Below are 118266 nucleotides of genomic sequence, written 5' to 3'. Positions count from 1 at the left end.
TTCAGTCCCATTCACTCCCATAGTATCAGAAACTCCCATTCACTCCCATAGTATCAGTCCCATAGTAACAGTACTTCCCTTTCACTCCCATTCAGTCCCATAGTATCAGTCCCATAGTAACAGTACCTCCCATTCAGTCCCATGCACTCCCATAGTATCAGTCCCATAGTAACAGTACCTCCCATTCAGTCCCATAGTATCAGTCCCATAGTAACAGTACCTCCCATTCAGTCCCATAGTATCAGTCCCATTGTAACAGTACCTCCCTTTCAGTCCCATTCACTCCCATTCTATCAGTCACATAGTAACAGTATCTCTCATTCAGTCCCATTCAGTCCCATTTTGAAAGGTGTGTTAAAATGGCCTAAGTCACATTTTATTATGACTTATGATTTATCTTGCAACACAGCAGCCAAGTATGCAGAACACATATACACGCATTTGACATTTAAACACAAACAACAAGACAATTGACATACATAAAGACATGAAGACAAGAGCAATATCCACCGCTTAGATTACCCTGTGGCTAGTACAACTCCTGATTAAACCCTTTAGATTACCCTGTGGCTACTACAACTCCTGATTAAACCCTTTAGATTACCCTGTGGCTACTACAACTCCTGATTAAACCCTTTTCTATTTATTAAAGAGCTGGAGAGACAGGAATATTCCTGTTACTAAACACTGTTACTGAACACACACTATAGCAATTATTACTGTCACAATAACTTTGTAATGCTACTGATGTTATGTTAGACTACATTTACATCAATATGTCTGGGTCCCCACCTACTCGCTCAGGGTTGACGTGTCACACCTGCAGTGATGGGAGGGGCACCAAAATGTGGTGTTTTGATTGGTTAATGGGGGGGCACACCCTTAGTATAAAAGTGTATGTTTTGTGTACACATGACCTGATGAAGATCAAATAGATCGAAACGTTGTCAGTATTTCAATATAGTCTTTCTTATACCTGTGGTGTGTGTGCTCCATCCAATACCTACACCAGTTGTGATGCAACAGAGTTTGCTGTGACCGTTGTGAATTATGGGTGGTGTGGTCTTTGCCAAGACGGTGGATTGTGGCCCATGCCTTCCTGCTGTTATTTGTCATGTTTGTGTTCTCTATATCTTTTCGTCCTGGGCATGACGTTAAACTGTTCCGTTCGAGAGGACCGGCGACCCTCGAATGTAAACGGCTCCAGCTTGAGCAGCCATACTCTGCTGGTTTTTTATGGGTTGGGTTTCAGGTGGTTGTATTGTAGTAGCGTGACATTTCTTGGAGGGCACTTTCAAGGACAGACTCAATCTTCTGGAAGTCTGCTTGTTGGGTGGTAATGCAGAGGTCATCGGCGTAGATGAAACGCTGGCATTCTGTGGGTAGTGGCTGGTCGTTTGTGTAGATATTGAAAAGGAGGGGGGCGAGCACGCTACCTTGTGGGAGGCCGTTCTTTTGGGCTTTCCATTTACTCCTCTGGTCATTTAACTGGACATAGAAGCGCCTGTTGTTAAGGAGGCTTTTCCTGACCATTGTGCAGTGTTGGACAGTGTCGTAGGCAGCAGAGAGATCTCTGAATGCTGCTCCAGTTATTTGTTTTCCCTCAAACCCATCCTCAATGTGTTGGGTGAGGTTGAGCTCTATCCAGCACAGGAGCGGCTGGTACGGAAACCAGCTTGGTCTTTAGTCAGCTTGGTGTCTATGAGTGGCATGAGGCGTTGGAGTAGCAGCCTCTCTTGTAGGTGATGCAGAGGAGAAAAATGGGTCGGTAGCTCTTTGGGGATGATGGGTCTTTGCCAGGTTTGGGGATTGCAACCACTTTGGCCTTTCTCCAGACAGAAGGGATGGTTTTCTGTGCCATGCATGTGTTCAGCATCCCCACCAGCCGGGTCTTTGCGTTAGGTCCCAGGTGCTGTATCATTTCTGCCAGTATGTCATCAATCCCTGCTGCTTTTCCGGGTTTCAACTTTCCCATTGCAGTTTCGAGTTCTTCTAGGTCGAAGGGTTTGGTTTGAGGGCTGGCTGATTGTGGTTGGTCTGATACCACTGTGCGATGGTATTCTCCTGTGGGTCGGCGGCGGTGTTGATTTACGACTGTTGGCCACCAGTTGTGATGCAACAGAGTTTGCTGTAACCGTTGTGAACTATGGGTGGTGTTTTTTGTCATGTTGTTGTTCTCTATATCTTTTCGTCCTGGGCATGACGTTAAACTGTTCTGTTCGTGAGGACCGGCGACCCTCGAATGTAAACAGCCACGAAAGGAAACTTTCGAGATCTCTGAACGCTAATCCAGTTATTTTTTAACCCTCAAAGTTTGAGGGAAAACAAATAACTGGATTAGCTTTTGAGGCTCAAACCCATCCTCAATGTGTTGGGTGAGGTTGAGCTCTGTCCAGCACAGGAGCAGCTGGGACGGAAACCAGCTTGGTCTTTAGTCAGCTTGGTATCTATGAGTGACAACGAGGCGTTGGGAGTATCAGCCTCTCATAGAGCTTGTAGGTGATGCAGAGGAGGGAAATGGGTCGGTAGCTCTTTGGGGATGATGGGTCTTTGCCAGGTTTGTGGATTGCAACCACTTTGGCCTTTTTCCAGACAGAAAGGATGGTTTTCTGTGCCATGCATGTGTTCAGCATCCCCACGAGCCAGGTCTTTGCGTTAGGTTCCAGGTGCTGTATAATGTCTGCCAGTATGTCATCAATCCCTGCTGATTTTCCGGGTTTCAACTTTCCCATTGCAATTCCGAGTTGAGGGTTGGCTGATTGTGGTTGGTCTGATACCACTGTGCGATGGTATTCTCCTGTGGGTCGGCGGCGGTGTTGGTTACGACTGTTGGCCACCAGTTGTGATGCAACAGAGTTCGCTGTGACCGTTGTGAATTATGGGTGGCTCCCAGAGGTCCTTGATCCCCATGGGGTCCAACAGTGGTCATTGAAGCGTGCACACACAAATGCACATATGCACCTACACACGCACAGGCGCACATGCGTATGCACACCTGGACCTGTAAATTAACAACACAAAAACTAAGGCACTGGTGTCGGACTTCTGGTTTACCGGAACAGGGTTCAACTCCCTGCAGTGCCCTGCTCAATGTGTTGTATTTACATGGTTCATTGGTCCATGGTCTCAGGTCATTGAGCGGCGCGCTATATAGACAACGCTATATACTGTTATTTTTCATGTTGGTGTTCTCTATATCTTTTCGTCCTGGGCATGACGTTAAACTGTTCCGTTCGAGAGGACCGGCGACCCTCGAATTTAAACAGCCACGAAAGGAGTTGTTATTTAGGGCTGTGTCGACCAATTTGGTGTGACGTGATCGGCTCCAGCTTGAGCAATCATACTCTGCTGTAGAGAAATACAGGGCCATGGCAGTTGCACTGATTGTTTGTGGGTCTGCGTCCCACTTGGAGTTCACTAGTTTTCACAGGATGTTATTGTGGGTGTTGACCGTGGCTTTTGTGTTCTCCAGGTGTTCTTTTTTGGAGAGTTTGTGATGCTCAGTTCTTTTTTTGCACACGCCGTTTTTCATCATTTTTGACGATTTGACAAAAATGACGAAATGAAAAAAACGATGGGTGAGAAACGAGGATAACCTTTTTTTTCAAAATTTCAAAAAACATGGGCTATAACCCATCGTTTTTTTAATTTAGTCATTTTTGTCAAATCGTCAAAAATGATGAAAAACGGCGTGCTATAGTATGCCGTACCATATGGGCTATAGCCCATGGTACAAAATGATGAGAAACGAGGATAACTTTTTTTTTCAAAATTTCAAAAAACATGGGCTATAACCCATTGTTTTTTTCATTTTGTCATTTTTGTCAAATCGTCATAAATGATGAAAAACGGCGTGCTATAGTATGCCGTACCATATGGGCTATAGCCCATGGTCCAAAATGATGAGAAACGAGGATAACTTTTTTTTTTCAAAATTTCAAAAAACATGGGCTATAACCCATCGTTTTTTTTCATTTTGTCATTTTTGTCAAATCGTCAAAAATGATGAAAAACGGCGTGCTATAGTATGCCGTACCATATGGGCTATAGCCCATGGTCCAAAATGATGAGAAACGAGGATAACTTTTTTTTTCAAAATTTCAAAAAACATGGGCTATAACCCATCGTTTTTTTTCATTTTGTCATTTTTGTCAAATCGTCAAAAATGATGAAAAACGGCGTGCTATAGTATGCCGTACCATATGGGCTATAGCCCATGGTCCAAAATGATGAGAAACGAGGATAACCTTTTTTTTTTAAATTTCAAAAAACATGGGCTATAACCCATCGTTTTTTTCATTTTGTCATTTTTGTCAAATCGTCAAAAATGATGAAAAACGGCGTGCTATAGTATGCCGTACCATATGGGCTATAGCCCATGGTCCAAAATGATGAGAAACGAGGATAACTATTTTTTTTCAAAATTTCAAAAAACATGGGCTATAACCCATCGTTTTTTTCATTTTGTCATTTTTGTCAAATCGTCAAAAATGATGAAAAACGGCGTGCTATAGTATGCCGTACCATATGAGCTATAGCCCATGGTCCAAAATGATGAGAAACGAGGATAACCTTTTTTTTCAAAATTTCAAAAAACATGGGCTATAACCCATCGTTTTTTTCATTTTGTCATTTTTGTCAAATCGTCAAAAATGATGAAAAACGGTGTGCTATAGTATGCCGTACCATATGGGCTATAGCCCATGGTCCAAAATGATGAGAAACGAGGATAACTTTTTTTTTTCAAAATTTCAAAAAACATGGGCTATAACCCATCGTTTTTTTTCATTTTGTCATTTTTGTCAAATCGTCAAAAATGATGAAAAACGGCGTGCTATAGTATGCCGTACCATATGGGCTATAGCCCATGGTCCAAAATGATGAGAAACGAGGATAACTTTTTTTTTTCAAAATTTCAAAAAACATGGGCTATAACCCATCGTTTTTTTCATTTTGTAATTTTTGTCAAATCGTCAAAAATGATGAAAAACTGCGTGCTATAGTATGCCGTACCATATGGGCTATATCCCATGGTCCAAAATGATGAGAAACGAGGATAACCTTTTTTTTCAAAATTTCAAAAAACATGGGCTATAACCCATCGTTTTTTTCATTTTGTCATTTTTGTCAAATCGTCAAAAATGATGAAAAACGGCGTGCTATATTATGCCGTACCATATGGGCTATAGCCCATGGTCCAAAATGATGAGAAACGAGGATAACTTTTTTTTTCAAAATTTCAAAAAACATGGGCTATAACCCATCGTTTTTTTCATTTTGTCATTTTTGTCAAATCGTCAAAAATGATGAAAAACGGCGTGCTATAGTATGCCGTACCATATGGGCTATAGCCCATGGTCCAAAATGATAAACGAGGAAAACTTTTTTTTTCAAAATTTCAAAAAACATGGGCTATAACCCATTGTTTTTTTCATTTTTTCATTTTTGTCAAATCGTCAAAAATGATGAAAAACGGCGTGCTATAGCATGCCGTACCATATGGGCTATAGCCCATGGTCCAAAATGATGAGAAACGAGGATAACTTTTTTTTTTTCAAAATTTCAAAAAAATGGGCTATAACCCATCGTTTTTTTCATTTTGTCATTTTTGTCAAATCGTCAAAAATGATGAAAAACGGCGTGCTATAGTATGCCGTACCATATGGGCTATAGCCCATGGTCCAAAATGATGAGAAACGAGGATAACCTTTTTTTTCAAAATTTCAAAAAACATGGGCTATAACCCATCGTTTTTTTCATTTTGTCATTTTTGTCAAATCGTCAAAAATGATGAAAAACGGCGTGCTATAGTATGCCGTACCATATGAGCTATAGCCCATGGTCCAAAATGATGAGAAACGAGGATAACCTTTTTTTTCAAAATTTCAAAAAACATGGGCTATAACCCATCGTTTTTTTCATTTTGTCATTTTTGTCAAATCGTCCAAAATGATGAAAAACGGCGTGCTATAGTATGCCGTACCATATGGGCTATAGCCCATGGTCCAAAATGATGAGAAACGAGGATAACCTTTTTTTTCAAAATTTCAAAAAACATGGGCTATAACCCATCGTTTTTTTCATTTTGTCATTTTTGTCAAATCGTCAAAAATGATGAAAAACGGCGTGCTATAGTATGCCGTACCATATGGGCTATAGCCCATGGTCCAAAATGATGAGAAACGAGGATAACTTTTTTTTTCAAAATTTCAAAAAACATGGGCTATAACCCATCGTTTTTTTCATTTTTTCATTTTTGTCAAATCGTCAAAAATGATGAAAAACGGCGTGCTATAGTATGCCGTACCATATGGGCTATAGCCCATGGTCCAAAATGATGAGAAACGAGGATAACCTCTTTTTTCAAAATTTCAAAAAACATGGGCTATAACCCATCGTTTTTTTCATTTTTGTCATTTTTGTCAAATCGTCAAAAATGATGAAAAACGGCGTGCTATAGTATGCCGTACCATATGGGCTATAGCCCATGGTCCAAAATGATAAGAAACGAGGATAACTTTTTTTTTCAAAATTTCAAAAAACATGGGCTATAACCCATCGTTTTTTTCATTTTGTCATTTTTGTCAAATCGTCAAAAATGATGAAAAACGGCGTGCTATAGTATGCCGTACCATATGGGCTATAGCCCATGGTCCAAAATGATGAGAAACGAGGATAACCTTTTTTTTCAAAATTTCAAAAAACATGGGCTATAACCCATCGTTTTTTTCATTTTGTCATTTTTGTCAAATCGTCAAAAATGATGAAAAACGGCGTGCTATAGTATGCCGTACCATATGGGCTATAGCCCATGGTCCAAAATGATGAGAAACGAGGATAACTATTTTTTTTCAAAATTTCAAAAAACATGGGCTATAACCCATCGTTTTTTTTCATTTTGTCATTTTTGTCAAATCGTCAAAAATGATGAAAAACGGCGTGCTATAGTATGCCGTACCATATGAGCTATAGCCCATGGTCCAAAATGATGAGAAACGAGGATAACCTTTTTTTTCAAAATTTCAAAAAACATGGGCTATAACCCATCGTTTTTTTCATTTTGTCATTTTTGTCAAATCGTCAAAAATGATGAAAAACGGCGTGCTATAGTATGCCGTACCATATGGGCTATGGTCCAAAATGATGAGAAACGAGGATAACTTTTTTTTTCAAAATTTCAAAAAACATGGGCTATAACCCATCGTTTTTTTCATTTTTTCATTTTTGTCAAATCGTCAAAAATGATGAAAAACGGCGTGCTATAGTATGCCGTACCATATGGGCTATAGCCCATGGTCCAAAATGATGAGAAACGAGGATAACCTCTTTTTTCAAAATTTCAAAAAACATGGGCTATAACCCATCGTTTTTTTCATTTTTGTCATTTTTGTCAAATCGTCAAAAATGATGAAAAACGGCGTGCTATAGTATGCCGTACCATATGGGCTATAGCCCATGGTCCAAAATGATAAGAAACGAGGATAACTTTTTTTTTCAAAATTTCAAAAAACATGGGCTATAACCCATCGTTTTTTTCATTTTGTCATTTTTGTCAAATCGTCAAAAATGATGAAAAACGGCGTGCTATAGTATGCCGTACCATATGGGCTATAGCCCATGGTCCAAAATGATGAGAAACGAGGATAACCTTTTTTTTCAAAATTTCAAAAAACATGGGCTATAACCCATCGTTTTTTTCATTTTGTCATTTTTGTCAAATCGTCAAAAATGATGAAAAACGGCGTGCTATAGTATGCCGTACCATATGGGCTATAGCCCATGGTCCAAAATGATGAGAAACGAGGATAACTATTTTTTTTCAAAATTTCAAAAAACATGGGCTATAACCCATCGTTTTTTTTCATTTTGTCATTTTTGTCAAATCGTCAAAAATGATGAAAAACGGCGTGCTATAGTATGCCGTACCATATGAGCTATAGCCCATGGTCCAAAATGATGAGAAACGAGGATAACCTTTTTTTTCAAAATTTCAAAAAACATGGGCTATAACCCATCGTTTTTTTCATTTTGTCATTTTTGTCAAATCGTCAAAAATGATGAAAAACGGCGTGCTATAGTATGCCGTACCATATGGGCTATAGCCCATGGTCCAAAATGATGAGAAACGAGGATAACTTTTTTTTTCAAAATTTCAAAAAACATGGGCTATAACCCATCGTTTTTTTCATTTTTTCATTTTTGTCAAATCGTCAAAAATGATGAAAAACGGCGTGCTATAGTATGCCGTACCATATGGGCTATAGCCCATGGTCCAAAATGATGAGAAACGAGGATAACCTCTTTTTTCAAAATTTCAAAAAACATGGGCTATAACCCATCGTTTTTTTCATTTTTGTCATTTTTGTCAAATCGTCAAAAATGATGAAAAACGGCGTGCTATAGTATGCCGTACCATATGGGCTATAGCCCATGGTCCAAAATGATAAGAAACGAGGATAACTTTTTTTTTCAAAATTTCAAAAAACATGGGCTATAACCCATCGTTTTTTTCATTTTGTCATTTTTGTCAAATCGTCAAAAATGATGAAAAACGGCGTGCTATAGTATGCCGTACCATATGGGCTATAGCCCATGGTCCAAAATGATGAGAAACGAGGATAACCTTTTTTTTCAAAATTTCAAAAAACATGGGCTATAACCCATCGTTTTTTTCATTTTGTCAAATCGTCAAAAATGATGAAAAACGGCGTGCTATAGTATGCCGTACCATATGGGCTATAGCCCATGGTCCAAAATGATGAGAAACGAGGATAACTTTTTTTTTCTAAATTTCAAAAAACATGGGCTATAACCCATCGTTTTTTTTTCATTTTGTCATTTTTGTCAAATCGTCAAAAATGATGAAAAACGGCGTGCTATAGTATGCCGTACCATATGAGCTATAGCCCATGGTCCAAAATGATGAGAAACGAGGATAACCTTTTTTTTCAAAATTTCAAAAAACATGGGCTATAACCCATCGTTTTTTTCATTTTGTCATTTTTGTCAAATCGTCAAAAATGATGAAAAACGGCGTGCTATAGTATGCCGTACCATATGGGCTATAGCCCATGGTCCAAAATGATAAACGAGGAAAACTTTTTTTTTCAAAATTTCAAAAAACATGGGCTATAACCCATTGTTTTTTTCATTTTTGTCAAATCGTCAAAAATGATGAAAAACGGCGTGCTATAGTATGCCGTACCATATGGGCTATAGCCCATGGTCCAAAATGATGAGAAACGAGGATAACTTTTTTTTTCAAAATTTCAAAAAAAATGGGCTATAACCCATCGTTTTTTTCATTTTGTCATTTTTGTCAAATCGTCAAAAATGATGAAAAACGGCGTGCTATAGTATGCCGTACCATATGGGCTATAGCCCATGGTCCAAAATGATGAGAAACGAGGATAACCTTTTTTTTCAAAATTTCAAAAAACATGGGCTATAACCCATCGTTTTTTTCATTTTGTCATTTTTGTCAAATCGTCAAAAATGATGAAAAACGGCGTGCTATAGTATGCCGTACCATATGAGCTATAGCCCATGGTCCAAAATGATGAGAAACGAGGATAACCTTTTTTTTCAAAATTTCAAAAAACATGGGCTATAACCCATCGTTTTTTTCATTTTGTCATTTTTGTCAAATCGTCAAAAATGATGAAAAACGGCGTGCTATAGTATGCCGTACCATATGGGCTATAGCCCATGGTCCAAAATGATGAGAAACGAGGATAACCTTTTTTTTCAAAATTTCAAAAAACATGGGCTATAACCCATCGTTTTTTTCATTTTGTCATTTTTGTCAAATCGTCAAAAATGATGAAAAACGGCGTGCTATAGTATGCCGTACCATATGGGCTATAGCCCATGGTCCAAAATGATGAGAAACGAGGATAACCTTTTTTTTCAAAATTTCAAAAAACATGGGCTATAACCCATCGTTTTTTTCATTTTGTCATTTTTGTCAAATCGTCAAAAATGATGAAAAACGGCGTGCTATAGTATGCCGTACCATATGAGCTATAGCCCATGGTCCAAAATGATGAGAAACGAGGATAACCTTTTTTTTCAAAATTTCAAAAAACATGGGCTATAACCCATCGTTTTTTTCATTTTGTCATTTTTGTCAAATCGTCAAAAATGATGAAAAACGGCGTGCTATAGTATGCCGTACCATATGGGCTATAGCCCATGGTCCAAAATGATAAACGAGGAAAACTTTTTTTTTCAAAATTTCAAAAAACATGGGCTATAACCCATTGTTTTTTTCATTTTTGTCAAATCGTCAAAAATGATGAAAAACGGCGTGCTATAGTATGCCGTACCATATGGGCTATAGCCCATGGTCCAAAATGATGAGAAACGAGGATAACTTTTTTTTTCAAAATTTCAAAAAAAATGGGCTATAACCCATCGTTTTTTTCATTTTGTCATTTTTGTCAAATCGTCAAAAATGATGAAAAACGGCGTGCTATAGTATGCCGTACCATATGGGCTATAGCCCATGGTCCAAAATGATGAGAAACGAGGATAACCTTTTTTTTCAAAATTTCAAAAAACATGGGCTATAACCCATCGTTTTTTTCATTTTGTCATTTTTGTCAAATCGTCAAAAATGATGAAAAACGGCGTGCTATAGTATGCCGTACCATATGAGCTATAGCCCATGGTCCAAAATGATGAGAAACGAGGATAACCTTTTTTTTCAAAATTTCAAAAAACATGGGCTATAACCCATCGTTTTTTTCATTTTTGTCAAATCGTCAAAAATGATGAAAAACGGCGTGCTATAGTATGCCGTACCATATGGGCTATAGCCCATGGTCCAAAATGATGAGAAACGAGGATAACCTTTTTTTTCAAAATTTCAAAAAACATGGGCTATAACCCATCGTTTTTTTCATTTTGTCATTTTTGTCAAATCGTCAAAAATGATGAAAAACGGCGTGCTATAGTATGCCGTACCATATGGGCTATAGCCCATGGTCCAAAATGATGAGAAACGAGGATAACCTTTTTTTTCAAAATTTCAAAAAACATGGGCTATAACCCATCGTTTTTTTCATTTTGTCATTTTTGTCAAATCGTCAAAAATGATGAAAAACGGCGTGCTATAGTATGCCGTACCATATGGGCTATAGCCCATGGTCCAAAATGATAAACGAGGAAAACTTTTTTTTTCAAAATTTCAAAAAACATGGGCTATAACCCATTGTTTTTTTCATTTTTTCATTTTTGTCAAATCGTCAAAAATGATGAAAAACGGCGTGCTATAGTATGCCGTACCTATGGGCTATAGCCCATGGTCCAAAATGATGAGAAACGAGGATAACTTTTTTTTTCAAAATTTCAAAAAAAATGGGCTATAACCATCGTTTTTTTCATTTTGTCATTTTTGTCAAATCGTCAAAAATGATGAAAAACGGCGTGCTATAGTATGCCGTACCATATGGGCTATAGCCCATGGTCCAAAATGATGAGAAACGAGGATAACCTTTTTTTTCAAAATTTCAAAAAACATGGGCTATAACCCATCGTTTTTTTCATTTTGTCATTTTTGTCAAATCGTCAAAAATGATGAAAAACGGCGTGCTATAGTATGCCGTACCATATGAGCTATAGCCCATGGTCCAAAATGATGAGAAACGAGGATAACCTTTTTTTTCAAAATTTCAAAAAACATGGGCTATAACCCATCGTTTTTTTCATTTTGTCATTTTTGTCAAATCGTCAAAAATGATGAAAAACGGCGTGCTATAGTATGCCGTACCATATTGGCTATAGCCCATGGTCCAAAATGATGAGAAACGAGGATAACCTTTTTTTTCAAAATTTCAAAAAACATGGGCTATAACCCATCGTTTTTTTCATTTTGTCATTTTTGTCAAATCGTCAAAAATGATGAAAAACGGCGTGCTATAGTATGCCGTACCATATGGGCTATAGCCCATGGTCCAAAATGATGAGAAACGAGGATAACTTTTTTTTTCAAAATTTCAAAAAACATGGGCTATAACCCATCGTTTTTTTCATTTTTTCATTTTTGTCAAATCGTCAAAAATGATGAAAATCGGCGTGCTATAGTATGCCGTACCATATGGGCTATAGCCCATGGTCCAAAATGATGAGAAACGAGGATAACCTCTTTTTTCAAAATTTCAAAAAACATGGGCTATAACCCATCGTTTTTTTCATTTTTGTCATTTTTGTCAAATCGTCAAAAATGATGAAAAACGGCGTGCTATAGTATGCCGTACCATATGGGCTATAGCCCATGGTCCAAAATGATGAGAAACGAGGATAACTTTTTTTTTCTAAATTTCAAAAAACATGGGCTATAACCCATCGTTTTTTTTTCATTTTGTCATTTTTGTCAAATCGTCAAAAATGATGAAAAACGGCGTGCTATAGTATGCCGTACCATATGAGCTATAGCCCATGGTCCAAAATGATGAGAAACGAGGATAACCTTTTTTTTCAAAATTTCAAAAAACATGGGCTATAACCCATCGTTTTTTTCATTTTGTCATTTTTGTCAAATCGTCAAAAATGATGAAAAACGGCGTGCTATAGTATGCCGTACCATATGGGCTATAGCCCATGGTCCAAAATGATAAACGAGGAAAACTTTTTTTTTCAAAATTTCAAAAAACATGGGCTATAACCCATTGTTTTTTTCATTTTTGTCAAATCGTCAAAAATGATGAAAAACGGCGTGCTATAGTATGCCGTACCATATGGGCTATAGCCCATGGTCCAAAATGATGAGAAACGAGGATAACTTTTTTTTTCAAAATTTCAAAAAAAATGGGCTATAACCCATCGTTTTTTTCATTTTGTCATTTTTGTCAAATCGTCAAAAATGATGAAAAACGGCGTGCTATAGTATGCCGTACCATATGGGCTATAGCCCATGGTCCAAAATGATGAGAAACGAGGATAACCTTTTTTTTCAAAATTTCAAAAAACATGGGCTATAACCCATCGTTTTTTTCATTTTGTCATTTTTGTCAAATCGTCAAAAATGATGAAAAACGGCGTGCTATAGTATGCCGTACCATATGAGCTATAGCCCATGGTCCAAAATGATGAGAAACGAGGATAACCTTTTTTTTCAAAATTTCAAAAAACATGGGCTATAACCCATCGTTTTTTTCATTTTGTCATTTTTGTCAAATCGTCAAAAATGATGAAAAACGGCGTGCTATAGTATGCCGTACCATATGGGCTATAGCCCATGGTCCAAAATGATGAGAAACGAGGATAACCTTTTTTTTCAAAATTTCAAAAAACATGGGCTATAACCCATCGTTTTTTTCATTTTGTCATTTTTGTCAAATCGTCAAAAATGATGAAAAACGGCGTGCTATAGTATGCCGTACCATATGGGCTATAGCCCATGGTCCAAAATGATGAGAAACGAGGATAACCTTTTTTTTCAAAATTTCAAAAAACATGGGCTATAACCCATCGTTTTTTTCATTTTGTCATTTTTGTCAAATCGTCAAAAATGATGAAAAACGGCGTGCTATAGTATGCCGTACCATATGGGCTATAGCCCATGGTCCAAAATGATAAACGAGGAAAACTTTTTTTTTCAAAATTTCAAAAAACATGGGCTATAACCCATTGTTTTTTTCATTTTTTCATTTTTGTCAAATCGTCAAAAATGATGAAAAACGGCGTGCTATAGTATGCCGTACCTATGGGCTATAGCCCATGGTCCAAAATGATGAGAAACGAGGATAACTTTTTTTTTCAAAATTTCAAAAAAAATGGGCTATAACCCATCGTTTTTTTCATTTTGTCATTTTTGTCAAATCGTCAAAAATGATGAAAAACGGCGTGCTATAGTATGCCGTACCATATGGGCTATAGCCCATGGTCCAAAATGATGAGAAACGAGGATAACCTTTTTTTTCAAAATTTCAAAAAACATGGGCTATAACCCATCGTTTTTTTCATTTTGTCATTTTTGTCAAATCGTCAAAAATGATGAAAAACGGCGTGCTATAGTATGCCGTACCATATGAGCTATAGCCCATGGTCCAAAATGATGAGAAACGAGGATAACCTTTTTTTTCAAAATTTCAAAAAACATGGGCTATAACCCATCGTTTTTTTCATTTTGTCATTTTTGTCAAATCGTCAAAAATGATGAAAAACGGCGTGCTATAGTATGCCGTACCATATGGGCTATAGCCCATGGTCCAAAATGATGAGAAACGAGGATAACCTTTTTTTTCAAAATTTCAAAAAACATGGGCTATAACCCATCGTTTTTTTCATTTTGTCATTTTTGTCAAATCGTCAAAAATGATGAAAAACGGCGTGCTATAGTATGCCGTACCATATGGGCTATATCCCATGGTCCAAAATGATGAGAAACGAGGATAACTTTTTTTTTCCAAAATTTCAAAAAACATGGGCTATAACCCATCGTTTTTTTCATTTTTTCATTTTTGTCAAATCGTCAAAAATGATGAAAATCGGCGTGCTATAGTATGCCGTACCATATGGGCTTTAGCCCATGGTCCAAAATTATGAGAAACGAGGATAACTTTTTTTTTCAAAATTTCAAAAAACATGGGCTATAACCCATCGGTTTTTTCATTTTTGTCAAATCGTCAAAAATGATGAAAAACGGCGTGCTATAGTATGCCGTACCATATGGGCTTTAGCCCATGGTCCAAAATTATGAGAAACGAGGATAACTTTTTTTTTCAAAATTTCAAAAAACATGGGCTATAACCCATCGTTTTTTTCATTTTGTCATTTTTGTCAAATCGTCAAAATGATGAAAAACGGCGTGCTATAGTATGCCGTACCATATGGGCTATAGCCCATGGTCCAAAATGATGAGAAACGAGGATAACTTTTTTTTTCAAATTTTCAAAAAACATGGGCCATGGGCTATAGCTCATATGGTACGGCATACTATAGCACGCCGTTTTTCATCATTTTTGACGATTTGACAAAAATGACAAAATGAAAAAAACGATGGGTTATAGCCCATGTTTTTTCACTATACCTAATGCAGATGCTAACACAATTCTATGTATAATGTATAATGTAAATAAGGACACAAATTGTAACAAATGCATTTATTGAAATTAAGGGGGGACCCTGAGTTGTCGGTGATTCTCTGAAGTGGTGGATCTCCTCATACACCTACAAATGAGCAGATATAAGGCACATTAGTTTAATGTAAATCTCTGATGTCTAAACTTACCTGTTTACTCTCATCCTCCTCTCAGGGTGGTGTTCGGGCAAATGAGTTCCCGCCGGGTCTAGGCACCCCTCTTATAGTTCCGGGAGGGACCAAGTGGGAAATGGATAGCAGGGGGGGATTGGGATGGACTACAATGAATGTAATCCTGTATGTGTTGCGTATATATGCTATGCTAACTACTAATTGTAAATGGGTATTGAGGGTGCATATACAGGGAGTAAGTTTATATAAAATGGCATTGTGTGATTCTAAGAATGTGGAATATGGTTATGGTTACCCATGGGGAATGGTATGGGCTAACCAGATAATGGACTGCCCTATAAAAAGCAGTCAGTTGTCTGTAACCTCAGATATGACAGGTTGTTATGCCTATGACATGTCAAAGTGATTGAGAAATAAAGCCTTATTGAAGGTCCCCTGGACTGGGCTATATTCATTTGTTGCCTTGGCCGCTCGACACTCTCACACCCATATGGTACGGCATACTATAGCACGCCGTTTTTCATAATTTTTGACGATTTGACAAAAATGACAAAATGAAAAATACGATGGGTTATAGCCCATGTTTTTTGAAATTTTGGAAAAAAATCCAGGTTCATGAATTAGAGGATAAAGCCATGTTACCCAAATAGTTGAATACACAAAAGCTAAGGCACTGGTACTGGTACTTCTGGTTTACCGGAACGGGGTTCAACTCCCTGCAGTGCCCTGCTCAATGTGTTGCTCAATGCGGTTACGAAGGATGAGAAACATTAGCAAATTAGCAAAAGAGTGTTTAAAAAAAAATTGGTGGAGTATTGCGGAGTGTTGCGGAAAAATTGCGGAGTATTCCGGAGGAATTGCGGAGTATTGCGGAAATTGAAAAGTGCGGAAATTAAAAATTGCGGAAATTGCGGAAATTAAAAATTGCGGAAATTGAAAATTGCGGAAATTGGAAATTGCGGAAATTGAAAATTGCGGAAATAGCGGAAATTGCGGAATTGCGGAATTGCGGAAATTAAAAATTGCGGAAATTGCGGAAATTGAAAATTGCAAAAATTGGAAATTGCGGAAATTGCGGAAAATTGCGGAAATTGCGGAATTGAAAATTGCGGAAATTGCGGAAATTGCGGAATTGAAAATTACGGAAATAAAAAATTGCGGAAATTGGGGAAATTGCGGAATTGCGGAAATTAAAAATTGCGGAAATTGCGGAAATTGAAAATTGCAAAAATTGGAAATTGCGGAAATTGCGGAAAATTGCGGAGATTGTGGAAATTGAAAATTGCGGAAATTGCGGAAATTGCGGAATTGAAAATTACGGAAATAAAAAATTGCGGAAATTGCGGAAATTGAAAATTGCGGAAATAAAAAATTGCGGAAATTGCGGAAATTGAAAATTGCAAAAATTGGAAATTGCGGAAATTGCGGAAAATTGCGGAAATTGCGGAATTGAAAATTACGGAAATAAAAAATTGCGGAAATTGCGGAAATTGAAAATTGCGGAAATTAAAAATTGCGGAAATTGCGGAAATTGAAAATTGCAAAAATTGGAAATTGCGGAAATTGCGGAAAATTGCGGAAATTGCGGAATTGAAAATTGCGGAAATAAAAAAATGCGGAAATTGAAAATTGCAAAAATTGGAAATTGCGGAAATTGCGGAAAATTGCGGAAATTGCGGAATTGAAAATTGCGGAAATTGGGGAAATTGCGGAATTGCGGAAATTAAAAATTGCGGAAATTGCGGAAATTGAAAATTGCAAAAATTGGAAATTGCGGAAATTGCGGAAAATTGCGGAGATTGCGGAAATTGAAAATTGCGGAAATTGCGGAAATTGCGGAAATTAAAAATTGCGGAAATTGAAAATTGCAAAAATTGGAAATTGCGGAAATTGCGGAAAATTGCGGAAATTGCGGAATTGAAAATTACGGAAATAAAAAATTGCGGAAATTGCGGAAATTGAAAATTGCGGAAATTAAAAATTGCGGAAATTGCGGAAATTGAAAATTGCAAAAATTGGAAATTGCGGAAAATTGCGGAAATTGCGGAATTGAAAATTGCGGAAATAAAAAAATGCGGAAATTGCGGAAATTGCAAATTGCGGAAATTGAAAATTGCGGAAATAACTGGAAATTGCAAATTGCGGAAATTGCGGAAATTGCGGAATTTTAAAAAATCCTCAAAAATTATGTGGAACGGCGTGTTATAGCATGCCATGTCGTGTTTTAAATCCTCAACAATGATGAACACTATAGCGATGACCTCTGAGACCATGGACCAATGAACCATGTAAATACAACAAATTGAGCAGGGCACTGCAGGGAGTTGCACCCCGTTCCGGTAAACCAGAAGTACGACACCAGTGCCTTAGTTTTTGTGTTGTCATTTACAGGTCCTTTCGTTGAAATGTAAATTTTACCACTCTGCATAATCTGCACACTATTCAGCTCAGCGATTTTATTATCCTAATGGGGGGAGATTCTAGCTCACTCTGGGGAAAGGTGTGGATTGAGCGCATTGTGTGCATCATTATGTGTGTATATACGTTTATGCATGCGTAGCAGCAGCAGCTATGTTTAACCCCCAAAGTGGGTTACCCCACTTGGCTTTAATAATCACATTCAATATTAAACCGAGTTATTCGAATGAAGCGCTGCCTTCGCATAAGCCCCCTAATGTGGAGCGATGCGGGGGTGTGGGGGAGCTAAGGCCTCTGTGGGCATTTTAGCTGAATAATGCAGCCTCACTGCATGAGGTTGGTGTAGTATAGGCTACATTCAACACTGTGATAGCATGGCTGTCATGGCATGTAATAGCATGGCTGGCTAATCTCTATCTCTCTCTCTCTCTCTCTCACAAACACACGTTTGAATTTCTATACTTGTGAGGACGGTATTGGAGATAGTATATAAAAACAGACAATATTGTCCAAAAATAGATAATCAACAAGCTCACAACAACAAGCGCAGTTGTTTGTTTTTGGCGTGTGACATTATAGCGCATGACTATAATAAGCATAACAAAATGTAAAAGAACACCACCAAACAGAACCTCTACCTCTAGTCTATACATGTCTTAAGGCTAACCCCAAGCTGAATCTTATATATATACACTGTATACACACACACACACACACACACACACACCCCTACGCACACACTATACTATAGCCTACTTGCAAAAAGTATAGTAATGCACACACGGGCGTCGCGCACACGCTCCTCATCTTAGCCGCCTGTGTCTTGTTTCTTGCGCTTCTTTCCCACTAACGCTGTGTCCTCCGGCTGGTTGGCGGGGGGATTCATAATTTACTATGATGAAGAGGGGGGAAAGAAAGAGAATCAAACGGAAGAGGCAGAATCCTCGTTGGCTCATGCTGAGCATGGCCGCGCGTTGGCCATAAGGAAATGAATATTCCATTAGCCTAGATGAGCGCTCGCCAGGATGGCGTATACGCTCACCCCCCCCCCCCACCCCCCATGCTTTGTGTTTGTGCATGCGTGCACTTGTTTTACTATGCTTGTGGAGGCCAAATAATGGCCCCCACACACGCAGTCGAGAGGATTCCTTTTGGGGCTTTTTTTATTGATAGGACTATTATAGGACAGTAGACTGACAGGGAATGGGGAGAGAGACATAGGGAGTGACACGCAGCAAAGGTCAGGATTCAAACTCGCGACACGCCCGCCGCCGTCAAGCTGGCATTGCAGCCTAGGGGGCCAATCACCAACCACCATATGCTCGTGGGGCCGGGCCCATATTTCAACTATTTAAATAGTAGGAGGCTCGGTCATGCTCAGAAACTCGCCTATAACAGTGACATTTGGTCATTTGAAACAAGATTATTATTATTTTCGAGTAGCCAATTATTTTTAAGAGCCATTGGACTGAAGCCCCATGAAGTGAACGCAGTTTGCGTACCTCTGTCTATATCTAAGGCTCTGATCCTACCAACTCACCTGCCAGTGACGAGCCCCCACCGGGGTGGACGTACTGTAGGCGAGTTTTTTTTCCCTATAGGATGGCTGCGGATTCGAGTCATTTTGGAGCGCTGTGATTGGTTGTCAGTGGAGTATAGGAAGCGCTGGGCTGTGTTTTGGACCGCACACAAGTGTTTATGCCTACTAGTACTCTATGACTAGTACTAACCCTATACTATAGCACGCCGTTTTTCATCATTTTTGACGATTTGACAAAAATGACAAAATGAAAAAACGATGGGTTATAGCCCATGTTTTTTGAAATTTTGGAAAAAAATAGTTATCCTCGTTTCTCATCATTTTGGACCATGGGCTATAGCCCATATGGTACGGCATACTATAGCACGCCGTTTTTCATCATTTTTGACGATTTGACAAAAATGACAAAATGAAAAAAAACGATGGGTTATAGCCCATGTTTTTTGAAATGTAGGAAAAAAAAGTTATCCTCGTTTCTCATCATTTTGGACCATGGGCTAAAGCCCATATGGTACGGCATACTATAGCACGCCGTTTTTCATCATTTTTGACGATTTGACAAAAATGACAAAATGAAAAAAACGATGGGTTATAGCCCATGTTTTTTGAAATTTTGAAAAAAAAAGTTATCCTCGTTTCTCATCATTTTGGACCATGGGCTATAGCCCATATGGTACGGCATACTATAGCACGCCGTTTTTCATCATTTTTGACGATTTGACAAAAATGACAAAATGAAAAAAAAAAACGATGGGTTATAGCCCATGTTTTTTGAAATTTTGAAAAAAAAATAGTTATCCTCGTTTCTCATCATTTTGGACCATGGGCTATAGCCCATATGGTACGGCATACTATAGCACGCCGTTTTTCATCATTTTTGACGATTTGACAAAAATGACAAAATGAAAAAAACGATGGGTTATAGCCCATGTTTTTTGAAATTTTGAAAAAAAAAGTTATCCTCGTTTCTCATCATTTTGGACCATGGGCTATAGCCCATATGGTACGGCATACTATAGCACGCCGTTTTTCATCATTTTTGACGATTTGACAAAAATGACAAAATGAAAAAAAAACGATGGGTTATAGCCCATGTTTTTTGAAATTTTGAAAAAAAAATAGTTATCCTCGTTTCTCATCATTTTGGACCATGGGCTATAGCCCATATGGTACGGCATACTATAGCACGCCGTTTTTCATCATTTTTGACGATTTGACAAAAATGAAAAAACCGATGGGTTATAGCCCATGTTTTTTGAAATTTTGAAAAAAAAAGTTATCCTCGTTTCTCATCATGTTGGACCATGGGCTATAGCCCATATGGTACGGCATACTATAGCACGCCGTTTTTCATCATTTTTGACGATTTGACAAAAATGACAAAATGAAAAAAAACGATGGGTTATAGCCCATGTTTTTTGAAATTTCGAAAAAAAAATAGTTATCCTCGTTTCTCATCATTTTGGACCATGGGCTATAGCCCATATGGTACGGCATACTATAGCACGCCGTTTTTCATCATTTTTGACGATTTGACAAAAATGAAAAAACCGATGGGTTATAGCCCATGTTTTTTGAAATTTTGAAAAAAAAAGTTATCCTCGTTTCTCATCATTTTGGACCATGGGCTATAGCCCATATGGTACGGCATACTATAGCACGCCGTTTTTCATCATTTTTGACGATTTGACAAAAATGACAAAATGAAAAAAAACGATGGGTTATAGCCCATGTTTTTTGAAATTTTGAAAAAAAAATAGTTATCCTCGTTTCTCATCATTTTGGACCATGGGCTATAGCCCATATGGTACGGCATACTATAGCACGCCGTTTTTCATCATTTTTGACGATTTGACAAAAATGACAAAATGAAAAAAACGATGGGTTATAGCCCATGTTTTTTGAAATTTAGAAAAAAAAAGTTATCCTCGTTTCTCATAATTTTGGACCATGGGCTAAAGCCCATATGGTACGGCATACTATAGCACGCCGTTTTTCATCATTTTTGACGATTTGACAAAAATGAAAAAACCGATGGGTTATAGCCCATGTTTTTTGAAATTTAGGAAAAAAAAGTTATCCTCGTTTCTCATCATTTTGGACCATGGGCTATAGCCCATATGGTACGGCATACTATAGCACGCCGTTTTTCATCATTTTTGACGATTTGACAAAAATGACAAAATGAAAAAAAAAACGATGGGTTATAGCCCATGTTTTTTGAAATTTTGAAAAAAAAATAGTTATCCTCGTTTCTCATCATTTTGGACCATGGGCTATAGCCCATATGGTACGGCATACTATAGCACGCCGTTTTTCATCATTTTTGACGATTTGACAAAAATGACAAAATGAAAAAAACGATGGGTTATAGCCCATGTTTTTTGAAATTTTGAAAAAAAAGGTTATCCTCGTTTCTCATCATTTTGGACCATGGGCTATAGCCCATATGGTACGGCATACTATAGCACGCCGTTTTTCATCATTTTTGACGATTTGACAAAAATGACAAAATGAAAAAACCGATGGGTTATAGCCCATGTTTTTTGAAATTTTGAAAAAAAGAGTTATCCTCGTTTCTCATCATTTTGGACCATGGGCTATAGCCCATATGGTACGGCATACTATAGCACGCCGTTTTTCATCATTTTTGACGATTTGACAAAAATGACAAAATGAAAAAAACGATGGGTTATAGCCCATGTTTTTTGAAATTTTGAAAAAAAAAGTTATCCTCGTTTCTCATCATTTTGGACCATGGGCTATAGCCCATATGGTACGGCATACTATAGCACGCCGTTTTTCATCATTTTTGACGATTTGACAAAAATGACAAAATGAAAAAAACGATGGGTTATAGCCCATGTTTTTTGAAATTTTGAAAAAAAAAGTTATCCTCGTTTCTTCAGAACTGTCCAACAGCCCTCGAGTCGACAAAAAATGTCACCATATCATGAGGATCAGTGAGGAGTGATTATATTATATTATTATTATACAGTGGCTCAGGGGTAGAGACCGGATAGGAACCGCAAGGTTCCCAGTTCGAACCCGGGCTCTCCCAGAGATAGTGTCAAAGTGTCCTTGAGCAAGAGTCGGCCAGGGGTGCCCAAAAGGTAGTTTGTGATCTACGAGTAGATCACACAGGCTGTGCAGGTAGACCACATGACATGCCCCTAAAAAAATATTATTTAAATAAAAACAAATATTTTTTGTCATCTCCCACTTGAATTAAAGTGACTTCACTTGACTCATTTGATTAATAGACAAAAAGGGAAGCTCCAACCCAAAATGTAATACTTTGTTTTCAAGAGAGTTTCGCAGGTGAAGTAAACATTGAAGATGCTTTGCTACAAGCAGAATCTGCTAGAGCTACTTACAGGTGTTGCAGGTTACAAGTGTTGGTAATCCTCGGTGGATGGATGATCTGAGCATTGCGAGTATACCAGCTGTCAGGGTCATCAGCTGGGAGCCGTCCTTCCTTGATGTTTCGCCCCTTTCATCCCAGAACATCTCCGGATGGTGGGGCCCGCGGTCAGGGACGTCTCCCTGCCGCTCCCTGCAGCTGGACTCGGGACTATGCATGGCAGGGGCGTCCTACTCCCTGAGCCAGGTCTGAACCTGGCCGCATACCTTCTGCTTCTTGACTGGTTGTCAGTGGGGCTGGGATCCTGCAGGGTTCCAACTGTGGGCTCTCTTCAGCCATATCCATCTTGATGTGGTCTCGGCTACAGTGGCTATCTCCCCAGTGGCTTTCTTCAGTTGCTTGGGATCCAACCCGATCTTCTGCAGGAAGTAGCGCACTGATGTTGCTGGGAAACCACGGCAGCCAACTTCGATGGGGAATAGGGATGCGTGCCATCCTTTGATAAGAGCCTCATCAATCAAATCCTGGTACTTGGCTTTTTCAATTGGTGACAATTGAAGAACAAACATCAGTATTCTAAAGTAATATGGGATAATATATATATTCTTTGGTGGGTAGATCTGGTTGAACTGGTCATTTTGAAAGTAGCTCTCAAGTCTAAAAAGTGTGGGCACCCCTGAGCAAGACTCTGCACCTCCAATTGCTCCCGATGTGCAGGTTGGTGCCTTGCATGGTTTCCTCTGGCATTGATTGATTGAAATATTTATTAACAGTTTGCAGTTTACAGTACAAACTCAATACAAAGACTGTTAACTGAGAGTGGACGACCCAATAAAGCATTACACTTTGTTCGGTGTGTGATTGTAAAGCCTCTTTGATAAAGGCAGTATATGCGCCATTTATATGAAAATGTGATTTTTAATGCACTGCTCGCCTCAATTCGCGCCAGCATTAATTAATCCCTCGATAGCGTATTGCCAAGGTTTTATCGCACGTAACACTTACTTTGAAGAGCCAAATATCCGTAATCACATGTCACAATGACAAACTGCCACGTGCGGTCTCATGCCCGGATGTTGTTGTTGTTGTGTCGGTCAGTGGTGGAAAAAGGCGACCGCGAGTGTCAGCCCGCCTGCTACAGCCCGTTGAAAACCATTGTATTCACCAGAAACGGCCCCCTCAATGTCGTTTCTGAGATACAGAGCTGTGCATGGTGGGCTTAGACTGGTAGTGGATGCGCGCGCATGTTCAAAATGGCCACGGCCAGTGTCCCAGTTGGCTATGTGTTGATGCGGGTAGCAACATCAGCTAGTATTGTGATCGGATCAAAAAATTTGATTAAACAATTACAAACCCTCAAACCCATCTCGGGTTTGGCGGGCTAGGGTACTAATTTAAACCTTCGTGTTCCTCGTTTCTGGCGGACTCCGTGTTAGTTACTTCAAACCACTGGCAACAACCCACATACTGTATACGTACTGTACTAGCTCACTGTACCAAATGTTTCTTTATTATCATCAAACACATGCTTCCGTCAGCATTGTTCCAATCATCATTCATTACATATTCAATAACAATAAAAGCCAAAAAAAGATTGAGCAAGAAATGTATAACAGTATAAAACATTTGGCATTATTATTAAAGTGTGGCAATCAACATTATTATGATTATTATTATTTTAATTTAATTAGCTATATTATAGTCATCATAAACAGGTAAACAGGAGAAAATCTCCGTCCGGATTGCAGGCTTCATACATCCCCGTAAACGGCAGCGTCCGTTTTGAGTTTGCCGGCTCCTGTAGTATAGCCCATTGAGGCCTGAGGACCCGATTATACAAAATAATGTCTCCCACAGTTTTGACTCTGTGAGTCAAAACTTTCGCCGTGAAAGAATATAATATAGTCAAAGATTTGGCACTCGGTGCTGCACTACGAGCTTGTAGATCTGCTGTTTTTCCAACAGCTAAAGTTTAAAGTGATGGCTTTTAAAGCTATAAGGTGACACAGATGCGTCCTCAGGTCTCAATGGGGCAAGGTTTAACCGACTCCCGTTCACGTGGCGGCCATTTTGTCCAAAATGCGCAATATACAGGTCAACATGGGAATCTGACATATCCCGTAAATGTAACCACTTAAACCCCCAGCATCCGTATTCTGCGGTTAAACTTTTCGCTGGAAAGTCGCTCGCAGGACCGGCAAAGATGTATTTAACGTGGAGCGAAAACTGAAAATTCACCGGCAAAGAGCCCTGAGGGACCCCGCTTAACTAAAGGATAGGGTTCAAGTGGTTAAGATTTTTTTTTTTGGTACATGCGCTTTACTTCTGAGAGAGAGAGAGCGAGAGAGAGAGAGAGAGAGAGCTTACTTCTGAAAGAGAGAGAGAGTTTACTTCTGAGAGAGAGAGAGTTTACTTCTGAAAGAGAGAGAGAGTTTACTTCTGAAAGAGAGAGAGAGTTTACTTCTGAGAGAGAGAGAGAGAGAGAGAGTTTACTTCTGAGAGAGAGAGAGAGAGAGAGAGAGAGAGTTTACTTCTGAGAGAGAGAGAGAGGGTTGACATGGAAGACATGGAATAAGGCACAATACATACTACTGCTATAACGACACGTCGACGTCGTTTCCGAGCTTCGGTCCCATAACTTCTCCTCTGGACCCGTCCGTGCACCTCCAGAATGTCCCTATAATCCCTGAACTATAGTTACGGGAAGCCCCCTTTCCGAAACAGGACGATTTTCTCCGACGTCGGAAAGGAGTGCGCAGTATGCGAGTTGGCCTTGAGGCCCATGGTGGTGGGTGGTATTCATACTCCCATTTTAGGTGACGAGCAACTCACCGCTGTGTAGTTTTCTAAAGTCAGAGAACTACAACATTACGTCACTCTCACTCGCGGTGAGTAGCAAACCGAGCCCCCCCAAGAATGGCCGGGCAGCGTTGAAGTCGTCTCCCTACTACTGGGTCAAAACCTGGTACTACAGGCAGGCTGGTCCCGCCTGCAGTACCATCACGTAGAACACAAGGACAGCACAGTATCAACGCTCGAGGTGGTACTACCCGGAATACTTTGTCGTTCTTCCGGTTCCTTCAAAACACCACTGAGCAACTTCTATTGAAGTGAAAAGCGTGCAAGGTGGTCCCCGCGGCTACATGACGGAGAGCTGGTGACCAAATGGACCCTTATAGATCTTTAGACTCTTGAGAGCGTAAAGTCAAACCACATGGACCCCGTACGGGTCCATATGGTTTCATGTTATGCTCTCCAAAGTGGAATTATTGTTACAACATCTGCGTTACTTGATTTACAAGAAGTCTACACAATTAGAGAATGTAGAAGAATTGTTACTTTGATCAACGTGAGGCTAAATGTCAGCAAACGGTGGTCCGTGGGGCTCAAATGTTCAATAAACAACGGGCCTCGATACAAAAATGGTTGTAAAAACCACTGACCTAAAAAGGTGAGTTGCCCATCGACTAAAACTGGAGTATGAATAGGTCTTTACTGTCGGTCATTATAGGAGCTGGCGTTGAGGTGTAATGTCGTACAAAAACCCAATAATAACCACTGGAATGGTTGCAAGCTTCAAGAACCCTGGGATTTCTAACCCCCCGAACGAGAGTCAACAACTACGTCTCTTTGGCTGGTGTGTGCGCATTGTGCAGAGTGTTGAGTTGTTGGAAGTCAGTAACTGTGTGTGTGTGTGTGTGTGTGTGTGTGTGTGTGTGCGCGCACGTTCATGCACGTGCATGGGAGGGCTGGGCAATATATCAATATCATATCGATATAGTGATACAAGATTAGATATGGTCGGGGATTTTGGATATCGTAATATTGTGATATGGCATAGGGGTTCTTTGTTCCCGGATTTAACTGCTGCGTTGACACTGTACAAAGATACAGTCTACCATTCATTTTCAATGGAAAAGACAGCGACATGAAGATGCAAAAAGACACACCAGGCGTTTGTAGCCGCTGTGAAAGACACAACATCGATAACAAAGCTACAATATGAGTTGAGCTCGTTTCAACTTCAGCTACAGATACGCCGTGTAGCTTTGCATCTTCGTATGTTTTTATATCTGCCAGTCTGAACGCAGCATAAGCCCCATTTTATATACTTTCACAACTTGACAAAATCAGCTAAACATAGCCCACAAAGCACACACACGCTTAGCTAGCAAGCTCAAGAATCTTGTAGATCTGCTACTTTCACTATTAAAAGGAGTCGAGGTACAGTACAGTATTTGGTCAAAAAAAATCAAGTTACATTTGATTTCGTCCACATCTCCCCAGCCCTAATGGGAACTTGTTTGTGTAAATTATGAATGACGCATTGGCTGCACGCTATTCAGAGGTACAGTATAACAGTGGTTTTCAACCGGTGGTCCGGGGGAACGCACCTGTGGTTCCTTGAGGGGGTTTCCAGGTGGTCCCCGGCTAAATAAATGATGAGAGTTAGGGAAACCAAATGGACCCTTATATAGATCTTTACCTCGTGAAAGTGTAAAAATCAAACGGTGGTAAAATGGTTTCATTTTACACTCCAAAGAGTTAAACATCTGCGCTACTTCATTTTAAATGAGTTGTTATTTTGATGAAAATGAAATGAAAATTGATGTTGATGTTACTGTATCTCTCCTTATGGTGTACCAATATCAATACAGCATGGTATTGTGGACTAAATCAAATGGTGGTCCGTACGTGGCTCCAAAGCCAAATAAATAAAGGACCTTGATATGAAAAGGGTTGAAAACCACTTCTGCATTACAACGGGAGGGGGCATTTTTTAAGCGAGGCTTGTAGCGGAGGAAGGAAGGAAGTTAGGAAGGAAGGAAGGAAGGAAGGAAGGCGTCTGGACGTTAGGAGTCATCCCTGTCGACGTCCTCACTGGCCTCGTCCCTCTGCGACAGGAGGAAGGTCTCCCACACAGCCAGGCACTGGAAAACACACACAAGTGATGGATTACATTCTGTCTTTAACCCATTCTGACCTGAGATCAGATTCATACGAGGTTTCCACTGGACACACACTGGTCTGATTAACCCATTCTGACCTGAGATCAGATTCTAAAAATGTCAGTCGTTCTTCGATTTTTTCAAAAATAGCAGACCTACAAGCTAGTAGCGCGCCACTGTGGTGACTCATGACCGTATCAATCTGGCTATTAAATCGACGTATGATAAATAGTTTCTTTACAGAAACGAGGGGTTTTATAAACATCATCATCAGACATATTTTACCGCCTTTGTTCACATGCTAGAAAAATATGAATCAAAAATATATATATAAAAAATGTAATAATCCTTAACCTTTAAGCTAAAATAATGATGACCGGGGACTTCAAATCATTGTTTTAATTGATGGCCTTCATGCCCTAGCGGCCTTGTGCCCTCAAAAAGTTGACCACACTAAAGGCCATGAAGTGGCCTTGCCAGCTTAAAAGGATGAAATTCCAGGCCTGGCTACAGGGTCAAAATTACTTTTCTGTCGGAGTGTGTGTGTGTGTGTGTGTGTTTTACAGATTTTTCTGCTGAAAAGCAAAGCTTTTGCACACCTACAAGCGATAGGTGCGTAGGAGAGGGTACGGTGCCCCAAAAATGAACAAGGAAAAACAACCGCACACTGTCTTCAAATGCAGTGACGAGTGACCACCATTTATTTACAGGGAAATAGCAATGTTTCAGGCTATCTTCATGAACACAAATGAGAAAGCATCCTTTTTGCAGGCTGTCTGGCCTAAAGGTAAGCCTATCAGAACAAACGAAATGACATGACATCACTCAACTTAAGGTGACAGGTACTCATGTGGTTAAATGAGAACAAAAAAGTCATATAAAAAACTCAATACACCCATGCAAAGTAATAAGAAAAAATCATAATAATCCAAATTAATCATGAAAAAACAGATTTTTCTGCTGTATTGGTAAAAAATCAAGCTGAATTTAAACTTTCAATTACTGACGAATGGTAGATGGGGGGTAAATGTAATTATCTTTTCTTATGAAAGCAGAGAGTCTCTTCTTTCATACGGTATATAGTATTTATCACACGCGCGCACGCGCACACACACACACACACACACACACACACACACACACACACACACACACACACACACACACACACACACACACACACACACACACACACACACACACACACACACACACTAGTGCTGCCAACGAATATTCTATATCCGAATATAGATTCGAATCAAAAAAAATAATTAATAACCGAATATATAAAATTAAGGTTCGAATTAAAAATAATAATAAAAAATATTTTTTTATTTATTATTATTATTAGTTTTCGGTGCCATGGGTAAGCGTTGTGACTTGTGAGCTTGTAGATTAGTTATATTTGCCACGCGACACGCACACGCCGACAACGGCATACATTGAAGAATAAATCAGCTGCCTGCACATTTCCTAAACACAGACTATACAGCGCAGCGCAGCGCAGTTCTGATTGGCTGCCTCGTCTCCAGCCATGTTGCCTCAGAATTCTTTAGGGTCACTAATTTGAGCATAACAGCGGAGCGCAGGCGCTAGCCAGCTAAAAAGTTTCATAACGTCGGCACTCGGCAGCAGACCCACAGTCCACAGATAATAATAATGCAGCAGAATTAACACTGCCTCCGTGCCTCGTTTTGATAAGGCTGTGTGGTGGGATTGCTCATTTAAGAAAAATGTTTTACTGGAGAAGGGAGAATGTATGCGTTCCGTTCCATCTCAGTTTTCAGCAACACCAATGCGCGGAGAGAGAGAGTTGCGCCAGCAATGCGATCTTAAATGTTATGTCTCAGGTTGTATTGGTGTAAATATAATTATTAAAAAATCCGATTGGCTCGAATTGAAATCCGAAATCCGAATGGCTCGAATTGTTCGAATCCACGTGGGTTTTTAAAACGAATATCCGAATCCAAATTTTGGACAATTACGGCAGCCCTAACACACACACACACACACTTTACCTCTTCCCCCCCACCAACTCCCCAGCGATCTCATCAGCTTGGCAGCAGGCCAACAGTAGACACATCACACTTTGTTTACGACGCCAACACAGTTCTATAGACCTGGTGTGTGTGTGTGTGTGTGTGTGTGTGTGTGTGTGTGTGGGGGGGGTTGGGGTGGAGGCGATGGAATCAATTCGATCAATCAATCGGCGCTCCGTCAGCGCGTGTCAATGAAAAAAAGAAAGAAGAAAAAAAAATAAAGCCCAGAGTTTTCTAATATCGGGCCACCGTGTTTACGAGGTGACAATAAGTCACTTCTCTCTCTCGGCCCTTCTATTTTAATCCATTAAGACCTGAGGTAAAAATTAAAAACTGATTCTTCTAATTCATGACATGGGTTTTCTGTATCAGTGGTGCTCAAACTATAGTTCATGTGAAGGAACCCCACACTTATATGTCATTTGGCCGCGACCCAAATCTGAAAATGTTGTTCCGGGGACCCCCTATAGAAGCAAAGATTTGAGTGGAAAAAAAAAAACGTTCGCTCTGAAATAATTTATATTCAAAGCAACATTTTCACGATTAAAAAAAAAATAGCAGATCTACAAGCTATATGCACTTGTATATCTGCTATTTTTGAGTGGTGCAACCACTCCAAGGAACAGCAATGTTCCGTGTTCACCTATGTGTTCACGTATGTATGTATGTATGAGCACCAGTATGACTGACTACCAGTAGGGGCACTGTTTGCCAGAAACAGAGAGATATAGTATTAGTGCTGCACTGTTGCCTGCTAATGAGAGAGAGAGGAGTTGCACCACTCAGTTCACACGGGTGTGATTTGTTTCAATAGCTAAAGTATAACACAATGCTTCAAAACACCAAAAGGGGTTCCCGTCCTGAACGGGTTAAAAGAGCCAATTCCGTTGAGCGGTTTGCGCCGGCTGCGGCGGCCCGGCGCCGTCTCATCCGTTTGTCAACGCCGGGCAGGTTGTTGATGAATGCCGCGACCCAGACGACCCCTCCCTCACGTCAATCTGTCACTCCGTTCTCCACGCCGCTCTGCATCCGTTTATTATTTCTCATTTTCTCTTATCCTTTCGCTCACTTCTTTGGTCTCCTCTCTCTCTCTCTCTCTCTCTCTCTCACAGACATGTATAGAGTGTATACATGCAAGGGGTAATGTATGACGTACGCGGCTGTACGTAGCTGAGAAATAATGACCGACAGGATGTTTAACCCATTTTGACCTGAATCAGATTCTAAAAATGTCTTCTACACATCCTGACAGTTTTCTGAAAAAGCTATGTTTCTATATGTCAGTCGTTCTTTGATTTTTCTAAAATAGCAGACCTATACAAGCTCGTAGCGCGCCACTCGGTGGCGCGCTATGAGCTTGTAGGTCTTCTATTTTACAATAGCTAAAGCATAACCTAATGCTAACACCAAAAGGGCTTCTGGACTGAGGTCGATAAAAAAAAGTCCTATACCATTTTTCTGAAAAACCCATGTCTCTATAAGTCAGTGGTGCTCAACCTTTTTCGTGTCAAGGACCCCCAGAATTATCTCTATTGGGCCACGGACTGTCCCCCATCTCAAAATATGTAGTTCCAGGGACCCCCCAGAAGCTAATATTTTAGTTAAAAATGTTCGCTCAAAAATGGGTTAAGGAACAGCCTCTCTCTCTATCATGCTATAGTTCACTGCGGTGGCAGCCTGGACAGCGGCTCAAGTTGAGCCCTCGCCGATTTGATTAAAAAAGGACAAAACAAACCATCAAGACGCTTGATGGCAAAATGTCTGGCACTGGCACGACGCTATACTATAAACGGAGACGACACGGAGCCGATCCGGGGGGAGAATTATAAGCGACACATAGAGCTCATTATCGCTGACCTTGTAAAAAATAATTGGCTCGGTCGGTCGTTTCATTCAAATGAAACCTTATGGGTGGAGGATCAGTTCCTTGGTCACGGCTCAAAGAAGGGGTTGCTCTTTATAAATACTTATGAAGACTGGAGTCACTGTGGGGCGCGGTAATGGCTGCAAAGTAAACGTGCAGTGGCAGCCAGTGTTGATTTCGTCGACAAAAATAAGACGAAAAATGTTCGTCGACTACCTTTTTCCACCGTCGAAAACTAAATGGAAACTAAATTGAAAACTATTAAACTAAGCTATGTATATGGTGCCACATTTTCACAATTAAAAAAAAATAGCAGACCTACAAGCTCATAGCGCGGCACTCAGTGCCGCTCTATGAGCTTGTAGATCTGCTATTTTTAAATAGCTAAAGCATAACATGATGCTTACAAGTACCAAAAAGGGTTCCCGCGCCCAAAATGGGTTAAATATATATTTGGAAACAGAAAACAGACAGACAAACAGTGGAATACATTTACATAACATTACATAGGGAACACAGCATAAACAATAAACCTAAAACAAGATCACAAATGGTTGCAGCTTTGGTTTTCAAGCAACCATCTTTTCAGATTGAATTTAAAATATCCATGGAAATGTAGCACAATCCCTTGTACGCAGAGGAAGGCCATTCCATGCTACACAACCCTGTACTGAGAGGACATTTCGACCGAATGTTGTAACCGAATGTTGTTGAACGTTATCAAAGCTAAAAAAGAAAAGGAGCCTCCGGAGGATGTTACACAATGATGATATGAGCGAGGCTTTTCCTGTCTCAAGTTGTATACTTGTCTTTAGCCGATACAATCTTAATTGACGTAAATAATTAGCAAATCACACTTTACAGATACTTTTATCCGAGACCTTGAACGACAGAAATAGACTCAGAATTAGGTGCTGTCTTAAGAGTACAGGGACATCATGTATGGTGCACTGTGACACATAAACGGCCAGAACGTCATGTTCTTTTTTGCAATAAACGTCAATTATTAACCCTACTATAAATTATACTTCCAATCTGCGCACATCATGTGAACGATACCGGAAATACCCCCAGAAGATACCCGATCTGAAAGCGAGCTTGTAAATCTGCTATTTATGTGATTTCTGTAAAACCTTTTGGCAATAATGTCCGCCTTAACCCATTTTGGGGCAGGGACCCCTTTTGGTGTTTTAAACATTATGTTATAATTTAGCTATTGGAGAATAGCAGATCTACAAGCTCATAGCGCTTGTAGGTCTGCTATTTTTTGAAAAATCATGAAAATGTGCCTCAAACCTTTGAATATATATATTCTTTCAGAGTTTCAGTTTTTGCTTCTGGGGGGGGGGGGGGGGTCCCTGGAACAACATTTTCAGATGGGGGGTCGGCGGCCAATTACATATAATTTTTGGGGTCCTTGACATGAAATATTGAGAACCACCGATACAGAAACATGAGGTTTTTCAGAAAGAAAATACATATTTTTTTAATTCGACGTCAGGTCTATACGGGTTAAATGATATTGTTCCATTACATGTTTACACCCCACCTAGCTAGTAGCGAGCGCTGCGGCTAAAAGATAGCATTTTCCACCCCACATAATTCCCACAAGTGAACTTGCATGGAACTATACTGTATACCATTGGAACATTGGGTAGCATAATCTACTGCACAAATCCCTTTTCAGGAATTCAGTGGCAGAGATAAGGGTGGCAAACGGTGTAACACCGTCGATGCCGTTATTTTTTTTCCCGAGGGGAAAGATAAAAATCCATTTCAGGAGCATGGATTTATACCGAGGAGGCGGAACTCTCTCTAAGCCACGGCGATAACCACGGAAGCAGGACGTTGTTGTTGTTGTTGTTGTTGTTGTTGCGATACGACTCGGTATATAGCAACACAATGTATAGCAGCCCGAAGGAAAGACAGCAATTATTTGTTTCCACAGTATTTTTTTTTGGGGAGCTTTTCTGCCTACATTGATAAGGACACAGTGAAGATATAATAGACAGGAACCAGGGAGAGAGAGAGAGAGAGAGAGAGAGAGAGAGAGAGAGAGAGAGAGAGAGAGAGAGAGTAGCACGCAGCAGAGGTCGTTCGCAGCCATATATGCCATATATGGCCATGACTTAGCTAACATTTGCCCCAAACCCTCTTTTTTGTATACGTATAATCTTTCACTGGTAATGTTTCACAATAACCTTTAATTTCTGCTATGTCCAGCTTTGTGTAAACACAAACATTGTCCTGACACAAACATTGAATGCCGTCAACAACGCATGGCCAGTTTGCGTAAGCACGGACATTGAAGACAAAGGTGAGGACACAAATTGTGATTGTGGCAGGAATGAGATGATGTCGTGCGATAAGAGCGCCCCTCACTTCACACGGGTGTGATTTGTATTCCAACTGATGCCACAGGCCTCACTCGCACCTTCGCAACAGACTGATGTATGCTTGTTGTATACAAAGGGTGCGATACATCTTGCCCCAATGCATTTCCAATGGGAGTCACATGGTTTGACACAACATTTGTGTTGTACGAGGGCGAGGGGGGGCAGTCGAAACACAACCGGAAACCTTACAACAGCTTGCAGTCCAAAATGTTGTATCAAACCGTGTGACTTCCATTGGAAATGCATTAGGGCGGCCATGACACTTACATCTCGCTTACATCTATAGCATGCATCAATGTTGTATGCTAGATCGAAAGGTGTGAGTGAGGCCTATAATGCCACTAATAGCCGATCTACAAGCTCACAATGCGTCGCAACGCATAGAATATGGGGGGGGGGGGGGGGGGGGGGTTCAAAAGCATAGCCATGAATCTCCCACTACTACAAATTGAACACCCAATATATAGTAGCCGTTGTTTTATAATAAAGCGAACACAAACTCGCAGCACTGACATGAATTGATTAACTCATTTAGGCCAGAGGCGTATCTACAATAAGGATCTACAAAATCCATAGACTGAGGACAAAAACAAGACCTGAGAACTATTAGTGGACAGCGGATTGGCCGTTGCGCGTATAAAGCGTGACCCTCCAATCATCCGTTTGAATGTAAATGCATGCCTTTCAGCCTTTGTATCCTATACTGTCTGACAGGTATATATATATCTCTGAAAACCGTTAGTGCTACTGATTGTGCGCGGTGGGTACGACAATTGACACATCTTGCCAGCCCAAAATGTAGTCCCTGGAAACGCCACTGATTTTTAGGCCCGACGTCAAAATTAAAAAAATGTCTTCTAAATCATGACGTGTTCTGGAATACCTATGATTCTTTATGTCAAGGACCCCAAAATGATATGTAATAGGCCACCGACCACAACCTACAAATATGTTGTTCCAGGGACTCTCCAGAAGAAAGGATTCAAGTTAAAAATGTTCGCTAAGAAAGAATATATTCAAAGGTTTGTGCCACAGACAGAGTGCCGCACTATGATATTGTAGATCTGCTATTTTCCAACAGCTAAAGCAAAACATAATGCTGTAAACACCAAAAGGGCTTCCCGTCTAAAATGGGTTAATGCAGCATGCAGAGCCAAGTCTCGATTCGTGGATAAGCTGTCCACCCCTGTTGTCTGGAGGCCAAAGATATGGGCAGTCTGGGCGCGGGACACATATTGACAGAGAGCTGAGGCAGCACAGTGGATGCAATTTATCTGCGCCGGAAATTGCCACATTATGAGATATATTATGAAAAAATGCTGGCGATACTGGCATGCAACGTCGACATGTACAGCACAACTATAGCACAGCATATGTCAACCCATCATTTCGCAAAGGGAAAGTATGTTTTACGCAAAGTATTCAAATGCAAATCAATCATTACAACCAAACAGAGCCATTAGAGTCAGAGTTACCACAACTCCGTTCATGGGGCCAGTGTCTTCTACATACTGTAGACTTCTATTGAATGCGGACAACCGGAAGTTTACAGAATGCATTGGAGTCTATGGGGCCGGGCTCACGCGAGTACATGAACCGTGTCTCTGCACCCAACTAACCTCTAAGCCAAATACCTAAATTCTAACCTGAATCAATGTTAAAACATAAAACAACCTAGTTGTGACTGAGCACCAGAAAATGGTCCTCGAATTGTCAATATCTCACATTCTACATACTATACTTACTTGACTAACACGTGCACGTGCACATGCGCACAAACACACACACACACACACACACACACACACACACACACACACACACACACGCACACACACACTAGCCCATCTAATAGGCGATACATTTACACTTGTGGACGATGTGAAACCTGACCTCCAAAAAAAAGCTGTGGACAGCAAATGTTTTACTTTACTTCCATGCGCTCTCTGGATTAATCATATCCTCAAGGGCTTCATATCCTCATGTTCCACATTATACTGAACGAGGTCTGAACAAAATTAACACCGTCACCCTTTTATCCGGCTTAGCCTTATCCACTTTTCTGGTCGTGCTGGCAGTGCCTTAACCCATTCTGACCCGAGATCAGATTCTAAAAATGTCTTCTACATCCTGACAGTTTTCATTCTGACCTGAGATCAGATTCTAAAAATGTCCTCTACATCCTGACTGTTTTCTTGAAAAAGCTATGTTTCTATGTCAGTGGTTCTTCGGTTTTTCAAAAATAGCAGCCCTACAAGCCACCGAGTGGTGCACTATGAGCTTGTAGATCTGCTATTTTTCAATAGCTAAAGCATGACATAATACCAAACACCAAAAAGGGTTCCCCCGGCAAAAATGGGTTAATTCGCCGGGGCTTGCCTCAGCATCGCAAACCAACAAAAAAACGTGAGGATTTGCATCGATCTAGCAAAAATAACCATATCCTGGAAACAAAACTCTTGCAGATCCGCAGAAGTCTTTCATCTAAGGGCCCCCCGAGGTTGATCTCTTGGCCTGCCGCGATTGGAAAGGACAAAGTCTCGGGAGGGGGGTTCGGGGTGGATAATGTTTGGATTCAGCGGTGTAGCGGCACATTCTGTATGTCTGTTTCTCTGAGTCCTAGGGGTAGATGGAGATGGTCAGACAAACCAATGGAAAAGATCATCCGTTTGAATTCTGCCCATTCTGAACATGGGCTTGTCATGTGGGTTATTTAACGTCACTTGGGGATGGGGGGGATTAACACATTTGGTCAAGGCATCTCTGATGAAAGAAACCTATTCGTCTGGGAAAAATGTGAATGTTTTAGCGTTTTGCAAAGAAAGAACTAGAGCTCTGATGGCAAAAAGAGTGACAAAAAGAGTGGACAGGAGCGCACACAGCGTTATAGCGCTGTGCAGTCGTCTAAGCTTGGAGATTCAAGGCGCGGTCGTCCGTTGAAAGCGGACGACAAACTCTGGGAGAATGGACAGTACTGTTCTAACCAGGACGAGACTGGGCGCATTATGTTCTATAACTCGGTGGTTTTCAAACATTTTACTTTCAAGGACACCCCAGATTGGTGTGCATTAACCCCTTTTGACCCCGAGATCAGATTCTAAAAATGTCTTCTACATCCTGACAGTTTTCTGAAAAAGCTATGTTTCTATGTCAGTGGTTCTTCGATTTTTCAAAAATAGCAGACCCTACAAGCTCGTAGCGCGCCACTCGGTGGCGAGCTATGAGCTTGTGGATCTGCTGTTTTTCAATAGCTAAGGCATAACATAACACCAAAGGGGGTTCCCACCCAAAATGGGTTAAGACCCCCCCTGAGTCAGAGAGAGTGCGTGCACCGAATGGAAAAGTACGATTCCATCTGGTTCCATGTGTGCACTCTCTTGGTTACAGACTTTTGCGAGAGTCTATTTGGTTCCTGACAATCAATCAATTAAACGGGGGACCCCCCCCCCCCCATGGACCGCACGTTGAGGGTGCCGGGTCATTAGTCAGAAGGTTCATTGTTCCGAAATTACTATCCCTATCTCTAACCCTAACCTAAACCTAACCGCAAGCACGGGAGCAAACCTAAACCTAACCGCAAGCACGGGAGCAGTGCATGTTCGGACTAACGGGACTTCGGATCTGTGGGCAGTTCCCCTCGTTGAGAACCAGCGGTCTAATCAGTTTTGTTTGAATGCCATAGGCAAGGCATCCAGGCGAACTGTGTCAGTGTGGAAATCTGGACACAGTGCAACATGGCATGTTCCTCGTGTAATACAAATAAGAGACGTCATTTATTCAGGGGGTTTTTCCTTATGGATTTTGTCTTTCAAGTCTATATCGTTACATCCGAGAGGAATTTAACAACATATTGGAACTGTACTAAATGGTCTATATTTAAAAAATGCAAGATAAAAACTAAACCGTTTTGCCCGTCTCCACGGGCAAACGGTCGTCGTCTTCTCGTGTATACCGTCGGGGGGGAAATTCAAAGAAAGCAACAAAAAGGAGGGCGCGTGTCTCGTTTATCACGATATTCAACCTTCATTTTATAACGGCGTTCCGATCGAGGGCAGGAACATCGAGCTTCAGAAGCACTTGTGGTGGACGATGTTGGGGCCCGACTCGTCGTACTCCTCCTTGCTGATCCACATCCACTGGAAGCCCGACAGGGAGCCCATGATGGACCCTCCGATCCACACCGAGTAGGTCCTCTCCTGCGGGGCGATGACCTTGATCTTCATGGAGGGCGGCGCCAGCGCCGTGATCTCCTTCTGCATCCGGTCGACGATGCCCGGGAACATGGTGGAGCCTCCGGAGAGCACCGTGTTGGCGTAGAGGTCCTTGCGGATGTCCACGTCGCACTTCATGATGCTGTTGAAGGTGAGCTCGTGGACGCCGCAGCACTCCATGCCGAGCATCTGCGGGTTGAAGAGGGGCTCCGGGCAGCGGAACCGCTCGTGGCCCACGGTGACCACCTGCCCGTCGGGCATCTCGTAGCGCTTGTCCAGTGCCGAGGAGTACCGGGACGTGTCCATCTCCAGGTCGTAGTCCAGCGCCACGTAGGTCAGCTTCTCCTTGATGTCGCGCACGATCTCCCGCTCGGCCGAGGTGTTGTAGACCATGCCGCGCTCCGTCAGGCAGCGGATGAGGTAGTCGGTGAGGTCGCAGCCGGCCAGGTCCAGCCGCTGGATGGCGTGCGGCAGGGCGTAGCCGTCGTAGATGGGCACCGTCTGGGTGACGCCGTCGCCGGAGCTCAGCACGATGCCGGTGGTGCGGCCCGAGGCGTAGAGCGACAGCACGCCGGGGTTGGCCACGTGCATGCCCAGGGCGTTGAAGGACTCGAACATGATCTGGGCCATCTTCTCGCGGTTGGCCTTGGGGTTCAGCGGGGGCTCCGTGAGCATGATGCAGTAGTCGTCGGGCGTGATGCGGAGCTCGTTGTAGAAGGTGTGGTGCCAGACCTTCTCCATGTCGTCCCAGTTGGTGACGATGCCGTGCTCTATGGGGTACTTGAGCGTCAGGATGCCCCGCTTGCCCTGGGCCTCGTCGCCGATGTAGTTGCTCTGCTGGCGCATCATGCCCACCATCACCTCCTGGTGCCGCGGGCGGCCGATGATGGAGGGGAAGACCGAGCGGGGCGTGTCGTCTCCGACGAAGCCGGCCTGGACGGTGCCGGAGCCGTTGTCAATAACTATAGCGAGAATGTCGTCTTCCATGACTGCACTCTGTTTGGGTTATAATGAATGATAAGGGGGGCGTTTCCCTGTTCCTTTTATGCGATTGTCTCCGTGATGTAGAAATGCATATGACCAAATATGACCTAAAACACTAGAATACCCTGTTTAACACATGGGTCTGCGTGATATGTTTTTTTAATATCCATCTATTGTCTGCTGCTGACGTATATATACACGTTTCATATCGCTTTATATGGATATGAAACGGTTTAGCTGGAAATCTACTGTTAGCCCCGAGACGGTTGCTAGGCAACGCACATCCATTAAGAGTCCCGTTCAAATGTCAATCTGCTCTCGCCTGCTCTTGCCTTCCAGTTTTTGTATTAACTTTGTATTTAGGGTTTCTTCCTGGAGGCTGAACCTTTGACAGTCAAACGGGCCAATGAAATAAACAGTACTATAATGACACCACACTACCAGCCCCACCCCTAACCCCTCCCCCTTTATCATACAACTACAGCTGTGGGTGCTGCTTCAGTTCAGGTGGATCACCACCCATCAGGCAAACCAGGCATACCTAATGAACTGGTGGGCGTGTCCACATAAAAGCATGATTTTAACAAATACTGTACACTTTTTGGAAAAAGTTCTGTCCACAGTTCCACAGCTGTGGACAGTTCATGTTTTAGGGTGGGAAAAAAATGGTGGCACTCCATCTTTAACATCTCGGGAGAATGATAAGACATCGTGTGCTGCTAATGCTAACATCGGGCCTTTTATTTTCCTCTCATTTGCCGAGACGGGGAAAACAGAAGTGCTTGAGTAGTAACGTTCCCATATCCGGCCTGGCGCAAGCCAACTGCCACTAACGGCCACACGGCGGCAGTCTAAGTGTTTTAAGAAGTCCACTTTTGGAACCTTTTCTCCACTATGCAGTTAATCGCAGCCTCTGCCTCGTGGGAATTGCAGTTAGGTCATGTATAGGTCAAGCCGTCTGGCTTCTGAAATGACGTCATATGTCAGCTGCAAGTCTATGGACTTTTAATGTTGAGAGCACTTTAAAAACAAACATTACCCGCAGGCACCCCTCACTTCACAGGAGTGTGACTCTCTTGACTAATTGTCCATCTCTACTGTGCCATTGAGTTAGTGGACATTGACACATAAGCCAGTCAGGCCGTACTGTAACGGAGGTGTTTGCCAGGATGTTTTGAGCCTATGGTGGCGAACGCTGCACAGTAGCTCCTCTGGTGTGTGTGTGGCTTGACGAGGTGTGTATAGCACCAGGCTCCAGGATGACACACTTTCACACCTCCGTCACACACACGGGGCCACGCACGGCTCTGTGACACCGGGCTGTCACACAAACCACAGCTGGCACCGTCAGACACCATGCAACGGGGCGGTATGAGTGACCTAATGCAGTGACACACTAGGTACTAGACTCAGTGAGCGATCGAGAAAGGCCGTCATAGGCAGACCTGTGTCCCGAGAGAAGACAGACTATATGCACCCACTGCACACACAATGAAGTGGAAACCGAGCTACACTTCCTAACCATCTGCCCATTGTACCATCAGAGACACATACTTCCCACAGATTACAACCGCACACGGGTGTTTTGAAAACATGACCAATGACAAAATACTCCCATATCTGGGCGAAGTACAACAATGTGCAAACACAGCAGCAAGAGTTCTGAGTTGCTTTGATAGGAGAAGGATATCAAATGGAACACAACCACCCTAAAGACGAATCATTGTGTATATTCCTGCACTATACCTGCATCGAGTGATCTTGGTACATATCATTTGATCTATTGAAGATTCTGACCTTCAAATGTAATCATTTTTGTTTTGATTGTATTGCTGTATTGTTGCTCCTATGTATACATAGGAGCATTACCTTTAATCCTCCCGACACTAAAACATATCGTCATTACGTGACCACCATCGAAAACCATTGGTTTTATACATATACATATTATATGTATAACTAGCTCTCAATGATTACGTAATAAAGATGTGGATTAAAGGACCCAATGCCAGAGTGTAATTTGTTTTCGATGGTGACGTAATGACGATATGTTTTAGTGTCGGGAGGATTAAAGGTAATGCTCCTGTGTATACATGTATGTAATCTGGCACCACTGCCGTATCAGGCACAATTAGTCATTACTCATTACGTCATTTGCTGGGACGGTGCATACGCATCCAAAATTTGCGGGACGGCTGGGACGGTGCATACGAGTCCCGGGCGAAACTAGTACTTGCGCGCTCTGCCTGCGCAAGTAATAATACAGAAGTGCACTCGTCGTGGCACATTATCCCCGCCAGGCCGGGTTACCTACCCAAGGACTGTGTCAGCTGTGCAGCTGCAGTTCCGCGAGGAAGCCGCGGGGGAAATAAGAGTTTGCAGGCATTGCATTAACTAGGTATTTTGTGAAACTTTCAAAGTGTTTGCTTTCGGACAGACGGGCGCTGCTCCACGCATGAACAGTCAAGACACTTCACTCGGGGTTAATTAAGGACTCATTACCTACACATGCTTATAAAACCAATACGGGCAGACACACCGACACACACCGACACACACCGACACACACCCACACACACACACACCCCCCCACACACACACACACACACACACACACACAGCCCTGGGCTCAAGGACTCATTACAAGCTTCATTAGGAAAGCTGTGGACAGCCTAGCTGTCCTTTGGGCTCTCATGGCCTAGCTGGTGAACAGGTAAACATAATCAGAAGAACATACACAGATGGCCGAGCACATATATTGTAGCACAGTGGTTCCCAAAGTGGGGTCCGGGGACCCCCAAGGGTCCTTGAGGGAGTTCCAGGGGGTCAAATGGACCAAATGGTCTGTAACTCTGAGAGTGTACAAATGGAACCAAATGTACCCTAACGGGACAATTTGGTTCCATTTGTACACTCTCAGAGTTAAATTAGCATTGATTTTTCAATATAAATTGGGGGTCCCAGAGATATAAATGGGGGGCAGAAGACTAATGCATGTCAAACTGGGGGAAATTAAACGGGTTGAGAATCTCTGCTGGAGCCGTACAAATCTTCTCTCATGGGGGTCCCTGGCATATCTTTTCAAATAGGGGTCCGCGGGCCAATAAATGTCTATTTGGGGGTCCTTGACATGACAAAGTTTGGGAACCACAGCTGTAGCAGAACCTCTCACTCACTAACTTTTTTTTTTAGCAGTGATGGAAAAAGTACTAGGCTATATTTATTTACTCAATAAAAGTACCAATACTGCAATATAGAAACACTCAGGAATTCAAAATTGACTTGAGTAAAAGCACAACATACTTAATGTACCAAAAGCAGAAAGCACTCATTATTCAGAATGTCCCAATTCATACGTTTTCAAATGTACAACAATCTTTGGAAAATAGCAGATCTACGAGCTTGTAGAGCAATAGAAAGCTCCTGTTGAAAAGGGATGTTGTGTTGTGAATTGTATATTTAATGTATTGTACCTTTTTAAGGTTTAATTATTCATCATGAGTGTTATATCAACAATGTAACTAACTAAATAACTAGATTGTCTATTTTCAAAGTTAAATTCAACAACGTGGATTATTTGCCACTGGCCAGGCTTCTGGGAATATTTTATTTCTTTCACATTCCGAGTTAGATTTAGTTTTTCTGCCTCAACCCAAATGAAGCGTAGTATACCGTACCTGTGAGATGTGAGTGGGATTGACATTCTTAACTAGTTCGGAAAGCAGCACATATTGACCGTAAGAACCACCACCCTCAATGTGCTAATCATGTCTGTGAGAGACTGTTAGTTTGCACAGTGCCCTGTGCATGAAATGTAATGCAATGTGCTGCCTCTTGGAACTGTGGTCTGGTGTAGCCTTTTGTTTCTTTGTTCGTTTATTTTATCCCCTCTCCGCAAGAGAGGAGCTGTGAAGTATATTGTCAATGTATTGTGTGATCTTGTTTTGCATTGTATACAGCATATGTGCTGTTGTTTTGTATCCTGGGGACTGGTGAGCACAAAACTAATTTCCGCAAGGTATCTATATTGTGTCTGCAGAGAGAGAGAGCGAGAGAGACGGTGACATGGAATAACAATACAGACTCCTTCCGACGAGACGAGAGCGATAAATCACTTATGGCAGCATCAGCTCAGTGGACTTGGTATTAGTGTCCGCCCCTGACATTGGGAGGGTACACCAAAGGGTCATACCAGTGCCGACACTCGGCGCCACGGGTTAGCTCGGGGGTGACACATTAGCATCGTGTCCAGTGGTTGCACTCGTGCATTAAACCGTGTCACGCAACTGACCTATGTGGGCCACGTGACCCGGGGAACTGCTGGTTCATCCCAAGGTGAGAGTGCCGGAGGAGAATTGCTCAAGTTAAGAAGCCATGCCGCCACAATTCACCTGCAGTCTGCATGTCCAAGTGTCCCTGTCCTGTACAAGACACTTAACACCCGCATAGTAAGACATGTTACAAGAACGCTGCGATGTCCAACAAGCCCAGTTATTTTTGAGTGGTGCAACCACTCCAAGGAACAGCTCTGTCCGTGTTCATGTATGTGACGTTCACCTATGTGTGAGCATCATATAATGAGTACCAGTAGGGGCGCTGTTGCCTGCTAATGAGTGAGAGAGAGAGAGAGAGAGAGAGAGAGAGAGAGAGAGAGAGTTGCACCACTCGGTTCACACAGGTGTGATTTTTACTCACTAGAGCGGTGCCCGTGTTGTGATGTCAGAACAGGCCATATTCATATATGCAGATATAGGGGTGATCAGGTATACAGAGCCCGGCAGCTGGTTCATACACCGAGTAGGCGGTGCCCACAATGGAAACCGTTGCCTGCTGGTCGAATGGCTAGACCTAAACCGTCTGAGCTACCCGGAGACAAACACACTGTCCAAGGAGAGCCAGCCATGGAGATGAACAGCTTCCTCATCTTTGCGTCTTGTCTGTCCGTCTCCGTTTCTCCATCTGGACTCCCGTTGCTACGGTAACCAGGATAAACGTGTGCATTTTGGTGCCTTTATAGTTAAGGCTTTGTTTAACAACGGAGTGATGTCATCAATATGTTGACCTGCCAAATATGGAGTTCCACACAGCTCTAAATTTGGGGAAAGACCGATTTGTGGATCTGCAGGATGGTGGACGTGAGATTATAAATGAAAAGCCTCTTCGGAGATTTGGTATTTGGTGCCGATCAGTGTAGTGGTTTGCATGAGTAGCCTGCAGACACACACACACACACACACACACACACACACAACAGCTGAGGTGTACATGACAATGAGGCGCATGAAATCTGTGTTTAATGTTATCATGGTTTTGTCGTAAACAAGAGGACCATCAACTGAATTTGATGTGAAGTCATGGCGTCTCTGTCAGGCGGAGAACACTACTTGGTGGTGAAAAAGGTTTGCCACAGAAAACAGGACGGAACACTTTACCTGATGGCCGAACGCATCGCCTGGGGCCCGGAGGGCAAAGGCGGCCACTGCACGGTCAGCCACTCGTATGCCGATATCTATTGTCAGAAAATCAGCCCGGACGGCAAAGCCAGGGTCCAGCTGCAGCTGGTCCTCCACACCGGCGAGAACACCACGTTCCACTTCTCCAGCGAGAGCAGTGCCCTGAGAGACCGCGACGCCGCCAAAGAGCTCCTGCAGCAGCTCCTGCCCAAGTTCAAGAAGACGGCCGACAAGGAATTAGAGGAGAAGAACAGAATGTTGAAGGAGGACCCGGCGCTTTTCCAACTGTACAAAGACCTGGTGGTGAGCCAAGTGATCGGCGCGGAGGATTTCTGGGCCAACCGGCTGAGCAAGAACAACGCCGCGGAGCGCTCGCCGCCCGATGACAAGCAGGAGATCGGTATATCCGGAGCGTTTCTGGCGGACATCCGGCCTCAGGCCGACGGATGCAACGGTTTGAGGTACAACCTCACGGCGGACATCATCGAGTCCGTCTTCAGGACGTACCCGGCGGTGAGAGAGAAGTACGGCGAAAACGTGCCCCACAACATGACCGAGAAGGTCTTCTGGACGAGCTTCTTCCAGTCTCAGTATTTTCACAGAGATCGCACCAACGCCGGGACATCATCGCAGGACATCTTCTCGGAGTGCGTCAAGCAGGACGAGAGAGGTCTGACGTCGATGGCGCTCCGAAGGGTCAGGAATCCCCTGGTCGACCTCCTGTCGCTGGAGGACAAGACGTGGGACGAGGGCTACGGGACCGCCGCTCCGCGCTCTGTCAAGGCGGCGAAAGAGAGCGGCAGCGCTGCCATCGTGAAGCGTTTCAACCATCTCAGTGCCATGGTGATGGCCGCCGGCTCGCAGGAACGGGACAGTCCGAGCCGCGCGGACGGGCACTCAGGGGAATCGGACGTTGCCCAGCCTCCCGACAAGAAGGCGAGATTACAAGAAGCCACAGCGTACGAGGACCAGCGGAAGGAGAGCCGGGCGACAACGGTCGCGTTGAACCTCAAGAAATCCGTCGGGTACTCGTACGGCCCCGCGCCTCTCCCGTCGCAACGGAGCGCCGGTAGTAGCGGTCGGGACGTCGCGAGCTCCCTCCGCCGTGTCCAGCGCGAGATGAGCCGCTACAAGCCCGACCTCACGCGGGCCTTGTCCGGCAGCGCGGCCGCGTCCGCCGTCGTGGATCTGTCCCCGGGGGGCGTCCTGGCGCCGGCGGCGGGGCAATCCGCCACCACCGACCAGGCGGTGACGGGCGAGCTGCGGGAGGAGCTGAGGCATCTGTACGCGGCCGCCGCGGAGCTGCTGAGACACTTCTGGTCGTGCTTCCCCGTCAACACGCCCTTCCTGGAGCAGAAGGCGGTGAAGATGAGGTCCAACCTCCAGAGGTTCCGGGACACCAAGCTGTGTCCGTTCCAGGCCAAGGTCCAGCGGCAGCGCGTGGGCGCTGACCTCACGGGACACCTGGAGGAGATGATGCAGGCCGCGTACAACAAGTTCCAGAACTGGCAGAGCCATCGCATGTCAACCAATTAAACACTATATACATATATTATAATATATAAGTAAGTCCCCAACCTGTAGGAATTTATATTGGCCACATGATGTCTCACATTGTCATTTAATGCCCTAAACAAACAAAGCTGTCATATGCCATAATCAAAAGCCATGCATTGGGAGGGGCTAGCGCCCCTCAAAGAAAATACAAATCGTTTAATAAGAGCAGTGGTTTTCAAATGTTCAAACGCCAGAGGGCAAGACAAACCCTTGTATTCATAGCGAAGATAACCGACCTACAAACTACGAACGCGGTGTGATGTGCGTGTTACTATGAGCCGTTGAATCATGGCATGCCAAACCTCATGTGTGCCATGTTGAACAAGGAAGGAGCCACACTAATTGAATGCTGGAAGTATAGACGAATCCACAGAGCCTTGCCCTGTAGGCCAGGTGTAGGCACTCAATGTGCTTAATGCGACACCTCAGCTATGGCTGCGCCCAGAGCACCCCTCCGTGCATTTGTCTATAGGCCACGAAAACTATAGTTTCACAATGTGACTCACAGCAGCACACTGCAGTCTTTCCATTTATCCAGGTCCTTCCTTTCAAATGCAACGGGGCTCATAAGCTACAGGCTTCCACTGAAAGCAATGGAAGCCTGTAGCTGAAGCACATACAAAGCTACAGGCTACCATTCATTAATTGTTGAATGGTGACATAAAGATACAAGGCCACTCTACAGACTATACCATTACATTTCAATGGAAGTCAACGACATACTGTACTTTATTTGTTTTAGACGGGACATTGCATATTAATGGACATGCATTATGTATAATGTACATGCACCGGATTTAGCTAAACAAAACGACAAGACAGTGCTACAAAGTTACAATCGATGTTGAGCTGGCTTCGACTGAAACTATAACACGACGTATGTAGCAAGCGTCTCTTCTCCCTTCACACGATTCTCGCTAGCAATGTGAGGGGGGAAATTAATTATTCCTGTCAGCCAGTTTCATGTTACGTTTAAACCCCAGGCTCTCCATTTATGTTTCTCTTGCTCATCAAACACATGCTTGACATCAAAGAGCGTGTTGATCGACACTTCAACAGCCACCCGGTGTCAGATATGTTTTGTTGCCGTGTAGCTTTGCATCTGTTGTATCTTTTGTATAGCTGCCAGTATGAACGCAGCATCATACTTCTATGATGAATAGTTCAGAAGTTACTACTTTACAGTGTGTTAATAACTGGCCTATACTTTATGTCATCTCCACATTTACTCGCGCAAGCAGAGCGAGCAAAAGTACTGCGATCGGCTGGGTATGTAGGTATGTAGGTATGTATGTATGTATGTAAGGCGCATTTCTAGTTCAACTTGTTTCGCATGGCTTTTGAAAATGACGTCATATGGCAGCCAAGTCTATGGGCTTTTAAATGTGTGTTTAGAGCACTTGACGAAAATTGAAGGGCGGCCAAGTCTGTGGACTTTTAACTCCATCTCTACCGATAGCTGTTAGAATTAACCCCAGTTCCCAGTGCCAGCATATGCGTTCACTTTAAAAAGTCAGGGTTTGCCCGCCTACCATTAACGCGAGGCTGTGACACACAGACATAAGTTACTAAAATAATAATCAGACTAATATGGGGGGGGACAACAACAGAGACAACACACACAAACAACCACCGCGAGGCGCGAGGTTGTTCCACACAAACATACACGTTGCTAAAATATGAATAATTATTATATACTAATACGGAGGCAGCGCTTCTTTCACCTGACAAATATCACTATGTGATCATTTCTTGTTTTATTTCAAGCAATTCCCTACTTCGTCATACAATAGTGTCACACAGAAGTAGCGAGAAATAAGCTGATCTACAAGCTCACAGCGCTTTGCATTGTGCTGTGTTGTGAGCTTGTAGATCTGTTATTGTTTGCTATTTTAGAATTTTCTTACAGTGGCCAAGTGTGTCTATCGAATCAATGAAAAGTATTAACACGAGACTACATTATAACTACATAATAACTACATTTGTTATAGAGGGTATGCGCGTGACATCATCGTATCTGGAAGTTATGCGGGTGAAAAGAAGAACGCCCAAAAAACACTTTTTTTGTTGTTTTTCTTCTTCGTAATTATTAGTTTGATCCAAACTATTGTGTGTTGTCATGATTTGTCATAACTAAAGTTGGCTTTGTACGACACTTAAAAGTTCTTTAAATAAAAACTTTTTGAAATTTCTGCGGGAAAAATGAACGGTGGCGGGACTGTGACGCTCTATTGCACAATATATCGTTAATTTCTCTCTGAAAAGTCATACACATTTTTCACAGATAGTGGCAATGTTCACCCCAGCTGTAATCAGCTGTTAGTCTGCTGATTGCGTATACGTGGTTCCAATCAGTGTTGATTTCCTACAGTACCGCTCATCCAGGATCACAATCAGAATATGTTCATATGCATTTGCATATTTATTTTGAATGCAATACTTGCAAAATCACACCCCGTCAGGGTTTTTATTCTCCTGAATACATGGCTTGGTTGAATGCTTGATTCTGTGTTATGAATAATGACCGATCAGCTCGATAACAGACCGCTGTCTAATCAAAGACTCAGAGCACCTGCTGCACTGCTTGGATTCTATTGCTTCAAGCGAGAAAGACAAAAAAGAAAAGGACAAAAGTATAGGCATTAAAATGTACAAAAGTACAAAGTACTTATTAGGCAGAATGTCCCATTTCAAGTTTTCAAATCAAGTGCAAAAACATATTTTGAAAATGGCTGATCTACAAGCTCACAATGCGGCACATCGTGACGCATTGTGAGCTTGTCCATCAGCTACTCCGAATGGCCGAAATGTACGGCAATGTAATGGTAATGTAATGTGTGGTAATGTAACGTGTTTTGTAATAATAATACGTCTAATAATAAATGACAATAAGTCCACAAGGTAAAAGTAACTAAAGCTTTCAAATAATTGTAGTGGAGCAAAAGTACAATATTTGTCTCTGAGATGTAGTGGAGTAGTCAAAGTCAAAGTATTGGAATTGGAATTACTCGAGTAAAGTAGAAATACCTCAAAATTGTACTCGAGTACAGCACTTAAGTAAATGTTCTTTCCACCAGTGGGTGCATGAAGTGAGTGGCGTTCTAACGTTGTTTAATGCAACCAGACATGACTTTGTTTGAATGTACTGTATGGGCTGTCAAGGCGGCCGTATATCCAACATGGCGGCTATGTAAATAAATGTCTAAATGTACTCTCAAGAATGTTTTTAGAAAAACTAAATCGGGGTGTGAAGTAGACAATGCAGTGAATGCAAATGTATTCCATAAACACGTCACGTTTTCCCCGAGGCGACCGTGTTAAACTGGCCTCACCCGTCATAAATAAACAGACTTCGTCCATTACCGAAATCAATGACATCCTTTTGTTTTACTGTTACTTTTGGGTCTCTTTATTAATTAATGTATTAAGTAGCCGTGAGATAAGCATGGATAATCAATGGGGTAATAAACTCTTTCAGCTGTCGCGTCGAGGTCTAATCACCCCGTCAGGTTTATTTATCCATAACGACCTGCTCCCCATTGATTATGCCTTACATAATGAATATCTGTCTCCTCGTGGAGGGCAGCTCTAGCAGACAGAAGGTCTCAGAGCGCTCTCCTTTCACCCTTTTTATGAATTGTGAACACAGTCTCTAGATTTTTAATACAGATATACTTGTAGCAGAGTATCTCTATACTCTGGTATCGCTACTTTAACTTAACCCATTTAGAGCTGAGGCCGATTCTAAAAAAAATGTCTTATAAATCCTAAAGGTTTTCTGAAAAACCTGTTTCTATGTCAGCGGTGCTCAACCTTTTTCATGTAAAGGACCCCCAGAATGATCTGTATTTGGCCGCGGACCCCTTATATATGTGGACCCCACATATATGTTTCATGCTGCATTGATAACCAACTCCCCCTATAGGACTCATCACTGTACTGCACTGTATGCCCTAGTGGGTTGGCACTAATTCTCACTTATAAAGCCATTCTTGGTAATCTCCCACTTTACATTTGTACTACATTTGAACTTGTCCAAAACTCTCTCAACCTCAGATCAAAATGCTTGGGTGCCCCCAACAAAATCTGAGTCTGGAAGGAAAAAAAAGCCTTGCTTTTTGTGGACCCTGCGGTCTTGGAATGACCTACAGACTAGACTCAAACTGGCTTCTGTGATTCCCTTAGTGAGCTTTAAAAGGATTGCCACGGGCACACATTGCTTACGTATATAGCAAATGTTGGTTCTCTTGCTTTTTCGTTTATTACCACATTTCTGTGCTTAGTTTTTATTAGCCTTTATTGATTGTGTTACTATAGACGTTCTCTGAGCTTCTTCGGTAGTGGGTAGTGTATTTATGAGCGTTGCATGTTGTCCTGTTATTGTCTTGTATGTATTGTTACTGGCAGAGCTGTGTCACTTATTTTGCCTCTCTTCTCTTGGCCAGTTCACACTTGTTAAAGAGACTTCAGTCTCAATGTGTTTTTTACTGGTTAAATAAAGGTTAAATAAATAAATAAATAATGTTTCCCCCCCCCCCCTTAAAAACCTTTGTTGTGAAATAATATATACTCAAAGTTTTGCACACTTTTTTTTGAGTGGTGCAACCACTCCCTTACAGAGCTATGTGTGTGGCTGGGTGGGTCTGAGGCGAAAACAGCATGGTTGTTTTTCACCACCTGTGCGCAACCTAACACACACGCACATATTAACTGTATGATGATTCCGGGTGTGCCAGTACAGTGACAGTACAGTACAGTACAGTACAGTAGATGGTATACAGTAGAGGGACCCCCACACGGTAAATCTGCTATTTCTCAACCTTTTCGGACGTGGGGCGGCTCGCCGGCATCGGCCCGCCCCCCTGGGCGCGTTCCTGGGGGTCTGGAACGCACGGAGTTGCACCACTCACTTCACACGGGTGTGATTCTTTTCAAAAATAGCAGACCTACAAGCTCATAGCGATATATGAGCTTGTAGATCTGCTATTTTTTAATAGCTAAAGTGGAGTAATTTCACTCTCTGTATCAGAGTTGTACTGCTATGCAGATGTGCCCTCCCAGAAACGGTCTACTTCAGGGTTGCCCAAAAAGGTAGAATGCGATCTACCAGTAGATCACACAGACTGTGCACGTAGGTAGATTCCCATAAAGTAAACGATGCATTTATATAGCGCCTTTATCCAAGGCGCTTTACATAGATAGATAAGATTATTAGATTAGATAGATAGATTACATTCACCCATTCACACACACATTTGGGGTTCAGTGTCTTGCTCAAAGACACTTCGACACTAAACTCTGGGGGAGCCCGGGTTCCAACTGGCAACCTTGCGGTCACCATCCGGCCACTCTACCCCTGAGCCACCGCCGCCCAGACGCTTACCACTTGAATTAAGGTGACTTGATTGATTGATTGACATCCAAAAGGGGCCTGTCAGCTAAAAACCCACAATGCAATTATTTGTTTTCAAGAGTGTTGTTGTTGCCGTGCACAAAAACCTCAGTGGCATTACAAATTAAATACAAAAAAGAAACTTCCATTTCTCCCCCCGTTTCCTATTCCATGTGCATTAGTCTTATATGCCACGCCAGCTCCTCTATTCCAAAGCCCCCTCTGGTAAATATTTATTTCCAGCAGTGGGATCATATTTCTGATGGGGGGGGAGGGGTTGGTAGATCTTGTTGAGCTGGTCATTTTGAAAGTAGCCCTCGGGTCAAAAAGAAGTGTGTGCACCCCTGGTGTACTTAACCCATTCTGGGCGGGATCCCCTTTTGCTGTTTGAAACCTTATAGCTATTGAAAAATAGCAGATCTACAAGCTCATACCGCGGCAACGAGTGCCGCGCTACGAGCTTGTAGGTCTGCTATTTTGTTTTACTAATCGTGAAAATGTGGCGCAAATCTATATTCTTTCAGAGCGAACGCTTTTAGCTCAAATCTTTGCTTCCGGAGGGGGGGTCCCTGGAACAACAGATTTTGAGATGGGGGGGTCGGTTAGTAGATAGTTTTAGAACCACTGACGTAGATACGCAGGTTTTTCAGAACACCGTCATGATTTAGAAGACATTCGTAGAATCGGTCTCGGTCGAAATGGGTTAATATATTCATATGGGTCCGTCTGTCTGTGCTCGGGATCCATTAATCATTAATTGAGCCCTGCAGCTGGTTCAACATCTGCATACCAATACCTTTGCATCTCTGACATCACGATGACTTGACCGGCATAAAAAGGAGAAAGACGTACATAATTAACTGGGCGAGGAAACGTATCTATGGACTTGTAATGTTTGCTTACAGCAGCAAACATTACAATATCAATGTGAATGCATCTTGTGACTGGTCTCGTTTTACACGATAACAAACACACTGCGTTCATATCTCGTTAATGTATACGAGAGGCCCCTAGCTTCGATGTTTCTGCATCCCAATTCTGGGCATGTCATAACAGGCAAACATTAGGCAAAAACTAGGGTCCTTTAGCGTGCAGATTGGTTATTTGTAGAGGTGAAAAGTAGGGGACCAAGTACATCTCTCTCTCACTAACACTAGTGAACTCATGTGAACTTTCAAACTTTGAATTGTCTGTGTAACCAAATAAAGTTGACATGAAGAAAAACAAGCAATGCTCAATCGCATCGGGTCCCCCTCTCTCTCTCTATGTCGCTCTAATTAATTAGTCTCATGCCGTGCAGCTGCGTCTAGATTCTGCCGTCCACTTTGCTTTGATTGTCAGGACACAACACACCAAAGTCACCTGCATTTACACCGTCAAAGTCCTCCCGAGGACCAGAACTTTTCAAGAGGTAATTATGTGTGATTATGGGTGGCCTCATTAAACTGAGGCATTGCTACCATCTGCTGGCAACATGCCAGGCTAGAAAGCCAAAACATAAAGCCTGCAGCCACTCGGCCCTGAACGAGCGCTAATGCCCAATGTATATTCCGTCGCACGGTTGTGACGCCAAGCTAACGAGTTGCTCCACGCCGCATTGTTAGCTTTGAAGTCCCGTGCTCGCCGGCGATGTCACGAGTACGAATTGAGCTTTATATAGGCTCTGAAGACGACAAAACAAATCCATAAAAATAGCAAATTATTGTCAGCCTATCACAGCTTAAGCACTTCAACTCCTGCTGTCCTCGCCGGTCGATCGGTTGGTTCTACCCCCGTCCGTCCGTCCGTCTCTTTCTGGTGTTAGTCTTTGTCTCTGCTGTACTCTGCAATCATTAATCTGAATCACGAGGCTGCATCTCCCTATACTACTTCTTCCCTCTTTCAATAAGGTTTTCTCGCCCTGTCTGTCTGTGCGTCTGTCTCTGCTTGCGTCTGTCTGTCTGTCTGTGCGTCTGTCTGTGCCTGCGTCTGTCTGTGCGTCTGTCTGTCTGTGCGTCTGTCTGTCTTGTCTGTGCGTCTGTCTGTCTGTGCGTCTGTCTCTGCCTGCGTCTGTCTGTCTTGTACTGTATGTGCGTCTGTCTGTGCGTCTGTCTCTGCCTGCGTCTGTCTGTCTGTGCCTCCGTCTCTGCCTGTGTCTGTCTGTCTGTGTGTCTGTCTCTGCCTTCGTCCGTCCGTCTGTCTGTCTCTGCCTGCCTGCGTCCGTCCGTCCGTCTGTCTCTGCCTGCCTGCGTCCATCCGTCCTCCCGTCCCGTCCACGCCGCCCGCCTGCCATTCCCCAGCGGTTATAAGGGGTTTAAAGAACGGCGTTCAGAAACTTTTTTTTAAGGGGTTAAGAAAATGTCTCGCCTCCCGTTTGTTTATTCATGTATGTATTTAGTGCATAATGGAACTCTGAGAGCACACTACAGTGTTCCATTATTATTATAGTACAAGATAAATACATGAATAACCGTTCTGCTGATGAACTGTTGACCTGCCAAAAAAAAACACGAGGATGATTCATCTCCGCTGGTGACAAAAGCCAAGTTTCCAAGTATTGAAAATGCAGAAATAAGAACCGGTAGCAACGATGATTATGAAGAAGGCAAACATCCCGTTTCCATCCGCCTCCAAGCCACCCAATTACTCGGAATAAGCAAACAGCAATTTCTGTTCTCCTATCCTTGTGTGAGCGCGCGCGAGACAAGAGCAATCTTTATTTCCATTTGCAAAAAGAAATATGGAAATTTAAATAAAATGTCATATTCTCTACGCTGACGGGGACACAAACCTCGTATGTCCATATTTCATCTTTCTGTGTGTGTGTGTGTGTGTTTTTTTTATTTTTTTTATTTTACACCATCAACAATAACCTCATGACTTCCCCACGCCTACAGAGCTTCTTCAGACTATACAGCTAAGCTTAACGAGGATCTGTCTAGTGTGTGTCATGCCCCTAGAAGATAAACATTCTGGGACTTATCATCACACACACATTACATGCCAGACGGTGTTCCACACTGTTGGCTCCGTGTGTGTGTGTGTGCTGTGTGGGTGTGTTGTTGTCAGTCACGTATACTGGCCTCGGAAACCCAGGCGTTTTTATTTCCAAGGAGACAAAATAATGGGACCGAGTCCACTTCAATCCGGCATGGAGTATAGCGCAAACGTCGCTCACTCTCTGCTGATTTCTGATCGTCTGCACCTTTGTTAAATTGACCCACACACGTACACATACACACTCCTCTCTCTCTCTCTCTCTCTCTCTCTCTCTCTCTCTGTCGCTCTGTCGCTCTCTGTCGCTCTAATTAAATAGTCTCATGTCGCGCAGCTGCGTCTAGATTATCCCGGCGGATTCTGCCGGGAGCTGCCTATGCCATAGAAAGCATATAGGCGGACCCCAGGCTATAGTCATATACCAACCCATGGATTTCTGAGGCTGCTCCCTATTGTGAGCATTTCAGTCAGTCAGTGTTGGGCTAAGTTACTTTACAATAGCAACGTGGTTACTGAAATGGACTACTAATTAGTTGCGTCACCAATGTCACACGAGAGGGGGGGGGTTAACTTCTGCGTTGCTTTCGGAAACTGCGGGCTCGTTCCTGCAGCATCGCAGGCGTGCATTAATGACGTTAAAACACTCCCTCAAGTGTAATATTGTAATTATACAACAGTTACCCTTAATACTAAGAAAATCGCTGAAAAAACAGATTTTTGGATGCAGTAAGTTTGGAGTGCCACTTTTTTCCCCACTATGTTGGTTTATGAGTTAAAGCTGAGCCCCCACTGCCTCAACCACGGGTTGACCAACCTTACCAAATAGTGTATTTGGCCACGGAACCCCATCTAAAACTCTAAAATAAGCAGACATGGCAACACTGCTGGTTGACTAATGGAGGAATGAAGGGAAAACAGCGCCCCCTAAAGTCACAGATCACTGCTGAAATATTAGAAGGGCAAATTCTGTACTTTTCCAGTTCAACAAGTTTCAAATGGTCATATCTTCTTCATTTCCCCCCCAATTTCAATGAGCAATGCATCATATGAAAGGTTACAGTGTGCAGTTTCATAATATGTAAAGAACTGAAAAATGACCATGGCCCCCTTGTATATTAAACCACTGTCCCCGGTCACATAGGAGACAAAAAGAGGACTCCTGCACATAAAAGAACCCCGTGGGAGGTGCAAGTCTAATTAGTAGGCATACACTTCAAAAAAAGGGAAATAAACCTTCCAAGGAAGGGACTGCACACTATAGGGAATAGAGACGGAACAACTTACTGCATCATCAACTTGTATTTTTTTAGCACATACATTTGACTAAAACACTAGATATACTGACAATTTCGTCAACAAATACAAACTAGCCTAAAATGTTAGAAAGGGACTAGTGGACAAGAGATCCAGTACAAGTCATTTTACACTTGGTTGCATGCTGAAAATAGCAGATCTACAAGCGCAGCGCGTCGTGAGCTTGTAGATTATTTTCAGCAAGTGTCGCCATTGCGACGGCATCAAGGCCCGCCAAAATACATTTTAGTCGACTAAAATCTCATGACATTTAGTCGACTAAAACTAGACTAACACTAACAGATTCCAGGTGACTAAAATGGTGACTCCCAAAAACCACACTGTTTTGGCCGACAGAGAGAGAGAGAGAGAGAGAGAGAGAAAGAGAGAGAGAGAAAGAGAGAGAGAGAGCTGACCTTCTCATAGTAGTCCACGTTCTTCTGGGCGGCGGAGACGAAGGCTGACCTCAGGTCAGTCCTCATGCCGTCGTGCCAGCGGCTCCAGTCTCCCTTCAGGGCGCTGTTGGCCGACTCCACGCGGTCCTCCAGTCTGTCCACCTCCTCCTTCAGCTGCCAAGCAACCAAGCACAATCAGTGTATTGGTCATTTAAAATAAGACACACCTTATACAATGTATTCAGGGTTTTTCTGTTGACCAAAAGGGAGTGTTGGCAGAAGCCTCGGCTTATATAATGCCGGCCCTTTTAATATTCAAAATAGCTATATGAAAGTATGAAAATACATCAACAAAAAAAGTAAAAAACAAAAACAAGACAAAACAAGCATAACAAAACAAGAAAAACAAGACAAAAACAAAACATACAGACAATAAAAAGGACAAAACAATAATAATAATAATAATGATAATGATAATGATAATGATAATAATTATCAGTCAGTCAGTGGTGGAAAAAGTACTTAAAGGAGCATTCAGTGATTTGGGTGATTTGGAAATTAATTAATTGAATTAGGTGAAATCACTGAATATACCTTTAATCAAAGATTCTGCAAAATGTGTGTCAAGGACCCCCAAAAATGATATATGTAATTGGCCGTCCGACCCTCATCTGGAAAATATGTTGTTCCAGGGAACCCCCCAGAAGTAAATATTAAGAGTTAAAAAACGTTCACGCTGAAAGAATATATATTCAAAGTTTAGCGCCGCATTTTCACGATTCTTTCCAAAATAGCAGATCTGACAGCTTGATATTTTATTTTAACAGGCTTACTGTATACACATCTTGCAGGAAAAGAGAGAGCTTTACAACAGAAACCCAACTATTAGGGGACTAACTATTAGGGCATTTGAACACTGATGCCTGTCGGTCACAATGTGGGACAGGGTCTCAATTTGTGGAAATGAAAAGTCTTGGAAATGAGGGACCGTCCCACGCAAAGGGTCTGGTCAGCGCTGGCAGTGGTGACTCTGGGCGATACAAATCAATGTTCTAGTGGGCGTTCCTGCTGTCATCACCCGACATCCGTCCTCGCCAGTGTTGTTTTTGGCAGCAAATTTCTATTTTAGTTTGAGTCAGAGTCTCTTGAACGGCTTTCATTTAGTTTTAGTCACATTTTTAGTCACCTGGAATGTTTAAGTGTTAGTCTAGTGTTAGTCGACTAAATATCATACGATTTTAGTCGACGCTTTGCCTTGATGCCGTCGTAATGACTGTTTTAACACTGTTTTCACAACACACGTGTTGTGAGCTTGTAGATCGGCTATTTTCAGCATGCAACAAAGTGTAAATACTGGATCTCTTGTCCACTAGTCCCTTCCTAACATTTTAGCCTAGTCTTTATTTGTCGACAAAATCGACAGTATATTTAGTCTTAGTTTTAGTCATCATGGCTTAGTTTTTATAATAGTTTCCATTTGGTTTTAGTCAGTGAAAAAAGGTAGTCGAACATTTTCCGTCATAGTTTGTCGACAAAAACCAACACTAGTCCTCGCTTTGAAGAGGCTTGGTGGGTACGGTTCCCGCGTGGAGGGTAAACCAAGCAACACATGAATCCGATTGGCTATCGCTGGACGAAAGATTTCATGTTTTCAAAAATTTGAACGACGTTCCTCCGCCCGCCATTCGACCATCGTCTCTTCGCCTGCTATCACCAGTAGTTGCCGGGGTCCCATAAGACAATAAATAACGCACTTCTGGAAAATACAGCCTTAAAATGTACCGTCTAGACTTGCCCGCCCGCCCGCACCTCTCGACCCGCCCGCTCGCCTCTCGTCGAAAACGAGTTATACGAGGGAAAAGGGCCCCTCGACACTGACAAGTGCATGCCGACTGTCGGGCCTAGCACTCTACGGCCCGGGGAGGGACACACCTGCTCCCCATCAGCGCTGATGGAGGAACACACCTGCTCCCCATCAGCGTTGATGGATGGACGCGCTGCTCGCTCTGCTACACTGCCTTGATAAGGTGACTCAATCGATAACCACCGCGGGTCAGTGACGACGGGGGACACGAGAGAGCTCTTCGCGGCGCGCAAGTGTGCGTGCAATTGCAATTGAGTGACTCATGTGTGGTGTGTAAAGTAACTAAGTACTTTTACTCAAGTACTAAGTGATTTTACTCAAGTACTGTACTTAAGTACAATTTCGAGGTCATTTTACTTTACTCGAGCACTTCCGATGTCCAGTACTTTTACTTCTACTCCACTACATCTCGGAGGCAAATGTGTGACTGGACCTGGCATGGACTTTGGTGAAAGTCTATTCTCCAGGCTGGGAAGCGCGTCTCTGTTCCCCATCTTCTCTCTAAAATGCACTGTTTTTGTCATGAAATAAAATGCGTCCAAGTGGATTGAAATGCAGGCGCAACCCTGAAACGCCGTGGTAGAAGAAGTGAATCTGTCACGGTACATTGTTTTATGAAAATGGCACAAAATGCATTTCATGGAGAAACTATGGGGACCTGAGACGCCTTCCCAGCCTGGATGATAATAGACTTTGTCCTATAGGTCTAGCAGGCTTTGTTTCGGTGAGTTATGTTCGGAGGATTATGTGTGTCCTGGTCCATTATTCATTACTACAGTGTGTGCACTGTTTTAAGGCTGGTTTCAGTGCCATTTGGCATGACCCTGTACCATACTGAAAAGTTGCAAAAGCATAGGACGCTGCATGTATGTATTAGGGACAAAATAATGATTTTCACAAAACGTCAATTTTCATTGGCTCATAAAACCTTAATTTTTTCCACTTAAAAAAAAACGTACTATACTCTCCCATGTCCGTATAGGTCCAAAGTTCACGGGTATAACTTGTCGTGCATTTTTGAAAAATGCGGAGATGCATTTTAATAGATTTTCATATAATTCAAAATGGCGGGCGGTCTAGAGGTCAGAGGATACTTGTTCGGCATGAGGAGACGCATGTGTGCATCAGCGTTTCATTGCCGACGGTCAAACGGTTCATGAGCTATACGCGTGGTCATTGGTCAAAGTTAACATTTTCAATTGAATGCTATAGCGCAACCTTTTGACCAATGGCTGTGGGCTTCGCATCCTCACCGTTTGGCATGGCCCTCTACCATATCTCCACATTTCGCGAAAACCGACTGCACGGTTCAGCCAGAACTGCTATTTTTTGGCGGAAGAAGAAAAGAAATAAGAGACAAAAGCAATAAGCAATTCAGGACTGCTTGGTCCTTTAATTATATCGAATGTCCCATTTCATTTCAAATGCATAAACACCTTTTGAAAAGGTTCAAATGGCCAACAAAATATATACAGTAGTGCTGAAGTGCTTAATGGGTATAATACAGATTTGACAAAGTATAACTAAAGTTTTCAAATGATTGCAGTGGAGTAAAAGTACCATATGTGCCTCGGGAGATGTAGTGGAATAGAAGTAAAGATATTGGAAATACTGGAAAAATGTACAAATATCTCAAAATTGTACTTAAGCACAGTACTTGAGTAAATGTATTTAGTTACTTTAAACCACCGGTTATGACTATAAGCGCTCACCGGAGCCTCGGCGAACTCACTCACGCACATACGGTCGAACAATAACAACCCGCCATCGCCAGAAGGATGGATAATAATTGTAATTAAAAGACAACTATCCCTCCATTGATTGAAGCATGCGGTGTCCAGCTGTGACACAGGCAGCAGTACGGGGCTAATGGAAGACGCCGGAAATGACACGTTTCTCTGTGCTAGTGTTGACGCACCGGGAAGTGTGGGCGAGTGTGGGCGTTAACAGCTCGTCAATTGAGGCACGCGATAAATTGCAGCTAAATCACACGGGTGGCCATGCATTGTTCTCAGAATAATAAAGCACTCACGTCTTTGCCTTAACCCATTTTGACCTGAGATCAGATTCTAAAAGCGTCTTCTACATCCTGACAGTTTTCTGAAAAAGCTAGTCGCTCTTCGATAAAAAAAAAGCAGACCTACAAGCTCGTAGCTTGAAGGTCACTGAATTACGCACAGCGATCTTTGTCATAATAGTTTAGTATAGCTCTCAACATGCCCAATCCACATTTGTTTGGGCCTTGAGGGGAATCCACAACACCAGAGGGAGTGCAACGAACCATGTACAACCCAGATTCGGCACAAACAAGGGACTAAATTATTTCCGCTCCTATGCCACCAAAATGTGGAACGCCCTACCAACAGCCATTACGACATGCAAATCCCTTGACTCCTTCAAAACCGCTCTCAAAGGGCACCTACGGACGGCTGCAATTCGAAACTGTCCCCCGTAAAATTATATCTACAAGCAAGCGCTGTGAGCTTGTAGACTATAGCTATAGAGCAAGTCCTGACGTCACAGTCGGTAGAGGGCGTCAGTCCCCAGGTTCATGTATTTTTTATTTGCATTGAAATCCCCATAGGGGGATTTTAGATCTCTTCATATAAGAACTGCGTTTGAAAAAAAAACGATCACCCCGGCCTTTTCACTCATATGGATATGAAGCATCGACTGAAGGTGGAAATGTACAAATATACCCAAAGAGTAACAAAATAAGCGTTAGAAATTAGTCAAACAACCCAGAGACTACATTTCCGGGTAGGCGGGTGGCTGCATCTGCCCGTCACACAACAGAACCTGAATGTTAATTACGTTTTATTTTATTTTATTGATATTTAATGTTTCGTGGTTAGCACGAGTCGAGTCACCACCAGCTGAGCTTGAGGTCAATAGGAATCTCAGGAACGCAATGTGTTGACAGCTGGGCGTGACGTATATTAGCAGCGACATTGCCTTCATATGTAGTTTCAAGGCTTTTGCGGACACATTAATTCCATTTTCTCCAGAAACTGGCTGTATCAAATATTAATGGACATCATTAACGATGCACAGCCACCCCCCTGACAGAAAGGCCAGGAATGGGGGATTTCAATGCAACTAAAAAAATACATGAACCTGTAAAAGTGACGTCAGACTTCGGTGCTCTATTGCTGCAATGTTGTGCATAGTGGACAAGTGTGATACGAGGTATATCGCCACGGGAAAAATCATCCTAATTAATGTTGGGGTCGTCAATCCTTCCGTTTCCCTTTTTCCTAGCATCTTTCAGGGTCCGTCAGAAGTGACTGAGATGGATTTAAGACGTCTCACTCTGTCACCACAAATCCTCCCGGGGGCCTCCGGGCAGGAGAGGCAGACCGTAACCGTGTGAGAGAGAGAGAGAGAAAAGACTCTTCCATCACGCTTTGAAAGCCCCCACGAGTCATACGTCACCTCTCTGACTGCATCGTTTAGAACAGTGGATGTCAAAGCTGTCAAATTGTGTGACGTGACAAATTAACCCATTCTGACCTGAGATCAGATTCAAATGTCATCTACATCCTGACAGTTTACTGAAAAAGCCATGTTTCTATAGCAGACCTACAAGCAGACCTACAAGCTCGTAGCGCGCCACCTATGAGCTTGTAGATCTGCTATTTTTCAATAGCTAAAGCGTGACATAACGCTAACACCAAAAGGGGTTCCCGCCCCAAAATGGGTTAACTGATTCTAATTAAAAAAAATATATATATATAGCCCCGATGGCCATACTGTACAGGGACACTGTAAATGACACATAGGCTATTTTTTTTTAACTATATAAGAAAATAACAAATCAGATCCGCGAAGGCCATCTGGCACTCTCTACTGTACCACGATGACTGCCGTTTACATTCAATAAAGTCATCAATTATAAGGCAGACAAGACACACAGTCATTGTGGATGGCATGCCGAATGTTTCAAGGGCTCCATCTTGCGCCACCCTTATCCCTTTATCCCTAAACTTATCTGCCGTTAATTAGCATTTTTGAAAATCATTTTAAAATAGTTCAACTATAGCCGATCTACATCTATTCTACACATTGTGAGCTTGTAGATCAGCTAGTTTTTTTTTTTTTTTAGCCCAAGGACGTGTGTAAATCGTCGCTGCGAGTACGAGTGAAAACAGCCGACCTACAAGCTCACAGCGCATTGCGACACGTAACACGCTGTGAGCTTGTAGGTCTGTTGTTTTCACTACTTTAGCTCGACACTCTCATGATGAAGTACAGGGTTTATTTCACAAGTTGTGAAACAAGGCCATACGAGTGTGCGTCACTGCGTTGCCAATTGCTTGTTGCATACGAATATGTGCGTGCGTGCGCGCGTGCGTGCGAGCACTGCGAGGAGGGCCAAACCGTTAACATGGCACTGTGCAATATCAGCAAGCTGTTCAATTTGGAGGAGGCGTCGTTTCCTTTTAACCATGATTGATGTCTACCGTTTCTGACAAGTATATGCCAACTGTATTTTATGTAACAACGTTCTGCCGTCTAGGCACTTTGCAAACTGGCTGTTTTCCTATTGTCTGACTCACTGGTACAGTATTTAGAATCAAAATCAGCGTCATCGTCACATCAGTTTTTACGAGTATATTTTTTCCCATTGTGTTATTTTCCCAAGAAAACAAAGGGAAGAGGGGGGGGAGACAAGATGTGCACACTACAGTGTGGGGGGGGGGGGACACGACAGGCCAACAGCACACACACACACAAACGCCCGCCCCCGCTCGATCACGATTGGTGGAAGGCCCCTCTCTATTCCGATTGGATGAAGGCTGGGCCACCTAGCCAAAAATGAAACCTACGGTTTTTTTGACCCCCAGGGGTTCAGTTCAGTTTTATTTTCGGAATGGTGGACATATAGTTCATACATAAGTGTCCGTTGCTTGTCCGATATCCCAAAAAGGGCTAGGGAGAAGCCAGAATGTGTGTGTGTGTGTGTGTGTGTGTGTGTGTGCGCGCTAGGGATGCCAGAAAGTGACCATCAGCCAAATCGACAGCTACTTGATATAAACAGAAAAACGTTCAGTTCACTAGTCTACACTCTAGTCTATTCTATATAACTGCCTTCATTTCATCAGATTGTCTGTCTGGCAGGCAATCTGCCATCCGCCAACAAGCGATGGTTAACTGTGTCTGTTAGAGAGGAGGGGCAGAGAAGAGTGGCTTTGCTCAACTTGATTCATACTTATATTCTCCACTCTGATGAAGGTACATCGATATATCATGCAGCCTTATTGGCATATATATACTTTTTTTTTTTTTTTTTTTTTTTTTTTCGATTATGGGTTCTCCACGTTTTTGGCTGGGGACCCCCGCACAAGCTTTGGCCATGTCTTGGAGCGTTGCCTTATATTTTAAATAATACTAAGGTTATATTATCATTACAAAAGGTGTGTTGCCAATTAGCTGTTGGGGTCCACTTGCAATATTCTCAGGTTGAGAGTCACTGTACTAAACATTTCTGCTGCGTGTAACAGCAACCATCAGCTCTGAGCTGCTACATGGAACATCACTGACCTCTGCTGGCCACACACTGACATGACAAACGTGTGCCAGCTCTGCCTGTCAACTGAACTGTGTGAAAAGAAAAGAAGAAAAACACTATATAATGAAACATTATCTATATAAATAAATAACTATTGATTGAGGCAGGCAAACTGTATCACAGGACGTTGTAATTATATTACATTATATTAGATGAGAAATCATCATGGAAAAATCATATAGCATATATAAAAGCCAAGGTGGCCAAAAGTATTTTTATTTTGAACAAAGTAAAATACGATTTGGATACGAATGTATTGAGGATGTTGTATTGTACACTGGTTTTACCATATTTTATTTACTGTTCGGAAGTATGGGGCAACTCATCCAAGAGTAATATGACTCCTTTGATTATGTTACAAAAAAAGAGCGTTAAGAATCATGTATAAAGAAGATTTCAGAGCACACACCAATAGGCTTTTCATGTTATCAGGTGTTTTGAAAATCATGGATTTGGTTGAATTACGAACAGTATTAGTGGTGTTCAGAGCGAAAAACAGATCATTACCAATACAGTTACAGAAGTAATTTGTGTTTAGCTCAGAGGATTAGGACCACAGAAGAAGCCATGATTTCAAACATCTGTTTGAAATCGGACTACACTAAAACTTCTGTTGCAGGTATACAATTATGGAATTCCCAGTACAACAGTGTTTAGATTTAAGAAAGTGTTTAAAAAGGAAAAAATGATAAAATATGAATTAGAAGGTTAGATATATAAGTGTTATTTTGTTCCCTCAGCGTTGTTTAATTTGTTCTCTTGTTGAGCTCTACATGTTATTTTCTTTTTTATTTGATGTAATCATGGTGATATAAAATGTATGGTTGGTAGCAGCATCAATTTGATGTTTTTTTTTTATGATAGGGGCAGGTATAAATAAGATTTATCTTCTTCCTTTTCTTTTCTGGTATGGAATATATAAAAAAATAAGTACAAAGTAAAATGTATATAATCATGAAAAACCATAACTGAAATGAGAAAAATAAATTATATTAAATGAAATAATTTGCCAATGCCAAATAAATAAAACGTTTAACCATTAAAAGAAGGGAGAGGGTATATTTCAGGGTTGATCTTCACGTCTACTCTGGCTTTGATGTGCACCTCAGACAGTTTTAAAGTCGCTCGATTCAAAACGGACCGACCCGTGGCCTTTTAATGCTCACAACTAGGGCTGTCGCGGTTACATCCTTTAAACCCCAGACCCATGTGCACGGAGTTTCCCAGTGCTAAATGCCTGTAGTTCCCCTTTTCACCACTACGTCTCGCAGATTCAACATTGGCAAGCCTTTCTGCCTTTCTGGGGGGCTTGAGGCCTCGCCTGCACCGTGACTGTGCCGGGACCCCGACCACATTAGCTTCTGTATTAGCCTCTTTTCTCTGAAAATACCATCGGAATTGCCATTGGAACACTGTCGTTTTCTGCTCCTTGCCATATAGCTCGCTAGCATTGGCGCTATTACCGTTAGCACTTTTGTCCATTCCATTGTCAGTGACGGCAGGTCGCAGATTACCTTGAAAACCTGTCGAAACCTGTCGCTCAGTCAGTCACGCCTCCATATGGCCATTCAGTTGCAAAAAAATAAAAAGTTTTGTTTTTGAAAATAATGTGGGGACCCCGCAAAATAATTGTCACGACCCACGGGGTGAGAACCCCTGAGTTATAAGTCATAAATCTGCAGGTGAATAAGACCCTTAAACAAAATGGTGTACATAAACCTCACAGATGTCAAAGTAAACTCTCCATCCTCCCTCCCCTGCGCTGCATCTGTCTCTCGTAACCCATTTTGGGTCGGGAACCCTTTTGGTGTTTTAAACATCGTTATAATTTTATAATATTGAATATTGAAAAATAGCAGATCTACAAGCTCAAATGTGCCTCAAATCTTTGAACATATACTCTTTCAGAGTTTCAGTTTTAAACTCCAATCTTGAAACTAAACTACATATTTCCAGATGGGGGGGGGGGGTCGGCGGCATATTACATATACTTTTGGAGTCCTTGACATGGAATATTGAGAAACACAGGAGGTTTTTTCAGGAAAATAATTACATAAAAAAAAATACTTTTTTATAATTTCCACGTCAGGCCTAAATGGGTTAATACCGGCGGTGTCCATGACATTTGAAACCAGCCGTCGTCAAAAGAGGCACGATGATTTTTCATTAGAGTGCGATTAGCCACCCGTGGGGGAGGGGGATTCACGGCTTCATGAAATAATATCGAGCGCCCTTTATTCTATAAGACGAGTGGCGTCCAGCTATATTATTATAGGGCCTCCTGACAAGCCTGGGATCGTTAACTTAATCCTCCCCAGGTGTGTCTCCAACACAAGCTCAGAGTGCATCTCTGTGCCTTCGCGTTATTACGAGACTGGGAGAATGACTGCAAGCCCCGAAACCTGTGTGTGTGTGTGTGTGTGTACTGTGTACAGTACATTAGCTCGTGCATCTGTGTACTGTGTGTACTGTGCCTGTGTGCCTGTGTGTGTGCGTGCGTGCGCATCGACATTCTACTCACTGCCTCTTGGTCGACCTTCCTGGCAGCGAGGGCTTCATTTTTGGCTTCGAACTCCGCCTGAATATTGTCTCTCTTCCTGAGCACAGCCTGGCAGATAATAGAGATATTATACATGCATTATATATATATGATGTCTACCGGTATATCATTCATACACAGTGCACATAACAGTATAAATGCATTTTGTTGCAGTGGATTTCATTTACGGTACACACACACACACACACACACACACACACACACACACACACACGTGTACGTGCATTGCATACAGTAACATAAGGCACACATCATGTGCGGCTATACAGTATGTTACCAGTTCTAATAAACATGTCGTTTTCCAAAACAAAGGCAGCTCTCCCAGGCTCTCGTCTCCATCACTTGTCTAACCCATTCTGACCTGAGATCAGATTAAAAAAATGTCTTCTACATCCTGACAGTTTTCCATTCTGACCTGAGATCAGATTCTAAAAACGTCTTCTACATCCTGACAGTTTTCTGAAAAAGCTATGTTTCTCTATGTCAGTCGTTCTTCGGATTTAAAAACAAATATAGCAGACCTAGAAGCTCGTAGCGCGCCGCTTGTAGATCTGCTATTTTTCAATAGCTAAAGCGTAACATAATGCTAACACCAAAAGGGGTTCGCGCCCAAAATGGGCTAATGAAAAGCACTGCACTGGCAGCCAGACGGAGTGACTTCACTATTACAGCAGGCTCTCAACAGTTTCTCCCGTCAACATGTCAAGTTTCTTTTTCTGTCGTTCTTTAAAGATATGAGGGTGTTGACGAGGTTGTTTCCACAGAACTGCCGGTAGCCTGACAGTTGTTTTTTTTTACAGTAAAGCTTGTTATGTGCCACGTTCAACGGTAAAGAAGAAAGGAAGGTATACCTCAAAAGTTGTAGTCGACACTACTCGTACAGTGCTTGACTAAATGTATTTGGTTACTTTCTGCCGCCGGCGTTGTGGATTTTTGCTTGTGAGACGGAGGCTTGTCAAGGAGGGGAGATATGACAGTTTTAGTCTGTAGTAGGGCTGTCACGACTTTGACGATTGTTGCAAAAAGTCGATGATTACTAGTCACACAAATAATTGTGAACAACGATTTAATTGTGTTTTTATTTGCACTGCAGTGTCTACACAAGAGTAGCTCAAAACATACGTTTTTTTCGTTTATTTTTATCTCACGACATTGCAAGCCATTTTTTCACCCAGACTGACCTCATGCTTCCTTCCATGCATGAGTAGTCAAAGCTGCTTCTTTTCACCCGATAGTGGGGAGTTTCCCCGGGCCGGAACGTAGCGCGTGGAAGGAACATGTTATTCCGACCAGTTCTTTTCCCCTCCACCAGGCGCCCCGGCGGGCCAGGGGGAGGCAGTTTAGAGACCAGGATTACAGCATGTTTTGTGAGAGTACCCAGTGCTACCCTAGGGGACACACGTTTTGAGCTTGTAGATCGGAAATTTTGGCTATTCTTTTTAATTAGATTCCTGAAAACGAACAGTTGTGGTTTTCGCCCCCGACAGCGACACCATCCTATCTCCTGCACGAGGAACCACAGACCTCCGGCCTAAAAATAGAAGTGGTGGAAAGTAGCCAAATACATTTACTCGAGTACTGTACCCATTCAGTGCCACCTGGTGGACAGCAGTTTTGGCCCTCGTTGCCACCGAAGCCCATTATGAATAAAATAAAGAAATTGTAATTCTATTGTGCTTGTAATGTGCATATCATCACCTGCACACCAGATTAGATTGATTCATTTTATTTTCAAAAAGGCGTCCAAAGGCGCAATTGGCACTCTTGGCCACCAGGGGGTGGCCAAGTCCAAAGGCGTCATGAGGCACTGAGACAGTTTTAAAGGCACAATTTCAAGATACTTTGACTTTACTTGAGTGATTCGACTTCTTCATATACTTTACAGTTCTCAGAGACAAAAAAATATTCCAAATGTTTTGACAATAGTGTACTTCTACAAAATAATGGTAACAAATCGGTATGTCGACATAGCAGTTGGTAGTTGGTACTGTATGTGCATACATACTATACCTACCTCTATGTGTATATTATGTACCGGTAGATATATCGACGTGCTAATTTAATGATATAGATATTTCTCCCTGATAACAGGTGCACGGCCGGCCGACGACCTTTACCTTGAGCGTGTCGGCGCAGAGGACGTACTCGTGCAGGGCGGGCACCAGCACCTCGGCCAGGTGGTCGATCTGCTCCTCCGTCTCCCGGCCGCAGAGCTCGGCGCAGGCCGCCACGCCGCCCAGCGGCTCCGCCAGCGGGCCCTCCTCCCCCTCGGCGCCGGCCCACTGGCTGTAGGTGGGCCCGTACTGACGCAACTCCTCCAGGTACTCTGCAGTATATATATATAGGGGACGATGGGTGGGCCCCGCGACTGTTATAGAGGGTATTCGCATGCTTGAAGTGAATGGCACATTGAGTGGCGAAGCAACATGCAGAGTGAGTTTAACGTTGTTTAATGTTGTTTCATGCAATCAGACAGGACTTTTCTGTTTGGATGTACGGGCTGTCGAGGCCAGAAAGTAGTTTTTTGCCACTCAGTGGGCGTTGCATAACTTCCGGGTTTGATGATGATGTCACACGCATACCCTCCATTATAGGGCGACGAATAATTTATGTCAGTCGGGAATACAATCGGAATTTGCGTCTCGACCTTAAGACTCCAATGTGTGTGTTTTACGCAATGTTTGTGTTTACACAAACACTCAAAAATTGTCCATTCATTGTCAATGGCATTGAATGGTTGTGTTAGGACAAGTAAGTAAGTAAGTAAGTAAAGTTTATTTATAGAGCACCTTTCACAGATTAAATCACTAATAAAGTAAGACAAAATAGAAAAATGTGTGTTTATACACACTAAAAGCTGGACATAGGAGGGGCTATCACCCCTCAAAATAGTATATATATATATAATATAATGTATATATATATATTATATTTCACGACTGCTATTTTTGAATAGACAAAAGCATAAAACAATTGTTTTGAAGTATTCATATCTAAAATGACACGGATGCTTCTCCCAGTTCGAATGGGTTTCATCATGACCAAACCGTGCGGTACGGTACTACGTACCCCTCTGTTCCTTGATGATCCTCTGCGTGACCTTGTCCAGGGAGGACATCTTGTGGCTGAAGGCGTCGGCGTACTCCTGCATGGCGCCGAACTCCTCCGGGCGGCTCCGCACGCCGCCGCGCACCGAGTGGGCCACGGCGCGCACCGTGTCCCCCATCCAGCTCAGGAAGCCCGGGCCGCCCTGCTTCTTGTGAGGGTTCAGCTCCTGTGACACAACAAACAAAGACCCCCCCCTGTTAAAGGAGAAGCCCGGGCCCCCCTGCTTCTTGTGAGGGTTCAGCTCCTGTGACACAACAAACAAAGACCCTCCCCCCCCGGTTAACACATTTTGTACATAATACGTCCTGAAACGTCATAAGGATTGGAACCGAGAGGTGCCTTAGACGTCTGTGGACGTCCTAGCGACGTCCAAACGACGCGGGGCGAGATAATAATATTCAGAATAATTACTTTTTTTTTTTTTGGCATTTCGCTTTTCGCTTGCCGTATGCTAACGCTCTGTGAAACTATTAGCTTGTCATTGACTCCCATGTTAGCGCGGCGGAAAGAATGACTCGTATCTCCTCATCCAGGGCGCTCTCCGTGGTGATGAATGGATCGATATGCTGGTGCTGCGTTTCTGCTCCTCATCCGTCTCTCCCGCAAAATATGAACTCTTTTTGGAGCGTATATAAATATATTAAGATGATCGGAGATTGTGATGGCACTTTGTCAGTCAACTTTTTTAAGAAAGTATTTCCGGTTCATGGCTTTCAAAATAGAAGCGATCACTACTCTGGCGATTACTCTGGCGCAAGCAGCGCCTTTATTTTGATGCAGTTCCGGTACTAAATGTGTTAAAGGAGAATTCCATGCTAGAAGGCTTTCTTACCTTTCTTTGTAGTTGTTACGTCCCCGCCAAAGAGGTCCAGGTGTTATTTTGTGCAAAAGCTCCTTATTGGCTATTTCCCCTACCATAAGCCCTAAATGAATTGCATTGCTTTGATTGGGAATTGAATGGGGCAATTCGCTTATTTCCATCGCTCAAAATTATAATTTATTTGTATATATCCTCTCTTCATAATGTAAATAATATCCCAAGCGGCACAGTTTACTACTTCTTTCGATGGAAATAAGCGAACTAGCATAACACCCCATAGCCCCATTCAATTCCCATTCAATGCAATGCAATTCATTGAGGGCTTGTGGTAGGGAAAATAGCCAATTTTTTTGCACAAAAAAACACCTGGACCTCTTTGGTGGGGACGTAACAACTACAAAGAAAGGTAAGAAAGATAAGAAAGCATTCTAGCATGGAATTCTCCTTTAACCAATATTGTGGCGGGAACCAGGCCTGGAATTTCATCCTATTAGGGGAAAGGCCACTTGGCCTTTAGAGTGGTCAACTTTTTGAGGGCACAATTAGGCCAAGTGCCAGGGCATGAAGGCCATCAATTAAAACAATTAGTGCTGCGTCAGTCTGTCAGCCGCAACCAGAAACATGTTTTGAACATTGGTGGAATTTAATTAGTCGTATAGAGCCCGCCTACTATATCTGGTCATATATGCACGCATAGCTTAGGCAGAAGAACGTCGTTTTCCGTATCCTCTCTATAGAGGGGCGGCGGTGGCTCAGGGGTAGAGTGCCTGGATGGGAACCGCAAGGTTGCCAGTTCGAACCCGGGCTCCCCCAGAGTTACTGTCGAAGTGTCCTTGAGCAAGACACTGAACCCCTAATTGCTCCCGATGTGCTAGTTGGTGCCTTGCATGGTTTCCACTGCCATCGGTGTGTGAATGGGTGAATGTAATGCACAATCTATGTAAAGCGCCTTGGATAAAGGCGCTATATAAATGCACCATTTACCATTTATTTATAGAGGGTAATGCGTGTGACATCATCCTCAAACCAGGAAGTTATGCAGGAATGCCTACTGAGTGTCAAAAAACTACTTTCTGGCCTTGACAGGCCATGCATCCAAACAGAAAAGTCATATCTAATTGCATTAAACGACATTAAACAATGTTAATCTCAATTTGCCTGTCACTTTGCCACTCGATTTGCCATTCACTTTATGCATGCGCATACCCTCTATACCGGATTTCCAACCTGCAACGTGAACGTGAGTCATTACGCTGACTGACATAAACACACGATTCAGAAGCACATCAATTAAGAAAACTCAACTAAAGACACTTGTGTGTGTGTGTATGTGTGTGTGTGTGTGTGTGTGTGTGTGTGTTAATCTGACCGATTCTGACGTTAGTAGATAATGTTTTGATTGTTTTCCTCGTGGACATGCGTTTGTGGGCACAGTGGCAGGTTATTTAATATAGTATTTTGATAGCACCAGTGCGCTCCGGGGGGGGGGGGGGGGGGGGGTCAGGTCTTACCAGGCCGGAGTGAATAAACAGGCTTCAAAATAAAAGCAATGCCGTTTTAGCCCATGCATAAGGTAAAATTAGAAAGTACGTTTTATTTTCACATTTCCGAGTAACCTTTGACTTTGAATTTGATGTAAATGCCCAGGTCTGCGGTGGACTATGGACGGACAAAGAGTGCATTCAAGCACACATTCAAAGTCTTAAAGCATTTAAGCTAGTAATCTGATTAACTGGGAACGTACAGTTAGTGGGAAACCAGTGCCTGAAATTAACGACACCCAACCTATAACCCAGCGGTGGCCTAAAGGTTCATTAAGAGGTTAAAGTTTAGACGTCAAAGGTCAGGGGAGCGGAAGACCGCCCAATTGTTTTACTTATGTAAAAGTATCAATACGATATACGATATGTCGCTACATGCCTAGTGTGCGTTAAGAGGACAGGATGAGGTGTTCGTTATACCTGAGCCGTGAGGAAGACTTTGAGGTGTGCGTTGGAGGACAGGATGAGGTGTTCGTTATACCTGAGCCGTGAGGAAGACTTTGAGGTGTGCGTTGGAGGACAGGATGAGGTGTTCGTTATACCTGAGCCGTGAGGAAGACTTTGAGGTGTGCGTTGGAGGACAGGATGAGGTGTTCGTTATACCTGAGCCGTGAGGAAGACTTTGAGGTGTGCGTTGGAGGACAGGATGAGGTGTTCGTTATACCTGAGCCGTGAGGAAGACTTTGAGGTGCGCGTTGGAGGACAACACGGGGTGTTCTGCGACGCGGTTCAGGAAGCGATGGAGGGCTCTCCTCCTGGTCTCGATGAAGTCGTTGTTGAAGCGCTCCACCATGCCTTTCATCACAAACTTCTCCGGCAGCGGCTGTGACGACGGGGATGAAGAAAAAAAACCAAACAGAAGCTTCGTTTATTTCCGCTCCGATTCATTGCCAGACTAGACTACCGTTAACCAAGGACTATTCTACCACAGGTCGTTTCGAGGAAGCAATCTGATTGGTTGAAACAGCCTTCTAGCCGTGGGTTAAAAACCAGCACCGTTCAACACCTAATCAAAACAAAGAATTCAGCTGCTCTGTTCTCCCAGAGCGCTAGCAAACTCGGTGGCTAGGCTAGCTAGTTTCTTGGGACATTTGTGGTCGTAGTGACTACATCTGTCATTAACCCATTCTGACCGGGCACCCATTTTGGTGTTAGCATCATGTTATGCTTTAGCTATTGAAAAATAGCAGATCTACAAGCTCATATCGCGCCACCGAGTGGCGCGATACGAGCTTGTAGGTCTGCTATTTTTGAAAAATCGAAGAACGACTGACATTTTTCTAGAATCTGATCTCAGGTCAGAATGGATTAATCAGACCAGTGTGTGTCCAGTGGAAACCTCGTATGAATCTGATCTCAGGTCAGAATGGGTTAAAGAAATATATTCTTTCCGCGATTTTCTTAGTTTTAAGGGTAACTGTGGTAGAATTGCAATATTACACTCGAGGGTGTGGGTTAACGTGATTATTGCCACTGCAGTGATGCTTGCGGGACTCGACTTACCCTCTCGTGTAATATTGCTTAATTAAGTGTAGTCGCTTATTTGGGCTCGTTTCCTGATGTTGTTTAAACCATTGAGTTCCCCAGAGTAATGTATTTGTCCAAGGACCCTACAACATAAACATATTTGGTGCCAGGGACCGCCATGCCAGATTTGTGTTGTTAAAACATTTGTAAAACATATTCCACATTCGTCACTTTTTTCCCCCAATGTTTATTTTTTATTTTTTTTTATAGCAGATCTACAAGCTCACAACGTGTCTCATCGCCACGCGTTGTGAGCTTGTAGATCGGCTATTTTCAAATCGCCTATAGTCGCTTCTTTTGGGGCTCGTTTTCGTGGAACGGGTCACAACATTTCCGTCACAGAATCTGGCAACGCTGCTCCTCGGCCGAATATATATACGTACATTGATGATGAGCGTGGGGTGGGCTTCCTCCAGCTTGCCTTTCAGCCACAGGAAGTCTTGATATCGCCGGCGCACCTCGTACTCGCTGGAGTCGAACTCGCTGCGCGTCGTCTGCATGGGGCGACAAAGACCGTTTCAGATGTCGTGTCGATTGAGAACTTTTGAGACACATGTCCTGCCACGGGCAGTTCACCCTTTTTCAGCCTGACTGACTAACCAGGAGGCTCTTTCTGCCTCGTTCTGCCCTGGTTCCGCCTTTTTCTAAAACATCATTTTTTTAAAACAAACATGATATATGCCCAGTCACCATGCTGCACCTGTGGTGTTCCTTATTACCGACACCAAGTTTAAAATAAGAATACCAATACGAAGCAACTGGAAAAACACGTTATTTCAAATCGTAGTGGATGGAGAGAGAAAGGTTTTTAGTCCAACCAAGAGGACAGGTGCGAAGGGGGGCACAACCACGGGCGGGACTTGACAACGGGTGAATTCAGTAGATTGTCAGTGCATTGACAGAAACAGAACATTGTCGGCGAGAAAGGGGGGCATTTGCCAAAGGTGTTACATGTGAATTCAATTAGCCCTTCGCTAAATCCCACCCCAAAAAGCGATTGTCCAATGCCAATCCAAATAGTTTAGCAACTGTTGCTATGCAGGTCAAGATTTCGCCACCTCATAACACAGTCAGTGTTATTTTGCATGGCATGTGTTGTTGAACACATACACGGACTTAATGTCTGGAAAGTTACACGCCCAGGTGATGCCAATAATACTAATGACCGTAGTCTTACCCTGCAACATGAAAACTCCTGTCGGGTGGTCGATAAAAGTTGATTTCTCCCTCTGTCATTTCCTTGCATTTCTAGTTTATATAAATAATGTCATGCAAAGATGTGTCCAGTGCATAGCCTACTGCAGGCCTGTTGAATGATTTAGAAGACATTGTGATGCTCTTGCTACTGAAATGATTGATTATTTATATGGAGACATGCCGTCATTTTAACAAAATCCCGTCATTTAACCTGCATCTCTATGGGGGAGAAGGACAGCTTGCCCCGTCACTTAGGAGGGCTTGGGGAGGACGGGCTTACTTCCGATTCCTTGAATAGATGGATTTCCTCTGCTGGGAGTGTGTCAAGGAGTGACACTTCTTTTCAGTGACAAAGCAGTGGAATTAGCGAGGCGAATCAGTGAATGAAACCTGCATTGTCAGAAAACACAAATGATCTGTGTTCTAAGATGGCCAGGATCATCTGCATCTTGGCCAAAACTAGGCATATATTGAATCTAAAAGCCTTACACACTCTTTATTGTGCACTTATCCTACCATACCTAAATTATAGCACAGAAGTTTGGGGAAACACCTATAAGAGCTCCCTAAATGGTTTTTTTTGCGGGGTTACTTTATGGAGTTAACTTCCGGAAGAGATAAAACAAAGCAATAGTATATGCCACAGTTTAAACATCAATATAAGAAAAGCATTTTTTAAGAAGTACAGAAATGAGGAGGGAAGCCAAAATGTATGATGCGGATGGAAAGTTTTGCGAGTACTTCAACACCACTTTGTGAAGTGGCGTTGAAGTACTAATGTACAGTATGTGTAATTTCTCTATTTAACATATACCGGTGTATATATATATGTTTCATAAAACGTTTGTGTCAATATAAAAACGTTATGAAGGCGTAGGAATTTATAAGCATCCGCTGCTACCTGCTCCTTTTCAAACACCTATTGTCTATTGACATTATATATTTTTTAAAGATATTGTGTGTCTTTACTTTTGTTTTGTGGTATTTTATTGTAAGAAAGAAAGAAAGAAAGCATTCAGGAAAAAGATCAGGAAACTGTGAAGGGTTTAATTGACACATCTGTAACTTGAACGCCTAAAGGCCCAACCTCTGAACCCGACTCAGACCTGAAATTGGTCCTCACAATGTTTATTTCTCAAATTAACTAAGTGCATTTACTTAATTAGTCCAATGTTTAGGTATTTGTACTCGAGTATTTCCAATACTTTTACTTGCACTCCACTACATCTCAGAGGCAAATGTTGTACTTTTACTCCACTGCATTTATTTGAAAACTTTAGTTACTAGTTACTTTGTAGATTTTGATTATTATTCCAAAACATACATTTCAACACTATATACATTTTGGCCATTTGAAAATAGCAGATCCACAAGCTCACAATGCGTGCACGCACATGCACACGCACACACACACACACACACACCTTGGTTTCTACTCTGTACACGATGAAGGTCTCGATGGCGGTGACGTGGCTCTCGGGGTTGTCCACGGTGATGAAGATGTCTTTGGCGTCGTGATGGTCGGCGGCGGTCTGTTCCCCCTCCCCCTCCCCCTCCAGCCTGTACTGGTTGACCATGGAGCCGGGGGAGCGAGGCATGCTGGGACACGGCACGGGACTGCCGTCTGTCAGGGACGTGTTCTGGAACGCAGACAGACACACAGACAGGACGCATGGAATGAAGCAAAAAAATATATCTCTCAAGGGGATCGGGACATAAAAAAAGTGTTTTTAAGGGTTTTCTGAGCTCAATTGCACCCAAAAAACCTGAACCGTTCACGTTTTAACATGCACAGTTATGTATATAGTACAGCACGGAGTACAATATTGCATCCCAAAAAAAAATGAAAATATATATTATGATGATTATGCAAAAACAATTGCGACCGTCTCACATGATTGCCATTAGACGATGATGTAATCACTGTGTGACAGGCCTTTTACAAAATGCCAAAAGAAGACGCCAAATAAGACGCTAAATACTACAAAACCAGAATAGTCGGTCCTAAAGAAAGTGACGGTTTTTGGTTCCGACCTCTGGCAGCGAGCTACTGTAACAGTATACAATCATGTTGAGTGATCCGTCTCGGCAACAACAATACATCGTGACCTCAAAGCCCACGATAGCATCGCATGCTAGCTGGGTGGATGGCAGCGGCCACTCCATACAATGGCTTTGATTCTGTCTCCCTTTAACCCATTCTGACCTGAGATCAGATTCTATAAAATTGTCTTGTAGATCCTGACAGTTTTCTGAAAGAGCCATGTTTCTATGTCAGTCGTTTTTCAAAAATAGCAGACCTACAAGCTCGTAGCGCGCCACTCGGTGGCGCACTATGAGCTTGTAGATCTGCTATTTTTCAATAGCTAAAGCATAACATAATGCCAACACCAAAAGGGGTTCACGCCCCAAAATGGTTTAACCCATTAAGACTATATCTAGCCAACAGTTTTCTGAAGAACGTTTCTATTCAGGTGGTGCTCAAACTATTTCTGTTCAAGGAGCCCCAAAATGACATGCAATTGGCCGCCGACCCCCCCTCTGAAAATATATTGTTCCAGGGACTCCCCCAGAAGCAAAGATGAGTTAAAAATGTTTACTGTGAAATAATGATATATTCAAAAGGATTTGCACCACATTTTCATAGGTTTTTTTCAAAAATAGCAGATGTATACAAGCTCAGGCTATGCTATGTTTCCAACAGCTAAAGTTTAAAACTTTAAAATAATGATTAAAGTGGTTAAAAGCTAAAGGCGACACAGGTCTCAATGGGTTAGCTGTGCTCTTGAACACAATGGTTGGTTTTGTGCAGGAACCTGCATTTGACCGCATTGCGAACCCAAACACACTAAAAAGCACCGTGTCCCCCTTGGCTCCCTGGCTGGATTGGACTCACATTGTCCCAGAATAGACTGCCCGGAACATTCTGGTGGCCCTATAACTGGGTCCTGGGGCGATAGGACTTCAAAGTCAATATAGCCAAACCAGTGTTGTTTTCGTCGACTAAAACTAAGACGAAAAATGTTCGTCGACTACCTATTTTCACTGACAAAAACAAATGGAAACTAAATGAAGACTAAGCTACGATGACTAAAACTAAGACTAAATATACTGGCAATTTCGTCGACAAATAAAAACTAGACTAAAATGTTAGGAAGGGACTAGTGGACAAGAGATCCAGTACAAGTCCTTTTACACTTGGTTGCATGCTGAAAATAGCTGATCTACAAGCTCACAACGCGTATATTTAGTCGACTAAAATCTTATTACATTTAGTCGACTAAAATCTTATGACATTTAGTCGACTAAAACTAGACTAACACTAAGACATTCCAGGTGACTAAAATGTGACTAAATCTAAATGAAGTTTCAGTCCAAAGACTATGACTAAATTAAATAGACATTTGCTGCCAAAAACAACACTGAACCAAACACGATTATTTCAAACTTTTGACCATGGTAAAATTTGAATTATTTCCTTCTACAAAAATAAGTGGAAATAGCCGATCTACGAGCTCACGACGTGTCACGTTGTGAGTCCGCGATGTGAGCTTGTAGATCTGCCATTTCCACTATTTCCGTACACCAAAATTGCACAACGCAGTGTAATAAGCACGCGGTTAAATCGTAATCGAGTGAGTTGAATTGAAATATGTGTCGATCTTTGATGTAAGAAATAAAATAAAAACCTGCGTCTCGATTAGTCTTAACCCATTTTGACCTGAGATCAGATTAAAAAAATGTCTTCTACATCCCGACAGTTTTCTGAAAAAGCTATGTTTCTGTGTCAGTGGTTCTTCGATTTGTCACGGACAACTGGACGACACCACACTGTCCTCCTTTGTTTTCCGAGTTGATCTTAATACAGTACGTCACAGTCAAACGATGTGTTTGTCTGTCAGCGTGTATCTATATACATTATGCAAACGTCCAGGGAGCCAGCAGAAACTGAACTGTTGGAAGGTTGTTGTTTTACAATATCCACCAATCCAATAGCCACTCCACAAATGAGTAGGCCTACCTACGGACGGACGGACAGGTCCATGGCACAAAACAGATTGGGCTCCGTGTGGGGGGGGTCCTCCTTGACGTGAAAATGTTTTGAGAAGCACTGCTTTAAACAACATTAGGAAAACAATCCCCCCAAAAAGTGCAACCAATTATTTGCAGCAAATTAAAAAAACAAGCCCAGAGTCGCTTATAATAAGCAGACATGGCAACACCGGTCGTCGTCATCCACTGCACTGTAGTGTGGTGGTGATTTACCTGCAGAAACACCAGTGGTGGAAAGTACCTACCGGTAAGTAAATTTACTTAAAGTACTTTGAGTTTTTTCTTTTTTACGTCACTGGAGTATTTCCAATTTTACTTCTACCCCACTACATCTCAAGAGGCAAATACTGTACTTTTTAGTCCACTACATTCAATTGAAAACTTTAGCTACTTTGATTAATATATATAAAAAAAAAAAAAAGCCACTTCAGCCATTTGAGAAAATAGCCGATCTACAAGCTCACACAATGCGCCGCGGTGCGACGCGACAGGTCAATGCGCATGTGTTTTCTTTCACCGTTTGTTTTGGTAGACGGGAGATGTTTTCGCAGCGAAAACCCCATCGACACAAGAGCAGTGTGTTTCTCTCTGCATGGTATACGAAAACGCAAATGACTGGCATCCTTCAAAACGGGCCTGAAAATGAAAAAAAGTCCACCTTTCAGCACGCCAAAAGGGAGAGGAAATGATCGCTCCGCCCATATTAGTCAAGTGACTAACCCCATTCATCCCCCCCCCCCCGCTCAACCTGTACATATCCATTTTTTGTATTATTACTTTGTATGATGATTTGAATTTTGTTCAAATGTCATGATTATGAATTGAATACCCATGAAGTATCCAATCAATAAAAACACCGCCACAGTAAAAAATGAGTAAAAAATAATTAATTCATTACAAATGTCCCATTTGTTTCACAGTGGTTTGGAAAGACGTCTTGTAGATCTGCTATTTGAGTATAACATAGGAGTTAAATGGTTAATGCATTATGTTGTAATAATAAGCTAATTAACATTCATATGTTAAATGTCTGGGTTGGAATCCGGGGTAGAAGAGGAACGTTACATAGTGTACTGATACTTGTTACATAGTGCAGCTAGTACTACTAGTGTACTGATACTTGTTACATAGTGCAGCTAGAACTACTAGTGTACTGATACTTGTTACATAGTGCAGCTAGTACTACTAGTGTACTGATACTTGTTACATGGTGCAGCTAGAACTACTAGTGTACTGATACTTGTTACATAGTGCAGCTAGTACTACTAGTGTACTGATACTTGTTACATAGTGCAGCTAGTACTACTAGTGTACTGATACTTGTTACATAGTGCAGCTAGTACTACTAGTGTACTGATACTTGTTACATAGTGCAGCTAGAACTACTAGTGTACTGATACTTGTTACATGGTGCAGCTAGAACTACTAGTGTACTGATACTTGTTACATAGTGCAGCTAGTACTACTAGTGTACTGATACTTGTTACATAGTGCAGCTAGTACTACTAGTGTACTGATACTTGTTACATAGTGCAGCTAGTACTACTAGTGTACTGATACTTGTTACATGGTGCAGCTAGAACTACTAGTGTACTGATACTTGTTACATAGTGCAGCTAGTACTACTAGTGTACTGATACTTGTTACATAGTGCAGCTAGTACTACTAGTGTACCGATAGTCTGATACTCGAGTAATGTTGCACTTAGTTGCTTAACTTGCTTTCCACCACAGCTGAAGCTTTCGCCTCTTTTTGTATCGCTTCTGTTTCCTGTATAAACAACTGGGAGAAGATACTGTGGTCAGCAGAAAAAAAAACATGCACTCGCACACACACGCACACACATAGCTATCAGAGTGGTCCAGTCCTCCTGGCCTCCACACACACACACACACACACACACACACACACACACACAATTTTGCCCATGACTTCTGACAATAGCAGATGTAGAAGCTTCACAACTTGTGTACTTGCTATTTCCACAACCACTATAATAATTGGAACTTTTCAACCATAATCAACATGCCCAATAGGAATGTATTAAATAGATTCAACAAAAATGTCATTATTGATTATCGATTCAATTTGATTAATTTGATCAGTTTGAAATCAATTAAATGTACCGGTTTTATTAAATGCTGCCTGTATCCCTAAAAACACCATCACCCCCCAAATGTAAATTTAGCAGCAAATTTAACCTATTTTGGGTGGGAACCCCTTTTGGTATTAGCATTATGTTATGCTAAAGTTTAGCTATTGGAAAATAACAGATCTACAAGCTCGTAGCGCACCACTCGGTGGCGCGCTATGAGCTTGTAAATCTGCTATTTTTGAAAAATCGAAGAACGACTGACATAGAAACATAGCTTTTTCAGAAAACTGTCAGGATGTAGAAGACATTTTTAGAATCTGATCTCAGGTCAAAATGGGTTTTAAATAACATAGCAAACAAGCTCTGTCAGTGAACTTGTAGATCGGCTATTTCCAGTGAAAGGTTGGTGTAGTAGTCCTCTCGCCAGAATGTGAACCCGTTTTAGGTGGCGGCCATATTGAATTTGGGCGCTATGGCGACCCCGAAGGTCGCCGGCTCGGGCGCCCTAAAGCTAAATCATTAGAGCATGCCCTGGGCTATAATACAGCTGGGCCAAATTTGGTGATTTTAGATTGATTGGCGCGGAAATATCCGTATAAGGCCCGGGACTATTGCTGAAATAATGTCCATATAGATAGGTGATTATGCTAATTAAAGCTAACTGTGCTCATTATGGAAATTTCTCAAGTTAGCATACAGCAGTTTCTATACATGCTGGGGACCCGCATACTTAACATTTTTAACATCCACCTTTGGTGTATAGGCCTGTACATGTCCGGGTTCACAATGGGGCTCCATGGGCTGGCCAGTGTCGTTTTCGTCGACTAAAACTAAGACGAAAGATGTCCGTCGACTATCTTTTTTCCACTGACGAAAACTAAATGGAAACTACATGAAAACTCTGATGACTACAACTAAGACTAGATAGATATACTGACGATTTCGTCAACAAATAAAAACTAGACTAAAATGTTATAGGAAGGGACTAGTGGACAAGAGATACAGTATAAGTCCTTTTACACTTGATTGCATGCTGAAAATAGCTGAATGGGCTATTTTCAGCAAGTGAAAAAAAACAAACAGGCATTACGACAGCATCAAGGCCCGACTAAACACATTTTGTTTGACTAAATCAACTGTAGATTTAGTCGAGTAAAATATTATGACCTTTAGTCGACTAAAACTAGACAAAAACATTCCAGGTGACTAAATGAAAACAATTCAAGAGACTATGACTAAAACTAAAATCTAAATTTGCTGCCAAACACAACACTGGGGCTGGCAAGTAGAGTATAGATGGGAAAAGGAGCACAGCAAAAAATACTAATAGTAATACTAATTACTATTAGTAATACTAGGACAGTATATAGTGGGTCTCTATAGTACTATCGAGTCCAGTGGTTCCCAAACTTCTCAGCCCGTGACCCAAAAACAGTGAAAATAGCAGATCTACAAGCTCACGCCGTGTCGCTTCACGCCACGGTGTGAGCTTGTAGATCGGCTATTTTCACTACTTCTTAAATGTGTGTTGTAATTTATGGAATTTCTTGGATTTTTCTTAAATTTCTGGGAATGTTCTTTTTCTTTTTCTTTATGTTTTGAAATAATAATTAAAAACAGTAGTCTGTACTGATCTGAGGTTTTCCACACTGTCAAAAATAACCCACACTGGTGTTTTTTGAAGTCTACCACAAATGGACACCTACAATTCCAAGAGTGTTTTAACACAACCTTTAACCTCTTTAAACGGTTATCTTATTCGTGGCCTGTGTAACCAAACGTATATATGGACACACTCTTGGGTGTTTGTGTCAGGTCAGGTCCTGTCGGGCGTTTAAGAGGAAAATAACATCACCTGATCGAGTGAACTTTGGTTCCATTTCTGTTGGATAAAGCCCAGCGGCTGTGCATCGCTGATTCATGCTTAAATGATAACAAAGTAGTCCTTATAATGTCCCCTTGATCCCTATAGCTGGGGATCAAGTATCAATGCCATCAGCTGATGATCAGCATCATTGACACTGAGCAACTTATAAACAGGCAGACAGAGAAAATGGAGAAAATGCAGACAACAGTCACTCAAGTGTGCTGTACTTCCACTTTAGTTTCTATAGTATACTTTATCGTTTATACTTCTACTGCCTGCCTCCACCATCTCAAAGGCAGATATTGTACTCCCCCCCCCACCCTACAATTACTAGCTACTTTCTAGATTTGTATTATCATTAAAACATCCCTATTTGATACATTGACACAAGCACACACGTATTGCAACTAAGGCAACATTGTTGTGAGCTTGAAGATATGCTATTTTCTCAAATAAATTGAAAGCATTGAACCATATAGCTTGTTTTAAAAAGTGTGCATAATATGACGAGTACTTTTATTCCTGTATTGGTACTTTTACTACTTTGGGTACATTGTCATGCCAGTTTAGCACTTTGTTTACTTGGGTAACAACATTTTGAATGCAAGCCTTTTTACTAGTAACAAACATTTTGAATACAACAAGCTTTTTACGGGTGAGACAGTATATCGGTAGGCTACACTGTGGTATTGCTGTACCTTTACTTATAGTAGCAATAAAAACAAGTACACATAGCCACCACCGTTTCCTTGTTGAACTTTGTCTTACAATAATAGTTAATTCATGGGGGACTATACATGTCACAGCTTGGCTGCATGTCCACGTCGCAGTAAAGTTTGGAAAACTCTTTTTGAAGTCCAAAAAGAAGGAAGGAAGGAGGTGGCAGGCATTCCTCACCTTACTGAAAACTTCCAGGTCATCGTCCTCCTCATCCAGATCCAGCATAATGTTATGGTTCTGTCCGTGCGCGTCCACCGGCTCCGTGCGCGACAACACACACGGCTGCTCTCCCATGGTGGTGGTGGTGGTGGTCGCGCTCATCACTGGTGATTATATTAGAAGGACAGATTTTGTGGATGAGAGTGAGACACACGGAGCCCTCATCGGTCTGTCAGCAGATCTGCTGATGTTGTTGTGAATAAAAAAAACTACTTCCAGCTCAACTCAACTTCTGTCCACAGTGCAGGGAGAGCTCGAGCTCGTCCCCAGTGCGCAGGAACGGAAACGTTGCCAGGGAAAATAAATTAAAAAAAAGAATCCACGCAAGAAGACCAGAGAAGAGAGCAGTGTTGCCAGGTTCTGAGAGGGAGGGAGAGGGAAACAAGTAACCGAGTCTATGAAAAACAATCTGGGTGGGTAGGCTACTCATTGTTGGCAAAACAATTAACATTGAATGGAAATTGAAAACAAGCCCAAAATAAGTGAGAGTTGCCACACAGGCAGCCGAGGCAGGTCAGTCAAAGAACAAGATTCCTTTACAGGATCCCCTCACTGGTAAAAAAAACACCTTGAAGAACTTAACAGGCACAAACAAGGGACTAAATTATTTTCGCTCCTATGCCACCAAAATGTGGAATGCCCTACAGTCATTACGACATGCAAATCCCTTGACTCCTTCAAAACCGCTCTCAAAGGGCAATTCGAAACCGGCACCCGTAAAATCTGAATCCCCCCCTTTTTCCCCTCACTGTATATGTTTCTTTTCCCTTTTTACCTCCTTTATGATGAATTCCTCTTCTGTTCTTTGACTATATAGAAGTGTCTATTTGTACATCTCTAAATGTTTTGATAAAATTAACATGGTGGATCCTCTTGTAAACAAGTGCAATGCTTAATGGTGTCGTCCACTCACAGTTAACAGTCTTTGTATTGAGTTTGTAATATGCTTGAAATCATGTACTGTAATTCTGCAAACTGTTAATAAATATTTAAATCAATCAAATCAATCAAACTCAAGGTTCAAGGTTCAACGTCAAGGTTGTACTTTATTCTAGTGATGGGAGATTAATCGGCAAACACATCGGCAACGGCCGATTTTAGTTGTTTTTAGATTAATCGGCATCGGTTCGATTAATCAATCAGACCGATTCATTAATCGGTCCAATTAATCGGTCTATCTTTACAGATAAACAAGCCCAAAGTAACAGCTTGAACAGATCTATACAAGCTCACAATATTAAATATAAAAGGTATTTAAGTTAAATCTGACTTGCCTAAGTCGGGTGCAGTACCTCGTCTAGTGCAGACACCCTGTTACATGTATTTTTCAGAATGGACAAAATTATTATGATTTTTCAATACAGAATGAGATCATATCGACATCGGTAATATCGGTCATCGGCCATAACAGCAATTAATTATATCGGATATCGGCCAAAATGTCTCATCGGCACATCCCTACTTTATTAAGTTCACAGTGTTGGAAAAAGTAGGCTATACTTACATTCTTTTCAAGGGTATGCATGCATATAGTGAGTGGAAAATCGAGTGGCAAAGTGCAGTTTAACGTCGTTGTTTATTTAACATTGTTTAATACAATCAACCACATAGGACTTTTCTGTTTAGATGTGTGGGCTGTCAAGGCCATATTTCTTTGTTTTATTTTTTGCCATTCAGTAGTAGGCGATAATTGTAACGTAAAACATAAAAGAAAGGAAGAGAGTGCAAAAGAGAGCAATTATTATAGATTCAAGAGCATCATCAAATCAAATGTACATGTGCATATAATATTGGTACAATGTATTTGTATAGTATATAGCCTATATCAGCAGCTTTTTTCTTTTCTTTTTCCCCAGTATATGCATTAAATACACAGGACAGGTCCACAATGGAAATAAGTCCTCATCTCTAATTGGACCCTCGTCTGGTTCTGACAGACTGGTAGGGGTGTGCAGGCTGGGTGGTGTGTATTAATCCAGTTGAAGTATTCCTTTGGTACGACGACTGCAGCGGCGGCGGGCCCGGGAGAACAAATAACGAGACACGAGGCAGTGTCACGCTAAAGGTTCACAAAGTCTATTACACAAATAGGAACATATATAGTGCTGGATAATAATGACGTGACAATAAGATATGATACAAAGTACCAGGGCCGGTTGGTTGTAGCCTGGCCCACTAGGGTGGGCAGGACGAATATATGGGCCTAATGGGGGGGCATCCCTGCACGCGCCGCATAGCGTAATAACCCCCCGAAATGCATAGAAAACTACGCGATCATCATATCAGATTATCTATCTATCTTCTCCTTCTTTAACCAACAGTAATCCAATTCCCATCAGCACCAATGTCGTTTAACAGCACTGATGGCAAACAGAGCTCAGATGCTCTAAACTTCTCTAACAATGCTGAACACCCAAACAGAAATGATATTATTGGTATTCTTTCATATTGGCTAAAAATAAATATTCTCCATAACATTTGATTGAGTCTGACCAGTGCCTCAGTGAGGTGCATAAAGTTCATGCTACAGTACCATGCAAGGCCAAAACAAACTTATTATGGAATACTGTAATCAATTAATTGGTATTCTTCTCATGTCAAACTGTGCATTTTTATTGCAGATGATTCAAGTACAGTGTCCTTTGTCCTTTTGATAATTATGCTTTTATATTGTTTATGCAGTATATATTAATCTGTCCGACAGCAACACAGTTCCCTAAAAGATGATCGTCCGAGACAGTATATATTAATTTGTCTGACAGCAACAGTTCTCTAAAAGATGATCGTCGTGGTGCTAGTATTATATTAATCTGTCCGACAGCAACACAGTTCCCTAAAAGATGATCGTCCGTGCCAGGGCCCCTCCTACGACTGACCAGGTCCACTCCTGCTCTCACCAGGCCCAGGACCTGTGCGTTGCACCAGACTCCCAGCACCAGGCACTTCATTCAGGAGTGGTGGACTATAATGGCCCTCCTAAAGGCCTCACCAAGGTTTGTTGGGCTTCCTCCTCACGGAGGACACAGGCTGGTGTGCTAACCCATACTGCTCACCCGGTTGCCGTCTACATTCCGGCTGTCACCCGTCTCTCCGGTGGTCACCAGACTATACCCGGTTGTCACACAGTCTATTCCTATGAATCACAAAAAAATAGAATAACTATAACAAAATATACATCGCATGGATGCACCTGGGACCCCCTTAGAATCGGCCCTGCAAAGTAGGCTACCGTGACTAATGCAGCAAGGCTGTCCTTGCTGGCGCTGAGATGTCTCTCTTAGCCTATATATAAAGTATGCTACAGTACAGGCAGTACACAATACATATCAAGTACACTGTATCTCACACTTAGATGAACATGGGCAACTCATAATATAACACTCATCAGTCCTCAATCAATCAATGATATGGTACGGGTATGGAGCTAATAAAGCTGACTTGGCAACACTGAAAGAGAGAGGATCCATGCAGCTGTAACACCGACACTTGTTGCTCTATCGAATACTGGGACTACAGAGGGCGCTGTTTTGCGTTTTCTACAACTTTTCTACAGAGCACCGGAGTCCTGACGTCACTGTCAGGAGAGGGCGCCAGTCCCTTCATATAAGAACTGTGTTCATCCCGGCCTTTTCACTCATATGGATATGAAGCATCAACGGAAGGTGGAAATGTACAAATATACCCAAAGAGTAACACAATAAGCACTAGAAATGAGTCAAACAACCCAGAGACTACATTTCCGGGTAGGCGGTGTGTCTGCAGCTGCCCGTCGCACAACAGAAACTGACATGTTAATTTTTTTTTTTTTTCTTCAAACTCAGCTGATTTTGTATCTTCAATATATCCTGAAAGTTTAGAAAATGGCCTGTACAGTATGGCCACCATTGACATCCTATATTTATAAGGCAAATATTTTCTAGATTTCCTTTTGCTTTAAGTAGCATGTGACACTAGGGGGGGTTTCATGGTTCTGAATCCATTCCAAGCATTAGTTTCGCATAAAAACACTCAATGCGCCAAATTTGGCCAAATAAATAAAGGGTGTGCTTCCTCTGGAGACTGTCCTTTGTTTAAGGAAGTATGGGTGCTCAGCTTTGAAAATAACTTAACTCATAAACCCCATTTATTTGGTTTATGAGTTTAGATTTCTTATCAAAATTGACAATTTGGCCAATGTTTGACTTTTGTATAGCTTTGTTGATTAGGCTATACGTTCGGATGCAGTAGGCCTATATATACCGGTCTTATATTATCCCTTTTTTTAAGGTATTACAAAGGTCATAAAAGTCACTTTACTGTCATCTCTCAAACCCTTGAAATCATGTCAAGGTCTATTATTTATTGGGAATTTGAGCCACTGACCGCCATTTGATGAGATTTAGCCTCTCGGACCAAAAACGTATTATTATTAATATTATATTTTGTTGTCGTTGGATACGATTGTGTCTACAATTCCATGTTGTATTGACGTGGTACCACGGGAGGGATAAAAGGGCAAACTATGTCTCATACATTATCTTCTTGTAGATTAAGTAATGCCAGATGTTTAACAACAATTAAAACGATTGAGAGCGTAAAAAATTATATGGTTTAATTTGTTAGAGCTTTAATGTATACGGGTCAATTTGGTTACAAAACCCAGAGCTCCTTCATTTTCGCTATATGGGGACCACCTGGAAACCCATCAAAGGACCACTCGTGGTCCCCGGACCCCTGGTTGAGAAACACTGCTATAACAATGACAAACTCTGCACAGCGACAGGTCAGTTACATCTTAAACACATTCAGAATGCACCGTGCATGCAGTAACGATCGCAATAAAACACCCCCAAGTGATCCTCATAACGTATGCGTTCTGCACTTCAATCATCACATGTGACACCGCATGCATGCGCTATAATAGACCAATCCGTCCCGTGGGTTGCCTGAAGGACCCTCGTTCAAATGATGCTCGTTACATACACAGAGAGCGAGGTTATGACATCACTCTTAGCGACTGGGCCGGGGGGGGGGGGGGGGGGGGGGGATTAGCACTATTAATATTTACTGTAGGCAGGGAGTGATGGAAAGTAACTAAGTACATTTGCTCAAGCACTGTACCCCCAAGTTTTCTTTTTGAAAAAAGTTTGAAATACTTTTACGCCTATAATTATGTACACCTGTAATTATTTGAAAACTTTGGCAATTTGTGTCATAGCAACACATTGTGGGCTTGTAGATCTGCAATCATCAAAAGGATTTTTTTATACATTTCATTTCCTTTTTTCAAACTTTTACTTTTGTCCCTTTAAGTACATTTAGATTCCAATGCGTTTTGTAGCCTACTTTTACTCAAGTACATTTCAAATACCAAACTGGCTACTGTGCTCCACTCACACCATGAGACACAAGTACCAAGACCAACCAGTAGATGTCCCTGTTGCACAACTGGTGGGGAAGCAAACTCACCATAGTACAGTGTGTCACTGAGAGACCGGCTATCACTGCAGGTCACAAAGGCCACAAATGACAAGTGGAACCCTTACGGGTTCATTTAGTTTAAAAAATGGGAACCGTCTCATTATGTGTGTGTGTATGTAATGCACAATCTGTATACAGCGGCCTATATGTCAGCTGTTAATTTACAGCCAATCTGCAAGCATGCTACGCTTCGCAACCTGACACGTTCTTCCGATAGATCGGTATTTCGGGCTTTATAGTTCATTAGGCTAAACATGACCCCCTCCATGAAAGGTGCTATATATAAATGCACCATTTCCACCATTTCCCAATATGCGATATAGAGAACAATTATGCTTCGGTGAACATATATATACCGTATATATGTATGTGATCGCGAAGACGAAAAGCTCCATTACGAAAAAGTACAAGACCATGCAGACCTCCCCGGCCGCGCAGCCGCGATCGATCCAACGTACGGCAATAATAAAGGCATCAGATTGTGATGCGTCAACTGAAGCCTGCACTGTCAACAATTGTTCCGTCGCTGCTCGCGATCAATTCATATAGGAGGTGGGTTTTTTTTTTTTGGTTTTGTTTTAACTCCCTCGATTCCCACCGCTCCGGTTCCGCTATATCGACGCACGCCATCTCATTGCTCAGTGAAACATCAACAATTATTCCTAATGGACATGCATGGGATAATCAATTGAAAGCGGTCGAGTTTCTCCCTCTCTCTCTCTCTCTCTGTCTCTCTCTCTCGTCGCTCTTCTTCGAGATGCTTCCTTCAGGCCTTGTATTGACAACAACTGGCTGCAGCCAGACATGAGCCTAAAGAAATCGTAGGCGCAGACGTCTCGGCGGTTTTTAGACAGCTGGTGGATGGAGAAAAAGCTCCACGTCCGCCGACGACTTGCGCGCAACGGCCAGCCGACAGCTGACGCTCTCCTCTGCGGCAGAGACAGCTGCCGACAAGCGTGTGTCACCCGGCAGTGATAGGCACTAGCCAATGGAACAGATGCAGCCGCAGCCCATCCACTGGGCGGGTATTCACTTGTAGTTTTCTTCTTTCACGGAGTCAAACGCCCCCTGGGCAGTGGGCACCTCGAAGTAACATTCTGTCCACTCCAAATTGTTAACAAAACATTGAAAAATCGTCTGAAGAAATGTAAAGCAGTGGTTCTCATGTTTGCTTCAGATCACCCCTGTAATCTTTTCATCCATGGCACCCCTGGCTGAATTACATTGTCATTTACTGTAACCCTGATCCATGATGACATTGAAAATAACTTTATATTTATAAAATAGCGCGTTCACTTCACCCTCCACAGCCCTTCTCATCATCAATAACCTCATTCTCAGTGGTGTAGTGGTTAGGATTCTGTGCTCTCACCGCGGCGGCCCGGGTTCGATCCCCGGTCAGGGAACACTGTTTTATGATGAATTCCTGTTCTGTTCTTTAACTATATAGAAGTGTCTATTTATACGTCTCTAAATGTTTTGATGAATTGAACCATGTGGACCCTGTTGTAAACAAGTGTAATGCTTAATTGGGTCGTTCACTCACAGTTAACAGTATTTGTATTGAGTTTGTGCTTGAAATGTATTGTAATTCTGCAAACTGTTAATAAATATTTAAATCAATAAATCAAAAATATCCTTCTCCTTCTCACCGCCGGGTGACACACTTCATTTTTATGCTTGTCGGCAGCTTACATCTGACGCGGAGGAGAGCATCAGATGTAAACTGGCCGTCGCGCAAGTCGTCGGAAAACAAAACTATTGTAGCCTCGGCAGGGAGGCGAACCCGGGTTGCCAATTCCAAAGGCATATACATTAACCACTCGACTAGAGAGTCATAACTTGACAGCCATGTTGCAACGCAGCAGCATATAGCCTACACTAGAATGCGCCTTTGTGTCAACATCTTGTCACTCACTCACTTGTCACTCTCACGCCCACTTCGCCAACCAAGAAATAGAAGACTACATGCCATTGAATAGGCTTCCGGGTGCGTCCCCTCTCGGGACCGCCCACTTTCCGCAGAGTAGAGCGGAGACGTCTGCTACCTACGATTTCTTTAGGCTATGGTGTGACTGCAGTGACTCACAAAGGAGCGTCTACTCCTAAGTGCACAAACACCCATAGACACACACGCATGCGCATGCGCACGTGCACGCATGCTCACACACACAAACCTACACACACATGCGCGGATACACGGCACGCACACACTCACGCGCAAGCACGCTCACACGAGCGTACGCACGCATGCACAGATACACGCACGCACGCACGCACGCATCCCTGTTGGTATATCTCTTGTCCTATAATGTCAGCTGTTAAGTTACAGCCAATCTGCAAGCGTGCTATACACATCGCAACCCGACACGTTCCGATAGATCGGTATTTCGGGCTTTAAAGTTTTTTGATTGATTGAAATATTTATTAACAGTTTTCATTGAATTACAGTACATCTCAAGCACAAACTCAATACAAAGACTGTTAACTGTGAGTGGACGACCCAATTAAGCATTACACTTGTTCACAGCAGGGTGTCCACTTTGTTCAATTCATCAAAACATTTAGAGACGTACAAATAGACACTTCTATATAGTTAAAGAACAGAACTGGAATTCATCATAAAGGAAGCAAAAAGGGGAAAGAAACATATGGGGAAAGGGGGGGGGGGCGGTGGTAGGGGATTCAGATTAATTAGGCTAAAAATGCCCCCCACCCCCCAAAAAAAGGAAAGTAAAAATTACCTTCGTGAAACTGTTGTCCTCGCAAGTAAAACGTGTGTGCGTGCGTGCATGCGTACCGTGCATGCGTGAGTGTTTGCGTGCATGCGTCGTCAGGTATACATCCGTGCCCCCCCCCCCAGTTCAGATTAGAAGCTTCTATAATGGTTATCCAAAAGGTCAGGGTTATTCTCAGTGTGAGGAGGAGGATTCCAGAAAGCATCGTGGCGCTGAAGCATGCGGGCGGGGCACGTGCAGAGGAAAGGTCACACACACACAGACACAATCGCATTATCTCTCTGCCATTTCATACCAGTATGGCTGTCTGATTGATTTCTCCTTTACCAAATAGGAGCTTCATCTATAAGCCTTCCCATGCCGCTTACTGACTGTCTATACGTTCAGGGAGTCTTCCCCTCCCCTCCCCTGCCTTACTTTTGTTTTGTCGTTGCGTGCGTGCGTGCGTGCGTGCTTTCGTGTTGAAGTCACAGTAGAAACAGGTTAATGTTCCAGCGTCTTATCTGTGATTACATGGAGATCATGTAGCCTACGTGTCGTACTCGTACATGGCATGCAGCCTTATTTCTGCTAGGGAAAAAAAAGAAAACCATGCAACGCTACAGCGCTATACACAAATGCCAGTGTATATCCATCAAGTTTATCCTTTATCATTGTTTTGTTTTTGTTTTTTTATGAAATGGTGGAATGGCCTTCGCTATGTGTACCGGTGTACCATAGACACTTAGATGTGTGTTGGTTTTATCTGCAGTCTTAAAATGTGTGTAGGGGGGGGGGGGGGGGGGGAGAGAGAGAGAGAGAGAGAGAGAGAGAGAGAGAGAGAGATTAAATGGGGGGGGGGGGGGGGGGGGAGGGGGACATGGCCACCTGGCTGTATACGGATGATGCGGGGACTGAACAATTAAAAATCAGTTTAGCGTCAAAAAGCTTTGCTTCCTAATTAGCGCTAGCTGCTGCTGCATGCGGCCGGGCCAGAAGCACATGGTCCTCGCTCTGCCTCGCTCTCGCACGTTGGGGGGGGGGGGGCTTGGGCTCCCCGCTATAACTGTCCCATTGTCTTTCCATCCACTGCTCACACAACGATAACGCATACCGAGCCCATTCAGACAACGAAGGACTTAAAAAATGAGTTGCGTGCCAAATTGAGAGAGAGAGAGGGAGTGAAGAAGACATTTTCTTTTTTCATTCAGACACAGGTGTGTTGTCCCGTGACGGTGACGCGATGGAGGACACAGCTGCCGGTCGTCAGGGAGCAGACAGTGGTGGGGGGGGAAGCACTCAAATGTTTTACCTAAGTAAAAGTATCAACTCTGCAATATAGAAAAGACATATATGGCTGTATTTTGCGTGTCTTATAGTACCAGGTCTTATTCCCTAACTTGAGTAAACTAAAGACCTGGAGGCGTGATCAATGCTCTTTGGCCACTCAGAATAGCCAAATGGCAGGTCTTTAGTTTACTCAAGTTAGGGAATAAGACCTGGTACTTAAGACACGCAAAATACAGCCCATACTCTGTTACAAGTAAGAGTCAAAAATGGATTAAAAGTACAAAAGTTTTGGCATCGATGGAAGTGTATTTCATCAGGTATATGACGAAGACCCGTCGAGGATGTAAGCCTTGTGTCCTCGTGCTTTAATAAACTATATATAGGCGGGTAAAACATGGTTTGACCCTAAAAGAATAGTAACAAAAGGTTTCTCAACTGAGTTTTGTATAGTATTAGGTGTCCTAAATAACATACTAAAAGTTTAACAAAGTTGGACCACCCGAAATGTGTTTTTTTAAGATGGCCGCCGCCAGTTCTTAAAATACCATTACTCCTCCATTATTCATCCTAGAAAAGTAATTTTGGTGTCTAACCCTATGTTTTGGTTATCTAGGAATCAAATTAGCATATATACATTTTAGTCAAGCAATTACAAGTACAATGATATAGTAAAGCAATTGGTTATAAGGTTATAACAGTGTAATAGGACATTACCCTTTTCTATAATGCCGTACTGCCCAGGATTGGTGAATTCATCACCTATACAAAATTCACATTCTGTTGAAGCTTTCAGGAGATTTATTTTGATACCATAGCAATAAGGAATACATTCATTATTACTGGGCGGTACTGTCATATGATGTGACATTTGTAAAAGCATGGCTGCCAAGTGATAGACTCATTAGACTGGGAATATATGTTTTTTGAAAAATCGAAGAACCACTGACATAGAAACAGCTTTTTCAGAAAACTGTCATTTTCAAACAGACATTTTTACACTCTGGCATTGGGTCCTTTAATCCACATCTTTATTACGTCATCATTGAGAGCTAGTTATACCAGTTATACCCTGACGTCATATGCTGCTACGATACGGGAGGGCGGCATGATGCATTGTGACTTAGAGATTTATAGACATTATGTGCAAATATAAACTAGCTGTGATACTTATGTAAGTGGTTATGGTGAAATAAACCATTAACACTTCATGAACAAATTAGTTTGGAGGGGGCGAGGGGACTATGAAATCACCGGCTGAGGAAAGAAATTGATTCTTGAATCTTCAGACGACAAATTCTCCAAAGTCTCCAACTCCGCCCTCACCATGTGGCGTAGATCGTCCTTAGGCGGTACGCAGGGCCGGCCCTCCCATCAGGCAAGTCAGGCAATAGCCTGGGGCATCAGGAGGGGACGGGGGCAGCAGAGCCCAGTCACAGATACTTTCGCTTTCAAGCGCTGCGCGCAGCAAAACAGCTGAGCTGACGCTGTTGCTGTGGCTGTTCTGCTCTGCTGCCTGCCCCCCCACCCCTGCTACTAAATCCAGCCAGCCAGGGGTGGGGGGTGTGGCCGGTGGAATGCCCCCTCCCCCGCCCCCAGCCTAACCTGCAGGCAAACGGCATGGTGCACTGATGGGGAAAATAAACAAATAAAGTACTGTGTTGTCCACTCGTCGTGGTGTTTTTTTTGTTGGTGTTGTGATGTCCAAGAGGCCAAACCAACCCTCTGGTCATCAGGGAAGAAAGAAAAAAATGGTATGAATGTATGAATGAAGGTATGAATGTGATTACTAAACAGTGAATCATGAATAAACTGTCTAGTTATTTGAGCTAAACAAGTAGCAACAAGCTAGCTGCTACTGCATGTTGTGTTGTCATTGTCACTTGTCAGACTTGCAGCTATTAGCTAGCTTATTTAGTTGAGAATGAGTAAATATATGGGCATATAATGTCAAATAAGTTAATTTGATAATTTCCCAAGAGCCCAACTTTATTTGTCCCCCTGAGGGCAAATGGTTTTGTTTACTTTTAGCCAGTAAGCAAAGCCAGCCCATTGTTTCAATTTCAATCTCAACAAATTTTACACTCAAAGTTAGTAACTTTGAATTTAAATTAGTCCTGTAAGGGTTCATTTGGTGGTTGGTTTAATTATTATATATATTTTTTACAGTGATTAAAATTATATGCTATGATACTGATATTATTTTTTTAGAATTGAGAGAGGATCACAATAGAGAACCATTTTGTGGAACACTCTCCTATTTAATACTACCACCAATTTATAATCTGTTCAGTACATATTACATTTGTATTATTTAAAAAAATACCTGTTTTTAATGGATAACAATATAGAAGCTTTAGTCTGTGTCTAATGTTGACTTGTCCATTGCATATGTCTGCTGTTACTATATAGAAGTGTATTTGTATGTCTCTAAATGTTTTGATGAATTGAACAAGGTGGACCCTGTTGTAAACAAGTGTAATGCTTATTTGGGTCGTCCACTCACAGTTAACAGTCTTTGTATTGAGTTTGTGCTTGAAATGTACTGTAATTCTGCAAACTGTTAATAAATATTTCAATCAATCAATCTGTCGGGAAGAGCCTAGTTGCCATCCCAACAGAAACAATATGTATTTTTAACATTACTCTACATGATCTTGCATTAAGGAGTCTCAGGTCAGGTCAACAAACTGGTAAGAATTTGAAGCGTCAAAATTTGAAGAGTGCATCATGGCACCATGGCGGCGGCGGCGGGGGGCATCAGGAAATATCTAGCCTGGGGCAGTATTTTAGTCGGCTCATCATCTTCATCTTCAGCGAAGGCTTTCTCCAGAACCTTTAGGACGGAGTCAGAGCCATCAAACCAACTTAGACGAACACCACCCGTGAACACGGACAGCAGCGGGTTCAGGTAGCTGTTGAGAAGCGCCAGGGCGTGGGATATGGGGGCCCCAATCGCGAACACAACCTGTGAGATACTGGGTGTCACCACAACAGAAATCAGTTGTATGATGTGAAACGGGGCAAAGCACAGGAAATACGCAGCGGTAACAGCTTTTAAAATCTTGAGGGGGGGGCGTTTTGATAGGTGCTTGCTGGTGCGGATGAGGATGAAAAAATAGCAGGAGAAGATGACGATGGCAGGAAACACGAATCCCACGATGAGGTTAGTGATGACCAGGGAGGGTTCAGGGAAATAGTCATAGCAGAATCCAAACTCCAACTCCAACTCCCTATTGTTTACGTGAGGGCTGGTGATAGCCAAAGCACAAACCCAAACACCCAGACAGAACTGCGAGTATGCGTTTATGACGGTGCGGTGATGGACGTCCATCGTCGACAACGTGTTCACACCGATCAGCACCATAATGAAGATACTGACATACATGCTAACATATAAAACCATAGTGTCCATGAATTTGCACATGAACCAGCCAAAAGGCCAGTTGCCCAGAGCTGTCTCTGTGATGTTCAGGGACAGGAAGACTGTACCCAGGACTTCGGCCACAGCGAGGTTGAGGAACAAAACAGTTCCGACGGTTTTCCTCATCCTGAAGCCCAGCGCCCAGATGACCATACTGTGGGTCCAGACGCCGCGCACAAACATCAGGCTGCGGATGACCGAGGACATGACGTTGGCGTATTTGAATATTCTTCTATCCCAGTCATATTCTTCATCCTCAGCCCCAGCATCGTGATTAACAGCAGGTGTGGTCTCCATCGTCCTGAAACCTAAACGTAATAAAACAATTAATATAAAGTATACATGCTTTGTTTTGGAACAAGGAGATTTGTACTGTTAAAATGATTATACACACACATATATATATATATATATATATATATATATACCGGTATATATATTAAAATGATTACACACACACACACACACACACACACATTATATATATATATATATATATATATAGCAAGCACATAACTTGTGAGCTTGTAGATCGCCTATCTTTTTCATAATCCCGGTGTACATCATATTGGGTTGAAGTGATATTGATTATGACGCTGTGTCAACACGTTTAGCTGGGGACCCCCTGGAGCCCCCTAAAGGACCCCCCTGCAAATGTGTTTGTTCCCCCATTTGTGTGTCATAACATGAGCTGTGAGTGGTGTCGTAAGGCCTGGTTTTACACCTGGTTGATGCTGAAAATAGCAGATCTACCCACGGCCGCGGGAAGGTATTTACAGTAGGCGGTACGGAGCGATTAGGAGGGGGTGCGCACCTGTAAGCGTGCGCCGCAAAATGCACCTGCCTGCACATTTCCGTGAATTTTCACGTGGGGAAAGTGGCGTTTACTTTACCTCTCTCCACACGCAAGTTATATGAACCGACCAGGGTTCATCATCACCATGCCAGCGTGTGATGGACATTTTGATCAATATATTATTTTACAAAATTACAATGGTCAAAACCCAAATAGCTAGCCCTACATGTATACGAATGGACTCATAACGTGCCATATAGTGCCTGTGTGCTACACATTTTAAAGGGGGGCCAATACAAGAAGAACAGAAGGGCCTGACATCTATTTTAGCCCTTGCCTTTTCATCATATTATAGACCGCTAATTAAAATGTGTAGAGACTAGATGGTTTCGTTTTGATGACAAAATCCTTTTCTCAGTTACAGTCTGTGCTGGAAATGTCTAGTCAAATGACTTGTGGTTTGTCCGCAAACGTCTTTCCAAGTTCTCTTTCTTCACCATCACTGTTCAGTTCTTGCTTGATGAGACAAATAATCACAACAGAATAATGATGAGAGAGCTCTAACCGGTTCCATGTATGGTATACACACAAATGGCTGAGATTATAGTTCTTTATTTACTTTCTCAGTTATGTGTCTGCAGAATAGTGGTCTATAGTCAAATCGTTTGTGGTTTGTCAGAAAGGGTCTTTCCAAGTTCCCTTTATTCACTGTCACTGCATAGTTGTACACTATATGTCTTTTGTGTCATGCTGTCTGTTCCCAAACTCATTTAACCCATTCTGACCTGAGTTCAGATTCATACGAGGTTTCCACTGGACACACACTCGTCTGATTAACCCATTCTGACCTGAGATCAGATTCTAAAAATGTCAGTTGTTCTTGTTCCACTACACTTGGTGGCGCGCTATGAGCTTGTAGATCTGCTATTTTTCAATAGCTAAAGCATAACATGATGCCAACACCAAAATGAGTTCCCGTTCAGAATTGGTTAATAAACAGGTCAATCCTGTGTTCATTCGCTGCCTCTATCCCACTCATTTGTTAGTTTCAAGAGTAGTGGTTTCCGTATTTAAAGGAGAATTCCATACTAGAAGGCTTTCTTACTTTTATTTGTAGTGTGTGCACCAAAGAGGTCCAGGTATTATTTTGTGCAAAAGTGCATTATTGTTTTTTTCCCCTACCATAAGCCCTCAATGAATTGCATTGCATTTTTGGGGGTCCTTGACATGGCACCAAAAAGTCTGAGAACTCTCGATTTAGTAATTATGTAGAATGATTTAGAAAGCTTTTTGAAGAATCAGGTCTTATCAATCAGCACATCGTCATAATAACAATAACATAAAAGCATAGTTACCTGTTTCAAAGGGTTGAAGAGACGTCAGCCAGAGAAGAGTCTTGGTATAAAGTGTGGACCTTGAACAGAGAGGAGGCACAAAAACTGTCACAGATAGCAACAGACTGGGCACACACTGAACCAGTGTTGCCAACTTAGCGGATTTGTCGCCATATTTAGCTTCTTTCCAGACCCACCTAGCGACTGAATTAGTGAAAAGCTTCTGGCGAGAAATCTAGCTACTTTTTCTGGTGAATTGGGGACAAATCGTGTTGGAGGCTTCACCTCCCAATGTATGAATGAATGAACCATTGTAATTAGGCCTAAAAAAACAACTTTTTTGGGCTGAGTAGGTAGGGAATTTATTTTATTTTATTTTATTTTCGTGGGAAGGATGGGTAGCATTTTTATTTATTTTTTATTTTATTTAAATACATGACCTTATCACCAAGGCTAGCAAAGGTTTTCTTGGCTGAAGCATAAATGCCTTAAATTAAGCACATATGGAATATTTCTCACTCGCACACATTCTATAGGAAATTATTATAATAAATTAACCTATAGTGCATTTTTCCATATCATTATTATAATTTGGCTATATGAAACAGAAATGAGACACACCCCTCCAATCCTGTGTTAATTTGCTGCCTCTATCCCACTCATTTGTTAGTTTCAAGAGTAGTGGTTTCCGTTAAGGTGAACAAGTATTTAAAGGAGAATTCCATACTAGAAGGCTTTCTTACTTTTATTTGTAGTTGTTACGTCCCCACCAAAGAGGTCCAGGTATTATTTTGTGCAAAAGTGTATTATTGGTTTTCCCCCCTACCATAAGCCCTCAATGAATTGCATTGAATTTTTGGGGGTCCTTGCCTTGGCACCAAAAAGTCTGAGAACTCTCGATTTAGTAATTATGTAGAATGATTTAGCTTTTTGAAGAATCAGGTCTGATCAATCATCAAATGTCATAATAACAATATCATAAAAGCATATAGTTACCTGTTTCAAAGTGTTGAAGAGACGTCAGCCAGAGAAGAGTCTTGGTATAAAGTGTGGACCTTGAACAGAGAGGAGGCAAATTTATAGGTCCCTGTCTCAGAGGCCTGTCTTGGTTATTTAAAGTCAAGGTGCCTTTGGCCTGTTTACATGCCTTTTGTTTAAATTCAGATCCTGGGTCACACCTAAAGATTTTAGCATACGAGAAGATGAACAATGGATCACGGCCTACAGTAGTAGTACCAGTCTGTACCAGTAGTACCAGTCTGGACACACACACACACACACACACACACACACACACACACACACACACACACACACACACACACACACACACACACACACACACACACACACACACACACACACACACACAGGATCCAGCCATACTTTATTATTATTATTATTATTATCCTTATACCTGTTTAGAATGTGCTTTCCCACCGTCCCTATACTGTCCTCCTCATGTCGCCCTAGACACTACCTCTCCAGTCACAGAGATCCCTCAAATCTCATCTATCCAGCTCGTTCACCCAGTCACCACATTGTGGTGGATGGAGGCCTATGGAACTGCCACGCAGCTACCAAAAATAATATGCCTGAATTCATTTCAGGCCACGCCTCCCTCAAGTCTCTGCATTTCCTTGCTCTGACTGAAACCTGGATCACCCCAGATAACACTGCAACTCCCGCCGCCCTCTCTGTTTCACACAAGTTCACCCCCCTCGCCAAACAGGTACAGGGGGTGGTACAGGGCTACTAACATCCCCCAAATGGAATTTCCGTGTCTTAAATCTCTCTCACCTTTCTCTGTCCACATGTGAATTTCATGCTATCTCAATATCACAGCCAGTCCCCCTCATCCTCATTGTGCTCTACCGCCCTCCAGGAACTCTCGGGAACTTCCTGGAAGAACTAGACTCTCTGATGAGCTCGTTTCCGGAAGATGGCACCCCTCTGATTCTACTGGGTGACTTCAACCTTCCTACCGCAGAGAAGTATCTTCCCGTTACATCCCTTCTGGCCTCATTTGACCTCTCCCTATCTCCCTCCCCTCCCACTCACAAGGCTGGTAATGTTTTGGACCTTGTGTTCTCCAGAGCCTGCTCTCCCTCCACACTCTCCGTTACCCCCTTAATTAGGTCTGACCACCACTTCATAACCTTCTCCCTCTCTCTCTCCACCCTCCCGCCTAAACCTGTTAACCCTCCGAACGTCACCTCCCGACGCAATCTCAAGTCCCTAAACCCCTCCTCCCTCTCATCCTCTATTCTCTCCTCTCTACCCTCCCTGGAGTCCTTCGTCTCCCTCTCACCTGACACTGCAACCTCATCCTTCCTCTCCTCTATCTCATCTGCATTCGACCAACACTGCCCGCTCTCATCCAGGCCTGCTCGCTCATGTCCACCGGCTCCCTGGCTATCTGAAACTCTCAGATCTGAACGAACACCTCTAAGGGCAGCCGAAAGAAAGTGGCACAAGACAAAGCTACCAGATGACCTTTCCCACTTTCACTCACTCCTCTCTGCCTTCGCCCTCTCACTAACCACTGCTAAAACCTCTTTCTACCACACCAAAATCCAATCCTGTACTTCTAACCCAAGGAAGCTCTTCTCCACTTTCTCCTCCCTCCTTAAACCCCCTCCCCCCACTCAACCTGCATCCCTCACTGCTGAGGTTTTTGTCAACTACTTCGAGAAGAAGGTTGATGATATCAGCAGCTCCTTTCCTCCCCTCCCACATAAAGTGCCATCTGACTCAACCAACACTAACCCCAACATACCATGCATGTCCTCCTTCTCTCCTCTTTCCCCAGACGAGGTTCTACAACTAGTGACATCCTCTAGACCTACCACCTGTCCTCTTGACCCTGTCCCGTCTCCAATCTTCCAGACCATCGCACCTGATCTGCTCCCCTTCATCACCTCCATCATCAACACCTCAGTAACCTCAGGCTGCGTCCCATCTGCCCTCAAGTCAGCCAGAGTAACACCACTCCTCAAGAAACCAACTCTTGACCCCTCAGATGTCAAGAACTACAGACCGGTATCACTCCTTTCATTTATTTCTAAAACCATTGAACGTGTTGTCTCCAACCAGCTCTCTCTCCATCTCTCACAGCACAACCTGCTGGATCCCAACCAGTCCGGATTTAAGAAGGCCCACTCCACAGAAACTGCCCTGCTGGCAGTCACAGAAGCACTACATGCTGCCCGCTGCCCAAGCTGCTTCCCACTCTGCAGTACTGATCCTCCTAGACCTATCGGCAGCATTTGACACAGTGAACCACCAGCTGCTCCTAGACACCCTAGCGGATCTAGGCATCGGTGGAACGGCACTAAAGTGGTTCTCTTCCTACCTCACCGACCGGACCTACCAGGTTTCCTGGAAAGGTCTGTTATCATCCCCCCGAACCCTCCAAACTGGGGTCCCACAGGGATCGGTACTTGGTCCCCTCCTTTTCTCACTGTACACTAAATCCCTTGGCACTATCATCTCTGCTCACAATATATCCTATCACTGCTACGCCGATGACACACAACTGTTTCTATCCTTCCCCCCCTCTGCCACTCAGGTGGAAGAGCGCATCACCGCATGACTGGCTGACATCTCACAGTGGATGTCCTCCAACCACCTCAAACTGAACCCAGACAAGACTGAGCTTCTCTTCTTCCTGCCCTATGCGGGAGCTAACTATCTCCGTAGACAACGCCCTGGTAACGTCTGTCCCAACAGCCAGGAATCTTGGTGTTGTCCTGGACAGTCAGCTCTCGTTCAAAACTCACATCACAGCTGTCACTCGATCCTGTAGGTTCACACTCTATAACATACGACGAATTAGACCGTTCCTCACCCAGGAATCAGCCCAGCTCCTAATCCAGACAACAGTCTTGTCAAAACTTGACTATTTTAACTCCCTCCTTACTGGCCTACGAGCATGTGCACTTAAGCCTCTCCAGCTGATCCAAAATGCTGCAGCTCGCTTGGTCTTCAACCAGCCAAAATTCTCACATGTCTCCCCCCTGCTCCGCTCCCTCCACTGGCTCCCGGTCGCTGCCCGCACAGAATACAAAACTCTGATGCTGGCATTCAAAGCAACCAAAGGTATGGCTCCCCCATATCTTGCAAGTATGATCGAACCCTACAAACCCTCCCGCTCACTCAGATCAGCCAACGCAGGGAAGCTGGAAGTACCCTCACTAAAAACGCCGGGACAACACTCCACACGTCCCAAACTCTTCTCCCTTCTGGCTCCAAAACTGTGGAATGCACTTCCCATTGCAGTCAGAACTGCAGCATCACTCCCAATCTTCCGCCGTAGTCTGAAAACCCACCTTTTCAGACTCCATCATGGCCCATAGCACTTACCCCACCCCCTTAGATAGCAATTCTGTAGACTTAGATAGCATTTGATACAGACTTATAGCATGTTATGTAGACAGCATAAGTGCATTGTATGTAGTCATAGCACGTCATAGTACATATGTATAGCATAGTAGTATAGATGTATAGCTTATATGTATAGTTTCATTATAGATATTCCACTGTTACTTTCTTAGCTTACGCATGTTTCATGATAAATGTTTTTATGTGATGTATTCCCATGCTTTTTGTTCTTGCTTAATGTAAGTCGCTCTGGATTAAGAGCGTCTGCTAAATGCCTAAATTGTAAATTGTAATAGTAGTGGCAGCATTTCTGATACTTTTGCACGCAGAATTGGCGGAACATTTCTATGCATTCTGAAACTTTGTTAGTCAAACCACTAAAATGTTCGTCTAGTCTCGTCTCATCAACGAAAACTCACACGCGTCTTCGTCATATTTTAGTCAACCAAGAGAGCCGTTTAGCTCGTCAGCGTCAGTCTCGTCCTGAATCTTTTTTTACACACATATAGACTCAAACTGTACACCCACTGCACACACATACAGCAGACTCAAACTGTAGGCCTACACACCACATCATACAGAGAGATTTGAACAAAGTATGACAGTATATGACTTCATGTGATCCAGCGGACAGTCGGGTGGGGCGTGCGTGCCGCTCCACAGTGGCCTCTCAAAGACGACATTTGACCTTGGTTAGTGAACACACACACACACACACACACACACACACACACACACACACACACACACACACACACACACACACACACACCTGGTTATTGTGCAGAGGTCACGGAACAGAGATGAAGCATCGCACCCCCCCTCACCCCAACGCAGCTGTGTGTGTGTGAGTGCGTGCGTCGTCAGGTGTACACATTCAGATTAGAAGCTTCTATAATGGTTATCCAAAAGGTCAGGGTTTTTCCTCAGTGTGAGGAGGATGATTCCAGAGGTGTGTGCGTATGTGTGTGTGCGCATGTCTGCGTACGTGTTGTTGTGGTGTGTGTGTGCAGGGGGCGTTACTAGTGCCATACGCAGACAACGCGACTGCGTGGGGGCCCAGAGGCAAGGGGGGGGGGCAACACGGCCAACCCACCCGTGCCGTCTGTAAAATAAAATGATAAATACATACAGAGATGTAATGACAGTTGAGTTGAACAAGGATGTGGCGGGGCCTGGTGGTGACTGCTGCTATAGCACACACAGCCACAGACCATACCATAATACAGTAGGCACACACAGTAGTGTGCTTCTCCTCTGTGTAGCCTCGGTCCCAGGCTGTAGAACATGAGGTATAACCGGTATACGGTTGCCCTATTTCCATCTCGCCCCACTATACTCTACCTAGCTGTAAAAATAACAAACATTAATTCATGTTGGTGATTATATATGCTGCCGGGGGCACTCGCTGATCAGCCTGCGTGCGTGCACCTCTGTTTGTTTAAATTGTAGGCCTTAACGATGTCTGGGTGAATTTATTTCTACTCGGTACGGGCAGTGCAAACTCAGCAAACAAACTCAGCAATATCTCCTGCGAGCCAAATTCAATGCGGAAGAGCAGTGGGCGTTTTGGACAGCACTAGTATTTAACACAACTGCTACGATCTTGGAACTTGTTGAAGCCGTGAATCAGAGAGAGAGAGAGAGAGAGAGAGAGACAATGTATTATTTGTGGATTGGCTTTTTCCCGATTTGTCTCTTTTTGCTGAATAGTGCAACAAAATAGTACAGTGTTTCTCAAAGTAGGGTCCATGCAGGGACCCTCAGGGTTCCACGATGGGATGCAAAATGTATGTTATAGGACTCTGAGGGCTGTATTTTGCGTGTCTTAAGTACCAGGTCTTATTCCCTAACTTGAGTTAAACTAAAGACCTGGAGGCGTGATCAATGCCATTTGGCTATTCTGAGTGGCCAAAGAGCATTGAGAGGTCTTTGTCAAGATGATAAAGCATTGCAACACGTTATGAGCTTGTATAGCGGCTATTTTCACTGTGTTTTATTTATAGTAATACTAAAAAGTAAACATTTTGGGCATACAGCATCCATGAGCCCCCTCCCCCTCATATCTCTCTCTCTCTCTCTGTGATTGATCTTCTTGTTTGTTTTAGTTTTTTTTACCAGCCCTAATTAAACATTTAGAGCGTCTGGGCCCCTCTGCGGCTCAATGCAATTTCCTCTGCGTTGCCAAAGTGGTGGAGGCCAAGAAATCTTTATTATTGATGACACGACCAGTTTAGAAACAAACCAAAACCCAGCCCTATACTCTGACAACACCCACGGCAGATCGGGGAGGGGGGCGGCGAGAGAGAGAGAGAGAGAGAGAGAGAGAGAGAGAGAGAGAGAGAGAGAGAGAGAGAGAGAGAGAGAGAGGTGTACACGAAGTGAGGGAATACAGTTTTTCCCGATTGTTAACGCACATTTCTCGAAACAACATATAAGGGCTTTCTCAAAAAGCGCACACACGAAACTGAAAACGTCACACACAAAATGCCACTCCTTTTGCAAGATAAGACGACTCATTGCCAACACATCTCTTAACTGTTCACATCACAAAATGGAGCTTGTGTTTTCATTTGGCACACAGACATATATTTTCGAATGACACACACACACACACACACACACACACACACACACACACACACACACACACACACACACACACACACACCATTCATTGAGTATAGGCTTACACACAACGAAGAATTTGCTGCACACTCAAGTGCAAAATTGAAAACACCAATCATATAAGTGGAGAACACACCATATGAATGGAGAATGAGACATTTCTCCTTTTGTAAAATGACAGTGACAGTGTATAGGCCTATACTTTTGTAAAATATTCACAAAAATAATTTAGGGATCACACCGGCCTCCGGTTCCTGTCTGGCCAGTGGGCCTCATCCACATACTGTAGATATTATAAGAATCACACCTGTGTGAACCGAGTGGTGCAACTCTCCTCTCTCCCCCCTCCTCTCTCTCTCTCATTAGCAGGCAGCAGGCACAGCATACCCCTCTCTGTTTCTGGCGCCCCCTACTGGTATTAATAAGTCACATACTCGTGTCATTCCAATTTCACGCATGCGCACACCACTCGTGCTCATGACTACACACAGGTACACGGACATTGCTGGTTGTAGGAGTGGTTGCACCACTCAAAAAAGAGATGCCTCACTGGCCGTTGCAGTTCATTGGAGCGACGTGTATCCCAATGAAGGCGGAAGTGCAGTGCTGAAGGCTTTCCTTTTTTTTTTTAAACAAATCTTTATAACTAATAGATATTCTGCTGGTTGGGTTTGTGGGCTATATGAGCGGACCACCCAAGTATCCCCGGGCAGAGAGATTGTGACACCAAAGTAGCTTATAAACAATGTGTTTTATTCTCCGTTCACCATGGTTTTCTACAAACAGAACCAATGGAATGCATTGGAAACTAGTATGCAACAATATAGTGAACAATGAATGACGATTAGGCTGCAGGCAATTATGCAGCTTTCATCAACATAGTAGCAAATGAGCGGTAGGCTATAACATTTTAGGCACCAAAGCATACACAGTTGTATTAGGCAAAGTCAACAGAATACATTTGAAGTCAATACAGTAGAGGGGAACAAAGGCTTACTTTGGTCAAGTACGCATGGCTGGAGTAGTGGGTAGAATCTGAGATCTGCAGGTGCTGCATGTTGCCTGTGTGAAGGCTGGAGACTGAGTGAGGAGTGTGGGGTGTGAGTTGCTTGTTATATAGGGCACACCTAAACTGTGATTGGTTATTGAGTTGAGTGGTGTGATGGCAGACACATGTGTAGTTGACATGTGGATGCAGGGAAATGGGGGATGTCCACCAGAGGCTGCCATTCTGACAGCATGGATATAATTCACAACAATAACAGTCATGAGAATACATTACAATACAAAACAAGACAAACAAACAAACAAACACAAACAACACAGTTATTATTATAACAATACAACATAGGGCCGGGGGGGGGTTTAGATTACTAACAGAAAACATTAAAAGAGTGAACACAAAGCAACAGTTTCTTATTTAGAAGTAATGAAGGCACTCTGCCTCGCTGCCCAAGTGACGTCGCTCATGCGACTCGTCCATGTCTCTCGCTGTCACTCGAGTGACTACTGGCCAATCACAGCGCGTCTTTTCCGGGACTTATGTCACGCACGCGGAAGCTGTTCATTGAAGGCAAAATGCTTTGCAAGGAATCACGGGAAAAATTGTCACTACAAAGTCACAAGGCCGCCCGGCCTATCTGTCTGTGCGTGCCAGACGCGCTCTCTCTCTTTCAAATAACTATATGAGATTTGAAACAACATCTACTCAAAACTCAGGAATAGTTACGAATGGACGGCTTGCAATGGTCAAACTAGAGTAGTTAGACGCAAGCAGACAATCTTTCTGGCTGTTTTGTCTTTTCTTCGGTGCATATTTTGAAGTGAGCTATACTTTAACACTTTCACCCAAGTGATTGTCTTGTGGTTTATATACTTACTCACCAAAATTACATTCACCCACTCTCGGGTTCTTGTAGTAGTGTCTTGCTGTAGGCGTTCATTTGGGACCCTCCGTGAGTCACTAACATTCCTCCATTCTAAATAGTATATCCTATTAAAATACATTTCATTCTTATCCGTTATTTGCTGATTAACCATTAATAGCTTCGGTTAAAGGTTATGAAGAAATATATATATATACTATATATAAATGGTGATCCTGTACAACCAGGAGAAGGAAGGAAGTTAAGGAACATCCCCACACTTGTTTTTAGAGCTCCATAGACGTACTTTATTTCATTGGCCAAAAAGTAATCGGGCAAAATATTCATGGATTATTAAAATCGATCCTGCACAACCAATTTGTACTCAATCAGAGAGTGCGTGCGTGCGTGCGTACGTGCACGTGTGTGTGTGTGTGCGTGCGTGCGCGTGCGTGTGTGCGCGCACGTGCGTGCATTGCAACCAACTTTCCTCCCCTGTGTTGGTTTTTAAGCAGATCAATCACAATCCATATACAATCACAGTGAAAAAAGGTTCAATTCTAAACGGAGTTTAGTCTAAAGGACTTCAACAACAGGGCAACGATCACATTTTGACCTCTGACAAATTCTTTCTTTCGCGTACGTGTCTTATTTAATTTTTTCCCCCCCGTGAACTTAGTCGGCCACGGACAGAGGATGAAAATTGAATTGCGAGGACGACATTACCTGATAATCCAAAACCTTGCAGAGCCAAGGGCTTGCGGTGTCGCGTCACAGCCAGACGCAAGACGTGAGACCTTAAAAAATGCTTTAAAGTTGAACAAAACAGGGAAAAGTGTGGGGGGGGGGGGGGGGAGCACACACACACACACACACACACACACACACACACACACTCACACACACACACAAACACACACACAAACACAATCAATGATGATTGGAATGTTATTCAATTTGCCGCGGTCACAGACTGCTCGCCTGCCATATCTCATAGTCTGGTGGATTTCTCCCGGGCCTCGGCTGGCCCTGCACCGGACCTCCCTCGTATAACCTTAACGAGACAGATCCCGGGGCTGGGGAGAAGAGGATGGATGGGTGTGGGTGGGTGGGTCGGGGAGGTAAGTGGGGCCGGGGAGTGATTCGTTAAAGCGGCCTCACGTCCAAAACCCGGTTTACGGCGATCGGACAAGGAGGGGGAGAAGGAGCCATCCGTCACCTGGACGAATGTGCAGCAACCAACTCCTCCTGGAGATTCCAACGGGGAGCTGTCTTCGGAGCGACGAGGGACCGCCGGCGCCAATCGCTCCGCTTACCACAGGCCTCCGAGCGCAGAACACAGAGGCCCCTTTTTTCAACCGGCTGGTTCCCAATGGGAACCGGTTCAGTTATTTTTGGTGCTTACTTTTAGTCCATGAGCCAGAGCTCCGAAAATTGGAACGTTAATTATGAATTGAGTGGGCAAAACCATATATTAGATTGTTATCACCATGAAACTTCCCCCAATTGAGTACTTACACGAAGACATTGATTTATTGTATTACAAATTTTACATTTTTAAATCTAGGAAAATATGCAAAATAATCGAAAATATGAAAGAGCTACTATACTGTGGAAGGGTTATCATGTATTAATTTACTTGCGTTGATCCTATAAACAATTTAACATTGGTCTCGTTTTTCCCACCAATTTTGGAGCTCTGGCACATGGACTAAGAACCAAAAAATAACTGAACCGGTTCCAACCGGTGGAAAGGGGGTCAGAGAGGGGAGGGGCGGGATGCGGAATAAAAAGTATACCCTGTGTCTGCTGAAACAGCCAATGTCCAACCGCTGAGAACCATTTTCTTTTTTAGAATGACTCCAGTCCAATGGGAGCAACACGGTGCAGAACACTGGCTGGTGAAAGAGAGAGAGAGAGAGAGAGAGAGAGAGCGAGAGAGAGAGAGAGAGAGAGAGAGAGAGAGAGAGAGAGATCTCAAGTTGCTCCCGGAAGTGGCGTGATACGGGATCACGGCCGTGAGTTGGAAGAAAAGTATAAACCGTACGGCAAGACATTTGGGACAAAAAGCTAGCAGTTCACAGTGCTAGCACTGTGAACTGCTAGCAGGGATGCTAATGATCATAATATATCTATATGGGGTATTTCATCTTGGAGAGGCTTTAACCCATTCTGACCTGAGATCAGATTCTAAAAATCGTCTTCTACATCCTGACAGTTTTCATTCTGACCTGCGATCATATTCTAAAAATGTCTTCTACTGTATGTCAGTCGCTCTTCGATTTTTCAATAGCTAAAGCATGACATAGTGCTAACACCAAAATGGGTTCCCTCCCAGAATGGGTTAATAGGCGGATTAACGTTCGACCCAGAGCCTTCAATCATAAGGCGCCGAGAGCTAAAGTGTAATGGTTAAAGTGGTTACAATCTATTCTAAGGAGACACACGGTTACAAGGGACCGCCAGGCGAATCGCTCCTCTTTGACGGCCAACAGCCCCATCTAGTGGTTGGCTCAGAGCGCCAACAATCAATCAATCAATCAATCAGCCACGTGGTATAGCCGCTTTCGTTTTCGTCAGAATCGCTGAAACGGAACCGCGAGGTCCCCGGAGATTAAAAAAAAAAAAAATTGAGCTCCTAAAACATCGATGTTTTGTATGATCACCTCGATCTGAGCTTCAATTCCCGAGATGGATGCCAAAGTATGCCCACGATATAGGGCATACTTTGCAGCGTCAAACCCGCAGTGTCATGCAGTCCTGCCGGCTGCATCCGAATACTGAGACAAATTTGACTGAGGGACTGCCATTGGACTCTTTCGAACTTTCGTTTTTTCACGTCATATGAAAAGCAGGGAATCATAGATTCAAATTGACATATTGGTGGTTCAGTTTGGCCCACCAGTTTTGGAGATATGGCTTATAGAGTATAATGTCTTGCAGAAAACAGCGAGTTGAGAAAACAGGCTTGAAAGGGTTCACTTCTGTGGTCTCTAACATTATGTCGATTTCAGACATGCTCTAGCATGTGACGAGTCTGCCTGTGCTATTAACTCATTTAACTCATTAACTCAAGTTTTTCTCCTCTGGTCAAAAGCTGTAATTTGCGCCATGGCAGTCTGTCAGTCAAATCTGGTCACAAATGCAGAGAGCGTAAGAGCAACTGAGAGAGAGACTTAGAGGGAGGGAGGGAGAGAGGGAGAGGACACGAAGCAATATCTGTCTGTATCGTTTCCAGTGCCTCGGCCCTAATGGCTGTGATTATCATGGACCAAATTCAATTCAGGGCCGGATATTATTAGTTGATACACGAGTACTCGTCAACATTGCCATTTCCCTGGTATATGCGGGACATTACCCAGAAGGCACCGGCGCACACTGCTTCCATTCTCGCTAACCCTCAGCTATATATACAGTACCGCGCGGTGCCACAATTATATATACACGCACGCGGGGAAGGAGAGAAAATGTGAATACAACATGGATTGTGCAGATGTATACTAGTCACACGCTCTCGCACAAACACGCCGATAAACATCTTGAAACATTGACGCATTTGACACGGGCACACACACAGGTGCACCCCCTCCCCAATGTACAATGTCACGCTGTGCAAAGACATACAGTGTGCGCACGCACGCACGGACGGACGCAAGCACGCACGCAGGCACGCACGCACACAGAGAGAGAGAGCAGAGCAGCGGCGCCCATGTGTGAACAATGCTCTGGTGATTAGTGATGTGCGATTGTTTTTAAGGCCGTGCAAATAGAAAAGTTCCAGCTGGTAAACGCGTGCGTAATCGATTGGGGGCAAAGCGTGCATGCATGGGCCATGGGGGGCGACGAACGAACGCGCTCAGCAAATTGTTCCCACAAGTGAAACAATTCAATCACAGACTCACAGCAGCTGCATGGACGAGAGGAGCTATATAGACCAAACTGGTTTTAACCCGTCAGAACCCGCCAGGTGTTTTCCGAGTCTATACAAAATGTCTTCTCCTCGTCAACAAAATGTCTTCTAAATCCTATAACCGTTTTCTGGAGAAAAAAAAAAAGTTATGTTGCAGTGGAACTCAAACGCTTTCACGTCAAGGACCCCCAACATGTATTTGTGCCGCGGACCCCAGTCTCACAATATTATGTTCCAGGGACCCCCAGAAGCAAATATTTGAGTAAAAAAAAAAAAGCTAACTTACTTTAAAGTATAATATTCAAATATTTGTCACAAATGTTCTGAAAATAAATAGAATAATAGCAGATCTACAAACTCATATCTATAGGCTTGTATATTTGCTATGTTTGTGCTATTCAACTAATGTGCTATATATATACTGTAACTAAAATCTAAAATGACAAAGGTGCTTTCCCGGTTTTAATGGGTTAATTGCGAATGCAAGGCATATGCAAACAGCGGTGTGTATGTGTGCGTGCAAATACATTATGTACAGTAGAACTTTGAGAAACAGACATTGCACGGAACATTTTCCTGGTCCTTCACGGTGATGGAAAAGGAAAAGATACATTCTTTTTTTTTCTTCCAGTAGAGCCATTTTGAGAATGGGGCTCGTAAAAAATGTTAGCCGCTCAAATCCAACCTTCTTTTCCGCTCTCTTCAAAGATTTCTCACCACACAGAATAGAATAGCTGATCTTTTGCGCTGCCTCGGAAATCAATCCAATTACATACTGTACACATAAGGAAACATGTTGCATGGCGACAGGCTTCAAATGTCAGCGTGTTTGCTGTGCTGTGTGTACTACAGTGTACATGTACACTACAGTATATACTATATCCCAGAGTCTCTGGTCAGAGTTCAATGAATGTGAATTTGAATGAATGTGGAATTATATGCAGGATGTAATTTGCATAGTTGCATATACTCATGTGATCATGAGGCTGGACTTAATTTCCGACTAAACTTATTTTTGAACATTTCATTTAAAAAAATAAGAATCCTCTCTCTCTCTCACACATGCCAATGTGCCAGTGATCACCCTTTGCTGTGCCAATGTTGGCACCAGTGCCTAAGGTTGCCTACCCCTGGTATATACAGCACAATACCTCCATGTGGATCAATATCTGATTCCCTCTAGAGCAGTGGATTTCAACCACTAGGGACCACCAGTGTGGTCCTTGAGGGGGTTCCAGGTGCAGGTAATTGATGGAGAGTCGGTAAGCAAATGGACCCCAACTCTTTAACTCAAACTATGTAGTGCTGGTTGTCTAGATTAGGACAGTGGTGTCCGATTAGAACTTAACCGAGACGCCGAAATCTCTGACACAGCGATGTCTGGCTTGTAAGGCCAGACATCGCTGAGGGTATCTGGGTTGTAAGGCCAGACATCGCTGAGGGTATCTGGGTTGTAAGGCCAGACATCGCTGAGGATGTCTGGCTTGTAAGGCCAGACATCGCTGAGGGTATCTGGGTTGTAATGCCAGACATCGCTGAGGATATCTGGGTTGTAAGGCCAGACATCGCTGAGGGTATCTGGGTTGTAAGGCCAGACATCGCTGAGGGTATGTGGGTTGTAAGGCCAGACATCGCTGAGGGTATCTGGGTTGTAAGGCCAGACATCGCTGAGGGTATCTGGGTTGTAAGGCCAGACATCGCTGAGGGTATCTGGGTTGTAAGGCCAGACATCGCTGAGGGTATCTGGGTTGTAAGGCCAGACATCGCTGAGGGTATCTGGGTTGTAAGGCCAGACATCGCTGAGGGTATCTGGGTTGTAAGGCCAGACATCGCTGAGGGTATCTGGGTTGTAAGGCCAGACATCGCTGAGGGTATCTGGGTTGTAAGGCCAGACATCGCTGAGGGTATCTGGGTTGTAAGGCCAGACATCGCTGAGGGTATCTGGGTTGTAAGGCCAGACATCGCTGAGGATATCTGGGTTGTAAGGCCAGACATCGCTGAGGGTATCTGGGTTGTAAGGCCAGACATCGCTGAGGATATCTGGGTTGTAAGGCCAGACATCGCTGAGGATATCTGGGTTGTAAGGCCAGACATCGCTGAGGATATCTGGCTTGTAAGGCCAGACATCGTGTCTCGTATATGGAAGGCGATGAAGTCTCTCGTGCCGTGAGGACTTGGTTCCACAGAAACATAAATGGGAAAATAGCCAAACTACAATTTGGCCAATTTGGTATTAAAATAGTAATGAAATGGTAACTTTACAAATGTGCAGATACCCTGCATACACATACTGTATGCTGGTTTGTTTACTGTTAAGTGAGGAAACAATATTGCACACCTGGGGACCCTGCAAAAACATTATTGGGCCCCTCATTTTTCAAAAGAATGTTTAATGGACAACCAATACTTACTTACTTAAAGTATGTATTTTTCCAGTTATTCATGTGTCTATGATGTGAGCCTATACTTCATTAGACACCCTGGAGTAGTTTTTCTGTGCAATGGTCGTTGCTGTCGGGTGGAAACCTATATAGTTCCAAAACTGTGAGAAAGAATAACAGATCTAGAAGCTCAAAACACGTCAAATTGCAACACGTTTTGCGCTTGTAGATCGGCTAATTTTGACACTTTTATTTATGTCACGTTGTATGTCGTATGACCAAGTGCAATGAAAGGCATCCGTTTTTTTATGAAAAAAAAAAAATACAAAAAAATCTGTGCTATGTTAAAGGGGTATTTCACTTTAAACAATTCTGGAGTGGTGGTGGCAGAATTCAGGGGTCTGACTGTGGTGGCGTTATAACAGAATCATGCTCACTATTCAAGGCAACACAAAGGTTTTCGATGACAGTTCACATGACGAAAGGTCACAGGAAGGTTCCGCGCTGCTAATTAAGTCCAATTGGTGAATGTCAGATCCACAAAGGGCAGCGCTAATCCCCAAGATATTGTCATTCTCACCTCGCCTAACTGGAAATCTTTGGAGGAGGGGCCGTGTGTGTGTGTGTGTGTGTATGTGCGTGCGTGCGTGCGTGCACAAACATGTGTGTGTGTACTTGTATTGCTATACAAGGCCAAATGTTCCAGCACGTATAGTCAAATTTTTAAAGATTGTTGTAGAAATAGTTGTTTTGTGGCTAAAAACTAAATACATTAAAGTGATGGTCTTTGACATGAAAAAGTTTTCATATTAAACCACTGACATTATAATAGGCATGTTCCGGGACCCTAGAAAAAAAAAGCTGTTTCACAAAATATTAACTAGCCTACCCTGCTTCAAAAACATCAAGTTAACATCATAATTAAATCATAATTAAGGGTATTAGTCCATACCCGTTCAGGGATATGACAATTATTCATTGTTTTCTTTATTTTGCTGAATGCGGCAGATTTGGTTGAGTGCATTGTGAGTACATTTCACCCTGCAGCTGGGCTCTGTCCTCGATCGTCTTTTCTCTGTCGGTAAAACCTACTCGAGTAGGTTAATAAGTAAGTAATAAGTAAGTAGGTTAATTAATTAACCTACTTACGCATTTCGACGCCAATTCCGTCCTCGTGAGAGATGCTCAGCCAATCACAGTGCAGAATGGCACACCTTCCAGCCAATCACAGCCGCAATTTTGGCGCCATTCATGGTGATTCTCCCGTCCAGAATTGGCGGCCAATTCACGCCCTCAATTACTTTATTAGGTAATTAGTTAAGATCATAAATTAGATATAATAAATACTATGAAAAAAAAAAAAACTTGTGCGCACGCGGCGCAGGAATGACATGCAAGGTGCACAGAGAGCGAGTTTGTGAGATCTTTGAGTATAGTGAGGAGGACAGCTTCATCCCGAGGGATTCCTGTGACATTCAGTGTTTAATATCTAAGACTTATGCAGATTTTCATTACAGCCGCAGCGTTTGAACCAAGTGGGCGCCACGTATGGGGGGGGGGGGGGGGCTTGACTCAGTCTAGTGACTCATTTGACTATGTCAACAGAAGTTGACATTTCTTCACAGAGGGATTCATACTTTTTCCTCCACGTATTTCTAAACCCATTACTATACCATGACCTTTACTGTGCATTCAGTTAATTTCATACTGTTTTATATGTATGTATATATATATATATATATATATTCATTGTTGAACTAACTGTACCATGGGAAGCTGCAGTTGGTGAAGCATATGAACGCAAACAGCTGGTGCTTCCGGTTGAGGTCGGGTGTAGAGGATTGGTTGTCGCTACGTCCACAACCTAGCTTCTTAAGGAGGATGGGAGAGTGAGGACAGTGCGTTTCCGCAAAGCCGTCGAGTCGATGTCAGAGGCTGCCGAACGAACGAACGAGGCAGCAGCTGGCTATATGGATCAAGAGAAAAGACCCTTAACTGGGCTTTCAAAATGAACATGGAGGGGTAAAAGCTGAGGGGGGGGGGGGCACACCTGGGACGCCAGGTGTCGCCTGTTGAGCCCTTTTTGAGGTGTCGTGGTCGGCCCTAAGTTTGATTGATTGAGTTGTACAACATAATACAACCCTAATCTGATTTAGAATACACTCTGTCATTGAATGACAGCTGACCGAACACAATACTGGCCAATATGTCAAAGAATGATACATAAAATGATATGGTGTGGCATGTGTTCACTTTGCATGTCCTTCTTTGGCGGAACTGATGTTGCGTTAAACGGAAGCCAGCGACATGACGTTGCAAAAGGCGCAACGATGCTCCAAATCAACTCACAACACGCCTTTGCATCTGCCCGTGTGAACGTATTAGCGTGTAAAAACGATGCAAACTAATGAAGAACATAATTATACATGCAGACAACCGCGTGGATTTCAGCTTAGCAACATTAAAGAAAAGATTTGTAGACAAAAGATACTCAGAGTGACATTTGACTCACAGAAGAACCAGTTTTTTTGGCAATAACTTTCTCTAGAATAAATGAAAACACTTTAAACATCCCGGGCACGTGCATTACATCACTGGTCACATGCTGACGTGATGACATCCTGGCGGCATTGGCCAATCAAGAGATGACGTGCACGTATCAACCATGACGTACTTATACGCCACTATTATAAAACGTACTAATTACCTTTGATTTAGATTATTATTAGGCCTACAAAACATACATTAACCCCTTAACCTAAAGGTCACCCAAGTATTTTTTTGAGTAGGCTAGTATACAGTATTTCCAGTATATTTCAATTTTGTCAATATTGTACTTTTGACACCTTTACATTTCAAGCTACAATAGACCTTTTAATAATAATAATAATAATAGCTCAAATTTATATAGCGCTTTTCTAAATACCCAAAGACCCTAGGAACAGACTTTAATAAGAAAAAAAACAAAGCAAAACATAACCGATACAACAACAGTACAGGGTTAAAAAGATAAAAGGATAAACGAGGCCTCAGCTGGAGGGAAAGCTATCCTGAAGAGGTGTGTTTTGAGTGAGGTTTTGAAAGAGAGGAGAGAGGGAGTAGAGCAACTCTGAGATGGTTAGGGAGTTCATTCCAGAGTTTGGGGGCCGAAACATAGAAGGCCCTGTCCCCCCAGGTGCGGTACTAGGCCTTGCGGACCTTCAGGAGGTTGGCTTCAGTGGACCTGAGGTAGCCGGGGGGGGGGGGGGGGTACATATGGTTCGAGAAGATCGGAGAGGGGGAGCCAGGTTATTGAGAGCTTTGTAGGTGGTGAGCAGGATTTTGTAGTGAATTCTTTTGAGTATTATGTGCATGACTCATGCTCAGAATGACAGATTGACTGGCGCGTGGTTTCCGTGCACTGGGATGCCGACAGCATGACAAAGGCCCTGTCAGACAGCGAGGGACTGACCCGCCTAGTGATTCATTTTCAATGAGAGGCGTGCACTTATTTTAGTCAAGTTGAGGGGCGCGGTTCTGCAGTGATATTGCCGCGCGTGCGTGTTCGTTTCGTCTAGACCTGGATTGTGGTGATCTTTTCGTCCCGTGCCAACTCCTTCAGCGCCACCTGGTGGCCACCAGTTTAGGCTTTGAGTGCCAATTCTCCCATTATAAAGAAAGAAAGAATTTGTAATTCTATTATGAATGTAATGTGCATGTCATCACCTGTACACCAGATTAGAGGAATTTTCAAAATATGGATGATTTTTCTTTTTTTTTTTTTCCCAAGGGAAGACGTCTTGTCGTCCTTGGCATCCGGTACTTAATTGGCAATTAGACGTCTTGACGTTTATGGCTCGCAGCTTATGCACAGTTTACACACTGACTTTCACTTCATTACCATGAGGCATCTGCTTTACTCTCCCATCAATTGGTAGCGCTTCCGTTGCACAGACTGTGTGACGGCCGGGGAAACATTTAGAAATTGTAGCGAGTCAAAAGTCAGGCTCGGGAGGTTATAGTTTACTGAACCTCGGTGCCTTCCATGGCTTCCCTCCGCTGCCTGCCTGCCTGCCTGCCGGCGTGCGTGCGAGTGTGTGTGTGTGATTGGTTGAATGTCATGCACATTGTAAAGAGCATTGGATATAAAGGTGCTGCGGATATTAACACCATTTTGCTGAGAGACGAGAGAGAGAGATACTTTTTTATTTTTTTTAACTTTTAACAACTTCTTTATTCTTTAAATTACTTACAAACTACAATAGGACCTTACCAAATTTTGTATCTTTTTTTTTTTAGAGCAATTAATTTACAAAAGTGACTCCCTCATCATTTACAGAAAAAAGCACACCTTCATAGTCCCAAACACCCTTAAAAACCTCATAACCATCATAACATTTGCATTCAAACTCTTGCTTTGACTTTGAAAGAGCGGGAGAGGGAAGAGGACAGGAGAGAGAGAGAGAGAGAGAGAGAGAGAGAGAGAGGTCCCAAAACTGTCACTTTTCATGATTCAAATTCAAAAACGGCAAAAGTAGCAGGTCGAAACACTCGAAACACCTCGATTCGCGCCGCGTTTTTTCAAGCGTGCCATTCCGTAGCAGGTCTACTTTCAAGTCAATGTTATTGTGTGACACTGTAGTGTGACCTAGTAGGTCATTAAAAAAAACAGCAACCACAGAGCTCAAATAATATTCGGTTTCCGTCCGACTCCGACAGCAACGATATCCGCTCCATTCTCAACAAAGCAGTGTGACTCCCAGAGTCCCAGCCTTTGCGAAATTATAAACCTGAGGCTATTTTACAGTTTGAGACAATAGTGGATTAATTCAACCACTGCCCTGACCAACTGAATGCATTCCCCGCAGGCAAGACTTTACCCGAGAAGGTAGAACACAGTGAAAATCCTCA

At 42.9% G+C, this 118266-nt stretch overlaps 4 protein-coding genes across 4 annotated transcripts; 1 reads left to right on the top strand and 3 right to left on the bottom strand.

Annotated features, from left to right (window-relative positions):
- Positions 1-25688: 25688 nt before the first annotated feature.
- On the bottom strand, positions 25689-83420 carry snx7 (sorting nexin 7). Its single transcript, XM_080794080.1, has 9 exons — positions 83150-83420; positions 75662-75877; positions 73424-73534; positions 72178-72336; positions 69114-69318; positions 68162-68370; positions 66006-66092; positions 56070-56222; positions 25689-27470 (listed from the first exon to the last, which is right to left on the bottom strand). The coding sequence occupies exons 1-9, from the start codon at positions 83291-83293 to the stop codon at positions 27393-27395; spliced, it is 1362 nt and encodes a 453-aa protein (XP_080650206.1). The 5' UTR covers positions 83294-83420; the 3' UTR covers positions 25689-27392.
- Positions 37855-38985, bottom strand: LOC308336635 (actin, cytoplasmic 1-like; the record flags this gene model as incomplete). Its single annotated transcript, XM_080794081.1, has 1 exon — positions 37855-38985. The coding sequence occupies one exon, from the start codon at positions 38983-38985 to the stop codon at positions 37855-37857; it is 1131 nt and encodes a 376-aa protein (XP_080650207.1).
- On the top strand, positions 44337-45971 carry LOC308335990 (general transcription factor IIH subunit 1-like; the record flags this gene model as incomplete). The annotated part of the gene is made up of 1 exon (XM_080793233.1): positions 44337-45971. One exon carries the CDS (start codon positions 44337-44339, stop codon positions 45969-45971), a length of 1635 nt encoding a protein of 544 aa, XP_080649359.1.
- Positions 83421-95383: 11963 nt separating the features above from the next.
- Positions 95384-96376, bottom strand: LOC308336459 (C3a anaphylatoxin chemotactic receptor-like; the record flags this gene model as incomplete). The annotated part of the gene is made up of 1 exon (XM_080793824.1): positions 95384-96376. The coding sequence occupies one exon, from the start codon at positions 96374-96376 to the stop codon at positions 95384-95386; it is 993 nt and encodes a 330-aa protein (XP_080649950.1).
- Between the last annotated feature and the right edge of the window lie 21890 nt (positions 96377-118266).

Source organism: Protomyctophum bolini, assembly GCF_963924005.1.
Source record: "Protomyctophum bolini genome assembly, chromosome: 21".
NCBI classification, from domain to species: domain Eukaryota; kingdom Metazoa; phylum Chordata; class Actinopteri; order Myctophiformes; family Myctophidae; genus Protomyctophum; species Protomyctophum bolini.
The sequence above is the reverse complement of the archived record's forward strand: the minus strand, read 5'-3'. Positions and strand labels throughout refer to the sequence as shown.

Excerpts from the sequence above, each read along its gene's own strand:
- snx7 (XM_080794080.1), bottom strand. The coding sequence starts at position 83,293 with ATGAGCGCGACCACCACCACCACCACCATGGGAGAGCAGCCGTGTGTG. Across the intron at positions 75,878-83,149 it reads ACCTGGAAGTTTTCAGTAAG|AACACGTCCCTGACAGACGG; the intron begins GTGAGGAATGCC and ends TCTGCGTTCCAG. Across the intron at positions 68,371-69,113 it reads GATCATCAAGGAACAGAGGG|AGTACCTGGAGGAGTTGCGT; the intron begins GTACGTAGTACC and ends TATATACTGCAG.